At 42.0% G+C, this 141,339-nt stretch overlaps 5 protein-coding genes across 8 annotated transcripts; 3 read left to right on the top strand and 2 right to left on the bottom strand.

Moving 5' to 3' along the window:
* Positions 1-23,080: 23,080 nt before the first annotated feature.
* Positions 23,081-42,732, bottom strand: LOC120056934 (zinc finger protein 525-like). Of its 2 annotated transcripts, none has more exons than XM_039005230.1 (2): positions 42,426-42,732; positions 23,081-24,061 (listed from the first exon to the last, which is right to left on the bottom strand). In XM_039005230.1, exons 1-2 carry the CDS (start codon positions 42,616-42,618, stop codon positions 23,355-23,357), a joined length of 900 nt encoding a protein of 299 aa, XP_038861158.1. In that variant the 5' UTR covers positions 42,619-42,732; the 3' UTR covers positions 23,081-23,354. The 2 variants fall into 2 exon arrangements, with proteins under 2 accessions (XP_038861158.1, XP_038861157.1); XM_039005229.1 differs by lacking the exon at positions 23,081-24,061 and adding an exon at positions 28,218-29,549 and having other exon boundaries at positions 42,426-42,724.
* Positions 42,733-42,735: 3 nt separating this feature from the next.
* LOC120056933 (NHL repeat-containing protein 3-like) lies at positions 42,736-54,791 on the top strand. The gene is made up of 7 exons (XM_039005228.1): positions 42,736-42,931; positions 47,632-47,787; positions 47,997-48,147; positions 51,282-51,482; positions 51,772-51,863; positions 53,104-53,216; positions 53,360-54,791. Exons 1-7 carry the CDS (start codon positions 42,839-42,841, stop codon positions 53,613-53,615), a joined length of 1,062 nt encoding a protein of 353 aa, XP_038861156.1. The 5' UTR covers positions 42,736-42,838; the 3' UTR covers positions 53,616-54,791.
* Positions 54,792-58,183: 3,392 nt separating this feature from the next.
* On the top strand, positions 58,184-84,821 carry emsy (EMSY transcriptional repressor, BRCA2 interacting). 3 transcript variants are annotated; one of them, XM_039005224.1, is made up of 20 exons: positions 58,184-58,554; positions 62,285-62,393; positions 62,532-62,631; positions 62,777-62,851; positions 65,670-65,845; positions 66,445-66,594; positions 66,782-67,041; positions 67,265-67,508; positions 67,728-67,952; positions 68,071-68,217; positions 70,235-70,408; positions 73,957-74,093; positions 74,461-74,637; positions 75,886-76,063; positions 76,401-76,574; positions 77,439-77,597; positions 79,882-80,039; positions 82,338-82,886; positions 83,542-83,970; positions 84,150-84,821. In XM_039005224.1, the coding sequence occupies exons 1-20, from the start codon at positions 58,552-58,554 to the stop codon at positions 84,345-84,347; spliced, it is 3,822 nt and encodes a 1,273-aa protein (XP_038861152.1). In that variant the 5' UTR covers positions 58,184-58,551; the 3' UTR covers positions 84,348-84,821. The 3 variants fall into 3 exon arrangements, with proteins under 3 accessions (XP_038861152.1, XP_038861153.1, XP_038861151.1); XM_039005225.1 differs by lacking the exon at positions 58,184-58,554 and adding an exon at positions 59,026-59,045; XM_039005223.1 differs by lacking the exon at positions 58,184-58,554 and adding an exon at positions 59,614-59,658.
* Positions 84,822-112,921: 28,100 nt separating this feature from the next.
* Positions 112,922-121,873, bottom strand: LOC120056931 (transforming growth factor beta activator LRRC32-like). The gene is made up of 3 exons (XM_039005222.1): positions 121,730-121,873; positions 120,531-120,627; positions 112,922-117,617 (listed from the first exon to the last, which is right to left on the bottom strand). The coding sequence occupies exons 2-3, from the start codon at positions 120,621-120,623 to the stop codon at positions 115,695-115,697; spliced, it is 2,016 nt and encodes a 671-aa protein (XP_038861150.1). The 5' UTR covers positions 120,624-120,627; positions 121,730-121,873; the 3' UTR covers positions 112,922-115,694.
* A 4,383-nt stretch (positions 121,874-126,256) lies between these two features.
* klhl35 (kelch-like family member 35) lies at positions 126,257-134,418 on the top strand. The gene is made up of 7 exons (XM_039005221.1): positions 126,257-126,484; positions 127,428-128,320; positions 128,786-128,970; positions 129,654-129,772; positions 129,996-130,184; positions 133,128-133,316; positions 133,889-134,418. The coding sequence occupies exons 1-7, from the start codon at positions 126,464-126,466 to the stop codon at positions 134,084-134,086; spliced, it is 1,794 nt and encodes a 597-aa protein (XP_038861149.1). The 5' UTR covers positions 126,257-126,463; the 3' UTR covers positions 134,087-134,418.
* Positions 134,419-141,339: the final 6,921 nt, after the last annotated feature.

Raw genomic sequence — 141,339 nt, 5'->3', positions numbered from 1 at the left:
AACCCATTTGTTCATAAGCCATCATGATATACAATAAGGTCGTGACAACAAAAAGACGACAGTCACATAGTAGGGGAATAAATTCAACTACACATACATTTGTTTCATCACAAAACCAGAGAGCAACATCTGTCCTGTGTAGTCCACATAGCAAATATTGCATGTAACAAACAGGTATATCACCTGCAGCATGGTCAAATAAGTTCATGTTTTCGCCAGTTTACTAAACAGCTACTGATTTAGAACATCGGAGTTAATGCAAGTCAGCACAAAGACAACAGGAGCACTGCCTCTGCTATTCCAGCACCATTTCAACTTAAACATTTAAACATCATCAAATCAACAAGGCTATATATGCTTACTTTAATACACTGAAAAATAAACTTAAAGATACCAAAAACTATTTAGTGCAATCAATGTTGCTAAATATCATGTGGCTGTCCATGATTTCTGTCTGTGCCTTTGTGTGTAAAACAAAAACAATTGAAACGGTCTATGGCTCTGTCATACAGTACACTTTTAGTTTGTGTTGTCATAGGCTACCTAGCTAAAATGCAGTGGTGTAAAGTACTTAAGTAGTACTTTAAAGTATTTTTACTTAAGTAGTTTTTGGGGGGTATCTGTACTTTACTATTTACATTTTTGGCAACTTTTACTCCATACATTTTCCCTGATACCCAAAAGTACAGAAAAATGGTCCAATTCACACACTTACTGTATCAAGAGAAAATCGCTACTGCCTCTGATTTGGCGGACTCACTAAACACAAATGCTTTGTTTGTTAATTATGTCTGAGTGTTGGAGTGTGCCCCTGGCTATCCGTCAATAATTTAAAAAAAGAACATTTGGCCGTCTGGTTTGCTTAATATAAGGAAGTTGAAATTATATATACTTTTACTTTTCATACTTAAGTACATTTTAGCAATTCCATTTACTTTTGATTCTTAAGTATATTTAAAACCAAATACTTTTAGTAGTATTTTACTGGGTGACTTTCACTTTTACTTGAGTCATTTTCTATTAAGGTATCTTTACTTTTACTCAAGTATGACAATTTAATACTTTTTCCATCACTGCTAAAATGCTTGCTAGCCTAACTTCATCATATGGGCAACAAAGAACCACAGAACCAGCTAGCTAGCTAGTTACCATGAGCCTACTAGCCTACATTTTAGGCTACATACTGTATAGAACTTAAATCGTCTCAGGTCCATGGCCCTACATTAATTTATGGTTAGATCAAAATCGCCGCCATAATCATTGGCGTACTGTACAGAGAATTAAGTCAAAACCACAAGTCCAAATCCCCATCTCCATCCATGGCGTAGAAAGGGCCGATTTAGCAAGCTAGCTACTGCAGGACATTAACACAAGTAGACCAGAAACAGAAGATTTATGAAAATGACATTTTGCTTAGGAAGTGATTTGATTGGTTTGAAGCCAAATCCAAACTGGCCTCCCTTGGTGGGTGATTTGCTGCACCAGGACAACCCTAAGTTGAGCTCACCTGAATGCTTATTGGCTAATTATATATATGTTTTTTTTATCAAGGGAGGCCAAATGCTTGCTGGCATCAATCAATCAAATGCTACGACAGCAACATGTTATGTACTGTACTCTTTTGGTCAGACAGTATCAGATACCTGGACTACACATACTGAGACAGAAGAGGGGCGCTGTTTCCCTCACTCGTATGATTTCTCCGGTGAGATTCAGGAAAATTAAGAAAACAAAGAGACAGAAGATAAATTATTTTATAATTTTATTGGTAAAAAAAAAATTGGCAAGCCTAGCTTCCCTTGGCATCCATGAATACACGCCACTACTTCAATCTCCTTCATCCTAACCGGACACTCCTGGAACATGATTCCCTCTACTTTTGTAACATCGTTGATCCTTAGACTCTACTTAAGTGATAATGCCCGCGAAGCCGGTGTTTGTAGGATATATTGGCATGAGTGTTGTTATGCTCGAGACAAAGTCGAGGGACGGCAAACCGTGCCACTATATCCTCCAAACACCGGCTTTGCGGGCATTATCACTTATTTTGATTAATTTATTCATACTATTTCATCCTTCCACAAAATATAGTCCCGACACAAATCTAAGGTTTCTACCCAAGCCGGCTGGTCATTTGTTCTATTGGTTCGGTTGTCAGAGACGTGACCCAGTCGTTCAGTCTTTTTGTTCTGTATCTATGAACGCCACCCAGTCGTTTGTTCTAAATGTTCCATTGCCATACTGGCTGGCAACATTCTTATCCCTTGCTTGCAAGCTAGCCAACTACGGCTAACCTACAGTCACGTCAAACAATGCAGCCAGAATAACAGCAAAGTAGACACTTGCCAGGAGTCCAAACTTCCTACACTTGCAACATTGTAGTGGTTTTTGCACATATGCTCTCACCACATATTTTATATATGAGCCATGACTACATGGAACTCTATTCCACAACAGGTAACTGATGCAAGCAGTAGAATCAGATTTTTTTTTTAAATAATAGAAAAATACACCTTTTGGAACAGTGGGGACTGTGAAGCAACAAACATAGGCACAGACACATGCATACACACACACGTACACATGGATTTTGTGTTGTAGATTTGTGGTAGTGGAGTAGGGGCCTGAGGGCACACACTTAGTGTGTTGTGAAATCTGTTATGAACATATTGTAATGTTTTTAAAATTGTATAACTGCCTTAATTTTGCCAAACCCCAGGAAGAGTAGCTGCTGCCTTGGCAGCAACTAATGGGGATCCATAATAACTACAAATATAACCCTATCTCTCGAAAACCCTTCTCTGTAGGGTTTTTGCTTGCCAAACGTTTTTTTTAGAAACATATGCTGATATGCCCCTTATCTTTCATATCAGCAAGAAATAACATTTTAAATAAAAATATGCACTTACTGTAGCAGTTTTGCACAAATTAATACACTATGTGTGCCTCCAGCTGAAGAAACTACACTTCCTTCCTAGTTATACTAACACACAGCCATGTGTTCAGAGAACTCTAGATCGCTAATTAGCACAAGTTGGCACCTATGCCTTCCGTCTGTCTTCCATAAACAAACACTGTAACATGGAGATATGGCTGTGTGGGAACACTAATCCTAACCCTAGTTAGCTGGGTTAATATACCCCAGCAGTACATCTGCAGGGAGAATGTCATCAAACATCACTAGACCCCTGGTCCTTGGAGCCTTAGTGCCTTCTTCTTCTGCTCTTTGGGTAGCCAATCACTCGACTTCAAAAGCAGTACCTCTTGTGGCAAAACTGCAGATACTGCATTTTGTAATGCATTGCTAGGCTACTGTATTTTTAAAGGGTGGCTGAACTTCCTGACTTTAAATGTAAAAATAATGTATCATCGACATTTGGAACTATTGACATTTTAAAATATTGTCCCATTGTGTCATTTACTGATGGTCCCTATCTAGCCCCATGGGGATATTAAATATCAAACCAAATTGACCATAGGCATTACAATTGGGTCAAGTCCAGCTGCCTTCTGAATTTATGATTACTTGTGTGCCTCCAGCTGTGGCAATGTGGTCAGAATTGAAATAAACCCAACCTAAGGAAAACTGTTACAGTACCTTTCATTCCGTAACACACATTTTTTTCCGATCATTGCACAAATCTCAGTTTTGGACGAGACTAACTTTATGAGCAAAGTTAACCTGTTTCAGCTGGGTAGTCAATTTTTACACAATAATAAATGTTTCTGATTGATATTGATGACACATAGGTAATTTTCAAAATGAGCAGTTGCTTTTTACGGGCAATCACTCATTAAATGCATAGCTGAGTGTTCTAAAATAACATGTAATTTGTCAAATTCTTTGAAAACAATATGTGTAGACTAACAGTGAAATGCTTACTTACAGGCCCTTCCTAACAATGCTGAGAAAAAAATAATAGAAAGACAATAACACAAGGAATAAATATACAATGAGTAACGATAACTTGGCTATATACACAGGGTACCAGTACTGAGTCGATGTGCAGGGATGTGAGTTATTTGAGGTAGATATATACAGTACCAGTCAAAAGTTTGGACATGTACTCATTCAAGGGTTTTTCTTTATTTGTAATATTATTCTACATTGTAAAATAATAGTGAAGACATCAAACCTATCAAATAACACATGGAATCATGAAGTAACCAAAAAAGTGTTAAACAAATCAAAATATATTTTATATTCTTCAAAGTAGCCACCCTTTGCCTTGATGACAGCTTTGCACACTCTTGGCATTCTCTCAACCAGCTTCACCTGGAATGATTTTCCAACAGTCTTGAAGGAGTTCCCACATACAGTTGAAGTCGGAAGTTTACATACACCTTAGCCAAGTACATTTAAACAGTTTTTCACAATTCCTGACATTTAATCCTCGTAAAAAATTCCCTGTTTTAGGTCAGATAGGATCAGCGCTTTATTTTAAGAATGTGAAATGTCAGAATAATAGCAGAGAATGATTTATTTCAGCTTTTATTTCTTTCATCACACTCCCAGTGGGTCAGAAGTTTACATACACTCAATTAGTATTTGGTAGCATTGCCTTTAGATTGTATAACGCGGGTCAAACATTTTGGGTAGCCTTCCACAGGCTTCCCACAATAAGTTGGGTGAATTTTGGCCCATTCCTCCTGACAGAGCTGATGTAACTGAGTCAGGTTTGTAGGCCTCCTTGCTCGCACACGCTTTTTCAGTTCTGCCCACAAATGTTCTATAGGATTGAGGTCAGGGCTTTGTGATGGCCACTCCAATACCTTGACTTTGTTGTCCTTAAGCCATTTTGCCACAACTTTGGAAGTATGCTTGGGGTCATTGTCCATTTGGAAGACCCATTTGCAACCAAGCTTTAACTTCCTGACTGATGTCTTGAGATGTTGCTTCAATATATCCACATAATTTTCCATTCTCATGATGCCATCTATTTTGTGAAGTGCACCAGTCCCTCCTGCAGCAAAGCACCCCCACAACATGATGCTGCCACCTCTGTGCTTCACGGTTGGGATGGTGTTCTTTGGCTTGACAAGCCTCCCCCTTTTTCGATGGTCATTATGGTCAAACAGTTCTATTTTTGTTTCATCAGACCAGAGGACATTTCTCCAAAAAGTACGATCTTGTTGCAAACCGTAGTCTGGCTTTTTTATGGCGTTTTGGAGCAGTGGCTTCTTCCTTGCTGAGCGGCCTTTCAGGTTATGTCAATATAGGACTCGTTTTACTGTGGATATAGATACTTTTGTACCTCTTCACAAGGTCCTTTGCTGTTGTTCTGGGATTGATTTGCACTTTTCGCACCAAAGTACGTTCATCTCTAGGAGACAGATCGCGTCTCCTTCCTGAGCGGTATGACGGCTGCGTGATCCCATGGTGTTTATACTTGCGTACTATTGTTTGTACAGATGAACGGGGTACCTTCAGTCATTTGGATATTGCCCCCAAGGATGAACCAGACTTGTGGAGGTCTACAATTATTTTTCTGAGGTCTTGGCTGATTTCTTTTGATTTTCCCATGATGTCAAGCAAAGAGGCACTAAGTTTGAAGGTAGGACTTGAAATACATCCACAGGTACACCTCCAATTGACTCAAATTATGTCAATTAGCCTGTCAGAAGCTTCTAAAGCCATGACATCATAGTCAACTTAGTGTATGTAAACTTCTGACCCACTGGAATTGTGATACAGTGAATAATACGTGAAATAATCTGTCTGTAAACAATTGTTGGGAAAATTACTTGTGCCATGCACAAAGTAGATTTCCTAACCGACTTGCCAAAACTATAGTTTGTTAACAAGAAATTTGTGGAGTGATTGAAAAACACGTTTTAATGACTCCAACATAAGTGTATGTAAACTTCTGACTTCAACGGTCCAACTCATCCCAAACCATCTCAATTGGGTTGAGGTCGGGTGATTGTGGAGGACAGGTCATCTGATGCAGCACTCCATCACTCTCCTTCTTGGTCAAATAGCCATTACACAGCCTGGAGGTGTGTTGGGTCATTGTCCTGTTGAAAAACAAATGATAGTCCCAACTAAGCGCAAACCAGACCATAAGGACAGATTTCCACCGTTCTAATGCCCATTGCTCGTGTTTCTTGGCCCAAGCAAGTCTCTTCTTATGATTGGTGTCCTTTAGAAGTGGTTTCTTTGCAGCAATTCAACCATGAAGGCCTGACTCACGCAGTCTCCTCTGAACAGTTGATGTTGAGATGTGTCTGTTACTTGAACTCTGTGAAGCATTTATTTGGGCTGCAATATCTGAGTGGCAGTTAGCTCTAATGAACTTATCCTCTGCAGCAGAGGTAATTCTGGGTCTTCCTTTACTGGATTGACTGAACTTCATGTCTATAAGTAATGATGGACTGTCGTTTCTCTTTGCTAATTTGAGCTGTTCTTGCCATAATATGGACTTGGTCTTTTACCAAATAGGGTTATCTTTGTTATATGTATACCACCCCTACCTTGTCACACACAACTGATTGGCTCAAACGCATTACGAAGGAAAGAAATTCCACAAATGAACTTTTAACAAGGCACACTGGTTAATTTAAATGCATTCCAGCTGACTACCTCATGAAGTTGGTTGAGAGAATGCCAAGAGTGTGCAAAGCTGTCATCAAGGCAAAGGGTGGCTACTTTGAAGTATCTCAAATATAAAAACATTTTTTATTTGTTTAACACTTTTTTGGTTATTCCATATGTGTTATTTCATAGTTTTGATGTCTTGATGTCTTCACTATTATTCTACAATGTAGAACATAGTAAAAATAAAGAAAATCCCTGGAATGAGTAGGTGTGTCCAAACTTTTGACTGGTACTGTAGATATAGGTAGAGGTAAAAAGTGACTAGGCAACAGGATAGATAATAAGCAGTAGCAGCAGCGTATGTGATGAGTCAAAAGAGTTACACCATGCCCAAACCGGATGCGCATATGCGCATCATGTGCAAATTGATTTTGTCCCCCGACACCAAATGTGATCACGACACGCAGGTAGAGATATCAAAACAAACTCTGAACAAATTATATTATTTTGGGGACAGGTCGAAAAGCATTAAACATTCATGGCAATTTAGCTAGCTTGCAGTTGCTAGTGTTGATAAAACGTTTACTGGAGACAGGAGAACAAGTGGAGACATAGGACGAGGTGGATAATTGTATAATAAGGCAGGTTTATTCAAGTGTAAAAATATTAGGCAAAGCGTGCAGCACGGCTCCTTCTGTCTGATTCGTATGGAATCGTCAGGAAAAGAGGCAGTTTAAACAGTTGTACAGTTTTATATAGGCAACAAGCAAAGTAGGTTGATCTGGTAGTCTGGCCTTCCGATTTGTCGATCTGGGTCTTGGGTAGTCCTGATCAGGCCTGATGTCGACATTCCATTGGCTCTTCCCACAGTCCTTTGTCTTGTGCTCCAACCTTGAGTTGTGTGTGTCTGTGATTGTCATGGGGGAGGGGAGTTGTGTGTGTCGGTGGTTGTCATGGGGGAGAGGAGTTGTGTGTGTCGGTGGTTGTCGTCTAATGAGATCAGCATATGTCCAAGAGAAAGAGGGGTTGTGTGCATGTTGTGTCAACTATAGCTAATGTTGAGAAGTTGTTAAAACAAGTTACCAATATCTAATACAATTTCTTACAAATCCCCCTCTTCACGTCTTATAGACGTGAATAAACTAGTTAAAATTTGTCAGAAGACAAATTTTGATTCCCCCTTTTCACGTCTCACAAGAGACGTGACATAAAAGTAAAAAAGACAAAGCTATGGGATAAAATTTGTCAGAAGACAAATTTTAATTCCCTCTCTTCACGTCTCACAAGAGACGTGACATAAAAGTATCTTAGTCCTCAAATAGATAAACAGGTCCAGCTTCCCCATTATCAAGCAATGGGAACATTCGGGCCCTTTCCTGATTAGGGTCTATGGCGGCAGTTATAACACGGCTAGCAAGCGTGCGCGCACATGGAATGCAACAGCATCCACAAAGTACAAGAATGCCTGCAAAAACGGAAATAGATACTAGGACAGAGGAAACCAGCGTCTTATATTTACCAAAGGCATCCATCCATGAGTCCCACATAGAAGTGTCCACTCCAGAATGCTGTTTCATCTTACCATTAAGGGCACGAAGTCCCTCTAATGCTACAGTTAGACTCCCATCCGTAGCTGTGTTATTGGGAATGAAAGTACAACACTGCTCACCAAACATTGCACAGACCCCCCCCCGTTCAGCCAATAACATATCAACCGCGATTCTATTTTGAAATGCCATCAGGGATGTGGCTGCCAATTGTCCATGGACCGCCTCGAAGCCTTGTTGAGTCCAATTGCCCAGTTTCTGGACATTAAAATGAATGTAGTTAATTCTGTCCACATTTTTATTAACTGTACACCACCAGCAAAATGATGATTCAAAACCCGCGGCTACTTGGTCAACCAATTTATACTCATCTGGTACCCCCCTGGGGACGCCAATTGCATCAAGGTAAGTTGGGTCCCCAGCAAAGGGGCCCACCGTGCGCTTGGTCCTGATAGGCCAAATTTCAGGACCCAGGGCTTGTATACGGGTGAGGAGATCTTGGACGCCTATGGGGTAAACAGAGATGGGCAACAGAAGAGTTACAAGTGCACAGGTACCAGTGGCATTGTGGGGAAGTCTGTCCAACAGACTAGTTCCCCCACACCACCACCACACATCAGCTCTAGACACTGGTTTAAAGATTGCCGTGAGCATGTGAGTGTACGAGCACCAACTAACAGGGAGCTTACCCAACAATGTCCCTCCACCTGTCATGGTTATGCATGTGAAGTTAGCTCTAACCACACTGGAGGAGAATAACGGTTTCTTGACCACCGTAGTGACTACCGGATAAACAGCGTCCCACTGTGAACACTCTTCAGGTGGGTTGTCTTTGCCCATAAGGGGCATTAGACAGTCTCCGCTAATAGCGGCTGGGACTATGCGGAGCAATGGCCTAGCTCCCATACAAACGACGCAGCTTTGCAGGGTCATATTAGCTGCTTGTTCAGTCAATAGGAGCCAATTGTTAGAGAACCCTGAGATCCCGGTGGCAGTGAGAATGATATCATCAGGGGTGGTAGGAGTGGTGACCATATTAATAGGACCCCAATCACCTTTCCCCCTAGATGTTAAAACAGTAAACCGGTCAGAAATAGCAGAGGGCTGAGTCTGCTGTGTAATGCAGATTTTTAATGGCCAGTAGAGTAGATCCTTGCTAGACTCTACCTGTGGTGCTAGTATAAAATCCTGACAACCCGTCCCAGTACCTGGTCGGATAATTAGTGATAAACCCCAATTCCGCAATTTAGTCCTAGTCAGTGACAATCTTTTCCGCCAGATAAGAACTGCTTGCCCTGATGAATAACTGGACCAGTCAGGACCAGTCTCAGCGACCAGGCTCTTCCATGACCACTCCTGAAACCCCCCTCTTGTCATATACCAGTTAAATCTGGTGTACTCCAATGCATGCCCTCCCAGGCCATTCCTAGCTTTTCCCAATAACCCCCAAGACAGTGTAATGGTGGTGGTCACATTAACGGGTACACATAAGGTGGTGCTTCTAACCTCTGTTGGAGTGCAGGGTTGGTCTGTGGTTGTAGTGCTTCGTTTGTGTATGGCAGGACTGGTGAGATCGAGGGTAATGTTAGACGTGTCATTAGTGGTTGTAAGATGGGAGAGGGGTGGATGTGTGAGCTGTTGTATGAGCCATGTGAGAGTTCCTAGGGACACTCCAGTAATGATTATGAAAATAACAAACAAGGGACCTGAAATTCCCATTCTTTCCCAGGGAGTGAGATATCCCGGTCCTAGGTGAGTAGCCTTAGTTCGTGGAAACTGGGGCTGGCATCCCATTTTCACCAACTAAGGTTTGTTTGTTTGGAGTCGAATTGAGATTGGCCAAATCGGCCCTGACTTCAGTCAGAGTTCTGGAAGGAGTTGGGGCTGGTGTACAATGTGTAAGGTGATGCCAAGGTGCGCCCGATTTACCTTTGACCTGGACTGAGTGTGAAGTAACCTCCTTCACTTCGTACGGTCCAGTCCACCTGGGTTCTAGCCACTTTCTCTTGTGGACTTTCACCCTTACCCAGTCACCAACTTTTACCTTCAGTGATGCCGGATCTCCCGTCAGCTCCCCCTCCTGGACCTTGTGAATCTGTTTGGAGAGAGCTGCAGACAGTTCCGTCAGTTTTCTCACATATTCAGACATTACAATTTGTTGTACATCAAGGGCGGGCATATGACCTCCCTCCCTCGGTGGACCAGGCATGACCCTACCAGTCATTATCTCATGAGGAGAGAGATGGGTGCCTGCACCTGGCGAGGCTCTCATGGCCATCAATGCCAGGGGCAGGGCTTCAACCCACGTCAACTTCGAACCTGCACATACCTTAGCTATCTTAGCCTTAAGGGTCTGATTTGAGCGCTCCACGAGGCCCTGCGATTGGGGCTTGTACACTGACCCAAATTTGTGTACAATGCCAAATCTCTCCTCCACCTGTCTCAGGTGTTTATTACTGAAGTGGGATCCATTGTCGGATCTGATTTGCCTGGGGACTCCATACCTTGGTATGAGTTCGGTTTGCAGCCACTTAATGACCGATTTTGCATCCTCCCTTGCTGTTGGTATTGCCTCAACCCATTTAGAGAACCTGTCTACCATAACTAACAGGTACCTTTTTCCATTTGTCACATTGTCTTGCCCCATATCTGTGTAATCTATGCTGATGTCCTGAAAACAAGCATTTGGGACTGGGTATGAACCCATGGGCGTTTGATATGGTTTCTTTGGATTATGGCTACCACAAATGCTACACTCGTCACAAAACAAATCTGTCATGTCTTTCATGTGGGGGTGCCACCAGATGTGGGACACCTTCTGTAAAGTCTTCAGTTTGCCTTCGTGTGTGGGCCCATGTGCTTCTCGTATTAGTTCTGGACAGAGGTTTGCAGGGGCCACTAGTCTGCCATCATGGCATCTCCACAGTTCATCAGGTCCTTTGGTGGCCCCTTTCTGTCCCCATACTGAGTGTTCATAAGGTCCTGCTGAAAACTGGAGTTCTTTTATGTGTTGCCCTGTGAGCTCAGTCCGAGCTGGTTGGATCTGAAGTATCATTTGTCTCGGGGTGTATCCACCAGCTTTCTTGGCTGCTTTGTCAGCTGCATCATTTCCCTCGCTGACTCTGTTTTTCAGTTGTTGATGTCCTTTACACTTCAGGATGGCCACCTTCTTAGGTAGTGAGACTGATTTAATCAGTTTTTCCATCTGTGTCTTGTGTTTGATTGGCAGGTTTCCTGTGGTGGTGAAGTTGCGTCTAACCCATTGTGGTCCATCAGTATGGACTGCTCCATGAGCATACGCTGAGTCGGTGTAGATGTTTACAGTCTTTCCTTCAGCTCTTTCCAGAGCTTGTGTCAACCCTATGATTTCAGCTAACTGGGCTGATGCAGGTTGTGTGATGATGGCAGATTCCAAAGTCACATGTGATCTATCCGGGAGCTGCTGCACCACTGCGTATGCTGCTATGTTCCCTTCCTCTCCTCTATAGCAGCATCCATCTGTGTATAACCATAGGTCCGGGTTGGTGAGTGGTTCGTTCCCCAGGTCAGGTCTCAGTTTCAGTTCCTGTGCAGCTCTTTCTGCACAGGAGTGGGGCAGACCTTCTTCAGCATTGAGTGCGTCTGCCATGTTTTTGTCAGTGTTGACAAATGTGATGTGTGATTGTGTGCATTTATTCTGGATTTTCGTTTTTCTTTCAGCGCTGAACGTGAATTCTTTGCTCATCAGATATGCTGCAACCCCATGGTGGGTGTGTATTTCCAATGGATGGCACATTACCAGGTGGGCTGTTTTTTCAATAGCTTTTGCCACTGCAGCTACATATCTGGAACATGTGGTTTGTCCTACTTCGATGTGGTCCAATTTGGAGGAGTGATACATCAACACTCTTCTCTCCCCCTCTTGTTTCTGAAAAAGGATGGATGATGTGAATCCTTCCTTTTCAGAAACATCCAGATGGAATTTGTTTTTGTAGTCAGGTGATGTCAATGCTGCTGCCACTGAGAGATCTGTTTTCAAGAGTGCAAAAGCCTTTGATGCTTCAGTGGTCCATGTCAATGACGAGTGTAGGTTCCTTGGTCCCGCCTCTCGCACTATTTCTCTCAGTGGCTCAGTTCTGGCAGTGTAGTCTGGGATGTGTGTTCGGCTGTACCCTGTCAAGCCAAGGAAAGACAACATTCCCGACACCGTGATGGGGCGTGGATGATGAAGTATAGAGTCTCTGTGGGTTTTGGAGAGTCCTGCTCCTTCTCCCGAGATTTCTCTGCCAAGGAAAAGGACAGTTCTGCGACATGACTGGACTTTGCTCATTTTGACTTTGTATCCTTTGACGGCCAGGAAGTCCAGTAATGTTTTTGTCATCTGTAAGCAGAGATCAGAAGTGGGAGCCCCCAACAAAAGGTCATCTACATATTGGATCAGTATCACACCTTCTGGGATTTTCAACTCTGCCAGGTGTGTCTTAAGGATATGATTGAATATTCCGGGTGAACACCTATAACCCTGTGGAAGAACAAAATAAGTGTACTGTTGATGTTCATACGTGAAGGCAAAGAGTGGCTGAGAGGCTTCATCAAGTGGGATGCTGAAGAAAGCATTAGCCAGATCCACCACCGTGAAGTATTGGTGTTTTGGAGACAGATTGCTCAGAGTGATGTGAGGGTCAGGGACAGGTAGGTCTATAGGTGCAGTAACGTCATTTACTGCTCGGAAGTCTTGAACCATCCGGTATGTTTCTCCTCCAGCTTTCAGCACTGGTAGGATCGGCGTGTTCCATGGAGATACAGTTCGATAGATAACCTGTGCTCTCAGTAACCCATCAATGGTCGGTTCGATCCCCATGATCTGTTCGGGTTTCAAACGGTATTGAGTTCGGTAGATAGGTATTTGATCTGGATTTAGTAGGGTGATGGTGACTGGTTCCACCTGCAGTTGGCCCACATCAAAAGGGGTGTGAGTCCATAACCTTTCATCTATGGTGGAGATCAATGCTTTGGTAGACGGGTAGTCAGTGTATGGCTTACCATGGTGTCTTGGCAGGGTCAGTCGTTCTGGAAGACAGTGTTCTTCAGTGTCAACAGTCATGAACCTCCACATGTTTTCAGTGGTGGCCTTGTGTATTCCCGGTGTTTGGGTGGGTTCCCACTGAAGTTTGGATGCTCGTCTGATCATAGGGCCCAGGCTCCTTGCTTCAAAACCGTTTCCCACCGCTAGTGTAACATGGGGAGCTGACTCCTCCCCTAGTAAGTACCAGGATTTCAAATGAGGTGGTAGGATAACTGGTGCTGCCACCCCCTCTTGTCCACACACAATGGTGCAACACCTGATGGATGGCGTTAGGTGCATCATGTTCTCATCCCAGTCATCAATGTATGTGTTCACGTCATTGTCTGTCACATTCAATGTACAGTGAATTTCAGCTTGTGGGGTCTTGTATGGGTGTAATGCATAGATCTGTGATTTCAGTTGATTGAACTTAAACTGGACCTCCGGGGTCCCAGGACCTGTCTCAATGCATTTTAGCCAATAGATTTCTTGTGTTGCTGACAACACAGGGGTTGGGATGATAGGTAACATCAGTACACTGACGGGATGATTTGGTGTTGAGGGAATAGGATCAATGGAGACCTCCACACCCTTCTCAGTGAGGTAAATTGAACATTTTAGTTTGCACAGTAGATCCCTTCCTAGGAGGTTGATTGGACAATTGGGACAGTATAGGAACTGATGCTTCAAATTGGAAGGGCCCCATGAAAAAAGCAATGGAATGGTCTTGTTTTGTGCTTCGGGTGTTCCTGATACCCCCACCACCTGTATTGTTTCCGAAGAGAGTGGTTGACGAGATCTTATGGCAGAATACGTACATCCTGTATCTACCAAAAATTGGTGGGTCACTCCCTCCACCTCACACATGATAGTTGGTTCGGTGTGTAGTGGAAAATGTTGACCCCCATTCTCGTTCTGTGGTGGTGGGCAGCTTCAGGACCATGGGGCATATTCATCTGACATGCCCTGGAAAGGAGGAGGCGGCTGTTGGTTTAGGTCTGTGTTAGGGTGATTGTATGCAGGTTGCTGGGCTGCACGTGGTTGGTACATCATTGGCCTGACTCCTCCACGTCCTCTTGGGGTGGTTTGTAGTGCCCGATTGGCCATCCAGTAATGTTGGGTCGGTGTCAATGGGTATGGGCACTGACGTGCCATATGTCCAGTTTGTTTACAATTGTAGCAGTTCATTGGTCGTGCTTGTCCTGTCCCCCAGGGTGATGGGTAACGTGGTTGTTGTCCCCATGTTGAAGGATAACCTTGTTGTGTTGGTTGATAGTATGGTGGGGTGACCATGGGTAATGGCTGATCCAGGAGTTGTGATGGTAGGTTAGGTCCCTGTGGGGTTGACATGGGGGGTTGTTGTTGCTGTATCATTTGTGAAACCGTTTTTTCAATGATTTGTGAGATGTCTGGTTGATCTTCAGCCACCATCTGTTTCTTGGGTTTTTCTCCTTTCTGGGCCTCTTTCAATTGTAGTTTCAAAAGTTGTACCTGTAGGGACTGGACTTGTGTTTCAGCCCCTCCCTTATCCTTATTGTATTGGGTGATGTAGTGATGCACATGGGAGTTAAACTGAGCCTGGGGAAGTGCCATTAACCCCACCGTGGCCCTAAGTTTAGTTCGGACCTCCATTGGAGCACCGCTCACCACCATCTCCTTCCACATGCTGACCGTGGTGCCAGTATGGTCATATGGTTCTTCATGAACAGTTCTCCATGTGGTCTTCGCTCTGTCGAGATAGGCTGCCGGTTGTTCCCCTGGATTGATGGTGAATGATGAAAGGGTTGCATGGTTTCGTTCTGTGGGATATGCCCTTCTCAACACTGCCCACAATTCCGCTCGGAAGTCTTCCTGGGCCAGTGCAGCCGGGGCTGTGGCAAGATCTGCCTCTCTTATCAGAGCACTCATGGTGGTATGGTCTGTTGCTCTAGCCAGAAGGGCCCTCATGTCACCTAGACAGAGCCGTAGGCCTGACGTCAGTGTTTGCAGTTGAAGGAGCCATGCAGAGGCACCCCCATGCAGGCTGGGTAATTGTCCCATCAAAGTGGTAAGGTCTGTTATTTTCCAGGGTTGGTATTCTTCATGCCCTCCGTCCGGAGTGGGCCTCAATGGCATCTGCATCTCCGACCCTTCTCGTCCCCTATGTTTGGGATCCCAATCTGCCCTGGACGAGACACCCCTGCTGTTCTGTTCCCTGAGACGTACGGACTGTCTAATAGGTTCGACCAAATCCGTCACCTTCCCCATCATTACCCCTTTTATATGGTACGAGCCCTCTCCACGTTCAGCATCTTCTATCATAGATCTGGCCAATGCCACTGACTCCCTGAGGTCTCGCTCCGCCTCCTCTTCATCTTGTCCTGTTTTATTCTCACCTTCATCGTCCTTGCTGTGGTTCCTTCTTAATGAGGCCCCAGAGGAACATTGTCCTGGTGACGACCATGACCCTTCAGAGACTATTTGACTATCCCCCTGTGTTCTGTTTCTGAACCAGTCTGGGTTTGGAGTGGAAGAAAACTGAATCAGCTCTCTGTCTTCTCTCTTCAAAGGGCCTGGTTGAGACCCACCACCCCGTCCTTGTGGGTAGGTTGGTAGAGACCCACCGTGTCCCTGTAGTGAGGCAGGGTTCGAACCCCCCCCACGTCCCTGTGTGTATGCTCTATCCCTTTCCTCCCTTTCTTGATGATCAGGCCTCTCTTCACACACGAGTTGCCCTTCTTGGATCCCCAAAGTCATGCTTCCTTTTAGGTGTCCTTCATGCACCACAAACACTGGTGCCTGTACCACAGCAGGGGTCAAAAAAGGGTTTTGAGGGAGGTGGCTGAATGGATTTTGAGAATAGGGAGGTGGTGTTATTTTCTCTCCCTGTGGCAGTTCCGGGTATAGTTGGGTGGGGGCCGATGGGGCTGCTGTGGTGGTAGGTGGGGCGTCATTATTGTTGGGCCTGCCCTCTTTGGTGTCAGATGGGGCTTCAGTGGCCACCCCCATCATTTCAGGTTTCCTGTAAGGGAGTGCTCTTCTAATTTCTTCAATTGCCCAAATTCCTATTTTCAGCTCAGCCTCTGCTCTTTCCCTATGCTTTGTTCCTTCCTTTTTAAATAAGTGACTCTTATTCTTTTCAACTTCACTTTGTATCCCTTCCTTCACTGCTTCCTCTAATTCTTTCTCCATAGTGAGGAGTTGCCCTTTTGATGGGGCCGCTCCACTAAGGTTACCTTCTTGCGTCCATTTTAGCCTCACTTTTTCCCAGATTTTTTTAATGGCTTTATATTGTAGTCTCCCCCCTGCTCTGTCTTCCATTCTCTGATCTAAGTATTCATTGAATTTGTGTTTGGGGACGATGGTCGTGGTCATTTTGTCGTTCTATTAATATCTTGGTGCGCTTAGCCCGTCACTTGATCGAAACCAGCGATGTAATTTCCGTATCTTCAGTAAATTATTTTTCCGTTTTCCAACAATATTTCAGCTATATCCTTTTGGAACAGTATACTAATATATTCACGCGCTCCTAATATAATTGGAATGACAATTCTAGGTACTTATATTCAAAAATTATTATTGCTTTTCGCTTATTCAATTAATTAAATATTTTGGCAAAATATTTCAGAACTGTCCTTTTGGTACAATATACTAATTAATTCAAGCGCTCCTGATATAATTGGAATGACAATTATAGGATCTTTTATTCGAAAGTTATTATTGCTTTTAACTTTTTCGATTAATTAAATACTTTGCCAAAACATTTCAGAAATTTCCTTTGGGAACAATATACTAGTATATTCTAGCGCTTCTAAAATAATTGTCAAATTAATTCTAACCCTTAAGGATTTACCAACAGCACGAGAGGGAAAAATCAGGTTAACTTCTCAACAGAAAATAACTGCTTCACAGTAGACTCGGCGGTCACTTCAACACAGCCTCAACTTAGCATATGGCTAATTAGTAGCAATCGGTCTCGTGGAACGTTCAATCACTCACATTAATTTGGAGAGTTTCAGGTTTAATACCATTACTCCTAGTTCAAGCTTAGATTTATCACCGATGCTCCTAGTTGAAGAATATTTCGACTAGTCCCAGATTACTAATGCAACTTGAATCCCGATATGCCAAGCTTAGATTTATCACCGATGCTCCTAGTGGGGTGCCATTTCCACTAGCCCCAGATTACTAATACGACTTGAACAGACTACATTACATTTCAACACTTTGAGTTTCAGGTTTAATACCATTACTCCTAGTTCAAGCTTAGATTTATCCCCGATACTCCTAGTTGAAGAACAATTCAACTAGTTCCAGATTACTAATACGACTTGAACAGATCACATTACATTTCAACACTTCATCAAGCTTAGATTTATCCCCGATACTCCTAGTTGAAGAACAATTCAACTAGTTCCAGATTACTAATACGACTTGATTTTATACTTCACAAATATCTTTACACAATGCCTTAGATTCTAAACAATTCCACATAAATTTAGCAACAATTCACACTCACCACAGTACTTCTGATCATTGAATTTAGATATTGGCTATAATACAATATACAGATTTTGATTAAACAGGCATCTGCTTACCTTTTAGTTTCGAGCTCTTTTGATCAGTTTCCTGGGTGAGTTGAATCGCGATTCTCCTTCAAAACAGGTCACCTCTCCTTCTGGAATCTTTCTCCCACGCGTCTCCTGTCTGATCAACTTTCTATTGGACCGAATTCAAAGATGTCTTAACCATCCTCTGCTTACCAAGTTTCTGTTGATAAAACGTTTACTGGAGACAGGAGAACAAGTGGAGACATAGGACGAGGTGGATAATTGTATAATAAGGCAGGTTTATTCAAGTGTAAAAATATTAGGCAAAGCGTGCAGCACGGCTCCTTCTGTCTGATTCGTATGGAATCGTCAGGAAAAGAGGCAGTTTAAACAGTTGTACAGTTTTATATAGGCAACAAGCAAAGTAGGTTGATCTGGTAGTCTGGCCTTCCGATTTGTCGATCTGGGTCTTGGGTAGTCCTGATCAGGCCTGATGTCGACATTCCATTGGCTCTTCCCACAGTCCTTTGTCTTGTGCTCCAACCTTGAGTTGTGTGTGTCTGTGATTGTCATGGGGGAGGGGAGTTGTGTGTGTCGGTGGTTGTCATGGGGGAGAGGAGTTGTGTGTGTCGGTGGTTGTCGTCTAATGAGATCAGCATATGTCCAAGAGAAAGAGGGGTTGTGTGCATGTTGTGTCAACTATAGCTAATGTTGAGAAGTTGTTAAAACAAGTTACCAATATCTAATACAATTTCTTACACTAGCTAATTTGTCCTATTTAGATATCTAGCTTGCTGTTGCTAGCTAAATTGTTCTGGGATATATACATTGAGTTATTATTTTACCTGAAATGCACAAGGTCCTCTACTACGACAATTAATCCACACATAAAAAGATAAACCGAATAGTTTCTAGTCATCTCTCCTCCTTCCATGCTTTTTCTTCTTTGGACTTTATATGGCGATTGGCATCTAACTTTCATAGTTACCACAACAACCGACCGAACTCAGTTCATCTTTCAATCACCCACGTGGGTATAACCAATGAGGAGATGGCACGTGGACATATGCTTCTAAAAGCCAATGAGGAGATTGGAGAGGCAGGACTTGCAGTACGTTCTGCGCCACAAATAGAAGCAACTTCTATTTTAGCGCCTGGCAATGCAGACGCTCGTTGGTGCGTGCGAGCAGTGTGGGTGCAATGATTGAATAACAAGTATGTGTACATTTATTTTGCAACGCTCGCGCTTGCAATGTGGCCGTTGCGGTCAGCATGTTAGTGCAAAGGGGGGGGGGGGGGGGGGGGGTCAATGCAGATAGTCTGGTTAACTATTTAGCAGTCTTATGGCTTGGGGTAGAAGCTGTTCAGGGTCCTGTTGGTTCCAGACCTGTTGCATCGGAACCGCAGAGAGCAAAGGCTATGACTTGGGTGGCAGGAGTTTTTGACAATTTTTAGGGCCTTCCTCTGACACCGCCTGGTATTGAGGTCCTGGATGGCAGGGAGCTTGGCCCCAGTGATGTACACTACCCTCTGTTGCACCTTGCGGTCGAATGCCAAACAGTTGTCATACCAAGCGGTGCTGCAGGCAGTCAATATGCTGTCAATGGTGCATCAGTCAAACTTTTTGAGGATCCAAGGGCTAATTGTAAATTATTTTCAGCCTCCTGAGGGGGAAGAGGCATTGTCGTGCCTTCTTCCCGACTGCATTGGTGTGGGTGGACCATGTTTATGACGTGGACACAGAGAAACTTGAAACTCTCGACCCCACTACAGCCCTGTCTATTGTGGACACCAGGTTTTGTACTATGTGTTGATCAGTGCCGTATAAGATGAGGGAGAACGTTTTTATTTTTTTGAGCATAGCCTTATTTCTATTACAGCATACTGGATGACTGTCATTCATATTCCATTCACCCAGTTCAATGTAACATTGATAGGTTTAGGCTACTATATGATACTCACATTTTCCCTATACCTATTATGAGGTTGCTACAACCTACACTATGAATTAAAGTTTACAACGTAGGTGCACACAGGCCGAGAGAACATTTTAGGGTGACAGTGACACATTGACAGACAAAACGTTTCTTAAACGGTCTAACACAAATCGGCGGAATGAATAAACCCCTGATCACACGTAAACACAGTTCACTTTCATAGCAGCCATGTTGTATTCCTTCTCGCGTCTATGCTCTCTCCTCCTCTCCCCTTTTCCCTTCGCTTATGGACTTCAATGCACAACACATCAGCTGTTTGTGACCAGGCGGAAAAAAACTTTCAAGCAGTAACGTTACAGCGTTCAGTTAGTAAGCAGTTTAGCAGTTACACCGGCGGGCCCGGTGGCAATAAATTAGTAAAACCTAAAGCTTACCTTGACTTGGAAGAGTTCCAGTGTTGTGTTGGATAGTCATAGCCAGCTAGTTACTAAGCATCCCTCTGTTTGAGCCAGGTGTTTGAGTAGGCTAAACTAGCGAGCTGCATCTGCTAGCTAAGTAAGCGAAAGCGAAAAAAATTACAAAATATATCTCGCTTCTCGTTCATTTGTGAAGAAATGAATTGCTTAAAATCTGTTCAACTATCGTCTTTCTCTCTCTTTGAGTCAACTACTCACCACATTTTATGCACTGTGCAGTGCTAGCTAGCTGTAGCTTATGCTTTCAGTACTAGATTCATTCTCTGATCATTTGATTGGATGGACAACATGTCAGTTCATGCTGCAAGAGCTCTGATAGGTTGGAAGACGACCTCTGGAAGTTGTCATAATTACTGTTAAGTCTATGGAAGGGGGTGAGAACCATGAACCTTCTAGGTTTTGTGTTGAAGTTAATGAAGCTTGCTGTCCTCCGGCTACACTACAATGCTACATTAGAGAGTGATGTTGAGGCTACGGTAGACTGTCATTGCAAAACAGTGTGTTTTAATCAATTATTTGGTGACAAGTGAATATATTTAGTATAGTTTTATCTAAAAAGGATACATTTTAAATGCTTTACTATTTTTATGAAATTCAATGAGGATGGTCCTCCCCTTCCTCCTCTGAGGAGCCTCTACTGGTGTTGATGTGTGCAAATAAATACACAATATACACAGAAATGTGTTGTGTAAAGGTTCTTGTTTAAATTGAATGGTAGAAAGTCCATTCGTGCACTAATAACTTTAGTGTAGGTTATTGTGAAAAGAAATTAGGACCAGAAGATTAAATTGGGATCTGGGAAACAGAGTGTAAACAAAGTACATGTTTTATTGTTAAATCTATTAAAAAAAACTTTTAAACACATTTGTTTTACAATTTACACAGTAATGTCTATCAGTAATGTTTGTCCCAGAACAGACTGTGAGATTGGAGATTCCCTAAAAACACGCCACTTCAATACATCTACGACTGCAAGTGAGTATTTCGTAGCCGGTTAGGAGAACTTACGCAGCAGGTTAGGAGAATTTACATAGCAGGTTAGGAGAATTAGGTTAAGAAAAGGGTTAGGTAAAATGCTCTCCTAAACTGCTATGAAAAGTCCCTTCCGCTCGTAGCTGTATCGAAGTGGCATGTTTTTAGGGAATCCTGTGTGATTGTTGGATACTGAACATAACATCCGCCTCACAACTTAATAGTGGATAATGGAGTTTGCATGAAGGAAACAGACACAAACTTATGATCAATTTTGATGGGAATTACTGGGACAGTGATTATCCCCAGGTTTAAAATGGCAGATTCAATGGTAATTTTAACACAGCAAAATATAATGTTCCACAAATGCCATATTCTAGAATGCCGCGGTGGGGTAATGTATTTGATCGACACATTTCATTTCTCAATACAAATTACAACTTTGTCTACAAACTAAATTGAATGTAGAAAGTTGCTGGAGACTGCTTAGAAATCCTTAATATATCTTCAAAAACAACAAATGAGGCCTTCAGAAAATGTACATTCGTCACATCATACCGATTCGAACAAAGGGCCAGAGACTAGAGTGGTATGTCCTTCCTATTCTCTGACATATTTCTCACAAATGACATTGTCATACTTCCTCCCTCTGGACCAAAAAAGGGCTGGGCAATATGCAAACATTTAGTATGCATGGAAAGGGTGAATGGGAAAATAAGTTTGAAGTTTCCTCAGCTGTCTGTGTCTTTTTAAAATAAAATAGAAATTCCATAACTTGAAAGCCCCCATTGCTAAAGTCATTTTGGGATGGCAAGCTTTAATATCAGTTCAGCCATTTTGGCACAGGGACTCACTACCCAAACCAGATGCAACTAGTTTCATGTAGCCATGAGAAGTCATGTGATCTTCTACTGCTATCTTGTGGATGAACAGGGAATCAGGAGATATACACTACATGACCAAAAGTATGTGGACACCTGCTCTTTGAACATCTCATTCCAAAATCATGGGCATTAATATGGAGTTGGTCCCCCCTTTGCTGCTATAACAGCCTCCACTCTTCTGGGAAGGCTTTCCACTAGATGTTGGAACATTGCTCCCCGGACTTGCTTCCATTCAGCCACGGGCATTAGTGAGGTCGGGCACTGATGTTGGGCGATTAGGCCTGGCTCGCAGTCGGCGTTCCAATTCATCCTAAAGGTGTTCGATGGGGTTGAGGTCAGGGCTCTGTGCCAGGCAGTCAAGTTCTTCCTCACCGATCTCGACAAACCATTTCTATACGGACCTCGCTTTGTGCACGCGGGCATTGTCATGCTGAAACTGGAAAGGGCCTTCCCCAAACTGTTGCCACAAAGTTGGAACAGAATCGTCTAGAATGTCATTGTATGCTGTAGAGTTAAGATCTTCCTTCACTGGAATTAAGGTGTCTAGCCCAAACCATGAAAAATAGCCACAGCCCATTATTCATCCTCCACCAAACTTTACAGTTAGCACTATGCATTAGGGCAGGTATGCGTTCTCCTGGCATCTGCCAAACCCAGATTCGTCCGTCAGACTGCCAGATGGTGAAGCGTGATTTATCACTCCAGAGAACGTGTTTCCACTGCTCCAGAGTCCAATGGCGGCGAGCTTTACACCACTCCAGCCGGCGCTTGGCATTGCGCATGGTGATCTTAGGCTTGTGTGCGGCTGCTCGGCCATGGAAACCCATTTCATGAAGCTCCCGACTAACAGTTCTTGTGCTAACGTTGCTTCCAGAGGCAGTTTGGAACTCGGTAGTGAATGTTGTAACTAAGGACAGACGATTTTTACCTTCAGCACTCGGCGGAATCTTTCTGTCTGTGATAACACAATAACAGCGCTTACAGATGACCGGGGAAGCCCCAGCAGGGCAGAAATTTGACAAACTGAATTGTTGGAAAGGTGGCATCCTATGACGGTGCCACGTTGAAAGTCACTGAGCTCTTCAGTAGGGCCATTCTACTGCCAATGTTTGTCTATGGAGATTGCATGGCTGTGTGCTGAAATAGCCGAATCCACTAATTTGAACTAGTGTCCACATACTATTGTGTGTGTGTGATATATATATATATATATACATATATATGTATATATGTGTATTTACATCAATGGATAGGTAGAGACTTCCTTTTCATTCCTGTAAGACAAAAAATTAAGGCATGGTCCAAGCCCTGCACTTTTAAAATGGTTGTGTTCCTATGGGAATTTGCACATATCTAGAGAGCGCCATGATTCGGTAAAATATGTTTTTAAAAAAATAATCCTTTCAACCCTATATCTTTAAAATCTCTTATTTCCCAACAATTGGAGGACAAGTATGTTGTTTTAACTGGAATGATGTGGTAAAGCCTTTTTTGCAAAAAGAACATCTATATGGTCTTTCCCCTGTGTGATTCCTCATATGCACTCGCAGGTGTCCAATTTGACCGTAGCATTTCCCACATTCATTGCAGAAATAAGGTTTCTCCCCTGTATGGGTCCTCATATGCCTTTTCAGAAAAGATTCCCAATTGAACCTTTTGCCACAAACATGACACCTGTATGGTTTCTCCGTATTGTGAGAAACCATAATCACCTTTCTCATATGAATCTTGTTCTTCATATGCCTCTTGAGATCCCAGTTCCGTTTGAAACATTTTCCACAAATTTGACAAGTAAATGTTTTATCTGATACTCTGTAGCCGTCTCCATCAGGTTCTGTTTTCATCTCAGTTGTGTTGGTGGGCGAATCCACAATTCGGATTTGGAAAAGATGAGAGGGCTGAGGTGGTTCCTGATTTTTCCCAGAGGCAGGAGTGAATATGAAATCTTTGTTATCAGAATCCAGCCTTTCAAGCAGCTGTTCCCCTTGACTGGTCCAGAGTTCCTCCTGTTCCTCTTTAATCTGAGTGGGCTCTGGGTCCTCCTGCCCCAGACTGGGGTTCCACTCCTGCTCACAGTGCTGCTGCTCAGTTGGAAGCTCCTCTTCAGAGACTGGGAAAGAGTGCTGCTGGAGGTCTGGAGAGAAGGATAGGGAATTAAGAATCTTACAATTTTTGGGGGACATATTTTCAGAATTAATGGGACCCTACGGCCTATGGTTATACTAAGGCAACAAAATATATACAGTGCATTCGAAAGTATTCAGACCCCTTGACTTTTTCCACATTTTGTTACGCTACAGCCTTATTCTAAAATTGATTAAATACTTTTTCTCCCTCATCAATAACACACAATACCCCATAATGACAAATTCAAAAACAGGTTAAGACATTGTTGCACATGAATAAAAAATAAAAAACAGAAAAACCTTATTTACATAAGTATTCAGACCCTTTGCTATGAGACTCGAAATTGAGTTTAGGTGTATCCTGTTTCCATTGATCATCCTTGAGATGTTTCTACAACTTGATTGGAGTCCACCTGTGGTAAATTCAATTGATTGGACATGATTTGGAAAGGCACACACCTGTCTAAATAGGGTCCCATAGTTGAGAGTGCATGTCAGAACAAAAACCAAGCCATGGGGTTAAAGGAACTGTCCGTAGAGCTCCGAGACAGGATTGTGTCGAGGCATAGATCTGGGGAAGGGTACCAAAACATTTCTGCAGCATTGAAGGTCCCCAAGAACACAGTGGCCTCCATCATTCTTAAATGGAATAAGTTTGGAACCACCAAGACTCTTTCTAGAGCTGGCCGCCCGGCGGAGAAGGGGGAGAAGGGCCTTACTCAGGGAGGCGACCAAGAACGTGATGGTCACTCTGACAGAGCTCCAGAGTTCCTATGTGGAGATGGCAGAACCTTCCAGAAGGACAACCATCTCTGCAGCACTCCAGCAACCAGGCCTTTATGGTAGAGTGGCCAGACAGAAGCCATATGACAGCCCGCTTGGGGTTTGCCTAAAGGCACCTAAAGGACTCAGACCACGAGAAACAAGATTATCTGGTCTGATGAAACCAAGATTGAACTCTTTGGCCTGAATGCCAAGCGTCACGTCTGGAGGAAACCTGGCACCATCCCTACAGCGAAGCATGGTGGTGGCAGCATCATGCTGTGGGGATGTTTTTCAGCGGCAGGGATTGGGAGACAAGTCAGGAGAGGGAAAGATGAACGGAGAAACGTACAGAGAGATCCTTGATGAAAATCTGCTCCAGCGCACTCAGGACCTCAGACTGGGGGCGAAGGTTCACCTTCCAACAAGAAACGACCCGAAGCAAACAGACAAGACAACACAGGAGTGGCTTCGGGACAAGTCTCTGTATGTCCTTAAGTGGCTCAGCCAGAGCCCGGACCCGATCAAACATCTCTGGAGAGACCTGACAGAGCTTGAGAGGATCTGGAGAGAACAATGGGAGAAACTCCCCAAATACAGGTATGCCAAGCTTGTGGCGTTATACCCAAGAAGACTCGAGGCTGTAATCGCTGTCAAAGGTGCTTCAACAAAGTACTGAGTAAATGGTCTGAATACTTATGTAAACGTAATTTTTCTGTTTTTTATTTGTAATAAAAACCTGTTTTTGCTTTGTCTTTATGGGGTATTGTGTGTAGCTTGATAAGGGAAAAAAGCAATTTTAATCAATTTTAGAATAAGGCTGTAACAAAACAAAAATGAGTATTTCAGTCTGTAATAAAGCCCTTTTGTGGGGAAAAACTAATTCTGATTGGCTGGGCCTCGCTCCCTAGTAGGTGGGCCTGGGAGGGAATATGCCAGCCATTATTTATATATTCTCAGCAAAAAAAGAAACGTCCCTTTTTCAGGACCCTGTCTTTCAAAGATAATTAGTAAAAATTCAAATGACTTCACAGATCTTCATTGTAAAGGGTTTAAACACGGTTTCCCATGCTTGTTCAATGAACCATAAACAATTAATGAACATGCACCTGTGGAACGGTCGTTAAGACACTAACAGCTTATAGACGGTAGGCAATTAAGGTCACAGTTATGAAATCTTAGGACACAAAAGAGGCCTTTCTACTGACTCTGAAAAACACCAAAAGAAAGATACCCAAGGTCCCTGCTCATCTGCGTGAACATGCCTTAGGCATGCTGCAAGGAGGCATGAGGACTGCAGATGTGGCCAGGGCAATAAATTGCAATGTCCGTACTGTGAGACGCCTAAGACAGAGCTACAGGGAGACAGGACGGACAGCTTATCGTCCTCGCAGTGGTAGACCACGTGTAACAACACCTGCACAGGATCGGTACATCCGAACATCACACCTGTGGGACAGGTACAGAATGGCAACAACAACTGCCCGAGTTACACCAGGAAAGCACAATCTCTCCATCAGTGCTCAGACTGTCCGCAATAGGCTGAGAGAGGCTGGACTGAGGGCTTGTAGGCCTGTTGTAGCAGGTCCTCACCAGACGTCACCGGCAACAACGTCGCCTATGGGCACAAACCCACCGTCGCTGGACCAGACAGAACTGGCTAAAAGTGCTCTTCACTGACGAGTCGCGGTTTTATCTCACCGGGGGTGATAGTCGGATTCGTGTTTATCATCGAAGGAATGAGCGTTATACCGAGGTCTGTACTCTGGAGCAGGACCTCAACGCTGTGCGTTACAGGGAAGACATCCTCCTCACTCATGTGGTACCCTTCCTGCAGGCTCATCCTGACTTGACCGTCCAGCATGACAATGCCACCAGCCATACTGCTCGTTCTGTGCGTGATTGTCAGTGTTCTGCTATGGCCAGCGATCTCAATCCCATTGACCAAGTCTGGGACCTGTTGGATCGGAGGGTGAGGGCTAGGGCCATTCCCCCCAGAAATGTCCGGGAACTTTCAAGTGCATTGGTGGAAGAGTGTGGTAACATCTCACAGCAAGAACTGGCCAATCTGGTGCAGTCCATGAGGAGGAGATGCACTGCAGTACTTAATGCAGCTGGTGGCCACACCAGATATTGACTGTTACTTTTGATTTTGACCCCCCCTTTGTTCAGGGACACATTATTCAATTTCTGTTAGTCACATGTCTGTGGAATTTGTTCAGTTTATGTCTCAGTTGTTGAATCTTATGTTCATACAAATATTTACACATGTTAAGTTTGCTGAAAATAAACGCAGTTGACAGTGAGAGAATGTTTTTTTGGGGGGTGAGTTTATATATATATATATAAACAAAATGCCCCCCCAAAATATCCAAGAAGGATGTTAAACTTTATTAAAACATACATTTGTTTTACAACGTACACATTGTCTGTCCCAGAACACTAAGACTGTTGGATGCCGGTTATGTTTGTGGACATCTGTAAATACATCCGCCTCGCAACCTCTGTGTGAATCATAAAATGTCTGTTTTCCACACCGGTTGTAGTACTTGCTGCATTAACTGCTCCTGTGCGATTCCTCATATGCCATATCAGGCTACTCCTCTGCCTGAAGGATTTACCACAATCCTTGCACTGAGTTTTTCCCTAGTCTATTGATTGTTACCAGAACACACACACGGTGTGTGAATGATCATGGGATTTTTAATTGGCATGCCTTGATTAAGTATTTTCTACACAAAGAGCATCTGTATGGTCTCTCCCGTGTGTCCCTTCATACGCCTTTTCAGATCAGATTCCCAATCGAAACGTTTGCCACAAACATGAACACTGAACTGTGTTCACTTGTGTGTTCCCTCATATTATGCGAGTTGTGACTGAAGCAGTTGCCACATTCACTGCATCAGTAAGGTTTCTCCCCAGTATGGGCCCTTGTATGACTTTCCATAAGAGTTCCATTTGAAACATTTACCACACGAGGAGGGTCACAAATGTGACTATCCAGATTTCAGACACAAGTAATTTCACACACACACACACTGCTACATTCTGAAACACCATTGTAGTCTCCATCTGGTTCTGTTAACCTCTTGTGTTGTGTTGGTGGGATAAAGATATTAACCAATTTGGATTTGGTTAATATCTGAGGGCTGAGGTTTCGATCCTCCTGATCACATTTACTTTTCACAAAGGCAGGAGTGAATATGAACTCTTCAGCCCTTCCAGCTGCTCTTCTGCCCACCTCATTGGTCCAGAAATCTTCATGTTCCTCTTTAATCTGTGTGGGGTCTGAGTCCTGCTTCATTCCTGCTCACAGTGCTGATACTAAGAGGGAACATCCTCTCCTATCCTCAGAGGAGGATAGGAAAATAATCTCTCAAAAAATGTATTCCTTAATCAATGTTTAATATGGTACGGTACATTTATTGATAATTATAAATCACTCAGAAAATGTCCTTACACTTTCAGAGCTTGAATATATGTCAGCATGGTCATTTGACATCGTCAGAGATAATAAAGGAAATATGTATTTATTTCCTTAATGAAATAATGTCCAGTTATCTGATTACAGCAAAGTGGTGAGCTTACATTGTACAGCGTGCATACCATAAAAGAAACAGACACCAAGAACAAACATAAACAATGGAACAAATGGCAACAAATGGGATGGCAGGTAGCATAAATGTTAGAGAGGCAGGCCAGCATTTCAACCCCACATTATAACACAATTTGAAAAAGTCAAAAGGAGTGGAATACTTTTTTTATACCCACTGTATATTGTTTCTCTCCAGTGTGAAGAATCAAAATGTTCAGTTTTCCACTCAGGTTGAAAAAGTTTCTGCATTATTTGCTCCTGTGTGTGATGCCTCATATGGTTGCTCAGAGTTCCCTTCTTCCTGAAGGATTTGCCACATTCCTTGCACTACTGTAATTTCTCCCCTGTGTGTGCACTCAAATGTTTAGTCAGACTTATTTTCTGGTTGAAGCATTTACCACAATATTGACAGCAATACTGTTTCTCCCCTGTATGACTTGCTGTATGTAATCTTAATTGAAATGCTGTGGTAAAACATTTTCTGCACAGAGGACACTTGTGTGGTTTCTCCCCTGAGTGTCGCCTCATATGCACAGTCAGATGTCCGATCTGACGGAAGCATTTGCCACATTCATTGCAGCCATAAGGTTTCTCCCCGGTATGGGTCCTCTTATGCCTTTTCAGATCAGATTCCCAATAAAACAGTTTGCCACAAATATTACACCTAAACGGTTTCTCCCCTGTGTGTCCCCTCATATGCACTGTCAGATGTCCGATCTGACTAAAGCATTTGCCACATTCACTGCAGCAATAAGGTTTCTCCCCAGTATGGGCCCTCATATGCCTTTCCAGAGCAGATTTACAGTTGAAACATTTGCCACAAACAAGACAAGGGTTTTCACCAATGTGACTTGGTTTCATCTTGATCTCTTTAGTTGTACTGGTAGGGGACTCCACAATTTGCATTTGGAAAAGATGTGAGGGCTGAGGTGGGCCCTGATTTTCGACAGAAGCAGGAGTAAATATGAATTCTTTGGTATCCGACTCTAGCTCTTTAAGCTGCTCTCCCCCCTGACTGGTCCAGAGTTCCTCATGTTCCTCTTTAATTTGTGTGGTCTCTGGATTCTCCTGCTTCAGACTGGGGCTCCACTGCTGCTGTTCAGGGGGGACCTCTTCTGGGAGACAGAGCTGATGGAGGTCTGGAGAAAAGGATAGGAAAGAAGAATCTTTCAAAAACTATTAATTCCTTAACCATTGTCTTACATGGTTAGTTGGTACACTTACAGTCCATTTATACTGGATAGACGCATGGTTGCTTTGAGTTGGGAGCAGTCTGACCGCATGCCTTTTTATCGGATTCTCCCAGAGAACCTTGAGGCCTCTGTTGCCTGATCTTCCATCATTCTACACTCAAAACGACTAAGTCCTACGATTTACAATGTTAAATAACGCTAATACGTGAACATTGTGAACACCACTTTTTATTTCTTTACTGTAATAAGCTTGGAAAAAATATTTAAAACTCTGTTGGCGCTCAAATCAATTGCAAAATCCACAACCCAATGCTCTTTCTGGAAAGTGCCATGGGCCAGCTGTTGCTAGCCTAGTCTGCGGCTTGCTAAATTTTACTTTCAGCGTTCAAATGTTGACAAAATGACTAATATGCTGACCAAACCGGCTCTGCACGTGCGTCTGTGTGCGCCATCGTGCAAGTGTTGATTTCGTCTATCCCCATCAAACGCGTTCATGGCACGCATGTTAAAATATCAAAACCAACTGTGAACCAACTACATTAACTTGGGGACAGGTTGAAAACACACATGAAAAACATTCACGGACATTTAGCTAGCTTTCTGTTGCTAGACAATTTATCTTGGGAGATAGACATTGGGTTATTTTATCTGAAATGCATACGTTTACTTTTTTTGCTGGATCCTTGTATAAATTGTTATCCATTTTGAGTCCTACAAAATTGTGTGTACTCCAACAATTTATCCACTGTTAAAAAGCTAAACCTTGTTAGTTTTCTTTGAATAATTTCTTCAAATGTTATATGGCAGTTGGCAACCAACTCTAAGGTGCATTACAGCCACCAATTGGACTGGAGTGTGGACCTTGTTCATCTTTTAAATCACCCACATGAGTATATATGCTAGAGGTCGACTGATTAATCGGAATGGCCGATTAATTAGGGCCAATTTCAAGTTTTCATAATCGGTAATCAGCATTTTTGGACACCGGCTTGTCACCAAAAACACTCAAACTTTTACAGACCCACAACCGAGAGCATCCTGTCGGGCTGTATCACCGCCTGGTACGGCAGCTGCTCCGCCCATAACCGTAAGGCTCTCCAGAGGGTAGTGAGGTCTGCACAACACATCACTGGGTGCAAACTACCTGCCCTCCAGGACACCTACACCACCCGATGTCACAGGAAGGCCAAAAAGATCATCAAGGACAACAACCACTCGAGCCACTGCCTGTTCACCCCGCTATCATCCAGAAGGCGAGGTCAGTACAGGTGCATCAAAGCGGGGACTGAGAGACTGAAAAACAGCTTCTATCTCAAGGCCATCAGACTGTTAAACAGCCATCACTAACATTGAGTGGCTGCTGCCAACATACTGACTCAACTCTAGCCACTTTAATAATGGAAAAATTGATGTAAAAAAATGATGTAATAGCCACTTTATATAATGCTTACATACCCTACATTACTCATCTCATATGTATATACTGTACGCTATACCATCTACTGCATCTTGATGTAATTAAATGCATCACTAGCCACTTTAAACAATGCCACTTTATATAATGTTTTCATACCCTATATTACTCATCTCATATGTATATACTGTACTCTATACCATCTACTGCATCTTGCCTATGCCGTTCGGGCATCACTCACTCATATATTTTTATGTACATATTCGTATTCATTCCTTTACACTTGTGTGTATAAGGTAGTTGTTGTGAAATTGTTAGGTTATATTACTTGTTAGATATTACTGCATGGTCAGAACTAGAAGCACAAAGATTTCGCTACACTCGCATTAACATCTGCTAACCATGTGTATGTGACAAATAAATTAGATTTGATATTGCACTCCATGAGGAGACTGCGTGGCAGGCTGACTACCTGTTATGCGAGTGCAGCAAGGAGCCAAGGTAAGGTGCTAGCTAGCATTAAACGTATCTTACAAAAAACAATCAATCTTAACATAATCACTAGTTAACTACACATGGTTGATGATATTACTAGTTTATCTAGCTTGTCCTGCGTTGCATATAATCGATGCGGTGCCTGTTAATTTATCATTGAATCATAGCCTACTTCGCCAAACGGGTGATTTAACAAGCGCATGTCGTTGCACCAATGTGTACCTAACCATAAGCATCAATGCCTTTATTAAAATCAATAAACAAGTATATATTTTTAAACCTGCATATTTAGTTAATATTGCCTGCTAACATGAATTTCTTTTAACTAGGGAAATGGTGTCACTTCTCTTGCGTTCCGTCCAAGCAGAGTCAGGGTATATGCAGCAGTTTGGGCCGCCTGGCTCGTTGCGAACTGTGTGAAGATCATTTCTTCCGAACAAAGACCATAATTATGTACAATTCTGGCAAATTAATTATGACATAACATTGAAGGTTGTGCAATGTAACTGCAATAATTAGACTTAGGGATGCCCGTTAGATGAAATACGGAACGGTTTCATATTTCACTGAAAGAATAAACGTTTTATTTTCAAAATGATAGTTCCCGGATTTGACCATATTAATGACCTAAGGCTCGTATTTCTGTGTGTTTATTATATTATAATTAAGTCTGACTGAGCGGTGGTAGGCAGCAGCAAGCTCGTAAGCATTCATTCAAATAGCACTTTCCTGCATTTTCCAGCAGCTCTTCGCTGTGCTTCAAGCATTGCGCTGTTTATGACTTCAAGCCTATCAACTCCCGAGATTAGGCTGGCAATACTAAAGTACCTATTAGAATATCCAATAGTCAAAGGATTATGAATACAAATGGTATAGAGAGAAATAGTCCTATAATAACTACAACCTAAAACTTCTTACCTGGGAATATTGAAGACTCATGTTAAAAGGAACTACCAGCTTTCATATGCTCTGAGCAAGGAACTTAAACGTTAGCTTTTTTACATGGCACATATTGCACTTACTTTCTTCTCCAACACTTTGTTTTTGCATTATTTAAACCAAATTGAACATGTTTCTTTATTTATTTGAGGCTAAATTGATTTTATTGATGTATTATATTAAGTTATAATAAGTGTTTCTTCAGTATTGTTGTAATTGTCATTATTACAAATATATATATATATATATAAAATAATAAAAAATATATATAAAAATAATAAAAAAAATCAGCCGATTAATCGGTATCGGCTTTTTTTTGTCCTCCAATAAAATCGGTATCGGCGTTGAAAAATCATAATCGGTCTACCTCTAGTATATGCTCTTAAAAATCTATAAGTAGGTGGGAGAGGTGGGATATTCAGCACGGCAAGCGTCTAAAATATACTGAACGAAAATAGAAAAGCAACAGTGTTAGGCCCATGTTTCATGAGCTGAAATAAAAGATCCCAGAAATGTTCCATACGCACAGGAAAAATGTTGTTCTCAAATTTTGTGCACAAATGTATTTATGCTCACTAACAGGGATGTTTCTCCTTTACCAAGATAAGTCATGAGTCAAGTGGTGGTCACACCAGATACGTACTGGTTTTCTGATCCATAACCCTACCTCTTTTTTAAGGTATCTGTGACCAACAGATGCATATGTGTATTCACAGTCATGTGAAATCCATAGATTAGAGCTTAATGAATTTATTTAAATTGACTGATTTTGTTATATGAACTGTAACTCAGTAAAATCATTGAAATTGTTGCATGCAGCATTTTATTTTTGTTCTGTGTCAAACCAAGTTATATTTTAGCGCCTGGCTACGCAGGCGCTAAATGATTGAATAATGAAATGATTGAATAACATGTATGTGTGAATGTATTTTGCAACGTGGCCGGTTTGGTCAGCATAAGTCATGGCATTAGAAAACAAAACTGCCATTATCATGTTATGTTCCCAGATGCGCGCACACACACACAAAGTTCAAGCTTATAATTAGTTAGCTACAATGACTAGCTATATTACCTACAATTATCCATCTAGCTAAACTAACTAGCCAGCCAGCCAAAGCAGGGTCATGGGTGGAAGGGATGCAACGTCTGTCAAAACCGACGTCATACTTACCAAAATCCCCTAGTATTTTTATCAGCAGCGGTGGCAAAGGTGTGCGGGGTGCTGGGGTCACCACCATGTACAAATGAATAGGGGATATAACCTTAACCACCAAAGCTAGTTCATGGTGGTTAGCATGCAACAACAGCTGGGCGCTAGTTAGAAAGTTATGTTTATTTTGACGGGCGAGTGAGAAATAACTTGTAATAATATATTATTCTAAACAAAATTCAACGTTTTAAGTGTGAAGTACACATTGGTCTAAAGAAAGGAAATTCACATGAGCACCACAATGCCTACTCCATTCATGCTCTACCAAGTTTTTCCCAACACCCTGCTTTGACCTACTACAGAAGCTGTTGGCCTATTGTACTTCAAACAATGTGCATGCAGGTTGCTTAGGATTTAAACCTTCTCAAATAGCCTAATTCATACTCAGAGGAGGTGCTCCCACAATAATGTGATTTGAACTGCATACAAGTTAAAGTATTGGATTCTTCGCACACACACTCCAACCCATTCCAAGCTTTTTTTTTCTTTCTATGAAAGCAAGCTGTGCTTTTATACTTAAAAGACCATCATGCTAGATTGAGCGAGCAGCTTTGCACTGTAGTAATGTGGTGCCTGCCGGTATTTCCTTAAACCTTTATATTAGCAATACATGTCATTGACAAAAATATATATTTCATAAAACATTTTCAGGTCAGTAGGTGTCCAACATAATAACAGATTGTGGCATGTTGGAAAGTCACTCATATATAGAGGTCACTCATATTTTTAGGGGGGGGCTGGAACTGTCAGCTAAGTGGTAATAAACTGAGGAGAGATTTCAGGAGATAATGCAGATATGTGTGTATGTATGTGCGTTAGTAATAGAAGGGATAAAAAGAACGTTTTTGTATATGCACGTCAGAGATCTCTCGAGAATAAACACTATTGATTAATTTGGACACGGGTCTATGTCTATTTTATGCAAATAAGGATCTTACATATTCTTAGAAATGGTGTTTGCTTTGTATAATTAAATTGGTTAATGAACATATAGGAAACGAATTCCTTCAACAGTAATAGACAAAATCAGAAACACTTGTTTAGCAAACATGGTCCTGTTTTATCAATTGCTGTGCTGATCAATGGGCAGTTCATTACCTTGGTCGAATGAATATGTAACAATGCATACAGCCTCATGATACAGAGTGAGAGAGACACAGACAGAAATGACTAACAGAAATGAAATAATGTGTCCCTGAACAAAGGGGGGGGTCAAAATCAAAAGTAACAGTCAGTATCTGGTGTGGCCACCAGCTGCATTAAGTACTGCAGTGCATTAAGTACTGCAGTGCATCTCCTCCTCATGGACTGTACCAGATTTGCCAGTTCTTTCTGTGAGATGTTACCCCACTCTTCCACCAAGGCACCTGCAAGTTCCCGGACATTTCTGGGGGGAATGGCCCTCGCCCTCCGATCCAACAGATCCCAGACTTGCTCAATGGTATTGAGATCCGGGCTCTTCGCTGGACATGGCAGAACACTGACATTCCTGTCTTGCAGGAAATCACGCACAGAACGAGCAGTATGGCTGGTGGCATTGTCATGCTGGAGGGTCATGTCAGGATGAGCCTGCAGGAAGGGTACCACATGAGGGAGGAGGATGTCTTCCCTGTAATGCACAGCGTTGAGATTGCCTGCAATGACAACAAGCTCAGTCCGATGATGCTGTGACACACTGCCCCAGACCATGACGGACCCTCCATCTCCAAATCGATCCACCTTCAGAGTACAGGCCTCGGTGTAACGCTCATTCCTTTGACGATAAAACACAAATCCGACCATCAGCCCGATGAGGAAAAACCGCGACTCGTCAGTGAAGAGCACTTTTTGCCAGTCCTGTCTGGTCCAGCGACGGTGGGTTTGTGCCCATAGGCGACATTGTTGCCGGTGATGTCTGGTGAGGACCTGCTTTACAACAGGCCTACAAGCCCTCAGTCCAGCCTCTCTCAGCCTATTGCAGACAGTCTGAGCACTGTTGGAGGGATTGTGCATTCCTGGTGTAACTCGGGCAGTTGTTGTTGCCATCCTGTACCTGTCTCGCAGGTGTGATGTTCGGATGTACCGATCCTGTGCAGGTGTTGCCACTGCGAGGACGATCAGCTGTCCGTCCTGTCTCCCTGTTGCGATGCCTTAGGCGTCTCGCAGTACGGAAATTGCAATTTATTGCCCTGGCCACATCTGCAGTCCTCATGCCTCCTTGCAGCATGCTTAAGACATGCTCAAGCAGATGAGCAGGGACCCTGGGCATCTTTCTTTTGGTGTTTTTCAGAGTCAGTAGAAAGGCCTCTTTAGTGTCCTAAGTTTTCATAACTGTGACCTTAATTGCCTACCGTCTGTAATCCGTTAGTGTCTTAACGACCGTTCCACAGGTGCATGTTCATTAATTGTTTATGGTTCATTGAACAAGCATGGGAAACTGTGTTTAAACCCTTTACAATGAAGATCTGTGAAGTTACTTGGATTTTTACAAATTATCTTTGAAAGACAGGGTCCTGAAAATGGGACGCTTCTTTTTTTGCTGAGTTTATTATTTGACAATATACTGTATCGTTTGACCAATATCGCAATATGATTTTTGCGCTAGTTGACTGTACTTGCACCAAAACTCCAGTATTTTTCCTTTATTTGATTGTTTTCCCATCTTTTTAAATAGTGAGCCAATTTGTTTTTAGCACTATTATTTCCATGACTGATCAAAACGTGTCTGTTTTCTCATGGCTCTCTTATCCTCTGCAACAGACATATGGTGAGTAATATGTAATAGTAATATGTTTGGAACATCGAATCGCAATACATATCAAATCGGCATGAAAGTATCATGATAGTATCGTATCATGAGGTCCATGGCCATTCCCAGCCCTAGACTACAGCTCAGCGTTCAACACCATAGCACCTTCCAAGCATCGAGCCACACCATTGAGAGCATCTTGACTGGCTGCATCACCGGTATGGCAATTGCACTGCCCTCGACCACAAAGTGCTATAGGGTTGTGCGGACTATCTTGCACTGACTCTATGCACACTCACAAGATTATACACAGTGCCTTCAGACAGTATTCATACCCCTTGACTTGTGCCACATTTAGTTGTGTTAGACAGAATTCAAAATTTATTAAATTGATATTATTTTACCCATCTACACACAATATCTCATAATGAGAAAGTGAAAACATGTTTAGAACGGTTTGCAAATTCATAAAAAATGAAATACATAAGTATTCACACCCGAGTGAATACGTTAGAATCACCTTTGGTAGCGATTACAGCTGTGTGTCTTTCTGGGTACGTTTCTAAGAGCTTTGCACACCTGGATTGTACAATATTTGCCCATTATTCTTTGAAAAAATTATTCCAAGCTCTGTCAAATTGGTTGTTGATCATTGCTAGACAACCATTTTCAAGTCTTGCCACAGATTTTTAAGCAGATTTAAGTCTAAACTGTAACTCGGAACATTCACTGTCTTCTTGGTAAGCAACTCCAGTGTAGATTTGGCCTTGTGTTTTGGGCTATTGTCCTACTGAAAGGTGAATTCATCTCCCAGTGTCTGGTGGAAAGCAGACTGAACCAAGTTATCCTCTAGGATTTTGTCTGTGCTTAGCTCCATTCCGTAGATTTTTTTATCCTGAAAAACTCCCCAGTCCTTACTCAATAATGTGTTGTGTTGAATTTGACCCAAAATTAGTTTTGACACATTTTTTGCAGTATTACTTTAGTGCCTTGTTGCAAACAGGATGCATTTTTGTAATATGTTTTATTCTGTACAGGCTTCCTTTTCCCTCTGTCATTTAGGTTAGTATTGTGAAGTAAGTACAATGCTGTTCATCCATCCTCCGTTTTCTCCCATCACAGCCATTAACTGTAACTGTTTTAAAGTCACCATTGGCATCATGTTGAAATCCTTGAGGGGTGTCCTTCCTCTCCAGCAACTGAGTTAGGACGGACGCCTGTATCTTTGTGGTGACTGGGTGTATTTGGTACAACACCCAAAGTGTAATTAATAACTTCACCATGCTCAAAGGGATATTCAAAGTTAGATTTTTTTACCCATCTACTAATAGGTGCCCTTCTTTGCGAGACATTGGAAAAACTCCCTGAATCTGTGTTCGAAATTCACTGCTCGACTGAGGGACCTTACAGACAATTGTATGAGGTCATTCAAAAATCATGTTAAACCTTATTGCACACAGTGAGTCCATGCAACTTATTATGCGACTTGTTGAGCAAATGTTTACTCCTGAACTTATTTAGGCTTGCCATAACAAAGGGGTTGAATTCTTAAATGACTCAAGACATTTCAGCATTTCTTTTTTGAATTAATTTGTAAACATTTCCAAAAACATAATTCCACTTTGACATTATAGAGCACTGTGTGTAGTCCAGTGGGGGACAAAATGTCAATTTAATACATTTTAAACTCAACTGAAACAAAATGAGTGGGGGAAAAAGAAATCAAGGGGTGTGAATACTTTCTGAAGGTACACACACACACACACACACACACACACACACACTTGCTACTATTTTTTTGTTCTGATGCCTAGTCACATTGATCTGGTACTGGTACTCCCTGTATATAGCTTCATTCTTGTGTATTTTAATCCTCGTGTTACTATTTTTTAATTCCACATTGTTGGGAAGTGCTCGTAAGCAAGCATTTCACGGTAAAGTCTACATCTGCTGTATGTGCAAACGCTGTTAGAAGTAATTTCCTTAGTATGTGACATCACAGTTTAGCAAGTGGGAGAAGTCAGAGCTCAGAGATGATAGACAAGTTTCCCACTAGTAATTACTAGTTGAAGGGCGTTGAATTAGATTTTTCCCAGTCGTATATTGGTATTTACAAATTAACGAGATGTTATGAACGCAGCATTACTCCAATCAAACTAACGCTTAACACTCTCCCAACATCTGCAGACAGATTCAGTCTCCTTTTACAAGCGGCAGTATGACAGTTTTGACAGAAGCTGCATCCCTTCTAGATGGGGCTAGTAGTAGTAGCTAACTAGCTACAGTGAATCCAGCACGTAAAATAGCCAACTCCGCTTAAAATGTGATATTCATGAAGATAACATGCAACCTGTTTGTAATGTTTCAAGACACGTATTCAAGATAAGTGGATCTCAACTGTACCCACATCCAACCGAATAAGACGCTTCACAGTTGAGCTTGACAGCAAAATATATACTTTGTCATTAAGATATAAAACATTTTTATACCCAACAACTTACAAGTTCATGGATATCATCATTGTTGGGAAAATACACATTTTAGAGTGGTAGGGGGAAACCCCTGTTCACACAGGCAGATACTTCTGTAAGGCTGTTTTTATTCATCAGTGGCACTATTGTAGCTATCCAGTACACAGTTCTGTGCATGCCCAATTAAGTGTTAGAATGGTGGTGAAGTTTGACATGTTTTCTTATGGGAAATGCTAAATGTTCCCCGTCTTAGTAATACGTGTCTTTGGCTGATAGGGCTGCTGCACGAATTTCGCAATTTCAAAAATGGCCACACATTGATCAGGTCACACGCAGTCACATCCTCCTAGTGCTGAGCAATAAACCGAAATGTCTGTAATTTGTTTTTTTAAAACAACTAATTGACCGCGTAGGTTAAATTATTTGAATTCCATTTATTTAAAAAAAATAATCTGTGAGCTCAATGCGCACACTGCACAGTTTCTCTAGAGATAAATCAGATCCAACCTGAACTGTGCAATATACACTGCGGGAAGGGAACACTTAAACAACACAATGTAACTCCAAGTCAATCACACTTCTGTGAAATGAAACTGTCCACTTAGGAAGCAACACATTGACAATACATTTCACATGCTGTTGTGCAAATGGAATAGACAAAAGGTGGAAATTATAGGCAATTAGCAAGACACCCCCAATAAAGGAGTGATTCTGCAGGTGGTGACCACAGACCACTTCTCAGTTCCTATGCTTCCTGGCTGATGTTTTGGTCACTTTTGAATGCTGGCGGTGCTCTCACTCTAGTGGTAGCATGAGACGGAGTCTACAACCCACACAAGTGGCTCAGGTAGTGCAGCTCATCCAGGATGGCACATCAATGCGAGCTGTGGCAAGAAGGTTTGCTGTGTCAACTTGGGTCAAACATTTCGGGTAGCCTTCCACAAGCTTCCCACAATAAGTTGGGTGAATTTTGGCCCATTCCTCCTGACAGAGCTGGTGTAACTGAGTCAGGTTTGTAGGCCTCCTTGCTCGCACACGCTTTTTCAGTTCTGCCCACAAATTTTCTATAAGATTGAGGTCAGGGCTTTGTGATGGCCACTCCAATACCTTGACTGTGTTGTCCTTAAGCCATTTTGCCACAACTTTGGAAGTATGCTTGGGGTCATTGTCCATTTGGAAGACCCATTTGCGACCAAGCTTTAACTTCCTGACTGATGTCTTGAGATGTTGCTTCAATATATCCACATAATTTTCCATCCTTATGATGCCATCTATTTTGTGAAGTGCACCAGTTCCTCCTGCAGCAAAGCACCCCCACAACATGATGCTGCCACCCCCGTACTTCACGGTTGGGATGGTGTTCTTCGGCTTGCAAGCCTCCCCCTTTTCCCTCCAAACATAACGATGGTCATCATGGCCAAATAGTAGTATTTTGTTTCATCGGGACATTTCTCCAAAAAGTACAATCTTTGTCCCCTTATGCAAACCGTAGTCTGGCTTTTTTATGGCTGTTTTGGAGCAGTGGCTTATTCCTTGCTGAGCGGCCTTCCAGGTTATGTCGATATAGGACTCGTTTTACTGTGGATATAGATACTTTTGTACCCGTTTCCTCCAGCATCTTCACAAGGTCCTTTGCTGTTGTTCTGGGATTGATTTGCACTTTTCGCACCAAAGTACGTTCATCTCTAGGAGACAGAACGCGTCTCTTTCCAGAGCAGTATGATGGTTGCGTGGACCCATGGTGTTTAAACTTGCGTACAATTGTTTGTACAGCTGAACGTGGTAACTTCAGGGATTTGGAAATTGCTTCTAAGGATGAACCAGACTTGTGTGTACGATTTTTTTTCTGGGGTCTTGGCTGATTTCTTATGATTTTCCCATGATGTCAAGCAAAGAGGCGCTGAGTTTGAAGGTAGGCCTTGAAATACATCCACAGGTACACCTCCAATTGACTCAAATGATGTCAATTAGCCTATCAGAAGTTTCTAAAGCCATGACAATTTTCAGGAATTTTCCAAGCTGTTTAAAAGGAACAGTTAACTTAGTGTATGTAAACTTCTGACCCACTGGAATTGTGATACAGTGAATTATAAGTTAAATAATCTGTCTGTAAAACAATTGTTGGAAAAATGACTTGTGTCATGCACAGTAGATGTCCTAACCGACTTGCCAAACTATAGTTTGTTAACAAGAAATTTGTGGAGTGGTTGGAAAAACAAGTTTTAATGACTCCAACATAAGTGTATGTAAACTTCCAACTTCAACTGTACCTCTACCTGAAAATACATGATCTAAGTGATTGATAGTTGGTATTCAGCCATCCTAGAAGTATACCTCATTTACTTTGAAGAACTACAAAATAATGATATAATATATTTATATGTCACTACTATCATGGCACTTTTATTAATAAATATAGGACAAAACACACACCACGACAATAGAGACAACACTACATAAAGAGAAAGCTAAGACAACAACATAGCAAGGGCAGCGACACATCATGGTAGCAACACAACATGGTAGCAGCACAAAACATGGTAAAAACATTATTGGGCACAGACAACAGCACAAGGGGCAAGAAGGTAGAGACAACAATACATCACGCAAAGCAGCCACAACTGTCAGTAAGTGTTCATGATTGAGTCTTTGAATGAAGAGATTGAGATAAAACTGTCCAGTTTGAGTGTTTGTTGCAGCTCATTCCAGTCACTAAGGTTGCAGTGACATCCATAACCTGAGCAGAAACCAGATTGCATACCAAAGAGAATACTATAGACATCAAGAAAGCCAGTCAGTTGATTACTGACAAGTTTCCTGCACTTTTGATAAACAAGCAAAATAGAAATAGGCCATATAACAGTTAGGATCAGCTTGATCTCCCCCTTTAAATCAAGGACTCTCTGTGGCTGCTTTCCAAGCAATGGGAACCTCCCCAGAAAGGAGAGAGAGGTTAAAAAGGTTGGAGATGATAGGGGCAGCAACCTTAAAGAAAGGGTCTAAACCATCTGAACCAGATGGTTTTGGGGGGTCAAGTTTAAATGTAAAACCATGTGAGATGAAAATAGACAAACTAAAGGGTGTGCAATGTGTAGGGCCACTTGAGTGGACATTCTGAACCTTGTTTGAAGTCACTAGGTCACATGACCAAGGAGCTATTGAAATTCTACATTTTGGAAAATTCATGTAAAATCATGTGAGATGAAAATGGACAAACTAAAGGGTGTGCAATGTGTGCCTATGCCATCGGGTTAGCTACAACCAGTTTTGAAAGTGTTAGGAGTAATGGTTAAAGAGCTATTGAAATTTGAAAATGTTGATTTGTCACCATGTTGACGGACCCTAACTGCTGTCGGTGGACGTAAGGAAAACTACAGGCGAATATCCAACCTGAAACTGTCTTTACTTCGGTTTACAGGGACTATGCTTGGGAAACCCTTATTCCCAATCCCACTTTCTCCCCATGGCCGCAACCATAGCACGATAAACGGTAACTTTGACCATTAGGGTCGTAGCCTACATTACATGCTTCAAACCATGACTCGACACAGTAGTTGCTACAAACCTGCTCGATGTAATTTTATTTCCGGATTGAAAACCAAATCAAGCAGCCGTCGTAAACGCTTGATCTCCTCCTTTGAACTGGAAATTTCGTCCTGGTATTCTGTTATCGTTTTTTCCACTTCTACGTATATCTCCACAGCAACCGCGGTTAGTCGCTTGGTAAGAAACCCATTCAACAACTGTAGTTTGGACATTTTTGAAGACCTAATGTAAAAGACTTGACCACTTCTAGCTAGTAGACTCGCTACGTATGGAATAAACCTCTCAGACAAAATGTACCCAAGACCACGTGACCTCAACTGCGAACATCGTCATGTGATCAAAGTAGGAAGTGGCGTTTTCGTCTGATTCAAAGGTGCTAGGTTGGGTGGAAGCGCCCGATATATTTGATTGTTAACCTTTCAAGGTTTCCCCATGAAAAGACGAAATCATTTGTGTTTGATAGTGACGACCATGGGGACACTTTTTCTGCTTATGGTGGTATTATATGGTTCATTAAATTCACAGGTACGTAGCTCCTTTCAATTGTTTTTATGGTATTGACTTACCTGTTTTGTTGACTGTCAGCATCATATCCTTCCTTGCCCTTGTTGAGTTAGCTAACAGTTGCCAGAATCAATAGTTACTTGTCATATGTGCCCTAATACATAGATTACGAAATTATTTCTCACTTAAAACCCTGTTCAGAACAAACGGTCTGTTTTAGAACAGGATCCTGTCTGTCCTGTTAAGATATCCTGTCAAAATACTGGGCTGCATTCAGTACGTCTTTGTACTGAACGACCAGTTGAACAACGGGATGGGTTGTGGTAAATGCCCTGTTTGAGACCATCAAATCCATGATATATTGTGGGTAAATGGTCACTGACTGATCTACAAATAATAATGAGTAGTTCATTATTGTGCAAAATTATTTGGAGATGAATCAGTCGGCTGCAATGTAGAACAAGCCCAAAGACAGTACAGTATAAAACCCCACAGTGGAGGTGTCATAATACCCATAAAACCTAGCGGCCAAACAGGAAAATGGATCCAATCGTTTTCCAGCATTCATTTTACCCATAGGGGATTTTAGAAACACTTCAAATAAGGGCTGTGTTTTGTGTAGGCTGACCCTGGCGTGACGTTTTGATAACCATGTAAATCTCTCTCTACGACAAGGTGACTTTTATCAATATATTCGCCTCTATTTAATCTCAAATTCGATAATGCTAATTAGCATCAAAGTAGACATCATGCAAAACTACAAATCCCTGCAAGCTCCTGCACGTCATCTCTAGCTGACACCTTTGCTAACAGGTATTATGTCAATTTAAAACTTGCGCAAGACAGTTAACAGAATTGTCAATTTAAAGAAATGTAGCTAATTTATTCATTACTATATTTAGATATTAGATAGTTAATTCAGAGATTCTTACCTTTGCCTCAATTCAGCAGTCTCTTCCAAATCATGGTATTTGTGGTTCTTTATGATACTAATTAGCTGCTAATGTGGCTATTTCATTTTTGGGGGGTAAATACAGGTGAATATATTGATAAATCACCTTGTACTAGAGAGATTTAAACGGTTATCAAAACTTCACGGCAGGGTAAAGGCGACCGCTTGCTTTCCAGCCGAAACAGTTTGGTAGAATTTGTGCATATATTATGACAACATTTTGTGACGTTTTGGAGTTCGGTGACGTTTTTTAAGGCGGTTTGGGCACCCATTTTTTTTATAGTGGCAAGCCGAAGTACGGAGCCGAAGTCTACACCCCTTTGTCTGTGATTGGTCAACAGTAGGGATTCTTCAATTAAGACTTTGTTGTCATTCAATGAGAGACGACTCGTTTTTATGCACATTTTTTAATTGAAAAATACTGCACCAAACATCTTAGTTAGATGTAAAATTGTGCAACTAAGATCTCTTCTGAAAAAATGTCAAAATTAATGACAGATTTCTTGAGTTATCTTTGATTAATTCTGACTATTTTGAGGAAGTGTATACTGACTACAGCATCTCAAAATGGACATACAGTAATATTGCTGCTTTTTTTCTAATTTCTGAAGCGAAGGTCTTTTATTAAGGGAGTATTGCGAACACACTTGTTTGATGGGAACCATTTCCCTGTTTGACCACTAGGTTTTATGGGTATTATGACTGATGCTGTGGTACTCTGTGAAGATAGGCAGAAACTGCTTCTCCAATAGAAATCCCCGATCACGCTTGTTGGCGATGTTATGGCGACGTTGGCTAGCTAAGCCAAAGATAGTTAAACTGTGTCGTTTACAGTGGTAGCAAATTAAGCATAGTAGGCAGAACAAGCAAGGAGGTGGGCAGGTTTGAGCATGTATTTGTATATTTCCATTAGGGAACACCTCCTGTGAAGTATGAAAACTGTGCACAAACTCAATTCGACCTTGCACTCCTAAACAATGCAATTTTTTTAAACTTTGGAAAAGCATAGACTCCATAAAACTTAGTACACTGTGTTCTGAACAGAGTTTTTAGTTTTGGGAACAGAAAATGGATTGAAATCAGATTTTTCATAGATGAGAAAATTTGCAGAATGTCGGCCCAGTTTCACCTAGTGCCATCCTCTCCCACTACCTGCGACTGAACTTCCTCTCACTACCACATTTGGTGGTGAGAAAACGTTGTAAACGGATGCTTCAGCTTGATAGCCTTGTGACGTGTCTGGGTTACCCCTTCTGTCTGTGATAAGCTAATGCAGAAACACATCATCGGGTCTAAAGGTTGTCTGGCGCCGAACTGCGAATGTGCAGGCCGTCAAAAATCAAAGACACTCCTTCGATATAAAATTGCTTTTGACGAAAATGAAAACGTGCCAATTTCACAAGGTTGGAGTAATAACTTGTTCAGCTACTTAGGATATTGGCTCGAATTTAGGTTGTTCCTTTAGATTTTGAGAGAATTAACAACTAAGGAAGAATATTTCACTTCTGTCATTGACTTCTCAAATCCAAAACCCCGGCTTGTTCTGATCTCATGCATTCCCTGGAAGTTTTGCTTTGTTGCGCCTCTGGGTTTAGAAACTTTGTTGGTGGGAACCATCATGAAACTGAATAAATATGTTTGTTTTTTTATCTTGGAATGTGTAAAGGGGATTTTCAGGTGAATATAAAAAGAGAGCAGTCGTTGATAATATCAATAAAAAATCTGTCCGGTTTATTACAAGTTGCAACAAGGAGACACCTCCAGAACAGTAGTAGAGAAAATGTCTGGCCCACACACTACAGAACATTCTTTAAACACCAGCCTGAGAGGCTTGAAGGAAGTCACAACATTAGCTGCTACAGAATCACACAGTGTCACAGATTCTTTATCTGTTATTCAACACTGGCAGACATTTGATACTGGCAGCTAAACAGGTCAAAGGTAGGAACATCAGCACTTAGTTACTACCGATAGAAAACAACTTAATTAAATATGGTACTTAAACACACAGTAAATCCTGTTTTACTACCCCCAATGGAATGCATCTGTCTGCGTCTCCCCGCACATACAGTGCCCTCAGAAAGTATTCACACCTCTTGAATTTTTACACATTTTGTTGTGTTACAGCCTGAATTTGAAATGGATTAATTTTAGATTTTTTTGTCATTACACACAATAGCCCATAATGTCAAAGTGGAATCTTGTTTTTAGAAATTGTTACAAATTAATTCAAAATGGAAAGCTCAAATGTCTTGAGTCAATAAGTATTCAACCCCTTTGTTATGGCAAGCCTAGATAAGTTCAGGAGTAAAAATGTGCTTAACAAGGCACATAAGTTGCATGGACTCACTCTCTGTGCAATAATAGTGTTTAACATGATTTTTCATGACTACCTCATCTCTGTACCCCACACATACAATTATCTGGAAGGTCCCTCAGTCGAGCAGTGAATTTCAAGCAATGAGTCAACCACAAAGATCAGGGAGGTTTCCAATGCCTCACAAAGATGGGCACCTGTTGGTAGATTGGTTTAAAAAAAGCAAACATTGAATTTCCCTTTGAACATGGTGAAGTTATTAATTACACTTTGGATGGTGTAGCAATGCATCCAGACACTATAAAGATACAGGTGTCCTTCCTAACGCAGTTGCCAGAGAGGAAGGAAACCGCTCAGGGATTTCTCCATGAGCCCAATGGTGACTTTAAAACAGTTACAGAGTTTAATGACTGATAAGAGAAAACTGAGGATGGATCAACAGCATTGCGGTTACTCCATACTAACCTAAATGACAGCTTGAAAAGAAGGAAGCCTGTACAGAATAAAAATATTCCAAAACATGCATCCTGTTTGCAATAATGCACTTAAGTAAAACTGCAAAAAAAATGGCAAAGTAATGTCCTGAATACAAAGCGTTAACTTTGGGGCAAACACAACACGTCACTGAGTACCATTCTTCATATTTTCAAGCATGGTGGTGGCTGTATCATGTTATGGGTATGCTTGTCATCAGCAAGGACTAGGGAGTTTTTGAGGATAAAAAGAAATGGAATAGAGCTAAGCACAGGCAAAATCCTAGAGGAAAACCTGGTTCAGTCTGCTTTCCAACAGACACTGGGAGACAAATTCCCCTTCCAGCAGAACAATAAGCTAAAATTCAAGACCAAATATACACTGGAGTTGCTTACCAAGACGACAATGAATTTTCCTGAGAGGTCTAGTTAAAGTTTTGACTTAAATCGGCTTGAAAATCTATGGCAAGACTTGAAAATGGCTGTCTAGCAATGATCAACAACCAACTTGACAGAGCTTGAAGAATTTAAAAAGAATAATGTACAAATATTGTACAATCCAGGTGCGCAAAGCTCTTAGACTTACCCAGAAAGACTCACAGCTGTAATCGCTGCCAAAGGTGATTATAACATGTATTGACTTTACTTATTTAATCAATATATATTAGTCTTTTATTTTTCATAAATTCTAACATGTATAAAAAAATATATATTCCACTTTGACATTACAGAGTATTTTGTGTAGATCGTTGATAAAAAAATGACAATTATTCCATTTTAATTCCACCTTGTAACACAACAAAATGTGGAAAGAGTCAAGCAGAGTGAATGCTTTTTCTGAAGGCACTGTACCAGCAAGTTTATTACATATCAATCCATATCAACAGTAAATCAAATACAGTAAAATAATTAGGCCTAATCAAATAATTTCCCATTAGAATGCATAAGGCAATGTTTTTTCTTTTTTTTTCTTTGGCAGCAATCGGAAACATCTGGCCTAAAACCAGATTACAGACTTCTTGGACGACCACTGTACAAATTGGATATCAACTGGCCCAAATATCCCGAGCTTTTCAGTGGCGAGGTATTTGGAGTGGCTGTCAACCAGTATGCCGGTGTTGTATATGTTGCACAGGTCAGTATGTTATCTTGATGTCCTGTATTTGATTTATAGCCAATGGTGTTATGATACAAAACTTAAAGGGAAAAGAAAAAGCAAGGCTTAAAAAAACAGATTAACATAACATTGTCATTGTAAAAACAGTGCTGAGTACAGATGTGCTGTACAAAATAGATGACAATGTAGGCTATTAGGTATTAAATAACAAAACTTCTATGTCCCAGAGAGGTGAGACGGTTCCAAAGGTGCTGGTGTTCACAAGAGACGGAGAGTTCCTACAGGCCTGGAACACGAGCACCCTGGAGATGCCCCATGGGATATTTTTGGCCGACGCCGCCACCAACCCCACTGTGTGGGTCACGGACGTAGGAAACGGTGAGGCCTCACAGCAGACCTATGCCCGGTTTCCCGATAGAGATGGAACTTAAGCTTATGAGTGTAACGATGCACCTTTCCTACAACGACCGAAGATGTAGCATGCGTTTCCCAAAACACCATGCAGAGAGAACGGTTGCTAAGTCCGTCGTTGGAGTATGTGTCGATACTGATATGATCGAAAGGAAGGGAGTGCTGCTTTCGGATCAGCTTCATTCAGCTCTTTCCTCAACATTGTAATTACAGTGCATTCGGAAAGTATTCAGACCCCTTCACTTTTTCCACATTTTGTTACATTAAAGCCTTATTCTAAAATGGATTAAATAAAACATTTTCCTCATCAATCTACACACAATATCCCATAATGACTAAGCAAAACAGGTTTATAGAAATGTCTGCAAATGTATAAAAAAAATATATTTAAAAAATACCTTATTTACATAAGTATTCAGACCCTTTGCTATGAAACTTGAAATTGAGCTCATAGGCATCCTGTTTCCTTTGATCATCCTTGAAATGTTTTTACAACTTGATTGGAATCCACCTGTGGTAAATTAAATTGTTTGGACATGATTTGGAAAGGCACACACCTGTCTGTATAAGGTACCACAGTTGACAGTGCATGTCAGAGCAAAAACCAAGCCATGACGTCGAAGGAATTGTCCGTAGAGCTCCGAGGCAGGATTGTGTCGAGGCACAGATTTGGGAAAGGGAACCCCAAAATTTCTGAGGCAATGAAAGTCCCTAAGAACACAGTGGCCTCCATCATTCTTAAATGGAGGAAGTTTGGAACCGCCAAGACTCTTCCTAAACAAGAACCCGATGGTCACTCTGAAAGAGCTCCAGAGTTCCTCTGTGGAGATGGTTGTCCTTATAGGTTCTCCCATCTCAAGATAGAACTCTTTGGCCTGAATGCCAAGCGTCACATCTGGAGAAAACCTGGCACCATCACTACGGTGAAGCGTGGTGGCAGCATCATGCTGTGGGGATGTTTGTCAGCTGCACGGACTGGGAGACTAGTCAGGATCGATAGCAAGGATGAACGGAGCAATGTACAGAGATCCTTGATGAAAACCTGCTCAGGACCTCAGACTGGGGCGAAGGTTCACCTTCCAACAGGACAACGAACCTAAGCACACAGCCAAAACAACGCAGCAGTGGCTTCGGGACAAGTCACTGAATGTCCTTGAGTGGCCCAGCCATAGCCCGGACTTCAACCCGATCAAACATGTCTGGAGAGAACCTAAAAATAGCTGTGCAGCGACGCTCCCCATCAAACCTGACAGAGCTTGAGATGATCTGCAGAGAAGAACGGGAGAAACATTCCAAATACAGGTGTGCCAAGCTTGTAGCGTCATACCCAAGAAGACTCGAGGCTGTAATCACTGCCAAAGGGGCTTTAATAAAGTACTGAGTGAAGGGTCTGAATACTTATGTAAGTGGGATATTTCCGTTTTTTTATATTTTTATTTTCTAAAAACCTGTTTTTGCTTTTTATTAATGGGGTATTGTGTGTAGATTGAATAAGGCTGTAATGTAACAAAATGTGGAAAAAGTGAAGTGGTCTGAATACTTTCCGAATACGCTTTATTTCACAATACTGATGCCGTATCAGCTCCTATAGAGATATTACCATCTACGGCTGCAAATATTATAATGCTTACCCAATAAAAATGCTCTAAATCACAGATTTTGCACGTTGCGCACATGTTCGGCTGCACCATTAAATATTTTTGGACAAATTACAGATCGTAGTTTACAAGTAGCAAATAGAACTCAATTGATTGAACATAGTTTACTCGTTTATCTTTTAATGCAGTCATCTCGGTTTGTTTTTGAAGCATATTTTTATGTTGCTTGTTTGTATCAATTGCAAAGACATTGGCAACTTTGTATATTGTAGTCAACTTTGTTCTGAAGTTATTGAGGTCAGAGAGAAGGATAAACCATGTGGTTCTATGTTTAGCGGAGATCTTCTGTGTATGTGACGCGGGAGGGCAAAAAAGCATCTAACAACGCACTTAGCTGTTCTTGAAGTGGTCTGATGTAGGGTTCAGATTACGAGTGTTTTCAATTGCAACTTTAACGATAGTTTTGGGAAACCACTCAGAGATTTAATGATGGTCATACGAAGGTTCTAACGATGAACTTAGCCATAAAGAGCCACTGAACAGGCCGATTGGCACGTGTTTTTCTATTGCTCATTAGAAAACTAGATTTCAGTCTTAGAGGTGTGTTTCTTGACCGATTCCGCATTTGGTTAAGGATGTTTGTTCCCTATGAGACACTGTAGATGCAGAAGCCTATTTCACATCCTCAAAATCCCCAGAATTAATCTAAGAACTCATGAAATCTGTAATACATTTTTACATTTTGGCCGAGGATGTTTTAGATGCACAATTTTACATCTAACTCTAACTAAGGTGTTTGGTGCAGTATTTCTCAAGTAAAAACATTTACGAAGTGTTGTCTTATGTAAACAGTCGGAGCTGCTGGGCAGATCTGTCTCACTGACAATGCTATTGGATAGAGAGCAATCACCGCAGATGTTCACCCTATGTTAGTGGGCAAATGGACATCGTCAAATCAAAACCTAACCTTCATTTACCGGTGTGACACACAGATGTTCCAAACTCTGTTTTAGACTAGACTGACTGAATGACCAAAATCATCTTATTTACACTTTGTAGTCAATTTTGACTCTAAAATAACTGTTTCTGACTCATATCGATGCCACATAGGCCATTTTCAAAGGGATTTGTTGCTTTTTAAAGGCAGATGCTTTTGGGAAACCGGGCCCTGGGTCGTGTTCATTAGGACACGCAATGGACAACATTTTGCAACGGGAAACTGAAATAAGCGCTATTGTGAACGTATTCTATGTACTAAACACTTTAGTATTGACAAAATACGGTGTATTTACTTTGTTTGTCATACACACATCTGGCTGATTAACAATGGATCCAGCTAAAGTGCCTTGCCTAATAGAAAACAGTTTTTACACCACCTCATCACTCATCTATTTCCCAAAATATGAGCCTCCTTGACCTGTCTGCTGTCTCATTGCTTAGAATGCTGCTGTAGTCTCAGTGTTTTGAGTGACTACTGTATTTTTCCTATCCAATCTGTTGTAGGCCCGTATGGTCACTGCATTAAGCAGTACTCTCCCTCGGGCAAGCTGCTCCAGGTGCTGGGCTCAATGGGGGAAGCTGGCTCTGGGGTCAACCCGCTCCAGTTTGACCAGCCCGCTGAAATCTTTGTTCACAGCTCTGGGGAGATCTACATAGTGGATGGGGACGGAGGGATTAACAACCGCCTCATCAAACTGTCCAAAGGTGATGATGATATTATAACCACAGAGAGCCTAGAATAAGTTATGAGTTCTATATGTCATTCTGTGGTTCTAACATTACGTTCTGTGCCAGAGCCACACTTCCAAAATGCCATTTACATGGGAATGTCCGTTCTAGAAATTATATTTCCAGAACGGACATTCCCATTAAAGTTCTCGTAATTCTATTTGTATGGCCATTCATAGAAAATGGTGATAGTACGCATTGAAATAACATAATGCTATAGCCATGGTGTGATCCATGTTATAACCTCTATATGGTTTCTCTATAGACCTGGAGGTGCAATGGATGCACGGAGAGAAGGGCCAGGGCCTTGCACAGTTCTACATCCCCCATAGTGTGGCAGTAGATAACTATCAAAGGGTAGGTGCATTGTGCAGGACTCTGCTGTACAAGCAGTGCTGTGTTGAAGACAACTTCAAGTTCAAAACCTTATTGTCCAATATTGTGAAGTGATGTCTAAGCAGGCACCTTGTGGTTGAAATGCTTCACAAGCTGAAATCCAAGTCTCATCTCACTCAACTTTATAGAACTGTACCTGATACAGATTGTGGTGACATTTTCGTGTTGCAAATGAATTGTGCAAAGTGCAAGAAATACTGTAAACCTCAGAATTTTGCAGTGTAATTTAATGTGAAACTTTTCTTCAATTATATGTGTTAAATGGGCTCCTGAGTGGCGCAGCGGTATAAGACACTGCATCTCAGTGCAAGAGGCGTCACTGCAGTCCCTGGTTCGAATCCAGGCTGCATCACATCTGGCTGTGATTGGGAGTCCCATATTGCGGCGCACAATTGGCCCAGCGTCGTCCTGGTTTGGCCGGGGTAGGCCATCATTGTAAATAAGAATTTGTTCTTAACTGACTTGCCTAGTTAAATAAAGGTGAAATAAAATAAATAAGGTGGCGATTAATTTAAGTAGAGTTTAGTAAGCTGGGCATTACATAAATACACTGAGTGTACAAAACATTAGGGACACCTGTTCTTTCCATGACATGGACTGACCAGGTGAAAGCTCTGAAACCTTATAGATGTTAAATTGCGTGTTAAATCCACTTCAATCAGTATAGATGAAGGGAAGGAGACCGGTTAAAGGAGGAGTTTTAAGCCTTGAGACATGGATTGTGTATGTGTGCCATTCAGAGGGTGAATGGGCAAGACAAAAGATTGAAGTGCCTTTGAACGAGGTATGGTAGTAGGTGCCAGGCACTACCGGTTTGTGTGTCAAGAACTGCAACGCTGCAGGGGTTTTCACACTCAACAGTTTCCTGTGTGTATCAAGAGAATGGTCCACCACCCAAAGAACATCTGTCCAACTTGATACAACTGTGGGACGCATTGGAGTCAACATGGGCCAGCATCCCTGTGTAACATTTTCGACGCCTTATAGTCCATCCCCCGACGAATTGAGGCTGTTCTAAGGGGAAAAGTGGGTGCAACTCAATATTAGGAAGGTGTTTCTAATGTTTTATACACTCAGTGTAGTCTCCTCTTTATAATGCATATTATTTAAGAAAAGTTTCAAATGAAATCACACTGCCAGATTATGAGGTTTATGGTAAGCTTTGGATTTTGTGGTAATTGTGTGTTGTGGTGTTGCGTAGGTGTGGGTTGCTGACAGAGGAAACAAGCGAATCCAGGTGTTTAATTCTGTGACTGGAGACTGGCTTGGAACATGGGGAAGCTGTTTCAATGAGGACGCACCCTACTCTGTCAGGTTGGTAGTGATAGTCCCAATATTTACCTGTCAATCTTATTTTGTTATCTTTCATGGACTAACTGGTTTTGCTAACTGCAACTCAATATTAGGAAGGTTTCCTTAATGTTATGTACACTCAGTGTAAGTAATTATCCCCATAGGTTGACACCAGACCAGAAGTACTTTGTGGTGGTGCAGCTGAACACCAATCAGATCTCCCTACTGGAGGCTCCACCTGTGGGTGTCATTGGTCAGTGCCAGGTGGTCAGTGTCATCCAATTGGCTGAAGACGTCAAGCCCCACCTAGTGGACCTGGACCTGAAGACGGGGGCTCTGTATGTGGCTGAGATTGGTGCCCAGCAGGCTCAGAAGTTTACCCCATTCAGCCTGGGTACTGGCTTCCTGCAGGATGGTTGATGCACTCTATTATAGGCCGTGTTCCAGGCGGACTACATTGCAGACATATGACAGATCTCAGAAGAATTGGTGTTTAACATATCAGTTCACCACATCATATGATAGCAATCTGATGCCCGACTGCGCAGTCTATGACGTGGGCACAGAACCACTGGCTGATGCAGTGCAACGTCTGCAATGTAGTTGGCCTGGAACACGACCATAATCATTTGAAGAGAAGTTAACATGTATATTTAAATAGATTCAAATGAGCCAGGCCACTTATTGGACAAATCAAAGATGCCATTTTCTCCCCATACTGCTCATTTGAATAATTATTTACCCCAGGCTAACTAAGGCATAAAGTCCTTTGTATGTAACGTGCTATGCCAAACAGGAACTCTTAACCAGCTCTATGTTTACTGTTTAGTTCTTATGGAGGTATAGAAAAGTATTGCATGTCCAATTAACCAATCTCACTGGTCACTTACGTTAACGGCTTGATGTTAACCAAACCTCATGATCCTGTTACTTAATTGCATGAAAGAAATGGTTGTAAGAACCATAATTTGAATTTCTTTAAGGCAGCTATGTTTTAAAAGCGTCAAAGTGACTTGTGCTGTATGAGGTACTACTACTATCAAGTGAGAAACTTGTTTTCTTACTTGCAGTATGTTTGATCACAGTAATATGACCAGTGCTATTCAGATTAGATTTGAAAGGGTTCGGTCTCATCCGCTAGCCTGGATATCTTTTGCCAGGGGATGTGTCGTGATATATGAAATGTGTGGTTTTGCATTGAAAGTGTATAACATAAGCTTTCAATGCATAACATAAGCTTTCAATGCAAACGCATAACATTATTATGCTTGTGTGTGCATATGGTTTCATTGGAATTACAAGTCATATCATCCTGTCTTTTTTGTGTTTTTACCCTGGGGAACAAATCTTATTTTATGGGGAAATGTTTACATTGCTTGCTCCTGAATATTGTTTATGGTCATATGCATATCATATTTTGTTAATTTTGATTGTATGAATGTATTGTGATTTGTTTCTGCTGCTTTTTATTAGTGCCATAGTCATGCTCGGCATCATTGAATGTTCATTGAATTTTCAATTTTTATGTTGCTTGTTCTTTCATTTTCAAGGGTAAAGATTGACAGATAAGATCTAAATAAACTTTTTGAAAACTAATTTTGTCATAGTGATAAAGCTTCCCCTGGCTTTTGTCTGTCATTATTTTGATGCATGAATACCAGGGGAGGACGGCTCATAATAATTTCTGGAGTGGAGTGTAATGGCTGCAATAGAGTGAATGGAATGGTATCCAAAACAATATTAGGAGCTGTCCTCAGCAGCCTCCACTGATGAATCCACAACCCCTTCATGTAAAGGGATTCTGAAAACAGCAAGGCAAAGAAAAACAGACCAAAAACAGGAATTACAGTCTGAGTGACAAATGTAATTAAATTATCAATCCACAGTAATTGTAAACAAAATGCTGTTAGAAATCTGGTTTAGTAGAATAGAGTTGAAATCGGAAGTTTAAATACACTTAGGTTAGAGTCATTAAAACTAGTTTTTCAACCACTCCACAAATGTCTTGTTAACAAACTATAGTTTTGGCAAGTCGGTTAGGACATCTACTTTGTGCATAACACAAGTAATTTTTCCAACAATTGTTTACAGACAGATTATTTAATTTATAATTCACTATATCACAATTCCAGTGGGTCAGAAGTTTACATACACTAAGTTGACTGTGCCTTTTAAACAGCTTGGAAAATTCCAGAAAATGATGTCATGGCTTTAGAAGCTTCTGATAGGCTAATTGACATCATTTGAGTCAATTGGAGGTGTACCTGTGGATGTATTTCAAGGCCTACCTTCAAACTCACTGCCTCTTTGCTTGACATCATGGGTAAATCAAAAGAAATCTCCAAGACCTCAGAAAAAAATTGTAGACCTCCACAAGTCTGGTTCATCCTTGGGAACAATTTCCAAATGCCTGAAGGTACCACGTTCATCTGTGCAAACAATAGTACGCAAGTATAAACACCATGGGACCACGCAGCCTTCATACCGCTCAGGAAGGAGACGTGTTCTGTCTCCTAGAGATGAATGTACTTTGGTACAACAAAGTCAAGGTATTGGAGTGGCCATCACAAAGCCCTGACCTCAATCCTATAGACAATTTGTGGGCAGAACTGAAAAAGTGCGTGCGAGCAAGGAGGCCTACAAACCTGACTCAGTTACACCAGCTCTGTCAGGAGGAATGGGCCAAAATTCACCCAACTTATTGTGGGAAGTTTGTGGAAGGCTACCTGAAACATTTGACCCAAGTTCAACAGTTTAAAGGCAATGCTACCAAATACTAATTGAGTGTATGTAAACTTCTGACCCACTGGGAATGTGATGAAAGAAATACAAGCTGAAATAAATCATTCTCTCTCCTATTATTCTGACATTTCACATTCTTAAAATTAAGTGGTGATCCTAACTGTCCTAAGACAGGGGATTTTTGCTCGGCTTAAATGTCAGTAATTGTGAAAAACTGAGTTTAAATGTATTTGGCTTAGGTTCTAGGTAAATATCCGACTTCAACTGTAGGTGTTCCTTTTGTCCAGGTGGGAAAGGGCAGTGTGGAGTGCAATAGAGATTGCATCATCTGTGGATCTGTTTGGGCGGCATGCAAATTAGAGTGGGTCTAGGTTTTCTGAGATAATGGTGTTGATGTGAGCCATGGTGGTCTGCTGAAAACATGTTGATATTACAGACTCGGGAGAGGTTTAAAATGTCAGGGAAGACACTTGCCAGTTGGTCAGCGCATGCTCGCAGTACACGTCCTGGTAATCCGTCTGGCCCTGCGGCTTTGTAAATGTTGACCTGTTTAAAGGTCTTAATCACATTGGCTGCAGAGAGCGTGATCACACAGTCTTCTGGAACAGCTGATGCTCTCATGCATGTTTCAGTGTTATTTGCCTCGAAGCGAGCATAGAAGTAGTTTAGCTCGTGTCACTGGACAGCTCTCGGCTGTGCTTCCCTTTGTAGTCTGTAATGGTTTGCAAGCCCTGCCACATGCGACGAGCGTCAGAACCCATGTAGTACGATTCGATCTTAGTCCTGTTTGATGGTTAGTTGGAGGGCATAGCGGGATTTCTTAGAAGCTTCCGGGTTAGAGTCCCGCTTGAAAGCGGCAGCTCTAGCCTTTAGCTCTTTGCGGATGTTGCCTGTAATCCATGGCTTCTGGTTGGGGTATGTATGAATAGCATTCTCACATAGGTGTTCCTTTTGTCCAGGTGGGAAAGGGCAGTGTGGAGTGCAATAGAGATTGCATTATCTGTGGATCTGTAGGGGCGGTATGCAAATTGGAGTGGGTCTATGGTTTCTGGGATAATGGTGTTGATGTGAGCCATGACCAGCGTTTCGAAGCACTTCATGGCTACAGACGTAAGTGCTACCGGTCGGTAGTCGTTTAGGCAGGCTACCTTAGTGTTCTTAGGCACTATGGTGGTCTGTGCCCATGTTGGTATTACAGACTCAGACAGGGAGAGGTTGAAAATGTCAGTGAAGACACTTGCCAGTTGGTCAGCGCATGCTCGCAGTACACGTCTTGGTAATCCGTCTGGTTGGGGTATGTACGTACGGTCACTGATGATGTGGTGTACTCCTCAATGCCCTAGGATTCCCGGAACATATTCCAGTCTGTGCTAGCAAAACAGTCCTGTAGCTTAGCATCTGCTTCATCTGACCACTTTTTTTATTTATCTCGTCACTGGTGCTTCCTGCAACCTCCTGTGATGGATATACAGACAATATACATCTCTCCACACAATGGGAGTCGTTGTCCACAAAGCAGCATGGCGGGCTGTCTAGCTCCCGCCTACCCTTTCTTTGGAGTGGAGGATATATCTCATTATCGTAATCAATTTTTAAATCTTCAATAAGGGTTGTTGACGTCAACCGCCTGATTTCAACGGAGAGACGCTATGCTACTAGCCTCATGGCATGAATATGCATCTCTGATATAACGTTTTTTTTTGTCAAAGTCGCCATAGTGTCACGTGTCCTACTTAACGACCCTGGGTTTATAAGCGCGGATATCGAGTCTGCCGCACGAGCATGCTTTTGCGGCACAGTCGATAGCGCGCTGGAGTTCGGTCTAGAAGGTTCGAGACCTGCTCCTTGCCTGTTATATCGAGTCTGCCGCTCGAGCATGCTTTTGCTGCAGAGTCGATATCTGCGCTTATAAACCCAGGGTCGTTACATTATATTAGTACACTTGTAACAATTTAAGCATTACGAAACTCCTATTTGATCAATTAAACCTCACGTAGCAAATAAGCCATTAATTTTTGTTGTTGATCAAATTCGATACTCATTGACTTTGACGCCAACTGCTGGAGGGAGTTGAGCAACCCTTCCTCCAACCCAACCTCTGTTTAAAAATGACATTTGAGAGAAATGGTATGAATGGGCGGGATTTATAACTTGTGACTGTGGTAACTAGTGACGACCAATGCCAAAACCCGTGCACAAAGAATGTCAACAGTGACGTCATTGGGTCCTAAAAAAAGTGTTAGAAAAACTGCCTATTTGGATTTATGTCTCTGGGTATACCTGTATGGGTTTAATTTTTAACCGTTTTTCATTATTAGTCCATATGTGAAAAAATAAGGGGGTTATAGATCCCAAAATGATCAATATTAGATCTTAACTTTTCAAATTCATGTCAATCCATTCCAGGTTTATTTTTGGACAACATTATTTCAGGCCCAAGTGTTTTGGCGTTGTTCAATCATGGCGGAATTGAAGGTCTTTGGAACTGAGGTGGATCCTCATTAAAGAAAAACATATTTTTCATATTTTGGTGTGTGCAACTTCTGTTGGATTAATATGTAATAATGTATTGATCCTTTCAATCAGTACTGTCATAACGACGTTGCAACACTGCATGGTAAGTTGGAAGAAGGAAAGCTACTAGCCGAATAGCTAGCTATCAAACGTCGTTAGCTTACTCCCAGGGGGATGCTTGCACAACTTGAAATGCTTGATAGTAGCTAGAACTATGCAAACAGTTTATCTTAGTGTTATATATTATACAAATATATATTTATTTGCTGTAATGTCATATTTTGAGTGTCATGCACTCGCAATTTAGTAGTTAACGCGTTACCTCGCTAATGTTGTTGTGCAGGCTAACGCTGGTTTTGCAAACCAGAGTAAGTCATTTGGCACCCGTAGGCTGCTTCTAACTATCTAGTGTCACTGTTTAGCCACGCAACTGAATGCGTTTTCTTCCTATGTCAATGATATTAGGACGGTAGAATTGAAGGAGTATTTAAGCCTCTTTCTGAAAGGATGTCAACAGGTACCAACCAATGATATGTATTAACCCTAGATGACTGACAGGGGGCGGTGTTTTGAAGCTCCCGCGCAGCCATTCTGGTACGATAATCTCTTTTCACGCCACTTCCATTCCAGGTTAGGATCATTTATGCAGCAGGCTTGGAGACTGAGGTTAGGAAATGGGTTAGGGTTAGCGTAAAAAATAGGAAAAGGGTTAGTGCTCTACTAACCTGCTACGAAAATCACTTCTTAAAAGTGTGTCCCATTTGGTGCTCCTCTGTTGGGGAAAAACATAATAATAATTAGACGAGGTACGATCATGAATATCCTACAAACGGGACATCAAAAACTGTAATATCCTATGTTTCACGGAATCTTGGCTGAATGACGACATGTATATACGCTGCACCGGCATGACAAAACAGTAAGACGAGGGGGGGCTGTCTGTGCATATTTGTAAACAACAGCTGGTGCACGAAATCTAAGGAAGTTTCTAGATTTTGCTCGCCTGAAGTAGAATATATTGTGAAAAATTGCAGGCCACACTACTTGCCTAGAGAGTTTTCAGCTATACTTTTCGTGGCTGTTTATTTACCACCACAGACAGATGCTGGCACTAAGACCGCACTCAGTCAGCTGTATAAGGAAATAAGCAAACAGGAAACCACTCACCCAGAGGCGGCGCTCCTAGTGGCCGGAGACTTTAATGCAGGTAAACTTAAATCAGTTCTACCTAATTTCTATCAACATGTTAAATGTGCAACCAGATGGGAAAAAATTCTAGATCACCTGTACTCCACACACACACACGTACAAAGCTCTCCCTCGCCCTCCATTTGGTAAATCCGACCACAACTCTATCCTCCTGATTCCTGCTTACAAGCAAAAATTAAAGCAGGAAGCACCAGTGACTCGGTCTATAAAAAAGTGGTCAGATGAAGCAGATGCTAAACTACAGGACTGTTTTGCTATCACAGACTGGAACATGTTCCGGGATTCTTCTCATGGCATTGAGGAGTACACCACATCAGTCACTGGCTCTATCAATAAGTGCATCGAGGACGTCGTCCCCACAGTGACTGTACGTACATACCCCAACCAGAAGCCATGGATTACAGGCAACATTCTCACTGAGCTAAAGGGTAGAGCTGCCGCTTTCAAGGTGCGGGACTCTAACCCGGAAGCTTACAAGAAATCCTGCAATGCCCTGCAACGAACCATCAAACAGGCAAAGCGTCAATACAGGGCTAAGATTGAGTCATACTACACCGGCTCTGACGCTCGTCTTATGTGCGAGGCAAGTAACACAGAGGCATGCATGAGAACATCAGCTGTTCCGGACGACTGTGTGATCACTCTCTCCGTAGCCAACGTGAGTAAGACCTTTAAACAGGTCAACATACACAAGGCCACGGAGCCAGACGGATTACCAGGACGTGTGCTCCGGGCATGTGCTGACCAACTGGTAGGTGTCTTCACTGACATTTTCAACATGTCCCTGATTGAGTCTGTAATACCAGTGCTTGCTCAGTCCCCTCCTGTACTCCCTGTTCACCCACGACTACATGGCCAGGCACGACTCCAACACCATCATTAAGTTTGCAGATGGCACAGCAGTGGTATGCCTGATCACCGACAACGACGAGACAGCCTATAGGGAGGAGGTCAGAGACCTGGCCGGGTGGTGCCAGAATAACAACCTATCCCTCAACGTAACCAAGACTAAGGAGATGATTGTGGACTACAGGAAAAAGAGGACCGAGCACTCCCCCATTCTCATTGACGGGGCTGTAGTGGAGCAGGTTGAGAGCTTCAAGTTCCTTGGTGTCCACATCACCAACAAACTAGAATGGACCAAATACACCAAGACAGTTGTGAAGAGGGCACGACAAAGCCTATTCCCCCTCAGGAAACTAAAAAGATTTTGCAATGGTCCTGAGATCCTCAAAAGGTTCTACAGCTGCAACATCGAGAGCATCCTGACTGGTTGCATCACTGCCTGGTACGGGAATTGCTCGGCCTCCGACCGCAAGGCACTACCAGAGGGTAGTGCGTACGGCCCAGTACATCACTAAGGCTAAGCTGCCTGCCATCCAGGACCTCTACACCAGGCAGTGTCAGAGGAAAGTCCTAAAAATTGTCAGACCCCAGTCATAGACTGTTCTCTCTACTACCGCATGGCATGCGGTACCGGAGTGCCAAGTCTAGGACAAAACGGCTTCTCAACAGTTTTTATCTCCAAGCCGTAAGACTCCTGAACAGGTAATCAAATGGCTACCCGGACTATTTGCAATGTGTGCCCCCCCCCCCCCCCCCCCCAACCCCTCTTTTACGCTGCTGCTACTCTCTGTTTATCATATATGCATAGTCACTTTAACCATATGTACATACTACCTCAATCAGCCCGACTAACCAGTGTCTGTATATAGCCTCGCTACTTTTATAGCCTCGCTACTGTTATTTTTCATTGTCTTTTTACTGTTGTTTTTATTTCTTTACTTACCTATTGTTCACCTAATACCTTTTTTGCACTATTGGTTAGAGCCTTTAAGTAAGCATTTCAAGTTAAGGTGTTGTATTCTTGCGCATGTGACAATCTTTGATTTGAATGATAATAAAAAATAAAGATTTTGGAAGCTATAGAAATGCTTTTATTCTACATTTGTTTTGACAAGTATATTCCATTATAGACACCTTAATGCATATTTCAAAATTATATGTTAACTGAACATAAAAATTTATAAAAACATACTACTTAAAGCACATTTTTTTTGAGAATACTGTTACTGTCACCACTACAACAAATAAATACTTAAATACATGTAATTCTGTCCTTGAAACATTTGATTGAAATACTGTAGAATTCCATTCATTTCTATGGATGGAGTACCAATATGGCCGACAGGTGGCTTCAAAGCCTCTCATCGGCCATTACATAACATCCGTAATCCAGGGTTTATACACATAATTGGTACCAACTCAGGGAAAAAGCTTACTAATAACAATAGACCAGTGGCTTAGGTTAGGTAACTAACTTGTATCAATCCTGTTTTGGAAGCTGCTGGCAATGCTTGTTTATGGTTTAATAATATCCATATTCAGATATGGAACTTCTATTACTGACATCCATATTGCATTATCCAGTTCTGATATATTATGACTTATCAGTACATAGTGCTAGACCTTCTTCCACCATTACTTTGTACATGAAAGGTACCCTAACACTAAGAGTTGGAGAAACGTACTTTATTTGAAATATGAATATTTGTAGTGCATGGATAATCTAGAAGATTACATATTTGACATGTCCTCTCCTCTTCTGCTCACTCTCAATGTAGTTGATGATTCAGCAGGAGAAACCGCAGCTGTCCGGCACCATGCCTGTGGTGTGGCCCACCCTCCTTGACTTGGGCAGGGATGAGTGTAAGAGAATCCTCCGTAAACTTGGTAAGTGCCTTTGAACTTATCCGGCCTCTCTGGCTTGCCTAATGCATGAAGTGATTTGTCACTTTCAAAGAACCCCAAATGTTACTGCTATTTCAGATTGAAAGTTGTTTTTAATGATAAACCATATTGTTTCAACAGAGCTGGAGGCGTATGCCGGTGTTATCAGTGCTTTGCGAGCCCAAGGTGACCTCACCAAGGATAAGAAGGATCTCCTTGGAGAACTCACTAAAGTCCTCAGGTAAACCAGCAAAGTCACTGTATGTTTTTCTCATAGCTAGAGGAACCTATGAAATATGGGGCCCTTTTCCTAATAAAAACAAACTTGGCTTGTGATTTAATTGCTCATACTTTCTTTGCTAATACTGTATGGTTGTCTCCCACAGCATTTCAACAGAGCGTCATCGTGCAGAGGTCCGTAGGGCAGTCAATGATGAGCGCCTTACCACCATTGCCTATCAGTAAGTCAAGTTACCGTCTTTAAGGTGATCAATACTAAAACTACATGCACATTATGACCTACTACTACATATTAGTACACACTTCAGCCCCTCAATTTATCATATATTTACCATGAGGAGTACACCACATCAGTCACTGGCTTTATCAATAAGTGCATCGAGGACGTCGTCCCCACAGTGACTGTACGTACATACCCCAACCAGAAGCCATGGATTACAGGCAACATTCGCACTGAGCTAAAGGGTAGAGCTGCCGCTTTCAAAGTGCGGGACTCTAACCCGTAAGCTTACAAGAAATCCTGCTATGCCCTGCGACGAACCATCAAACAAGCAAAGCGTCAATACAGGGCTAAGATTGAATCATACTACACGGCTCCGACGCTCGTCTTATGTTGCATCGCTTGCAAACTATTACAGACTACAAAGGGAAGCACAGACGCGAGCTGCCCAGTGTCACGAGCCTACCAGACGAGCTAAATCACTTCTATTCTCGCTTCGAGGCAAGCAACACTGAGGCATGCATGAGAGCATCAGCTGTTCCGAACGACTGTGTGATCACGCTCTCCGTAGCCGACGTAAGACCTTTAAACAGGTCAACATACACAAGGCTGCGGGGCCAGACGGATTACCAGGACGTGTGCTCCGGGCATGTGCTGACCAACTGGTAGGTGTCTTCACTAACATTTTCAACATGTCCCTGATTGAGTCTGTAATACCAACATGTTTCAAGCAGACCACCATAGTCCCTGTGCCCAAGAACACGAAGGCAACCTGCCTAAATGACTACATACCCGTAGCACTCAAGTCCGTAGCCATGAAGTGCTTTGAAAGGTTGGTAATGGCTCACATCAACACCATTATCCCAGAAACCCTAGACCCACTCCAATTTGCATACCGCCCAAACAGATCCACAGATGATGCAATCTCTATTGCACTCCACACTGCCCTTTCCCACCTGGACAAAAGGAACACTTTTGTGAGAATGCTATTCATTGACTACAGCTCAGCGTTCAACACCATAGTACCCTTAAAGCTCATCACTAAGATAAGGATCCTGGGACTAAACACCTCCCTCTGCAACTGGATCCTGGACTTTCTGACGGGCCGCCCCTAGGTGGTGAGGGTAGGTAGCAACACATCTGCCACGCTGATCCTCAACACAGGGCCCCCCCAGGGGTGCTTGCTCAGTCCCCCCTCAGTACTCCCTGTTCACCCACGACTGCATGGCCAGGCACGTCTCCAACACCATCATTAAGTTTGCAGATGACACAACAGTGGTATGCCTGATCAGCGACGAGACAGCCTATAGGGAGGAGATCAGAGACCTGGCCGGGTGGTGCCAGAATAACAACCTATCCCTCAACGTAACCAAGACTAAGGAGATGATTGTGGACTACAGGAAAAGGAGGATCGAGCACGCCCCCATTCTCATCGACGGGGCTGTAGTGGAGCAGGTTGAGAGCTTCAAGTTCCTTGGTGTCCACATCACCAACAAATTAGAATGGTCCAAACACACCAAGACAGTCGTGAAGAGGGCACGACAAAGCCTATTCCCCCTCAGGAACTTAAAAATATTTGGCATGGGTCCTGAGATCCTCAAAAGGTTCTACAGCTGCAACATCGAGAGCATCCTGACTGTTTGCATCACTGCCTGGTACGGCAATTGCTCGGCCTCTGACCGCAAGGCACTACAGAGGGTAGTGCGTACGGCCCAGTACATCACTAAGGCTAAGCTGCCTGCCATCCAGGACCTCTACACCAGGTGGTGTCAGAGGAAAGTCCTAAAAATTGTTAGACCCCAGCCACCCCAGTCATAGACTGTTCTCTCTACTACCGCATGGCAAGCGGTACCGGAGTACCAAGTCTAGGACAAAAAGGCTTCTCAACAGTTTTTACCCCCAAGCCATAAGACTCCTGAACAGGTAGTCAAATGGCTACCCGGACTATTTGCATTGTGTGCCCCCCCACCCCCACCCCTTTTTTGTGGTATATGAAAGATATATGAAAAATGAAAAGAAACTGCAACTTAAAATCTTAACCGTCATTTGGATTGAAGGGCTCCAGGGCCAAGAACAAGTCTTTCAAGAGGAAGGGAAGGAATCATAGGACACTTCAGTATCAACTCTTACATAAATACCAGTAAAAGATAAAACAAATAGACTGATGCCAAGTGATGGTAGTAGGAAAGCATCTAGGGAACTAAAACGCAAATAAAAGCTAACATTATTACAGTAAGTAAGAGGTAAGTAACTGCACACCTGTTCACACCCTTGCACTGTCTACTTTGGGCATGGGGGGCTGGTTGGCCCCCCCACCCCTTTTTTGTGCCCCCCCACCCCTTTTTTTACGCTGCTGCTACTCTCTGTTTATCATATATGCATAGTCACTTTAACTATACATTCATGTACATACTACCTCAATTGGGCCGACCAACCAGTGCTCCCGCACATTGGCTAACCGGGCTATCTGCATTGTGTACCACCCACCACCCACCAACCCCTCTTTTACGCTACTGCTACTCTCTGTTTATCATATATGCATAGTCACTTTAACCATATCTACATGTACATACTACCTCAGCCTGACTAACTGGTGTCTGTATGTAGCCTCGCTACTTTTATAGCCTCGCTACTGTATATAGCCTGTCTTTTTACTGTTGTTTTATTTCTTTACCTAGCTATTGTTCACCTAATACCTTTTTTGCACTATTGGTTAGAGCCTGTAAGTAAGCATTTCACTGTAAGGTCCACACCTGTTGTATTCGGTGCTCGTGACAAATAAACTTTGATTTGATGACAATTGTATCTGTCTTGTCAAGCATGTCAGGTCCCAACAGCTCCTCAGAGTGGTCCATCGAGGGGCGTCGGCTGGTCCCGCTGATGCCCAGACTGGTCCCCCAGACCGCCTTCACTGTGACGGCCAACGCAGTGGCCAGCGCCACAGCCAATCAGAACGCTTCGCTTCTGCTGCCTGCCGAAACAGGAAATAAAGAAGGTAAGATCAGACAGCTCAAGGTGGAAATTGCTCTCAACCACAGATCTAGGATCACATTACCTTGCTCCTAATCTTAGCCTGAGGGTTAATCCATTTGAATTCAATCACTTTTTGACAGCACCTCTTTTGATTTGAACTGAACCTTCCATATGTGTTTGCCCATTTAAATGGACTTTTTGAACCTGAATGCCAAATTATTCAAGAGATAAAAGTGCTCAAACTTGACCTATTTTACATGCCCCCACCATACCATGAGACATACATGTCTTCATCACTGGAAAATATATACTATTGAGATTTGATATAATTTAAAAGCTTACAAACAGGGTTGTCAAACTATTTTATAATTTCTAGAATTCTTTTAATTAAAATTTTTACCTTACGTCAATTATCTAAAAATGTGTAAACTCAGACATTTAAAAATATGAGCATATATTGTAGCTTAGACCCTATTTTACGTCATCTGGCCCTGTCAGTAGTTAGGTGTAACTTTCTACCTGCAACATCAACTGAAGAGGGAGGAAGACATTAAATTATGAATCACTTATGTCTCCTTATAGTGTATTTTTATATGAAGCATGGTTGTTATTTGTTTGCAGTGGTTGTTTGCTACTCCTACACAAGCACCACGTCCACCAGTGCCACGGCGCCCAGCGGCAGTGCAGCAGCCACGGTGAAATCCCCCCGTCCGGCCAGCCCTGCCTCAAACATGGTGGTGCTGCCCAGCGGGAGCACCGTCTATGTGAAAAGTGAGTGTCAGAACAGAGATTCCATGTTTGTTTATTATTTTACTTTGGAAATAAAAATAAGTGTTATTTAAGAATTTAGCATTGGTTAAGGAGTCTCCGGTGTGACACTCACTTAACAGAACCTGAAGTCTGTCAATGTATCGCTGCATTCTGTGTCTCCGTCTGTATGTTTCTCTCTCTCCACCAGGCGTGAGCTGCTCGGATGAGGACGAGAAGCCGCGTAAGCGGAGGCGGACTAACTCCTCAAGCTCCTCCCCTGTGGTGCTGAAGGAAGTGGCCAAGGTGGCCCCGCCCATGTCCAAGACCATCACTGTGCCGGTGAGCGGCAGCCCCAAGATGAGCAACATCATGCAGAGCATCGCTAACTCCCTGCCACCGCACATGTCCCCCGTTAAGATCACCTTCACCAAGCCCACCACCCAGACCACTAACACCACCACGCAGAAGGTGAGCAGGACAGAACTGACCATTGTTCAGTATAAATCCTCTTGTTCTATAGGCAAAGAGTCAATATAGTGAGGTGTGAGCCAGATAATATAGGAATGGTTGGATATGTTTGAATGGTCGTAAGTGATTGCATACTGTTTGCAAACTCGATTGTAAGTGATTGTGTATATGAACTTGATTGTAAGTGGCTGTGTAATTTACTGTATAATGTATGTTTTGTCAGGTGATCATTGTGACGACCTCTCCAAGCTCCAACTTCGTTCCAAACATCCTGTCCAAGTCTCACTCACACAACTACGCGGCGGCCATGTCCAAGTTGGTGTCCACCTCCATGCTGACCTCGGCCAACCAGAAGCAGACAGTGTTCATCCCGGCCAGCTCCAGTCCCTCCTCGGCCCCAAACACGGTCGCTGTGACCACCATGGTTTCTTCCAGCCCATCTGTGGTCATGTCGACAATAGCGCAGGGTAGGTTTGAATGTTCCACTTCCTGCAGTGTTTTCAAATAGTTTGTTTACTCAGGATTTATTACCGGCCTTCGCCCAATTTAGACAAAGATTGTCTTGTTCTAGCTACTAAGACCTTTCATGTATACAACATTTTATTGAAACTGGAATTGTACTGAATTGTGTGTATCTGATTGGTCTTTGAAACTGACCACTATTGCTTGTCCTCTCCCTGTGCCAGGTGGCTCGTCGACAGGCATGAAAGTGGCCTCCGCCAGGCTCCCCTCTCCTAAGACCATGGTGGGCTCTCCAACCCAGATTCTGGCCCAGTTCCCCAAGCAGCACCAGCAGTCACCCAAGCAGCTGCAGCAGGGCTCCCCCATGGGGGCCGGCGCCATGGGCCAGGCCCAGTCCTCTACCACTCTCCCCGGCTCCAAACCCACCATACAGATTAAGCAGGAGTCAGGTGAGTACAGGGCGTGATACCCAAATCTACTGGTGTTAGTACTCTACCCTGAGTGTGCAAGTGTACAGAAAGTGTTAATCATGTATTTAACTAATAATTTGTCTAATTGTACCTGTAGGTGTGAAAATCATCACCCAGCAGATACAGCCCAGTAAGATCCTGCCCAAGCCCTCTGTAGGCATGTCCAGCAGCGGTTCCTCCCCCATCATGGTTGTCAGTAGCAACGGGGCCATCATGACCACCAAGTTGGTGTCCCAGCCCACAGGTGTGCCTTCTCACATACTGCTTTTCGACTGTAACACAAGTGTTACACTAGTGTATACACACTGATGTTTTACTAGGTAAACTGTGTTTCCAAAGCTAGGGCTGACAGTGAGGACTTGTGAAGAACAAAATCAACAACCTCTGCATAATCAAAACAGTTGCTTTGTGAGGAGGTATTAACTAGAGGTTGACCGATTAATCGGAATGGCCGATTAATTAGGGCCGATTTTCAAGTTTTCATAACAATCTGTAATCGGTATTTCTGGACACCGATTTGCCGATTATTTAAAAAAAGATATATTTTTTATTTTTTAGACCTTTATTTAACTAGGCAAGTCAGTTAAGAACACATTCTTAATTTCAATGACGGCCTAGGAACGGTGGGTTAACTGCCTTGTTCAGGGGCAGAACGACAGATTTTTACCTTGTCAGCTCGGGGATTAATTTTTGCAATCTTCTGGTTACTAGTCCAACGCTCTAACCACCTGCCTTACATTGCACTCCACCTATCTTATAAAAAACAATCAATCTTAACATAATCACTAGTTAACTACATGTGGTTGATGATATTACTAGTTTATCTAGCGTGTCCTGCGTTGTATATAATCGATGCGGTGCCTGTTAATTTCTCATCAAACCTACTTCGACAAACGGGTGATGATTTAACAAGCGCATTTGCGAAAAAAGCATTGTTGCACCAATGTACCTAACTATAAACATCAATGCCTTTCTTTAAAATCAATACACAAGTATATATTTTTAAACATGCATATTTAGTTCATGTTGCCTGCTAACATGAATTTCTTATAATTAGGGAAATTGTGTCACTTCTCTTGCGTTCCGTGCAAGCAGTCAGGGTATATGTAACAGTTTGGGCCGCCTGGCTCATTGCGAACTCTGAAGTCCATTTATTCCTAACAAAGGCCGTAATTAATTTGCCAGAATTGTACATAATTATGTACAATGTAACAGCAATATTTAGACTTAGGGATGCCATCTGTTAGATAAAATACGGAACGTTTCCGTATTTCACTGAAAGAATAAACGTTTTGTTTTCGAAATTATAGCTTCCGGATTCTACCATTTTAATGACCTAAGGCTCGTATTTCTGTGTGTTATTATGTTATAATTAAGTCTAGTTTGCGGGGTGCGCGCTAATAGCGTTTCAATCGGTGACGTCACTCGCTCTGAGACTTGGAGTAGTTGTTCCCCTTGCTCTGCAAGGGCCGCAGCTTTTGTGGAGCGATGGGTAACGATGCTTCGAGGGTGGCTGTTGTCGATGTGTTCCTGGTTCGAGCCCAAGTAGGGGCGAGGAGAGGGATGGAAGCTATACTGTTACACTGGCAATACTAAAGTGCCTATAAGAACATCCAATAGTCAAAGGTATATGAAATACAAATCGTATAGAGAGAAATAGTCCTATAATTCCTATAATAACTACAACCTAAAACCTCTTACCTGGGAATATTGAAGACTCATGTTAAAAGGAACCACCAGTTTTCATATGTTCTGAGCAAGGAACTTAAACGTTAGCTTTTTTACATGGCACATATTGCACTTTTACTTTCTTCTCCAACACTTTGTTTTTGCATTATTTAAACCAAATTGAACATGTTTCATTATTTATTTGAGGCTAAATTGATTTTATTGATGTATTATATTAAGTGTTCATTCAGTATTGTTGTAATTGTCATTATTACAAATAAAATTTTAAAAAGCGTCCGATTAACCGATTAACAACTGTCATCCAAACATGTAAATAATACACAAGGACAGTAGATGTCTGCACTGGTTTGGATAATCTGTGTTTTAATCCTTTATTCTATTTTACTTTGTATTTCTCATTTGCTTTTTTTTCTAGTAGATTTTTTGCATTGTCGGGTTTTGAGTTTGCAAGAAAGGTATTTCACTGTACTTGTGCATGTGACATTAAAACTTGAAACTAGATATTGATATGAAGAAATACTTAGCAAAGCCTGGTCAATTTATTTTCTTTAAAAAACATTGATTTTGTGCAGGCACCCAGGCCACATACTCAAGGCCCACTGTGAGCCCCTCCATTGGCGCCAGGATGGCGACGTCAACCAGTGGTGCCACCTACGTCAAGACCACCAGCGGCAGCATTATCACGGTGGTCCCCAAGTCTCTAGCCACACTGGGCGGCAAGATCATCAGCAGCAACATTGTGTCTGGTGAGTTTGACAGTTCTGTAGTGTTACTAGGGTTTCGGGGGGGTATTTACCAGTGATGTTTACATTTACCAGTTAACTACTGGAATTTTGGATACTTTAAAGGATTTTAAATAATTTACATAACATGTAAAATATATGTTGCTAATAATAAAATGTTTTTTTCATGTGAAAAATAGAATCACATAGCTGTCAAACATCCTCAGTGTAAGCTATCGACTTAGTGAATACCGTTGCTGTTTAATATGGAGGTTTCTATCTGGATTAAATTTGTTGTTATTTTACACTGTCAATGTATCTTTGTTGTAAATACTTTGGGGCTGAACTAGTGGAAGTTGTGAAATAAGTCAATAGTTGGAAGCGTTGCAGAGTAAATTGCAGATGATTTCATTCTTGATTCAATGTTGTTGTTTTTTTTAAATTAATTTGGCTATTTTCTCCTAAATCATATTGTCTATCTACTAGAAACTCAGACGACATGGACACGGATATAAAAATGTATATGAATATATACAATGGTGTAAAGTATTACTTTAAAATACTTTAAAGTACTAAAGTGTTTTTTGGGGGTATCTGTACTTTACTATTTATATTTTTTTACTTTTACTAAACTACATTCCGAAAGAAAAGAATGTACTTTTTACTCCATACATTTCCCCTGACACCCAAAAGTACTAATTATATTTTGAATGATTAGCAGGACAGGAAAATGGTCCAATTCACGCACTTCTCAAGAGAACATCCTGGTCATCCCTACTGCCTCTCATGTGGCGGACTAAATAAACACAAATGCTTCATTTATAAATGATGCCTGAGTGTTGGAGTGTGCCCCTGGCTATTCATTTATTTATTTTTATAAAAATAGTGCCGTCTGGTTCACTTAATATAAGAATGTGAAATAATTTGTACTTTTACTTTTCATACTTAATAAGTATATTATAGAAATTACATTTACTTTTGATAATTAAGTACACTACCAGTCAATAGTTTAGACACCTATTAATTCCAGGGTTTTTCTTTATTTTGACTATTTTCTACATTGTAGAATAACATCAAAACTATGAAATAACACATGGAATCATGTTGTAACCAAAAAAGTGTTAAACAAATCAAAATAGCCACCCTTTGCCTTGATGACAGCTTAGCACACTCTTGACATTCTCTCAACCAGCTTCATAAGGAATGCTTTTCCAACAGTCTTGAAGGAGTTCCCACGTATGCTGAGCACTTGTTGGCTGCTTTTCCTTCACTCTGCGGTCCAACTCATCCCAAACCATCTCAATTGGGTTAAGATCGGGTGATTGTGGAGGCCAGGTCATCTGATGCAGCACTCCATCACTCTCCTTCTTGGTCAAATAGCCCTTACACAGCCTGGAGGTGTGTTTTCAGTCATTGTCCTGTTGAAAAACAAATGATAGTCCCACTAAGCGCAAACCAGATGGGATGGTGTAGCTATGTTGGTTAAGTGTGACTTAAATTCTAAATAAATCAAAGACAGTGTCACCAGCAAAACATCCCCACACCACCACCTCCATGCTTCACAGTGGGAACCACACATGCGGAGATCATCCGTTCACCTACTCTGCATTTCACAAAGGCACTGCGGTTGGAACCAAAAATCTAATTTGGACTCCTCAGACAAAAGGACAGATTTCCACCGGTCTAATGTCCATTGCTCATGTTTCTTGGCCCAAGCAAGTATCTTCTTCTTATTGGTGTCCTTTAGTAGTGGTTTCTTTGCAGCAATTCAACCATGAAGGCCTGACTCACGAAGTCTCCTCTGAACAGTTGATGCTGAGATGTGTCTGTTACTTGAACTCTGTGAAGCATTTATTTGGGCTGCAATTTCTGAGACTGATAACTCTAATGAACTTATCCTCTGCAGCAGAGGTAACTCTGGGTCTTCCTTTCCTGTGGCGGTCATCATGAGAGCCAGTTTCACCATAGCGCTTGATGTTTTTTGCGACTGCACTTGAAGAAACTTTCAAAGTTCTTGAAATATTCTGTATTGACTCAGCTTCATGACTTAAATTAAAGTAATGATGGACTGTCCTTTTCTTTGCATATTTGAGCTTTTCTTGCCATAATATGGACTTGGTCTTTTACCAAATAGCCCCGTCTTCTGTATACCACCCCTACCTTGTCACTATTTGTTTAACACTTTTTATGGGGGGTTATGACATGATTCCATGTGTTATTTCATAGTTTTGATGTCTAAAAATAAAAATAAACCCTTGAATGAATAGGTGTGTCCAAACTTTTGACTGGTACTTATATATATACACATCACACTCTACATGGCCATAAGTATGTGGACACGTTCTTGTCGAACATCTCATTCCAAAATCATAGGCATTAAATGGAGTTGGTCCCCCCCCCTTTGCTGCTATAACAGCCTCTACTCTTGGGAAGACGTTCCACTAGATTTTGGAACATGACTGCAGGGACTTGCTTCCATTCAGCCACGAGCATTACTGAGGTCGGGTTTTCCGGCCTGGCTCGCAGTCTGCGTTCCAATTCATCCCAGAGGGGTTGAGGTCAGGGCTCTGTGCAGGCCAATAAAGTGCTTCCACACCAATCTAAATTGTCATGCTGAAACAGGAAAGGGCCTTCTCCAAACTGTTGCTACAAAGTTGGAAGCACAGAATCGTCTAGAATGTCATTGTATGCTGTAGTGTTAAGATTTCCCTTCACTGGAACTAACAGGTCTAGCCCGTAGCATGAAAAACAGCCCCAGACCATTATTCATCCTTGCATTCGCGCAGGTAGCGTTCTCCTGGCATACCTCAAACCCAGATTAGTTCGTCGGACTGCCAGATGGTGAAGTGTGATTCATCACTCCAGAGAACGCCTTTCCACTGATCCAGAGTCCAATGGAGGCAAACTTTACACCACCCTGGCCGATGCTTGGCATTGCTCGGCCATGGAAAACCATTTTGTGAAGCTCCTGACAAGCAGTTATTGTGCTGATGTTGCTTCCAGAGGCAGTTTGGAACTCGGTAGTGAGTGTTGCAACCGAGAACAGACTATTTTTAGGCACTACGCTCTTCAGCACTCAGTGGTCCCGTTCTGTGAGCTTGTGTGGCCTACCACTTCACGGCTGAGCCGTTGTTGCTCCTAGACGTTTCCACTTCACAGTAACAGCACTTACAGTTGACCGGGGCAGCTCTAGCAGGGCAGAAATTTGACAAAATTATTTGTTGGAAAGGTGGCATCCTATGACAGTGCCACGTTGAAAGTCACTGAGCTAATTCAGTACGGGCCATTTTACTGCCACTGTTGGTCTATGGCGATTGCGTGGCTGTGTGTGGCTGAAATAGCATAATCCACTCATTTGAAGGGGTGTCCACATACTTTTGGCTATGTAGTTACTCCAGTATACATTTATTAAAGTTTACATAGATTAGCAAAATTACCAAAACAATTATTCTGTAAACTTTTGCAACGCTAAGTGTTACCAATTTTGACTGAACATCTAGTTGTCCAATTATAGTGACTTCAAATGTTGTGTTTTGGCAAACCTTTAGATGTTCTTTCCCCCTCCATTGCAGGTACAACAACTAAGATAACCACCATTCCTATGACGTCCAAGCCCAATGTTATTGTGGTGCAAAAGACCACTGGCAAAGCAACGACCATCCAGGGCCTGCCTGGCAAGAATGTGGTCACCACACTGTTGAATGCAGGGGTCAGTTCAACATGATTGTTATTATAAATGAAACCATTTTAATTAAGACATTTTTTATGTTAGATTTTATTTATCTAGATTCTAAGTAATTATATTTCAGAAGTGTTCAAATGTATTGACCCCAAAACCTATTTTTAATTTTTTTGGTAGTTCTAGTTTAGCCTTTCTGTCTGATCAGTCTATTGCTTTCAGCTCCATATTATGCATTTACATGCTTGTTTTCAGTTGTCATTTAGCAGACGCTCTTAATTCATAGCGACTTACAATTAGTACATTCATCTTAAGCTCTGGTCAAAAGTAGTGCAATAAAAAGGGAATAGGGTGCCATTGGTTACAGAACCAAAATATGAATGCCTCTGTGCCATAGGGCGAAAAGACCCTGCAGGGTGTGCCGGGGTCCAAGCCAGCCATCATCACAGCCTCCAGACCCATCACCAAGATGATCGTGACCCAGCCGAAAGGCATGGGCTCAGGGGTGCAGCCCAACACCACCACCAAGATCATCCCCACCAAAATAGTGTACGGCCAGCAGGGCAAGACCCAGGTCAGTAACAGTCGCTGTCTATGTAGGGTGAAGTTGCCCCTAGACGCTGGCTCTTGGGTCAGTTTAGCCTTTACCCCACTAATGGTTAGGGTTGGGGAAGCTGATCCTAGAGCTGTCTGTACCCTGGGGAAACTTCATCCCGGAGCGTCTCAGCCACTCAACGAGTAGTGTGAACGAGATCATTTCGTACTTAAAGCTCTTTGTCTTGGATACAGTTCTTTCGGAAAGTATTCAGACCCCTTGACTTTTTCCACATTTTGTTACGTAACAGCCTTAACTTAAAATGGATTTAAAAATATGAATTCCCCGTCAATCTACACGCAATAGCACATAATGATAAAGCAAAAACAGGTTTTTAGAATTTTTTTCAAATGTGTACATTTAATTTACCACAGGTGGACTCTAATCAAGTTGTAGAAACATCTCAAGCATGAGCAATGGATACAAGATGCACCTGAGCTCAATTTCGAGTCTCATAGCTAAGGGTCTGAATACTTATGTACCTAAAGGTGTTTTTATTTTTAACACATTTGCTAAAATCTCTAAAAACCTGTTTTCGTGGCCTCCGGAGTGGCGCAGTTGTCAGTTGAACGGTGTTTCCTACGACACATTAGTGCGACTGGTTTCCGGGTTAAGGGAGCAGGTGTTAAGAAGTAGCACGGCTTGGCGGGCCATATTTCGGAGGATGCATGACTCGACCTTCGCCTCTCTCGAGCCCGTTGGGGAGTTGCAGCGATGAGACAAGATCGTAACTACCAATTGGATATCACAAAATTGGGGAGGAAAAGGGAGGTAAAATTACAATTAAAAAAATATATATAAAAAAAATAACTTTCGCTTTGTCTTTATGGGTTATTGTGTGTGTGTGTGTGTGTGTGTGTGTGTGTGTATATATATATATATGTATATATATATTAATAATACATTTTTAGAATAAGGCTGTATCATAACAAAATGTGGAATAAAGGAAGGTTTCTGAATACTTTCTGAATGCACTGTATATTTTAACTTCTGTCCTGAATTACCAATGCATCAGGTCAGTGTAACTTTAGGATTGCATACCGCTTTAAATAGGCACATTAATTAAATGTATGATGTTAAAAAGGAACACCAGGACACTTGACATTGGTCTCAGCTGTGCTGTACTTTATGGAGCAACAAAAACTATTTCTCTGGTGCCATTCACTGAGCTCTTCTAGGTGTGTAATATCGAATATAACGTTTTTTTAAACATTGATTCCTGTCCAGGTGCTGATCAAGCCCAAGCCCATCTCCCAGACTGCAGTGTTGAGCGAGCAGACCAGGCAGCTGGTGAGCGAAACACTGCAGCAGGCGTCCAGGGTGGCTGACGGACAGGAGGGGGCGCTGAAGGATGAGTCAGGTGGCATCGCCGAGGGCAGCTTCCAGCCCGCCGAAGGCTGTCACGGTATGTCGTGGCACTCCACATAACAGCAAGAAGTACATGATATAGCCTGCAGCCTAACTACGAGAACAAAAGAGACACTCAAGTTAAAACAGTGTATTGTAGTCTCGCACAGCTATTGAATACCTCATCTGTAGTATGAAAGTGTATCTATTCTCACAAGTATCCAGCTAAGTTCAATTCCCTTCACTTTCAAATGGTAAAAAGCTCCACTCGCGTAATATAATTATTTCAATTCCCTTTTACTTGAATGCCATGTCCAATTTAATTCCCACATCGACTGGAATCTAAAGGGAATCCGCACAATTCCATATGACTCGTTTTGGTTGTCACCGGTCAGACTCCCAGCCCGTAGTGCACATCATCTCCTCCAGAGGGCAGGAGTGGGCTGAGCAGCATGAAGTGTCGGTGGAGTCCGGCCCCACCATCATCTACCAGGACGTGTCTACGGGGAACGTGACCCAGTCGGCCACCTCAACCATTAAGGCCCTGCTGGAGCTGCAGCAAACCACAGGTGACTAACAGACTGACCACCGTCACCATGACAACTACCATACCACTTACCAGGGTTGGGGCAATTCCATTTAAATTCAGAAACTGAGTAATCTTCCTGGCAACAGGGCTAGTCACCTGTTAATAGTGCCTGTTATTATGGCTGGGATTCTATCCCAAGAGTCAGTGGAAGAACTCTGGGGGGTTTTCCAAACCACTTCCCCTTTGTAATCTTTACTGCTGTGGACCGTTCACTGACTTCTTGTAAAATGCTGTTTGTTGCTTGATATTGAGCGTGACTGTGTTGAGTGTGACTGATGCCTGATGTACAAAAACATCCCCCTTTTAGTGTTTGCAGATAGAAACTAGATGGAGCCATCGCCATATTGCACCTATCTAGTCCTTGCTATAGTGGTAGGGTTGGCTAATCTTGGCAGGGTTTTGTACCAGACCTGATTCAAATAATATAGATATTTAATTTGTACACCACGACTAGTTGAATTAGGTGTGTTAGGTGCTGTGCGAATATCCTGACACTGCAGCCCCTAAAACAACATGAATTTTAATACAAACGACTTGAGAAGAAAGCCCCAGCTTCCGACACCTCAGTTTTTCCACACATGGCCGACACACAATTTCTTACCGGTGCGATTAATGGGCCTGTGGCGCACTCAAACACAGCCTGATAGCAGGTCAAGTGACTGGACTCTCTGGGACCTGATTCTGGGAGAATCAGATGTAAAAGTGTTCGTCGTTGGGGTCAGACTGCTCTGAACTCTAATTCTCATGTAAGTGATGGTACTTTGTTGTCCCGCGTCTTTCCAAATATAAATGGAGTAGTTGTTTATTAGTTGACTGATGGTGACAGTCTCTGTTGCCTTTACAGTGAAGGACAAGAGTGAGGCAAAGCCCAGGCAGCACACCATAGACCTGAGCCAGATGGCTGTGCCCTTTCAGATGGCCCAGGACAAGAAGCAGCAGGATCCAGTCTCCCCTGGGACATCCACTGTAGAGACTGAACCGTCCACTGAATACATCACTGCTGGTACATGAACTGACCACTGATGTTGCCTCCCAAATGGCACCATATTCTCTATATAATGCACTACTTTTCACTGAGGTCCAGCCCTGTTCAAAGGTAGTGCACTATATAAGGGATAGTGTGCCATTTGGGAAGCGAGCTCACTGAAACATTTCTCCTTGTGCATTACACACAGCCAAGACACTATAATCTGTCTTACTTTTTAGTTTCTCAGATTTGATCAATTGTCATATTACACTGTATTGTCATCACTTTAGGAGGACACCTAAAAAGATCCCCAAAGTGATGATGTTCCCTTTCTTTTCATACTGTTTCATTGCGAAATACATTGATGTACAGTACCAGTCAAAAGTTTGGACACACCTTGGCTTTCTTTCAACCAGCTTCATGAGGTAGTCACCTGGAATGCATTTCAGTTAACAGGTGTGCCTTGTTAAAAGTACATTTGTGGAATTTCTTTCCTCCTCAATGCGTTTTGAGTTGATAAGCTAGGGCTGGTATATAGAAGATAGCCCTAAAGACCAAGTCCATATTATGGCAAGAACAGCTCAAATAAGCAAAGAGACATGACAGTCCATCATTACTTTAAGACATGAAGAACTTTGAAAGCTTCTTTAAGTGCAGTCGCAAAAACCATCAAGCGCTATGATGAAACTGACTCTCATGAGGACCTCCACAGGAAAGGAAGACCCAGAGTTACCTCTGCTGCAGAGGATACGTTCATTAGAGTTACCAGCCTCAGAAATTGCTTCAGAGTTCAAGTAACAGACACATCTCAACATCAACTGTTCAGAGGAGACTGCGTGAATCAGGCCTTCATGGTCGAATTGCTGCAAAGAAACCACTACTAAAGGACACCAATAAGAAGAAGATACTTGCTTGGACCAAGAAACATGAGCAATGGACATTAGACCGGTGGAAATCTGTCCTTTTGCCACAGCATTCTGCAGCAACACGCCATCCAATCCGGTTTGGGCTTAGTGGGACTATCATTTGTTTTTCAACAGGACCCAACCCACCTCCAGGCTTTTTAAGGGCTATTTGACAAAGAAGGAGAGTGATGGAGTGCTGCATCAGATGACCTGGCCTCCACAATCCCCCGACCTCAACCCAATTGAGATGATTTGGGATGAGTTGGACCGCAGAGTGAAAGAAAAGCAGCCAACAAATGCTCAGCATATGTGGGAACTCCATTCAAGACTGTTGGAAAAGCATTCCAGGTGAAGCTGGTTGAGAGAATGCAAAGCTCTCATCAAGGCAACGGGTGGCTACTTCGAAGAACACTTTTTTTGGTTACTACTTGATTCCATATGTGTTATTTCATAGTTTTGATGCCTTCACTATTATTTTACAATGTAAAAAATATTAAAAAATAAAGAAAAACCCTTTAATGGGTAGGTGTGTCCAAACTTTTGACTGGTACTGTATATCATAGTTCGTCACCCCTTAATGATATTACACCTTGGATGGAAAATTATACACTTTCCTACTCATGTATTCAGGGGTTTACACACAATCGTAGCCCTTAACCACGCAGAAATAAGCAAAGTGAAAAAACAGCAGGCTGTTCTATTCTTTAGTGAGTACAGCTAAGTATGTCTCGAAATAATGCCGTTCCGAGTAATTGAGAGCAATTCCATGTTAAAAACAAGGTTTAGTAAAGTATGTCAGATAAAATATTTTAATGACAGGCAAAACAAAATACAATAGACAAGGTGGGATATTTTTGTGTCAAATTAATTATGCGATAAATGGTGGAAACCTATTTTTTTTATCCACAAATATTGATATAATAACCCTTATATTGAATTAAACTAGGAGTCACCTGATAACATGTTGTGTGGTCCTCCCACTACGACTCGTCGGGAAAGCATGCAGTTTATTAGGCTACAGATTAAATAAGTTATGATGAACTTCAGAGGGTGGTGAAAGTGCAAGGTGATTCTTGATTCTCCTTTCCAATACATATTGAGGGTCTTATTCTGGTGACATGATTGATGCTTGGCTGCCGTTTGACAAATAAAAATAATCTCGCTCTTTTGTCCATAATGATCTCATCATGTAGGCTATACGTGCGCTCTAGCCAACAGTGCTATCTGTGGACACTGTACTGTATCTGTTGGCTGGAGTGCACGTGCCTCTTATCTGCAACAAGTCAATATAATGGAATCACCCCTCTGGTGGGAAAATGCGCATATTGTTTTTAAGTGGATTTTAGAATATTCACATGCAAAATCTGTTCCCAATTGGATGGGAACCTAACTTATAATGATCTCTCGTTGTGCAGTTAAAGCCAGCCGGGCCGGACCATCCTCTGGAGGCGACATGGTCATGTCCGCTAGCCAGCAACTGGCGGCGTCCTCACAGAGCACAGGTCACACCCCCATGGTGGTCAAGTCCATCCCAACTTCCTCTGCGGTCACCGTCACACGCATTGTCCAACTGGTGAGACAAAAGCCTACCTAGTATATGAACTTAAAAATCACAAATACATGTTTGTCTTTGTATTCTTCTTTTCCAATGTTTTATCAAATCATATAGTATAGGTAATGCAGTATAACATGCACTATCTCACTGGCATAGGATCTCACTGTTCATTAGGTAAGTGTACCAGTATACAGTTGAAGTCGGAAGTTTACATACACCTTAGCCAAATACATTTAAACTCAGTTTTTCACATTTCCTGACATTTAATCCATGTAAAACTTCCCTGTCTTAGGTCAGTTAGGATCACCACTTTATTTTAAGAATGTGAAATGTCTAGTATTTGCTAGCATTGCCTTTAAATTGTTTAACTTGGGTCAAACGTTTCGGGTAGCCTTCCACACAAGCTTCCCACAATAAGTTGGGTGAATTTTGGCCCATTCCTCCTGACAGAGCTGGTACAACTGGGTCAGATTTATAGGCCTCCTTGCTCGCACACGCTTTTTCAGTTCTGCCCACAAATTGTCTATAGGATTGAGGTCAGGGCTTTGTGATGGCCACTCCAATACCTTGACTTTGTTGACCTTAAGCCATTTTGCCAAAACTTTGGAAGTATGCTTGGGGTCATTGTCCATTTGGAAGACCCATTTGCGACCAAGCTTTAACTTCCTGACTGATGTCTTGAGATGTTGCTTCAATATATCCACATCATTTTCTCTCCTCATGATGGCATCTATTTTGTGAGGCACACCAGTTCCTCCTGCAGCAAAGCACCCCCACAACATGATGCTGCCACCCCGGTGCTTCACGGTTGGGATGGTGTTCTTCAGCTTGCAAGCCTCCCCCTTTTTCCTCCAAACATAACGATGGTCATTATGGCCAAACAGTTCTATTTTTGTTTCATCAGACCAGAGGACATTTCCCCCAAAAATACGATCTTTGTCCCCATGTGCAGTTGCAAACCGTAGTCTGGCTTTTTTATGGCGGTTTTGGTGCAGTGGCTTCTTCCTTGCTGAGTGGCCTTTCAGGTTATGTCGATATAGGACTCATTTTACTGTGGATATAGATACTTTTGTACCCGTTTCCTCCAGCATTCTTCACAAGGTCCTTTGCTGTTGTTCTGGGATTGATTTGCACTTTTCGCACCAAAGTACGTTCATCTCTAGGAGACAGAACGTGTCTCCTTCCTGAGCGGTATGATGGCTGCGTGGTCCCATGGTGTTTATACTTGCGTACTATTGTTTGTATAGATGAACGTCATCCCTTCAGGCATTTGGAAATTGCGCCCAAGGATGGACCAGAGTTGTGTAGGTCTACAATTTCTTTTCCGAGGTCTTGGCTGATTTCTTTTGATTTTCCCATGATGTCAAGCAAAGAGAAACTGAGTTTGAAGGTAGGCTTTGAAATACATCCACAGGTACGCCTCCAATTGACTCAAATGAGGTCAATTAGCCTATCAGAAGCTTCTAAAGCCATGGCATCATTTTCTGGAATGTTCCAAGCTGTTTAAAGGCACAGTCAACTTAGTGTATGTAAACTTCTGGACCCACTGGAATTGATACAGTGAACTGTAAGTGAAATAATCTGTCTGTAAACAATTGTTGGAAAAGTTACTGCACAAAGTAGATATCCTAACCGACTTGCCAAAACTATAGTTTGTTAACAAGAAATTTGTGGAGTGGTTGAAAAATGAGTTTTAATGACTAACTTAAGTGTATGTAAACTTCCAACTTCAACTGTATCAATATGCACCAATATATAGGTAACTGCCAAAATATTGGAAACATGAGGGATACAAATAGTGTTGAAAGCAGGTGCTTCCACACAGGTATAGTGTGAGTTAATTAAGCAATTAACATCCCATCATGCTTAGGGCCATGTATAAAAATGCTGGGCAGGCCATTATTTTGGCTACCATGGCTATGTCTCCATAGGATGAGAATACCCCCATCCACAGGGCACGAGTGGTCACTGAATGGTTTGATGAGCATGAAAACGTTATAAACCGTATGCCATGGCCGTCTGTCACCAGATCTCAACCCAATTGAACACTTATGGGAGATTCTGGAGTGGCGCCTGAGACAGCGTTTTCCACCACCATCAACAAAACATGAAATTATGGAATTTCTTGTGGAAGAATGGTGTTGCGTAGAGTTCCAGACACTTGTAGAATCTATGCCAAGGTGCGTAGAAGCTGTTCTGGATCATGGTCGCCCAATACCCTATTAAGATACTTTGTTGGTGTTTCCTTTATTTTTAGCAGTTACCTGTATTTCCATATATACCACTATTGTCAATGATAGTATAATGTCATTCCAGGCGTCGGAGGGCCAGCTTATCCACAGTAAGCAGGCGGAGGAGATGGTGATGGAGGAGGGCGAACTAGAAGGGGACACCCTGGACCCCCAGACGGGCCTGTTCTACCGTTCCATCCAACTCGCGGCAGTCCCTGCCTCTCAGCACCACACACTCCCCCAACCCCAAAGCCAGTCACACTCTGAGCCCCAGTCGGAGCAGGGCAGACACATGCCCAACTCCACCCAACCCCCACAGTTACACAGCAAGCCCCAGATGAGCCAGCCTTCCTCCACCTTGGTGAAGAAGCCACCACAGCTCCAAGAGCAGTACCAGCCCAAGCCCCAGGCTCCAGGGCAGAGCCTGAAGGAGAGGCCCTCCTCTGCCTCGGGATCCCCCCAGCTGGTGGGCCTGGGCACCCCTACAAAGCCACCCTCCCTCACCCCCCAGCTCCCCAAGCTGCAGCAGGCGCCCACCTCCCACCACAGGCCCATCCACACACAGCTGTCCCAGCCGCCACCCCTGCAGGCCCACCACCCGGTGGGTGCAGACAAGACCCCTTCCATAAGCCTGGTGAGCACCATCCCTCTCTGATGGACCTCCAGGGCCCAGTAACTATTTTATTTATTAGTCTGGGACAAATCAGGTTGACACAGTTGAATCATCAACTGTCAGATGCATTGTGCCATAATGCTTTAGAATAGAACTTAATTTAAACTTTATTTGCCCTCTAGATGGACTTTGACTTACACATTTAAAAGCATTTACACAGAGTACACATTCCATACATGTAAATCTTGTTCTGATTCACAGCACTTGTCCCTTGATGGGCCTTTTTAAGATCAACGAGATAAGACAAAGCTCTGGGCACCATGCCACAAATTCCCTTCCAATCAGATCAGTGTTATTTGTAAAGTAGCACAGGGAGCCTGACAAAACCTTCACAGCCCTCCCTGTAATCACAACCTGAAAATAAATTACCATTGTTTTTCATTCAAAAAGGGGCCCCTGGGTTTGTAGAGTTTCCCCATGCCCTACACTAGTTCCAACCATAGAAATGGAAGGGGAAGCCCTTTCAGACCATGGCAATTTGACTAACACTCATGGGTACATTCAATATGGCCGCTGGTCTACATATTACAGAACATTGACTTGAATGGCAATGTCTGTTCTATTAATTTCTATAGTTCCAACCAAATTCATTTTTCCCCTCTCTCCCCCGACACAGCCGCCAATCATCACCCAGGGCGCCAGCATCACCAAGATCACCTTCGGCGGTAGCAGCAGCCACCAGTCCCCGCCCGTGTCCAGCAGTGGCGAGGCCACAGCGAAGCTGGTCCCCGCCGAGCCCAGCAGCTCGGGCCCGTCCGGCGGCGAGAAGCCCTCCGTTTCGGACATCCTCAAGATCTCCATGATGGAAGCGGAGATCGACCCTAGCGCCGAGCCAATGGTGGTGGACTCGTCCAGCGACTGCAGCCCCTACGGGAAGGGTGTTGGGGCAGGGGGAGATTTAGGTGTGTTGGGGGGCTCAGGCCCGGTCATCAGCAGCTCGGGGGCCTCCCTGCACCACTCATCCCACTCCAAGCCCCAGCATAGCCAGTTTAGCCGCATCCAGGGCCTAGTGGCCAAGGGCAAAGAAGACCTGGACGTCATTGAGGTACATTTCTGTGATTTCAAAGATTTATGTTATAGCATAGCAAAGCCTTACTAATTACATTTTCTGAGCCATATGATTAACATTTCTTAAATATTGCTTATTATAGGACAACAGTCATCTAAGCTTTTAACATCTATAGACAATAAAAGCGAAATAACATCTGTTACTTCCCTCCCCAGGTGATCCCTCGGTACTCTATCATGCCAGACTCTAGCCAGTCCAACGTGGTGGTGGAGCCCAGCGGCTTCCTCGAGATCAGCAACTACACCAGCCAGCGGCTGGACGAGGAGAGCGTCATGGAGCAAGAGGTGGACAGCAGCAATGACGAGGCCACGACTGTCAGCCCCATGGAGGGCTGCGCCGACCAGTCCCAGTGACCACTACACATGTCAACTCCGTCACGTCACACACGATGTGTGACAGGGATGATGCAGAGATGAGGGTGATTACGGTCATCACAGTGACTTGTGGTTACCTCCCAACTTAGTTAGAACCCTAATGACGTCACGGCAAGCGGATAAATGCGGTATTTGCATAACGGTATTTGATTAGATCAATTGTTGAACACCATTTTTGATTTGGTCTCCTTCGACAATGTACATTTTAATACATGATAGTACAGTTTGAGTTTCTGACTTGTAATAAATAAGTCTGATGGCCTTCAGATTACTTCAGTTTGTTTAAAGTGGGCACATGCAGTGATTCAAGATTTGTCACAGACAATAACGGCTGACCATAAAGGGATTGTAATAACCCTTGAGGAATTAGCACTTTGAAGTTGAAACAGTTGGTAAGAACAATTGTTGGAAGAAAAAAATAAATACAAACAAATAAATACACTTTCAACCTTGTTCGTTTGTGATGGGGGTTTCTGTTTTGTGTTCTCTGTGTAACTTTAGAATTTTAACTAAACTTTTATACAACAGCTTAAAACTGTTTTTCTGTTACAGGACCGCACACAATTTGGCATTCCCTTGGTGAATGTCGTTTTGTACATGACCTATCAGTCCATCTTAATGAATTGACCTTTCAACATGAGGAAATCACCAATGTTTCCACCAAATGTTTATTTGCATTCAATCATAGGGGTAAAAAGAAAGGCTTTATGTAAGCTAGGCTAGTGTGTGTGTGTTGGGAAGTTTCTGTGAATACCAGCACCCTCTTGTTAGTGCCATAAGTCTGGGTTGTATAATTTACAATTTTGTCATTTAGCAGATGCTCTTATCCAGAGCAATTTACAGTAGTGAGTGCATAGATTTTTTTTTTTTGTATTGGTCCCCCATGGGAATCGAACCCACAGCCCTGGCTTTGCAAGCGCCATGCTCTACCAACTGAGGCTATACAGATTTTATGAGTGTGTTTACACAATGTGTTTGGTCTAACTGCTGTGTAGTCAGCGATGGAGATGGAGGCTAGCCATTGTGCTAACTAGCCTACAGAGCATCTGTGTACTGGACTGGCTGAAAGGGGAATCTGTCATTCATTATAGGGTGCTTTTGCCCTCTCGTCGGTCTTTGGCGAATCTTCTCATGTTATCCACACAGAGGGACTTTCTGTGTCCAGATATTGCTAAAGCCAGGAGTATGCCCAAGCCCAAGGGAGGAGGATGTAGACCTACAACTAGCTCTCCCCTCATTTACTACTTTGAGTGGTTAGTATTGTGTGCTAACAAACCACATTAGTAGCCAAAAGATGATTCAACGGTTCAATTCGCAATCTTTCTGGATACAGTTTTGGGCATTGCTTTGAGGTTGTTTCTGGCTGAACATGTGACAAGCACCTGTTTTGCTAATTGAAATTGTAAATGATACTTCAACTCACATGGATTCTAAATCATGCCTCAAAGTCTTTGTACAACTGAAAATATATAAGCATGGCAGCACATACCATAATAAATCAGGTGTGTTTTGTAAGAATGGGGGACCACAGACATAATCATCATTGTCCTTTTATTTAGCCTTTGGTTGTTTTGTATGTTGCCCTAATTACATGCACAAGGTGTTTATAACCCATTATCAGTTACTATTTACAAATGTACTTCATAATATTATTCCACAAATTTCCATTTGAAAATCCCTTTTGTGTATATATCATTGACACCATGCGCAAACTGTCCGTCTTGTTTGCTGCACCTGTTTTATAACTGTATTTACCCATTACAGCTAATGGGGAAACTGCACTCTGACAACAATCGATTTACAGGGGTGTATTCACTAGGAACCACCCGGTTCGAAACGGGACGGACTAACCTGAACTTGTCCAACAAACACTCATTTTTGTTGCAAAATGTTTCCAGTTGCAAAACGTTTTGATACGGTGTGCATTAATAAATGCACCCCCGGCTTTCTCTATTTTAGTACAATTAGAGAGATAAGGAAGTGAGGTCACACGGGAAGCCCCTTTGTGGGATACCATAGCAAAAGCTGTCGTAACCTCTACACTAGAATTTCCATGAATAATAGATTCTCTTTAAATTCTAAATAGATCTTAAAAACCCCTTGACGCTGTCCGCGCCCCGCGGAAATGTAATTAGCGTAATAAAAAAATCCCCACAAAAATCTGTTTAAACTAGAGACTTCTGTTGTTTTTTTTGCATGGGCTGCAATCCACCGCATCCACGGTTGTCGGCCATGCGCAACTGCGGTGAAAAGTTGCAGAGCTATAGTGTGTTTGTCAGACCATGAAATATCCCGAAAATTGGTATTCTCACGAAAACGTCTGTAGCATCCAAACTGATAAGACCCTTTGTGGAAAGATGAGACTCTCACGAACACCTCCTCTGTTTTGCTCTACGATCCCCGACTCGTCTAGTCGGTTCTGCCAACTTCTGTCTGTAGCGTCTGAAAAGTTTGGGCTACACACTAATATGACCCATCTTTGGAAAGGTGAGACTCACGAACACGTACATGTCAGTGTTTTTGACTTGGACGCCTCACAAGACTGAATGTAGCCTGGTACCAGTTTAAAAAATGAATGGGAGAATATATGGAAGTAGTTTAGTGCCTAAAACAAAAAAAGGGATTTTATATTGTTCCCTGAAATAAAAATAACATCCTGATCGTTCTTATATCCCTCAGATATAGGACAGACACTTCCAAACAAAATAATTTCCATGTATGAATCTGTTGTTCAATCTGTTTCTATGGGCTATAGCAGAAAGGTAAAAATGTTATATCAAATATTTTTTTCAATATTTTTTTATGCCTAAAGGGGTCTTAAAATTCTACATCAAATCGCTAAATGATCATTGTTATGACCATCTTAAAAAATGTCAAACTTTAGCTTAGTAGACCCCATTTTGAATTGGGTCTACTGTATCTGAAACCTGTACTAGTTGATTCCATTGAATACAACCTTTTTCAATTGCAATCCCCAACAAAAATGTGCATAGTGGTACTTGAGAAGTCTCAATTGCTGAATGTAACTTCATAAAAGAGGAACTGAGAGAACTTTCACCGCCAAGCTTGTGGTTCAGACTCCCAAACCTCTGTGTGTTTAGACCTTGCCACCACAGATCGACCAGCGCAACCACAACTAGAACACAACCACTCGACTCCGCTACCCACCTCAGCATGGGAGCAAGCAAGTCTGTGCCTCAATATAGGAATACTCTTTTTACCCAACTGTGCTGACCCAAACCGTACTATACTGGCTCAGATCATTAACTTTCACTATGTCCTTTCCATTACTATTCCAGCTACTCTGGTGGATGCATGCCCAGCCCAGTCCAATTGGTTTGGTTTGGTTTGGCTTAGCTAAGTAGAGTGAAATCACAACTTGTGCATTTATTTCAGTCACACACAGATAATTTTTCTTAAGTTCAGATCATTTAACTTAGGTTCACTATAAGGTATACTGTGTCTCTGCATGCATATGTTAATTAAAACCGGATACATTCTTGCTCTTGTTGTTGGACACGTCCTTCCTTCTAAGACGTCTACTGGCATCACTAGAAGAAGAATCTTTAACATACACACTCGGATTGTACATCTGATGTACAATGCATTTAATTTTCACACAATGGTTGTGCTATTTTTTGTGATAAAACCATTGTCCAACCAATGTTTGTGTCATTGTTTTTGTACAGAAACATTCCACTGTATCACAACCATTGTGCCAAAAGCATTGTACATCAGTTCAGTGTGTGCGGAGTGGAATCCAGACAGAATCTGGTTTGTGGTAATACTCCTGGTTAACCTGATCCCTCACTTTAATACTCACTGTGGTGTCCATGGAGGGAGTTGAATGGGCATTTGGGGCCATATGTATTAAGTGTCTCAGAATACGAGGGCTGATTTAGGGTCAGGTTTTCCTTTTAGATTATAATGAATAAGACTACATGGACAGGGTGGATCTGATCCTAGATCAGTACAGAGTGAATCTGTTTCTAGATCATTATGCTGTGGCTCACTCGCTGGTAGATTCGGGGGTGTCATCTGTTTTTCTACCCTCCTATCGATGTTTGATCGGGCTTAGTTGAGGTGGTAGGGTCACTCCGACTCCTTTTTCAGTGACTGGTCCTCTGGGTATTCCTGTATTCATCAACCTGGCCTGCTTTTGGTCTGCCTTTCTCCTGCTTTGGAATTGATATCCTGGGTTGAAGGTTGAGTGTGCCCTCCTCAGGCTGAGATCTGTCCGGCAGCCCAGACGTATTTGGACGTGGCCCCCTAGGATATGTGGCTCTATTTGTGGCTCTATATAGTTGCGAAGTAATTACAATTTAGCAATTGACACTGGAGTGATAGATGTGCAGATGAGGATGTGCAAGTAGAAATGCTTGTGTGCAAAAGAGCAGAAAAAAACATATGGGGATGAGGTAGGTAGATGGATGGATGGGCTATTTACAGATGGGCTGTGTACAGCTGCAGCGATCGGTAAGCTTCTCTGACAGCCGATGCTTGAAGTTAGTGAGAGAGATATGTCTTTTTTTCTATTCGTTCCAGTCATTGGCAGCAGAGAACAGGAGGAAAGGTGCCAAAGCAGGTGTTGGCTTTGGGGATGACCAGTGAGATATACCTGCTGGAGCGTGTGCTACGGGTGGGTGTTGTTATCGTGACCAGTGAGCTGAGATAAGGCGGAGCTTTACCTAGCAAAGACTTATAGATGACCTAGAGCCTGTGGGTTTGGCGACGTATATGTAGCGAGGACCAGCCAACGAGAGCATACAGGTCGCAATGGTGGGTAGTATACAAAACGGATGGCACTGTGATAGACTGCATCCAATTTTCTGAGTAGAGTGTAGGTTACAGCCAGGTCTCATGTCACTGACGCCCCCCCCCCCCCCCCCCCTTCCCCCAACTTTGAGGAGACGTGCAGGTGTGTGTGTGTGTGTGTATTTCCATATTTATGTATTTCTGTGTGTATGCTGCTACATGACAACTCTCATATTTTCCTGTGTAACATCAGAAAGCAGTAGAACACCACAGAGATTCTTGTCAACATGTGAAGTGTGTGTCAACATCTGTCACCAATATGGACTGCGCTGGTGAGGTAAGCATACTGCATCTGGTAGGGCATTTTTTAAATCAGTACCCTTTCTGGATTTTTCAGCACTTTACTGCTGCAACTGAAATAACAATTTATTGTCATAATTTCTGATTGATGTCGATTACAAGTGAATGAGACACGTGCCGGACAGAGCAGCCAAAGCCATCAAAGCCATGTGCTAGGCATCTGATGAGATAAAGTTAAACATTTTACACCTCATCAGCGAAGACAGTTATTATAGTGCCCATTTATAACACAATCTATCAACGGCTAAGCATTATCAGACAGTTTGTCAATGCTTCTAATGTTTAAAGTTGGGGTTGGAGGCGCGCTGTGTTAAGAAGCAGTGCGGCTTGGTTGGGTTGTGTTTCGGAGGACGCATGGCTTTCGACCTTCGTCTCTCCCGAGCCCGTACGGGAGTTGAAACGATGAGACAAGATAGTAATTACTAGCAATTGGATACCACGAAAATTGGGGCGAAAAGGGGGAAAAAAATGTTAAGAAAAAAAACACCAGTCTCAACGTCAACAGTGAAGAGGCGAATCCGGGATGCTGGCCTTCTAGGCACAGTTCCTCTGTCCAGTGTCTGTGTTCTTTTGTCCATCTTAATATTTTATTTTTATTGACCAGTCTCAGATATGGCATTTTCTTTGCAACTCTGCCTAGAATGCCAGCATCCCAGAGTCGCCGGGATGCTGTAGATATTCCATAAAAAATCAACCGTTTCCACAACAGTCATTTTCAACATTAATAATGTCTATACTATATTTCTGATCAATTTGATGTTATTTTAATAGGCAAAAAAATTGCTTTTCTTTCAAAAACAAGTGACCCCAAACTTTTGATCGGTAGTGTGTATTGGTTTTGCTCCGCTGAATACGCCCTGGATTGGTCAGAGAGAGAGCCTGCTGGTTGGCCAGGAAAGAGGCTGTGCTATGCTGTACTCCCATAGTGAAATCCTTGGTTTATGTTCAGGGCCTGCTCCAGGCATAAGCGACGTAAGAGGTCGCTTATGGCCCACGGCCGCTAGGGGACCCTGGCCAAAGAAAAAACATTTGGGGTCTCAACTTACTGTTGAGAGTTAGAATAGTAGAATACACAAGGTGCAATTTCGAAATTTGGTTGTGCAGCAGCAGTTTTTCTCCTGTTATATCAGTCATTGACAGTCACTAAATTAGCTATGTACTGTAGATAGTATGTACTGTAGATAGTATGGGGTGGAGGGGGGGGGGGGGGGGGGGGGGGGGGGGGGGGGGGGTAGACTGACCTCTGGAAAGCATTTGGCTGAAGAACCCCCCCCCCCCCCCCCCCCCCCCAAAAAAAGTGAGTCTGCCTGGGAATGTTAGGAGCAGAGGACATAAATAATGTTGGCTGAAGGTCACCTTTGATCTCTCGGTTTCTCATGTTCCCTCTCAGAGACAGACTGTGTGCAAAACCTCTGACCGGAGTATCAGTTCTGGGTTGTGTTCATTGGGACACACTATAGCAAAACAGTTTGCAATGGAAAACGGAATTAAGCGTTTCTTACTGGACTAAATTTAGACATTACCTAGACTCCATTTCAGAGCGTCTTCTTTCCATTTCATGCCTACTGAACACAGCCTTCCTCACAGAGATTGTCAGAGTTTGAACATGACTCATCTTCATTGGAAACATCCAGGAAGCAATGAAGAAATAAAAACCTATGGTGTCAGTATATGATTAATTGCTAAAGTTTCCTAATTTCATACACATTATTGTTCGCCAATGTTGCCTCGTGTGTTGTAATCCAACTCTGGGTCATATTCACAAGCAACCAAACTGTAGCTAACAGACCTAAACATGGAGGGATTACCTTAATTTGTCCAATGAGAAACGCATGTTTTCGTTTTCAGTTGCAAAATGCTTTTCTACGTTGTGCACTATTGAATTTGACCCTGGGTTCCCTCTGACCAATGAGGTTGGACATACACAGACCATAATGTAAGAGGTCAGACAGTCAGCAGTGTTTGATAAATGTCAGTGTATATTTTCAATGTTTTTGTCATAATAAATGCTGCCATCATATCGCATTGTCTCTAAATTGTTTTACTGTGAAAATGTGTTCAAAATGCCGTAGTCTGTAATTTCAGGTCTTTGGTAGAATTTAACCTTAAATTTTTGAGAAACAGATCATATTGAATTTCCTCCCTCTCTGGTAATGTGCGTTTTGTGTTATTTGTTATCTGGCAGAACGATCATACTGGAATAACTTCCTCAACTCTCTCAAGTGTCCCATCATTGTTTTGAGGGAAGGTGGCGGATCTCTGCCAAAGAGGTAGCTATTGTCAGAAAAGTCAGTTAATTGAGTTTAGTCCACCAAGTCAGCATACCCTATTTGCGTCCCAAATGGCACACTATTCCCTACATAGTGCACTACTTTTAAAAAGTAGTAGAGAATAGGGTGCCATTTGGGACAATGCACCCACTCTTAACAATGAGGAAGTCCCCTTATAGCATCTGTAGTCCATCCCTATGTGAGAAGTACCCTTCACACACTGCTATCAGGTTCCCCTCTCCCACACACTCAATAAAGGCCACAGACAGAGGGGCGGTACAGTCTACTTAGACAGATAGTGGGTGAACATTTAATTTCGAGTGAATAGCCTAGTGGAACAAAGTCAGGGGCAGTACCAGCGAAAGATAATCAAAATGTCAGTGACGCAGCGCTTCTGTAAACTATGACAGAGCAAAAAGAGTGTTTGTTCTATATTGGTTTTTACCACATCTCCATCTGCCGATGAATATTGATGTCATGTTATTTCCACGTTGTCTCTGTATGCCTCAACACTGGTATCAAAAACGTTAGGGACCCAGTTTAAATGATAACAACATAAAAATATTTTATGCAGCATTCATAGTCTTCATAAGCACTACATAGAAAGATGCTTCACAAATCAAGCAAAATGTTGCCAAAGGTGGCATAAACCTTTTGCCAAGTATTTATTTAAGAGCAAGTTAAATTTACCGAACCATCCAGTTGGTAGTACTTTTCCACCAGTCCTACCATTGCTCTCATGTGTGTAATTGTTTGAGTATATGTATTTATTATGGATTCCCATTAGCTGCTGCCACTCTTCCTGGGGTCCGGAAAAATTACGTCAGTTATACAATTTTAAAAACATTACAATACATTCATTACAGAATTCACAACACACTAAGTGTGTGCCCTCGGGCCCATATTCCACTACCACATATCTACAACACAAAATCTGTGTGTGTGTATAGTGCGTATGTTATCATGTTTGTGTCTGCCTAGCTTTGTGTTGCTTCACAGTCCCCGCTGTTCCATAAGGTCTGTTTTTATCTGTTTTTTAAAAATGTGATTCTACTGCTTGTATCAGTTACTTGATGTGGAATAGAGTTCCATGTAGTCATGGCTCTATGTCGTACTGTGCGCCTCCCATAGTCTGTTCTGGACTTGGGGACTGTGAAGACACCTCTGGTGGCATGTCTTGTGGGGTATGCATGGGTGTCTGAGCTGTGTGCTAGTCATTTAAATAGACAGCTCGGTGCTTTCAACGTGTCAATACCTCTCACAAATACAAGTGGTGAGGAAGTAAATCTCTCCTCTACTTTGAGCCAGGAGAGATTGACATGGATATTATTAATATTAGCTCTCTGTGTACATCCAAGGGCCAACCGTGCTGCTCTGTTCTGAGCCAATTGCAATTTTCCTAAGTCCCTCTTTGTGGCACCTGACCACACGACTGAACAGTAGTCCAGGTGCGACAAAACTAGAGCCTGTAGGACCTGACTTGTTGATAGGGCTGTTAAGAAGGTAGAGCAACGTGTTATTATGGACAGACTTCTCCCATTCTTACCTACTGTTGTAACAATATGTTTTGACCATGACAGTCACCTCAACTTGCTCAATTTCAATATGATTTATTACAATATTTAGTTGAGGTTTAGGTGAATGATTTGTCCAAAATACAATGCTTTTAGTTTTTTAAATATTTAACAAATATTTAAATATATCTAACTATTATTCCTTGCCACCCATTCTGAAACTAACTGCAGGTCTTTGTTAAACTGAAATGCCTGTAACACTTATGTAGTAGCTGATGTGTATAGTCATTCACATACATAGACACACTGACTTTACTCAAAACAAGTGGCATGTCGTTAGTAAAGATTGAAAAAAGTAAGGGGCCTAGACAGCTGCCCTGGGGAATTCCTGATTCTACCTGGATTAAATGTAACCTTTATTTAACTAGGCAAGTCGGTTAAGAACAAATTCTTATTTACAATGACGGCCTACCGGGGAACAGTGGGTTCAGGGGCAGAACGACAGATTTTATCTTGTCAGCTCAGGGATTCAATCCAGCAACCTTTCAGTTACTGGCTCAATGCTCTAACCACTAGGCTACCTGCCACCCCATGTTCGAGAGGCTTCCATTAAAGAACACCCTCTGTGTTCTGTTAGACAGGTAAAACATTATCCACAATATAGCAGGGGTTGTAAAGCCATAAAACGTACGTTTTTCCAGCAGCAGACTAAGATCAATAATGTCAAAAGCCAAACTGAAGTCTAACAAAACAGCCCCCACAATCTTATCATCAATTTCTCTCAGCCAATCATCAGTCATTTGTGTAAGTGCTGTGCTTGTTGAATATCCTTCCCTATAAGCGTGCTGAAAGTCTGTTGTCAGTTGGTTTACTGTTGCATTGTATCTGGTCAAACACTATTTTTTCCAAAACTTTACTAAGGGTTGGTAACCGGCTGATTGGTCAGCTATTTGAGCTTTGAAAGGGGGCTTTACTATTCTTAGGTAATATAATTACTTTTGCTTCCCTCCAGGCCTGAGGGCGCACACTTTCTAGTAGGCTTAAATTGAAGATATTGCAAATAGGAGTGGCAATATCGTCCGCTATTATCCTCAGTAATTTTCCATCCAAGTTGTCAGACCCCGGTGGCTTGTCATTGTTGATAGACGACAATAATATTTTCACCTCTTCCACACTCACTTTACAGAATAAAAAATTACAATTCTTGTCTTTCATAATTTGGTCATATGTGTTGTGTCAACGTTTGTTGCTGAATGATGGAGCTGAGTTTGCCTTTTTTCCCAAAAATTAATTGAAGGTGCTCCAAAGCTTTTTACTATCATTCTTTATGTCATTTATCTTTGTTTCATAGTATAGTTGTTTCTTCTTTTTATTCAGTTTAGTCACATGAATTCTCAATTTGCAGTACGTTTGCCGATCGGTTGTGCAGCCAGACTTATTTGCCATTCCTTTTGCCTCATCCCTTTTAAACCATACAATTTTTCAATTCCTCATTCATCCAGAATGATTTAACCATTTTTTGTCATTTTCTTAATGGGTGCATGCTTATTAGTAACTGGGATAAGCAATTTCATAAATGTGTCAAGTGCAACGTCTGTTTGCTCCTCATTACACACCACGGACCAACACATATTCTTTACATCAACAACAACAGGAATCACTACAAAACTTATTGTATGACCTCTTATACACTATATTAGGCACAGCCTTTGGAACTTTGGTTTTCCTAGATATGGCTACTATATTGTGATCACTGTAGCCATATTACTTCAGCAGTATTTAACATGAGATCCTCTCTAATCTTTACAGGAATGTGGTTCTGAATATAAATATCAACACCTCCACCACTGGCATTTCTGTATTTTCTGTACATTTTATAAGCTTGTATTGCTACCACTGTATCATCAACAGTATTGTCTAAGTGAGTTTCAGAGATAGAATATGAATGTCATCTGTTACTGGCAAGATATTAATTTCATGAACCTTGTTTCTTAAGCTACATATGTTAACGTGGGCTATATTTTGGTCACTTTTCTGGCATGGTTGCTTGATTTCATTGCTTTACTGGGAAGCTTTGCGTAAGTAGATACAGTTGAAGTCAGAAGTTTACATACACTTAGGTTGGAGTCATTAAAACTTGTTTTTCAACTCCTCCACAAATTTCTTGTTAACAAACTATAGTTTTGGCAAATCAGTTAGGACATCTACTTTGTGCATGACACATGTAATTTTTCCAACAATTGTTTACAGACAAATTATTTAACTTATAATTCACTGTATCACAATTCCAGTTGGTCAGAAGTTTACATACACTAAGTTGACTGTGCCTTTAAATAGCTTGGAAAATTTCAGAAAATGATGTCATGGCTTTAGAAACTTCTGATTGGCTAATTGACATAATTTGAGTCAATTGGAGGTGTACCTGTGGATGTATTCAAGGCCTACCTTCAAACTCAGTGCCTCTTTGCTTGACCTCATTGGAAAATCAAAAGAAATCAGCAAAGACCTCAGAAAAAAATTTGTAGACCTCCACAAGTCTGGTTTATCCTTGGGAGCAATTTCCAAATGCCTGAAGGTACCACGTTCATCTGTACACACAATAGTATGCAAGTATAAACACCATGGAACCACACAGCCGTCGTACCACTCAGGAAGGAGACTCATTCTGTCTCCTAGAGATGAATGTACTTTGGTGCGAAAAGTGCAAATCAATCCCAGAAGAACAGCAAAGGACCTTGTGAAGATGCTGGAGGAAACAGGTACAAAAGTATCTATATCCACAGTAAAACGAGTCCTATATCGACGTAACTTGAAAGGCCGCTCAGCAAGGAAGAAGCCACTGGTCCAAAACCGACATAAAAAAGCCAGACTATGGTTTGCAACTGCACATGGGGACGAAGATCATACTTTTTGGAGAAATGTCCTCTGGTCTGATGAAACAAAAATAGAACCGTTTGGCCATAATGACCATCGTTATGTTTGGAGGAAAAAGGGGAGGCTTGCAAGCTGAAGAACACCCATCCCAACCGTGAAGCACAGGGGTGGTAGTATCATGTTGTGGGGGTGCTTTGCTGCAGGAGGGACTGGTGCACTTCACAAAATAGATGGCATTATGAGGATGGAAAATTATGTGGATATATTGAAGCAACATCTCAAGATATCAGTCAGGAAGTTAAAGCTTGGTCGCAAATGGGTCTTCCAAATGGACAATGACCCTAAGCATACTTCCAATGTTGTGGCAAAATGACTTAAGGACAACAAAGACAAGGTATTGGAGTGGCCATCACAAAGCCCTGACCTCAATCCTATAGACATTTTTGTAGGCAGAACTGAAAAAGCGTGTGCGAGCAAGGAGGACTACAAACCTGACTCAGTTACACCAGCTCTGTCAGGAGGAATGGGCCAAAATTCACCCAACTTATTGTGGGAAGCTTGTGGAAGGCTACCTGAAACGTTTGACCCAAGTTAAACAATTTAAAGGCAATGCTACCAAATACTAATTGAGTGTATGTAAACGTCTGATCCACTGGGAATGTGATGAAAGAAATGAAAGCGGAAATAAATCATTCTCTCTACTATTATTCTGACATTTCACATTTTTAATATAGAGTGGTGATCCTAACTGACCTAAGACAGGGAATTTTTACATGGATTAAATGTCAGGAATTGTGAAACTGAGTTTAAAGGTATTTGGCTAAGGTATATGTAAACTTCCGACTTCAACTGTATTTGTCATGTTATTTTTGTTAGTGCAGGATGAGCTGCACACAGTGGACTTCCTACTAGGGCACACTGCATAACAGCATAAATCTGGTTCATAGACACGATTGCTGCATACAATAGCTGTAGGATCATTCAGAGGAATTCAGGGCAGTTAGAGGGACATAAGTTAGGTTACTTACATTGTGTCTACCAATTCCCCTGGTATAATGTACATTTGCTAAAAGCATTATGATGACTCAGCGACACAATGGTAGGGATTACCTGAGGTGGACTTGGGTCATTGATAAGTCATTGTCCTCAACACAGCCTTATAATGCTGTGAAAGGATCCAGGAACCCAAATGATTTGGTTGGATCCCATCCTCCTTATAAAACGTGTTTTGTTTCCAAAAGGTATCGAAATTGTCAACAAAAGTTCCACCCATTGAGCTGCAATAATCACGTAGCCAGTTGTGAAGAGAAAGAATCCTGCTTAAGCGTTCAATACCACGATTCATAGAGGGCACAGGGCCAGATATGATGGGTCTTTTATTAGTGTCTAGCAGAGAGTCAATCAGCTCTTTGAAATCCAGTTTCAACTGTTCAACCCTTCATACTGTCATTAAAACCCACATGGACTACGATAGAATCGATGTCCATATCCTGGCGTAGTACATTCTGGAGCAGCTTAGTAATGTCATTTACTTGAGCTCCAGGATAGGACATTTGTTTTTGCACCAGGAATAGTCACATTTCTTACCATGGAGCCTCCCAAAATCACGGCTGGCGAGAAGGAAATCCGCCCACTCCCACGCTTCACAGGATGTTGCAGGCCTCCAACAGATGGAGAAGCACCACTTGATCCAGAGCAGGGACTGAAGGTTGCCAACTTCGAAATCGTAGAGGAAGGAGTAGGCAGAGCGGCCGCAGACACAAGTACACACAGCGACGAAGGTGCAGGAAGATCAGGCTCCAGGGGGCGAAACTATTCGTTGATTGTATCTGCTCCGGGCCTCTCTTTGTGAGTGTAGACTGCTTTGCGGGAGGCCGCTGTCTTCGGCTTCCACGGCTCGTGACATTTGACCATTGTTGATTGCCATGCTCCTCTTGCTGTGCTCCTTCGACTCCACTATCAGATGGTGGAGGAGACGCAGGAGATGGCTCCCCTGGCGAATGAACTCCGGGCAACACAGGCCAGTCGGATAACGACAAGACCGAGATACATCCAACATGTGCGAACACCGTCCAGCCACCGGCGTAGAAAAGGTAAACATTCCACTCTGCGTTTTCCCCAGTTTCTTATGTAGGCTGGCTACCTTCGTGATCAAGGAAGCCACCTCAAGCCTACAATCCTCAGCAAGCAAACAATTGTCACATTGGAACTCTGAGTGATCCAGTTTGTCCCGAAACAAAGCGTAGTAGATACAGCTCCTACAGCACGAGAACCGTTCATTTACTTATCCAGACAAAGAGGGCTCCATTGAAAAACTTCCTTAGCTTGATGGCAGTCCCAGCTGTTAAAAGCTAACCGCGTCAAGGAATCCATGCAGAAACAAGTTTAGTATTTATGTTTAACAAAGATTGGTTGTTTTTAGTTCAAATAACAAACCAAGTTTTTCCAGTATACAGTGTTCAGCTGTGCATTCTGATTGGTTAGCTAATTGGCTTAACATGTGTTTAAGCTTAGTTTTTACCGCAGTCCTTCTTTTACAGTCTTTTAAGTGTTTGAGTAAGGCCAGCTATCTCGCATACTGCATAACATTTGCAGTATGCAAATGTATAGGCCTTATACAAATTTTATTTGAAATTTGATTTATAAAGGGTTTATGAAGGCTTTATTAGGTCTTAAAGCGCCAATATGTAACTTTGGCCAACCAAATGCACATAGAAATATGTGTTATAGACATGTCATTTGCATTGAAAGCAAGTCTAAGAAGTGGTAGATCTGTTCTATGTGTGCTATTTCTATGCTTCACATTCTTACGTTTTGTTTTTGCATCTATTACTTTCGGTTTTGTACACAAGCTTCAAACAGCTGAAAATACAATATTGTGGGTTATGGAAAATATATTTCACAGCGGTTTACATAGTACAATGATTGTCTACACTATACTTGCTTGTTTTGTCCCATAAAGGGAAATTAGGCAAACTATTGCCTAATTTTAGCAACCAGGAAATGCCAGAGTGATTTCTGCATAGTGCATCTTTACATTTTTTGTTTCTTTTCAAATTAGACTGGCACTAGTCGTGAAACCCTGAACACACCAACATCCGGTGGGAACCCTGACTGTATGTGAAAAGGAGTTAACCACGTGTCTTTGGTTTTAATGTTACATTTCTCTCTCCCTTATGTCCAAGGACTTATGGACACCTGCTAAAGGGAGGATACAGTAGGGCCCCAACTATTTGGTCTCTTACTGCTACTCACCCTATCTGAGCTGCCTAACCAACCTACCACGATCCTGCACCATGTCTAGGCAGATCCAAGATGGCCGATTCCAAAGTGGGATTCAAACCTTGTTCTGTCAGCTGCCAATGTAAACACTATCCAGCTATCCAGTGCTGCTCACAAACTCTCTCTAAATCGCTAAATCTGGCTATCGTTAGCTACGCTACTCTCCATGACTTGTCCACATCCATTTAGATCCACACACACATTGTTTGCACATGTGCATTGCCTACTGGTGGGTGATTAGCCTACAGCCAAATAAACGTTCATGCACTTGTGAACTTTGCTGAAGTTGCTAGCTGGCTAATTGTTTTCTCTTAGATATGGAGTTTACTATTGCAACCATTTGATGTCAAATTTATTCAAACCTATAGTTGCTGAGGGTCTACTTTTCCATGCAGGTGTTTCCACTGCAAGAGCACAAGCCGATAAGGGCGCTACCCTTGCACCGCAGTAGATTACCTATATTGTTGAACTTGTCTATGTAAATTATATAGAATTACATTTGAATTCTGTAACGTTCATAGCTGACTCCACTTGTACATTTTGGGTTTGTTTACGTTATGTCTTGCCTGGGTTTGTTTTGTTGCCCTGACAGGTTGATATTTCATAATCGTAAATGAGACTTACTGAGTCTGGCTTTAAACAGGCATCGTAATCCTCATGTACATTCTCAGGATCATTGACACTCTTGTCAGAATGGGTTAATGGTGCACACTAACCAGCAATGGCTGGCTCAAGATATGTAGCTACCGTGCATGAAACCAGTTAAAACTCTCAAAAGGACTTCATGGGAAACTTCTGTAACATTCTTCAGAACAGGAAATGTATTGGTCATCCTGGAGAGAAAACAAGGCTCTGTCTCCATCCCAAATAGCACCGTATTACCTACATAGTGCACTACTTTTGATTAGAGCCCTATGGGCCCTGGTCAAGAGTAGTGCACTACGTAGGTTTAATTTGCGTTATGGGCCCTGGTCAATAGGAAATAGGGTGTAATTTGGGACACAACCTCTGTCTGACATATGCAAACTTTAGAAATTCTGCCCTCCATAAACTCTCATCTCTGACCAGGGGCCCTCCTAGATCACTAAAGAGCTGTGGAGCACAGCTCTGAGGGCCATTTAATAAAAACTGTAATTATGTTTTTTCCTGGCTCGAATGACTGTGAAACAAAAGGATGTCTAGCTCAATTTGTTGAGACATGGTCTTGTTCTCTAGTAAATGTAATCAGCCAGTGCAGCAATGTAAAGGTTCATGGTCTCAAGCAGACCAAATGTAGTTTTCGCCTGTAACCGCAAAGCAATTGTTGGCGTTGCTGAACTCCATGGATTACAAGCTTAATTTCCAGCATTAACTGACAGGCACTGGGCTACCTTCAGAAAAGCGATTATGCACTTCTTACAAGCTGTCACCCGCTAAGATCCCCATCGCAAAATGAAGGGAAAAAAAGAAGAAAAAAAGCTCCCTTTTGCTGAACCTTTGTTTTCGTAACCATGTTAGGCAACATTTTGCTATGGACCTACTTATCTTCAGTCGGTCAGTTGTCCGCCCTATTTGGTATTAATTGTCCTTGCCAAATTGTTTCATGGAGCAGGACAGCATCTGTTTCCCGTTTACAGCTCCAAGTCATCATAATACAGTAAAGGAGATAGAATACGAGTTCTGGTGAAAAGTTAATAGGTTTCTATAGGGGGAGATAATTTCTGCATCTCAAATGGCACCCTATTCCCTATATGGTGCACTTCTTTTGACCAGAGCCCTATGAGCCCAGGTCAAAAGAAGTGCACTACATAGGGAATTGGGTGCCATTTGTGAAGCAGCCGATGATAATGAAATGGTAAGTAGTACCCCTTTTCACAGCCTATCTGGGTGGTTGGGTTCTGTTACTGTAGGTCTCTTTTCCTGAGAGGTCTGGTCTCCAGACCTGGGGGAGGACGAGGAAGAAATACACACATCACAGCTCTGTGAGCTCGGCAACCATAGAGGACAAAGTGGTCCTGATCAGGTGTGTGTGTGCTTGTGCGTGCGTGCGCGTGCATATGAGTATACTTACGAGTGCGTGACTGGGAGAAGGTTCTGAGTCCATGACTGATGATGACTCGGTCCACCACCAGTCTGTTTCACGTCAGGAAAGTGCATGTGTGCTAAGCTTTGGCTGTGTCTGGCTCTCTGCTCCCTCATAAGGTTGGCTTGGCATATACAGATTCACATTATTCTCACAGTGCAATCCTAGTTCTCCTCATAGCATTCTATCACACTGCTCCCATACTCACCCCTTATTCCACCACTTCTCACCCCATCCTCACCCCATTTATCTCTGAGGAGCATGGGAGAGGTCAAGGGTATGGTGTAACCTCTGTCCCCGCTCACTGAAAACACTATTTTACTTGTATAACTAAGATTAAGTGTTTTATTCTAAACTCCATCTGAAAAAATGAAACCCCTGCATCTTTGAGACTATAGTTACTAGGGGACAGCTGTTGTGTCTCATGTCTGTATTCAAACATCGGGATGGGAGGGTGGACATGAGAACAGAACACAAACAAAAAGACTCAGGACAATGGAATCAAACCATATGCTGCTCAGTTTCCTTGATAAATCAGTTGTTTGCATGAAAAACACAACACCATTACAAACATTTGGCTTGTTCACTTTGAGGTGTTGTGAAAACCAGGGTGGGTCTTTTCATTGTTTGCAGTTCGTTTTATAGTCATTTACCAGGGTTAGGAAAGTGATGCCTGCTAAATAAACTAAATATTTTGCCAAATCACACAGCCTATGAGGATTTCATTTAATAGTCGCTTTTTGGAAGAAACGGGACTAATCAAAATCGTCCATAATCCACAAGTCTTTCTTAAAGACGCTATACAGAACTTTTGCCTCTGTAGGTGGGTGCTCTTGCACCAAAAGGGGTCCCATAAAATGGAAAAAATATTGTCTAGAAATTACCTCTATGGACAGAAAGGGGCACATCCTAAAACTAAGTGGGATTGGAGTTGGAGTTTATTTGCCGGGCGGGAGATGATGATCGAATGATGGTCGAAGATAAAAGTATAAAAATAGTTGAGGGGCAGCTATTGGGGAACTGTGGGGGGGATCTTTGAGGGTTTGGGTCCCCATTTTTGGCCTTGTGGGAGATCTGTCGACATGCCTTTGAGCAGGGCATTGACCCTGGATACTTCTGTGTGTCTTTCTAAATGGGAGTCTGTTGACTGGTGTGGTGTAGTTGTGTGTTTTGGATTAAAAAATAAAAAACGAAGGTTTCATTCATTGATTCATTTTATATTATACATGTATATGAACCATTCAGGAAAGATTCAAGCCAAAATTTAAGGTAAACAATTTGCAACTAAACTTCGTAAAGCGTCTCTTAACAGAGTTACCTTGGGTCGTTTAACCTTGTACAGGTTTTATGGCTAAATAGGCTGTTGGGGATAATGGAACAAATACCACTTTGAGGAGTGAGTCACCAACATATTGCTCCTCTAAATCTAAACAGATGCAAAGTATGATCATAATTAAAGTTTCATACCCAGACTGACTTCGGTGAACAGTTTCAGGGGGGAAAGCTGGAAAGGAGTGTCTACGTCTCTATAACATGGGATTGTTGGATTTTCAATAGCAAAATCAAACAATCTGGTGTTTTTTTATTCATAAATCACATCATTATTTATATACTCTGTGAGTGGTTAGCTACAGTCCGTATACCAGGTTTCCTCAACTGGCAGCCCACGGCCGAACTTGGTGGTTTTATTTGGCCCCCAAAGTTTGAGCAAAATATGTTTTAATTTTTATTGTTGGACATAAAAGACTGTAAAGACACCCGGAAATAAGCTCCAAGTGATATTAATTTAAGGAATCTGTTTCCAAGTATTCCTAGGCATAATAGAGAGACGTGATCGTATACAAGGTTTGAAATTATTGTTTTAGTCAAACATATCTGTTTGGGTTTCTTGCTGTCAATTTCCAGTCTACAAATTATTTGTAATTATGTTCCGGCCCCCCGACCATCCCCTAAAGACAAAATTGGCCCGTGACTGACTCTAGTTGATGATCCCTGCCGTATAGTCTTGGTATTTCATACTTCCCTTTTGTAAACACAGTTGGCCACAAAAATATCAACTTTGACGTGGTTTTGGAATTTCCTTGCGTCCCATGGAGACCAGGTCCCCTCTTCAGGGAATAGTTTATTACTTGTCTGGACAGTTTGTTAACGGGTCGTTACTAAGTCTAAAACTAATTTATATAAAGGACTTTTATAAGGAGGTGGAGCTCACTATTTGAAAGTAACTTGTATCATAATGACACAGTATTATTAGAAACAAGTTTTGTTCAGTGGGCCGCTCATCCTTAAGTTGTATAGAGGCAGAGACGGACTGGCCATAGAGCAATTCTGGCAAATGCCAGGGGGACTGGTCCATTTTTAGTGCAGAAATATTATTGCTTGGCTAATAATGGGGTCTTGAGGGGAGAAAAAATGGTCTGTGTGTTAGAACTACCCGGGATGATTTCTTGTCCCAGTCCGTCCCTGTATAGAGGGGTGGTGCAGTTTGACATAAACACGGCTCTCTCCCGTGACTCAGTGATGACCAGTGTTCAGTGATTCAACACTACTTGAGTAACGGCCAAAGAGGAAAGTGACTGAGGTCTGCTTCCAATTAAGAAACTGCAAGCATCTCCTGTACTCCGCTCTTATCTCTGACTGTGTCATAAACAAGTCAAAATACTGCAGGAGTGGTCAAAAAAGCAAATCTGCGTCAAAGGAAATGATGCCTTTAGGCGGGGTAGCATGGAATTGCCAACAACATCTGTCTGGTAAAGGAACAGGAAAACAAGGCGTGAGTGTTGTGCACTTGGTACACGTGGTACACGTGTGAGCCTCAAATAGAATTTTTGGTACATACTTTTACAGACCATGAGGAGAATTTCAATACATAGCCCTAGGCTATTTAATTCACTTCAACAAAAATGTATTTGAGTTACATAGATATAACATAATAAGCATAGATGACGTATTGATTCGATTTTTTTGTCTATCTTAAGCACTCAATGAGAGAGTCAATCATATTGTGAAAGGGAAACCCTCACTTTATTCATAGGTCCAGTACCAGTGTGAAAAGAGCAGTGGAGGGCCTTTTAAATAATGCTCAGAACCCTCCCACTCCCAAGATGTCTCAGACAGATGGAAAAGGAATCTGAGCCATGGGTTGTTTGTGGAGTTTGCTCTCTCCTTATGCAACAGCTGACCACTCCACGTGTAGTTACAGTAATGGATCCCCTGCGGCGGGGCTATGTCTGTTCCATATGAGGGACGAGAAACAATTCTTCTGCTCTGGCCTTGGGCCTTTAATACTCCATCCATGATAACGCTCTCCTGTAGCATTTAATTAAACATTGCTTAATTCTGTTGAGCTGGGGTGTCATCTGGTCTTCTGTCCTCCTCTCTTTCTCCAAAGCTAGCCAAGAGAATGACATTCAAGAGTGCAAACCCTGAGAGACATCAAAATGAATCGGAATTGTGGGGAATATTTCAATTGGCAAGCCAACAGTCGAGCATAGATCGTTGGCTGTACTTACTGTAAGACAGTCAAAACAAGGGACTGAGTTCTGCAGATACCAAAATGCCTTCTAAGAATGGTGGCGGCGAGTGGGCGAAAAGTCTATGTGTGTGTGACATCCCCTTTTATATTAGCCGTGAACACAAGAACAAGATTAAGTTTTAGCACAGGCTTTAGCGCTGGACACCTGTCAAAACAGAGGGTCCTGAGGAATTTGTGTTCATCTTAAGGGGAGGCTAGGAGAAAGGGCCCTCTATTGTCTGTCTGTCTGTCTGTCTGTCTGAGCGCAGCCCTGGGGAGGTCATGTCATGGAAGAAAAATAAATCAGGCTGCTGTGGCAAGTCTCTAATTGATTCCACTTGTGCTTGTTATCCGGCTAACGGCACTCTTGCATGAGGCCTTACTGTAGTGTAGGGGGAGATGGGAGCACAGAAGAACTGGTTCATCTATAAAAAATGTACAGGACAAAGGAAAGAACTATAACAGAAGCCTAAGACTGAGATTTGGAAAGTGTCCACTGAAATGTTGGTTCAATGGAGTCCCTTATCATCTCTAGCCGTAGACTTAATCAATGTAATTTTGATGGTTATGGAGGGTTTCCTTTATCTACTAAGAACATTGGAATTGAGCTTGTTTTTGTTTCAACACATACAACAGTTAAAAATAGCTGAAGTCCTCCAGCAATTGTCAGTGCCTATTAACTGGTAGAATTTATGAATATACCGAATTTGCCTCCACTTTCAGTTTAATTAATTAACCTCTTGAAGCTAGGGGGCAGAATTTTTATGTTTGGAAAAAATAACGTTCCCAATGTAAGCTGCCTATTTCTCAGGCCCAGATGCTAGAATATGCATATAATTGACAGATTAGGATAGAAACACTCTAAAGTTTCCAAAACTGTCAAAATATTGTCTGTGAGTATAACAGAACTGATTTTGCAGTCGAAAAACTGAGGAAATCTAACCCGGAAGTGTCTCTTATTTTGAAAAATCCCTGTTCCGTTGCCTGCCTTTCCTCCATTTTTAAAGGGATATCAACCAGATTCCTTTTCCAATGGCTTCCACGGGGTGTGAACAGTCTTTAGACATAGTTTAAAGCTTTTATTCTGAAAAATTAGCGAGATTTATCAAAACGCGTCAGTGGATAGCTGAATGTCCTTCGATTAGTTCATGCGCGCAAAAGTTGTAGCTCGACATTTTCTTTATCTCTTTTATTGAATAGTTTACCGTCCGGTTGAAATATTATCGATTATTTATGTTAAAAACAACCTGAGGATTGATTATAAAAAACGTTTGACATGTTTCTACGAACTTTACGGATACTATTTGGAATTTTCGTCTGCCCTTCATGACCGCTCGAGCCTGTTGATTTCTGAACATAACGCACCAACCAAATGGAGGTTTTTGGATATAAAAATAATATTTATCGAACAAAAGGAACATTTATTGTGTAACTGGGAGTCTCGTGAGTGCAAACATCCGAAGATCATCAAAGGTAAGCGATTAATTTTATTGCTTTTCTGACTTTCGTGACCAATCTACATTGCTGCTAGCTGTTCGTAATGTTTTGTCTAGTGATCGATAAACTCACAAACGCTTGGATTGCTTTCGCTGTAAAGCATATTTTCAAAATCTGACAGGATAGGTGGATTAACAACAAGCTAAGCTGTGGTTTGGTATATTTCACTTGTGATTTCATGAAAATAAATATCTTTAGTAATTTGTTTTGAATTTGAGGTTTTAAGCCAGTAATTCAAAAATAGACCTCATTCCTAAAGCCTATCAAAAGTAGGCAATATTCGTTTTCAAATGGTTAGATAATTTAAAATCTGTTGTGGAAATTATAGACGGTGACTTTTCCAAACATTAAAATGTAATTCAAAGTACTTTTCGAACTGTGATCTGAAAGTTATCCATTTATGTTTTAAAAAATGATGCATTTAATAAAGTGCATACCTTAAAATAAATACTGTTCTAGACAAATTAGTGTGGGTTGGCTGTGGCATGATGACACATAGGACATCTGTTTGGGATGAAAGAGGAATAAAACAAATGTTAAGGAGTGATAAACCTCTTTGCTCTCCACAGAAAGTAGCCACAAACCACAATGTCTGTCCGGCCTCTGTTCTCTAGCACTAAAGTTGTTTGAGGATGCAGACAGAGTTTTCACAGTCTCATGACAGCGGTTTTTGAGGGATAAACAACAAATTTAGGGTAACTAATTCACTCGCATGGAGGTCTTGGGGACCAGTAATGAACAACCCTTGGCCATGTAAACACCTCCGTATGAAGCAACAAACAGAAAGATGACCCTGCCGCCTTGGCTTTGATGTTCTTTCAGCTTCCCAAGATTCACCCAGTAAACAAAAACAATATCCTGGGGCCCCATGTTGTTTTGTCTGGAGAGAGTTTTGCTTTAGGGTCAAACATGGAATAGGGTCAACTCGTCTGGGGCACGAGAAGGGGTTGCTATCTTTGAGAGAGGCGTTGGAGGGGGAGCTCACACTGCTACTGAGCCTCTGCCTCACTGTGTATTTGAACTGGCAAACATAGAGCGGGCCAGAGTGGACCCACTTTTAAATCCAGGAAAACAAGTGAGAGAACTTGAGCCTGAGGGGAGTTTTGTACTGCGAGTTTTAGTCTGGCCGATTGATTTACTTTCCCTCCGTTATCAAGGGAAATGTTGAATTCATGGAATTGCAAAACACAAGACATTCTCTCTGCTTTATTAAATATCAACTAATATGAGTTTTGAGTTTAGGAAAACAATGAGGCGGCTTACATCCTGACCTGCTGGGGACCTTTTTTGTAACACAGTGTCATTTGAATAGAATTTCGAGAGTCAACCATATAGGGGCCTATTTTTCCCTCAAACTCTCACAGTATATCAAATGCCTCTGGGAGAAAAACAGAAGAGGCACTGTAAATTAATAGGGATCAAGCCATGATCACGAATGGCTAATACTTTCATCTGCCAGGGAACGCATTTGTTAGCTGTTGGTTTGCCGCCAAAATGAAACAGTTGTTTAAAAAAAACTTGACTGATGTTCTTCTACAGGGAGGAGGTGAGGGCTCTCGGAGTGTGGTGTCAGGAAAATAACCTCTCACTCAACGTCAACAAAACAAAGGCGATGATCGTGGACTTCAGGAAACAGAGGGAGCACCCCCCCTATCCACATCGACAGGACAGCAGTGGAGAAGGTGGAATGTTTTAAGTTCCTCGGCGAACACATCACTGACAAACTGAAATGGTCCACCCACACAGACAGTGTGGTGAAGAAGGCGTAACAGCACCTCTTCAACCTCAGGAGGCTGAAGAAATTTGCCTTGTCAACTAAAACACTCACAAACTTTTACAGATGTACAGTTGAGAGCATCCTGTCGGTCTGTGTCACCACCTGGTGCGGCAACTGCACCACCCTCAACCACAAGGCCCTCCAGAGGGTGGTGCGGTCTGCACAACGCATCACCGGGGGCAAACTACCTGCCCTCCAGGACACCTACAACACCCGATATCACAGGAAGGCCAAAAAGATCGTCAAGGACATCAACCACCCGAGCCACTGCCTGTTCACCCCACTACCATCCAGAAGGTGAGGTCAGTACAGGTGCATCAAAGCTAGGACAGAAAAACAGCTTCTATCTCAAGGCCATCAGACTGTTAAACAGCCATCACTAGCACAGAGAGGCTGCTGCTACATACGGACATGAAATCATTGGCCACTTTAATAAATGGAACACTAGTCACTTTAATAATGTTTACTCATCTCGTATGTATATACTGTATTCTATACTATCTATTGCATCTTAGCCTATGCGCTCTGACATTGCTCATTCATATATTTATATATTCTTATTCCATTCCTTTACTTAGATTTGTGTGTATTAGGTATTTGTTGTGGAATTGTTAGATATTACTTGTTAGATATTGCTGCACTGTCAGAACAAGAAGCACAAGCATTTCACTACACTCGCAATAACATCTGCTAACCATGTGTATATGACCATTAAATTTGATTTGATTTGATTCATGTCTTTGGACCACACATCTTAATAATTTGTCTGTAAAAAAAAAAAAAAATTGCTCTGTGGACTGTGGGTCTTTAAACGATAAGAGACCTTCGCAGGGTCGTAAATAATGTCAGCTGGATGAGCTCAACCATGAGGGACATATTGGCCCAGGCCTCAACCCCACTGTCTCACTCCCTCACCGGACACATAAAAGCCTTACTTTGACACTGTGCACAAAGAAGTAAACCTAAATTTACACAAGCCAAATACAATCCAATGGTTATCTCATAGTATGAGAGTTCACTGTACTCTGAATTGGCTGACAAGAATAACATCCATCTGACATTATTGTCTGGACTAACTCTTGAATGGGTGTGATTTAGCTTTGGGTTACTCAGAGGAAGTTGTCAGCCTTTTACGTTAGTTCCAGCATTGGAGGAGCACGAGCTTTGTAGGTACAAGCTGCAACAACAGTACAGGACTTGATTTAAGGCACTTGTCAAATGTCTCTCTGGTTTTGAGTGCTCTCTAAGAAGTCTTTATCCTTTGAGCGTTTTGGATATTATTAAAATATAAAAAAGCTATGGAGTGTGGCAGCAATTTGTATTGGTGCCAGGAACATGGCTAACATCTGAGGATAGCAGTCCAATTCCACCACCAATACCAGAGAGTAGTAAGAACTTCAACTCTACGACAGACCTCCAATGGTCATCAAGCAAAGGGGTGAAATTCAAAAGTCTTTCCTCGATTCCTGTTTTGGATTCCTTGACTCTTCGACCTTCTCCTCAAAATGCAATGAAGGAGATTGTGTTTTAATAAGGAAGCCAAGGAATCATGGACGTAAGGAATTGAGAAAGGACTTTTAAGATTCACCCGAGGTCTTTCTGATGAAGGGTTGGAGTGTGAGATGCACGTACAGAGTGGTGATTGTTGGATACATAACAGAGTTAAGTCCCCATGGTGGAACAGCTACACAGCAGAGGGAATTGGGAATGTCACATTGGGTGAACGGAAGACACAATTTTCCCATATACCAATAAATAGAGTCTGGAATGGTTGTTTGGATCTTCCTGCCTATCAGATGTTGGATTCTGAAGCAGGCTAGGATGTAGATTGTCTGTTTGTAAGAAACATAGAAGTCCACCAATATGCCATCAAATCCCCTTGTGTTGACATTTCACTGGCATTCCTCACATTGTTTAGGTTGGATAGGAAAAACCACGGAATCCTGGTATTTGCTGGGCAGATAATGACATGGTATTTACTAGAGCAGCATAGATGTAAAATGAGCTATTGTGTTTGAGAAATTAATTGTCTGCTTTGCAGCAAAGCATTATCCACCCACCTCTCTCTGCTGTTCTTGAAACAGTACAGTACTGTTAAGGAAAGCATTATTCAAGACCACAAAACTGGAACTATCGTGAGACATTACATCTGACTTATGAGTAACATCTGAATCAAGGCACTATTTACATCTGTTCTATACACACTCACCATTACTTATACATTTGGGGTCACTTGGCAGAAAGTGAAAGCTTTAGTGTGGCTTCAATATTTTTAACACCCTCACTAATATGTGAATCATTTTGGTCATCGACTGCGGGGTCCTAACTCCCAGTTGTGGAAAAAGTATGCAAATGTCATACTTAAAAGTAAAGATACCTTAATAGAAAATGGTGCAAGTAAGAGTGAAAGTCCCCCAGTAAAGTACTACTTCAGTAAAAGTCAAAGTATTTGGTTTTAAATATACTTAAGTATCAAAAGTAAATGTAATTGCTAAAATATACTTAAGTATCACAAATATAAACCATTTCAAATTCCTTATATTAAGCAAACTCAGACATCATTTACAAATGAAGCATTTGTGTTTAATGAGTCCGCCAGATCAGAGGCAGTAGCGATGACCAGGAATGTTCTCTTGATAAGTGCGTGAATTGGACCATTTTCCTGTCCTGCTAAGCATTTAAAATGTAACGAGTACTTTTGGGTGTCAGGGAAAATGTATGGAGTAAAAAGTACATTATTTTCTTTAGGAATGTAGTGGAGTAAAAGTTGTCAAAAATATAAATAGTAAAGTACAGATACTCCAAAAACAACTTAATTAGAACTTTAAAGTATTTTTACTTAAGTACTTTACACCACTAACTCCATCCGTGACACAGATGCACTGGCATTTTCCTTCCAACATCAAATACTGCTGCTCCCTCTGATAGCTTCCTGTACCAAATGCTTGCTCAGACAGTAAATGACTTAATTGCCTGTCCTACTCATGGGGGGCCTATGAGTCACAGGCCCCGAGGGCCGAGGGGAGGAGGCCCTCATTAGTCTGATGGTGAGCCTACCTAGGCCTCACACACAAACAAACAAACACACACACATGTTTCTATGGCACCAGTCTATAAAAGTGGCCCTGTAGTGCAATCCACAGGGGCCCTTTGGATCGGGCCCGTGTGAATAATAACATAGAACACTTACCCTGCTTTCTACTCTAGTGGTAAGTGGTTGCCCCATTAGCTTCTTTAGGGACTCCGGGACTTCAACAGTTTGTGTTCGCCTAAACACACTACTTAGCCCCAATCAGACATAGAGCTGTCAAGTCCTTGTAGTGCTCATGTTGAAAGAAAGGTGTAGTTTAAATAAATTATCAAATGGTTATTGGTGAGGTAATGGTAGAGTACAGGTAACCCAATAAATAAGGTAACACTTTATTTAGGTAGTCCATTGGTAGATGCTCTACAGAATAACAGTAACATTTCAATTATCTACTAACCCTTACCCTAACCCTTATTCTAAACCTAACCCTAACTGTTACCTTAGCAAGCAGTTGCTTATCAACAGATAGTTTGTTGATTGTATGACCATCTGTAGAGCATCTACAGATGGAAAATCTAGACTATCCAAATAAAGTATGACCATATATAAGAACCACTTTTGTTTCTTTGTACCTTTCACTGGCCCACAGTTTGGAATTTACCTCCAAAATCTAACATAGGAGTTGGCTGAATTTATTTTAATTCAAAGTGTAGGGTCTAAAGTTCAACATTCACCTTAGGCTTTGAGAGAATGCACAAAATAAGTTGTGCACAGTGCTCATTTGGGGTTTAGGATAAAAGAGGATAATGTTACTGGGATGATCCCTGTGCATGTCACATCCATGAACACTTGCATTGTTTCACAAATACCTCAGAGACAGTGGTGCATTTTTAACACACACGCACCCCTGGTGTTGCTGGGTAATCATGATCGCTTTTGATCATGACAGGCTCTAAACACACTATTAGAAATGGAATCTTGCACCACATCTTTTCACCGGGCTTAAAACCACAGTAAACCACAGTGAGGGTTTAATAAGAACACATCAAAAGAATGAAGAAACCCAAAACAAAACAGCACAACAGATCTATAGTGGTCGGTCCATTTGGAAATGTTGGTCTTTCCGGCCTGACCTGCAGCGTCAGCCTGCATCCAATAAGTTGTCAGTTTATATATCTGTGTCCTGAGGTCTTTCCTGTGAGCCTGCATCCTGTTATGAGAGGTCAGAGGGAGCTGCTGTATGGCTGCCATCTCAGAAAATCTCAGTCCCTTAAGTGAAAATGAAAGAGATGATACAGCAGTGTTCTTGGTGGAGAATAGTAATACACTGTGCTATCTGTGCCCAGGGAGACCAATCAGAGAACATTTTACTTGCTAGAGCGTAAGTTCTATTATTAAGCATCTTCCCAGAACCATGGCAGGATTACATTTAATGCCCCAATCTTATCTGCTTCAGGAAAATGAGTTACCTGGGTCATGTTCATTAGGGCATGCAACAGGCAATGTTTTACAACTGGGATTTTTTTTTTCTGTTTGTTTTTTTCCATTTAGTGTCAAATGAACATGATCCCGGTTAGTTGAATAGCTCCTGAAGCTCATATTGAAAACAAAGACAACAGATTCTGTTTCACAGATCATTTACTTAAGAAAATACAAAACAATATAAATATATATTTTTACAGTAGTTCAAAATAGATCCATTGTAATATCCTTCATATGCTGTACATGTAAAAGTGGATAGATAAAACAGAAGCAAGGGTGCAACTTCAATTTAACATTGCATTAAACTGTATGTAACATTGTCATGAAAGTGACAAAACACCATCATAACCATTCTCCATTTATGCTAATATCCTTTCTTTATTAAGCGAAACATACACAGCCGTATCTTTGATAGCCTGTATAAGCATAGCATCCAAACTGAACCGCCAGTCTAGCGTTTCGCTACACACACGTGTGGCTTAAGATTTTCATGACATTATATTATTGTCAATTTATGTAAAATGTTGATCACTGACTGTTGTCTGTGGTGGATGTCACTTCAAGCAGCAGATTACTTCTTTTGTCATATACATTAGTTTGACCTTTGACGGTTTCACTTGAAGTTCAGTCATGTGAGCGGGCAAAAGCAGCAAGAGGGTTACCCCATATACGATACTGTGACTCTGCATGAACAGTGAGAAACAGGATATAACTCTTCTTGTAGTGCTATCTCTGGAACAAATATCTATAAATATGATTCAGGTCATATTTCCCTCACCAAGTATTTCCCTTGGCTTGTTTTTCTTGTTTAAAATAGTCCTACCATTAACAAGACAATAAGTAAGGAACCATATCCTTCCTTCTATCACATCCAACTTAGAAATACACTATAATAATGATTTCAGTACTTATGCAACAATGCCCTATGTAAAAGGCAGAAAGCAAACACATCATGCAATGAACTCTCTACACAGTTTGGTCTGTCCTTGGTTGTCACTTTGTCACTGCTTTGTTACTTTGCAGTGTTACATCACTGACCTGTTGGGGCAAGTGTTCCATTTGCGTAAGGCTTAGGACAATTCTAGTCTGGGGAATCTCTAGTGTTCATGATTGGTCTTGTGGGCTAGGCCTACGCCGATAAAGAGGCCAAGATCTCTGCGAGAACAAATGCAACATGGATAGCTTCCCTGTGAATAACAAAGCAATCTTTCTTCAAAATGACACTGATTGTCTCAAATCCGTGCAATTACGTGATTTTGATTGATATGAAGTTGATCATGGAGATGCTGGTGGAAAAACCTGAATGTTACGCAGTCAAGGATTTCAGTCTGGCATGAGTTCACTGCAACGATGATTAAGGGACCAAGCCTATCCAAATTCCCTGTGAAGAAAGCGTGGGGTTGATGTTTGCTCCTCTCACTCTGCTCTGTCATTCAACCGACATTGGGAGAAAACCTCGAGCCAAGGGCCAGATTAGAATGCATTAAACAAGGCTTTTGTTTCAGTAAAACAAAACAAGTCCTCCTTTCTGTTAAAGCCTCACTAATCCACTGTATCATTTAACTTATCAAACCGGTAATTTGACTTGACAGCCTCTCTATGTATGGTAGCAACCAGAGAGGATTTCTGGGGATTTTTTTTTTTTTGACTAATGCCCGTAGCAAGGGACACCCAGCATTGTGAAATTGCAAATTATTATTTAGTATGGGCTTTTGCAAGAGTGAGTTTATCAATAACAGGAAAGGTATCTGCAGTGCCCTACAAGCTGTGAAAACAAGCTACATTATTTTCTGTCGGTGTTCCGACAGTACTGCTTCCTTTGGAGTTATTGCTTCAATCCTGTTTTGGTTCCCCCATAACACCCCTATCTCTACCAGTGAAAAATACAAAAATACAGCTACGAAATTAATATTCACTGCAACTTCTCCTATAGGAATTACCCACAGGAGGAGAAATGATTCACGTCTATACAGTACATCCTATTCATGTCCCACAAATAGGATCTGTAAATTCTACAAAACACTGATTGAATACTAAAGTAGTGTCACAGTCATCTATTCTAAAGAACTGCAGTCATGACCTTCACACCCTGTGGTTTCATAATGATGTGCTGATATTGAGATTAATTGAAGAGAGCTCTCCACTCTGACATTACATGGCACTGATGGGCATGTTTGCATAATGCGCTCCCCACGTAGTGTCATTTAGTCTATATAACGAAAATACCTTAGTCAAAAGCAGGTTAATAATAATAAAATAAATCTACAAATACAATACAATTAAAGTGCAAACTACTGCATTGAGAAAGAGAGGTGTTGGTGTATGGCCATAGGTTTGGACCAGCAAATCTAATGCATATCAGCTGACCCTGTGCAGTCATTCAATCTTTTTCCCAGGTGGAAATGGCTACATTTCTATATACTGTATGTGCACATGATAATGATATAAAAAGAGACCACATTCACCCTCTTGTGTTTCACATAACTGTATGTTATTAACTAGAAGAAGAAAAGAAGAGAACAACACTTTCAATTTATGCAACTTCTATAAGTCACAACATGTCACCAATCTGACCCCAAATGAGTCACTGTGCTACCTGGTTGATCAAATCTGTACTGTCATTGACGTAGTTTCCCTCTATCCAATAAAGTCCTATTGTTGTGGTAATTGTTTTTGTGTATTTTTCTTTAACTTCACAGGTGAGCTGAAATATCTAATGGAGCCATTTCCTTCAAGACTTGGCTCCTATGTTCCAGAACTCAACACATTCCCTCCAAAATTGAGATAAAATTAGGAAATAGTGCACACTTCATATTGAAAGGCACCAACAGGCTCTGGTTTTCTCAGCCTAGTAGTCTCTGCGAGGAGACATGTCCAGCATCTCTTTGTCCTCAATCACAGGACACCTTCTTTAGGCCCTGAAGCTGATGTTGAGCTTGCGCCTTTTGGGGTGGCACACCTTGGAGAGCACCACCAGCACCGCGATCAGCACCAAAGCTGTCACCACGATGACGATAATGCTCACGCTCTTACTGTCCAGCTTCTGACACTGCTCTTGCGTCACACTCCCAACATTCACCTCCACTGGCTCCGAGTTCTCTGTGTACTGGCAGGTTACTGTCGCGATGTCCGGGATGACCACATCGGAGTGCTGGAGCATGTTGAGGAAGCGGGGGTTGCTGCAGCAACTGAGAGGGTTCGAGCCCATGTAGAGGGTTTTGAGCGTCCGCTCCAGGACCAGGACTGTGTTGTACTCCAGGGTCACCAGGTTGTTGTTCTGCAGGTTCAGGGACTCGATGGAGGACTCCTTGTTCCAAAGGGGGAGAGTGGTCAGCTTGTTGGTGGATAGGTCCACAAATTTGAGACTACTTAGCAGGGAAAGGTCCGTGTTCAATTCTGGGATGTGGTTTTCTCTCAGTGAGAGATTAGTTAGGGAGGTCTCCAGACTAGAGAAAGCATTCTGGTGAATGTCCAAGCCTGAGTTTAGGGACAAGTCCAGCAACCTGAGTGGGGTGCCATTGAAGGCATATGGTGGCAGAACCTCAAGATTGTTTCCAGAAAGGTACAACAAGTGCAGGCTTGGTATTGATGTAAAGGAGACACAGCCTGGAGGATCCTGGGAGTTGTGGTCTGTCTGGGGTGATTTTCGCTGTGAAGGGCAGACTTTCAGGTAGTTCTGCTGGAGGTGAAGGCCTCTGATGCTGGGCAGTCTTTGGAACGTTCCAGAGTCCATTATGGTGAGGAAGTTCCCTTGTAAGAAGAGTTCCTGCAGTGACCGTAGGGTGTTCTCCCCAAATGAGAGGTTTTGTAGGGCATTGTAACTCAGGTCCAGGTTCTTCAGAGAGTTTAGAGGGCTCTCCTGGTCTATAGAAAAGGCGCCGATACAGTTATTACTTATGTTAAGATGCACAAGGGACACCATGCTGCAGAAGAAAGACGTCGGTATGCTCTTTATCTGGTTGTAGCTCATGTTGAGGTACTTGAGCCTTGAGAAGTCCTGGTGTCTGCTCATTCCACCTGACTGCGTGTGAGGTACGAACGTGTCTCTGAGGTGCTCGAGCTCATCGGCTGTTCCTGTGGTATTGACACTCACCAGGCGGTTCCTGGACAAATCCAGGTACATGAGCTTGTTCCTTCTGGGGAGAACGGGGAAGTAGTGGATATTGTTTTCCCTCAGGTCGAGGTAGAGGAGCTCGTACTCTAGGTCTGAATCTGTGGTTTGGAAGCACTCCATGCTGTTCTTACTGAGGTTCAGCACCTTGAGTTTGGAAAGGTTAAAGTCAGTGATGCAAGTGATGGAGTTAATGGACAAATCAAGCTCGGACAGATGGAGCAACGAGTCAAATGCTCCGTCCTCAATCTCTAAGATGACGTTGTTGTGAAGGTCAATGTTTCTTAAGGCCAAAGATCCGCAAAAGGTCTCCTTGCCCACTTTGGTGATACTGTTGCCATTCAGAGAAAGGTTCATTAGTGCTGGGGCTTCACTGAGAAAAAAGTCAGTCATCCCCGTGTACAGGCCATTGCCTGAGAGGTCAAGCCTCTCCACAGCCGTAAGAGGCCCAATGCTGGTTTTCGAAACAGCAAAAACATCCAAGTAATTACTGGAGAGGTCCAGTACTTGCAGATTGTTCATGTCTTTGAACAGACCTGGCTGGATGAACTGAATCTTGTTGGAGTGGAGGTTCAGATGATGAACGGTGGTGTAGATTGCAAGAACTTCTTGAGTAAGGTTTTGTAGAAGGTTACGAGAAAGGTCGAGCTTTTGAATGCCATGAGGAAGCTTGGCTGGAACAGTCCTCAGGTTCAGATCGTTGCAGTACACGTCATTCTGGACCTGTGGACAGAACAAGGAAAGATAACTACATGAGCTTTGACCTTCACAGCGCCACTGTACACTCCCAGAAGACCACAAGTCACCTTGACACTTTACACTATCACAGACCAAACAGACCAGAGAGTTGTTTTACTGGCCATTGTATCTGTGTTCTTGGCAGTCAGGAAGACTGTGAGGCTTGTGGGGATTTCACCTCATAAAACAAGCTCTTATTACCTCGGGATTTTCAGAACGCCTGGTGGACAAAGTATTTTTCCATATTTATTTTAAACATTCAACTATTCACAATTGAAACCATATGGCATGAGCCCTCTCTAAATACAACACATAAAAAAAACACGCACACACACTCGCATAAAACAAAGTGGATTTAGGTTCTTGGCATACTTGTGGTTTTGAAGTCAGCAGTAAGCATTCCTTAGTTTTAGTTTTATGTCTAAAAGACAAGCTTTTCTGAAAGATTTCTTCTGGCTTTTATGAACAAGTGTTCACATATGTTTTTGATTAATAACTTCATATGCATTTAAAAGAACTTGCAAATCACAAGTCATACTGTATATCGTCATAGGATCTAAAGATGTTATAACAGAATGTAATACTGTTATAGAAAGAGAAAGAAAGTGAGGTACGTACAGCACATCTGTAAACCACCAAGTTTGTTTCCATAAACTAAAGCGAATGCACAAACAATTGACTGCATTTAGATATATTCATACTGATACTGTACATTTGTACATCCACTGTATATCAACTGTATATCCACTGTTCATTTTCTTACAGCTCTATGCTCACTCTATCTAGTTGTATATAATGTATGCAAACTTTGTTTAAACTCCATAGTCTGTATTCTGTCTCTAAATATTGTCTATGACTAGTAGCACCATATCACCAAGTAAAAGTATGTGTAAATGTACTTGGCGAATAAAGGTGATTCTGATTCTAATTCTTATTCTGGACACTGCCTCAAAAAAATGAAAACACCATCTCCCTCTAATGTATTTCATTCAAACTGGCACACTGATATCAGTTCTTGCAGTCTAAAGAGGCAATTTCCTGCCCAGTTCCAAATCATCCTGCCTGTTTATACAGTTTTCCCGTCAGTAGTCAGGAATGCGATACATTCCCAGGACTACAGCAATAGGAATTTCATATCAGATATTGTTTTCTTATGTCTTTGCCAACAAGATCTCACGGTCTGACTTCAGCATTCAACGTTTGTCCAGGGGGGATAAATGTCAAACTTGACAGTTAAGTTTCGGCATTAATTCCGATTGGTTAAGTTAAGGGTAAAGGTTTGGGATAGGGTTCAAATAGAAACAACTCAACGTTATTTTTAGGCATCAATTCCGATTGGTTAAGTTAAGGGTTAAGGTGGGGTTAAAACAGAAAAAAATGTAAACGAGTGCCTAGCACTTTGGATTGAACCCGCAATCCTTGGAGCCATAGTTTGCGGTTCAAGTCCCTCCTCTATCCCCATCCACACCACCCTAGCAAGCCGCGAGCCTAGTAGATGGTAATAGGCGCTCACGTTGGCCCTAGTGGACGGTATAAAGGCATCTCCTGATGTCCTCGGGACATGGACAAAAGTGAAGTGGATCTGGTGTGACCTGGCTCATCTCCGCAAATGATGGAATAAGGAGAGAAGGAAAACACCAAAGGGCTGTTCTATTGACAGAAAGCAATGCCTGACCTTCTTTTAGTAAAGGACTAACAAAGGACACTGTGTAACATCAGGTCCAGATTGATAGTACCTGAGAGAGGAAACATTCCCCCTACAGAAAGCAGCCCTGAGGCTTTCAGCTCGTTAATTTGATCCGTTTGGCTGTGGACATAGAGATGCTTCATCCAAATACGGAGCTAGACCGAGATTACACATTTGTCAACACAACAACAGGCAGAGGAAGTCAGTCAGTATACCCAAGATGCCAAGAAGAGTCTGACATTAAGTCCAGCTATATCTAAACACCCACATTAATGTAAGTGCTTGGATGATTATAGTTGAATACACTGTACTGTCTGCAAGTGATTTGAGACATCACAATCACAGTGCAGAGTTGTGAGGTAATGGCACACGTGCCTCCTCTAAGACTATAGCTTGCTTTTATCTTGCCTGGGCACATCTACTTATTCTTCTCCATCTCAAAATGAAACAGTGTAGGTGTGACTACTCATGGGTTATGTGGTCAAACTGTAGGTTCTGTTATCTGCGGTTCAGAGCAGAAGGAAGCAGCATGGCTAGAATAACAAAAAGGATTGGTTTAATATCACAAGACTCCAATAGAAACATTCTATGCCCCTGGACAATTCGAAAGTACCTGATATACTGTACTTTGGATATACAATACATGAGAGGTTTGTGAGAAAACTGCCAAAACTCTCAGATAACAACATCAAGGTACACACTAGCCACTGCACACAGACGTCAATTCAACATCTATTCCACGTTGGATCAACGTAAATTCCTTGAAATGAAGTGGAAACAACGTTAATTCAACAAGTGTGTGCCCAGTGGATACGCTAAATGTGCAGTTTTGCAAATGCTATAGTAAAATATAGATATAATAATACTAAACTATTCTTGGTCAAAATCAAAACGACAATAAAACATAGGATACACTATCAAAACCGATTACAGAAATATCAGTTATCAGCAATTATCAACACTATTCCTCCCCTCTATGTTACTAAAATCAGGGGTCTCACTTTAAATGAAATTCCCATAAAATAAGTGGCCCAGAATATTTATTTATTTTATTGCACATACTTTAAAACGTTGCAAAAAAAGTGCATTACAAATAAATGTATTATTACATGGCAGTTACATATTTTACACATAGTTGAAATACTTCTAGTTGGCATACTAGTATACTATGAAAACATTCCAAAAGCCTTTTGATGCATCAACTCACTTACCACTTGGCAGGGGGAGAGCTGGCGTGGGGGACGTAACAAGGATGCTGCAACATCACTGACGATGGCCAGGACCAGCCAGAGGTAGGCTGCCATGGTGCTGTGACACAGAGAGAGAGCACACATGAGTGCAGGAAACACACTGATGGGTTTATGACATGAACTGAGACCTGTCATTTATTCCACTTGCAACGTCATATCGCTGCTACTAAGAATTCATGACTGAGCTTAACCATGCATGTCTTGGTTCATTTGGGTAGGTCCGCACATGCAAGGCTTAAATTGTGATTATTTCTTAAATCATGAGGATGATTTTGTTGGTTAGTTACCTCAATGTCTCTGGTGTCCACTGACCGCCAATAACATTTGCAAACTTCATCAATCACAATATGACCCTACATGAGAATATGGAATACTAAACAATATTACAAAGAATGAGAGTAAGAGAAAGATTGGTTTGCTTAATAAGTGTAATTGCAGTGGACACTTACAACATGCTACCATGCTACTATGTTTAGTACTTGTTTCTCTCAGGCTTGTTTTTAGTTTTAAGTGACGCAAAAGGAAACTCCCACTGATCACTCAAGCCGAGATCTAAAAGGTTAATTACTATAGGAACAAAGATAGTCTTTAACCAACAACAAGGACTTGTTTTGGTTCTTATAGCTGAAGAGCTGACATTGCATATCATGCATCTTTATTGTCTCACCACAAATAGTAGAAATTAATAGATATTTCTGTCACACTGTACCTACAGCAAAAATCAAGACTTTTATTGCATGACTTTTCTTTGCCCTGAACACAATGCTGTCCACATCACTCAGTTAACATAGGAAAATACCCTCTGAATTCTCAGTGAATGATACTCTCCTCCAAGACTCCACAATAGCCCACGAGAACATAACACTCCTACCCAGCAAGTACAAAAACATTTCACACATTTGCTCTCATGTATTAATCTATACACCCATCCACCTCTTTTCTCATGATCTTCTTTACACGTTTACATAGAACATTCCTTCCCCTACTCCACAACCTCCCCTGCTAAGTGTATCGTTCTCCTCTCCTCTTCCCTCTGTTGTACAGCTGAGGACCATTCTACCATTTTCCAATACATTCTTAACATTCACCCTAATCAGCAAGCAACAGGAACCACGCACATCATAATGAGATATTATCCAAAGTCGTCCATAGGTGTTTACCTCTTCGAAATGGTTACTTTCCCATGCAGAATCTCCTGCTCATGCTGCTGCTGCTGTGGTACTCTCACATCCTCACTGACACACTCCTACACACTCTCACACACAGCAGACTCTACCCCGCACCTTTTAGCGCTGGTCCCGGGCTAACACATCCTGTGAGAATATCCTGCATCATTGTTGTTTTTCCCCCTTCCCTTTTTTTTGGGAAATACCTTATATGGGATTTGGAAGTCCATTTTCTCTGTACTTCCTCCCATATCACACTAATTTCTCACTCTCGTATCCTTCCTCCCTCTCTCTCTTTATCAATCTCTTTCTCACTCTGTATCTCTTTCTCCCTCTCTTCGCTTCTCCCTCGCACTTCCTTTGTCTCTCTTTCTTCCCCTCCCTCTCTTCATCTATCGCTCATCAGTCAGAAGAACTGGGTCTTAATTCTTTGTGGCTTGTCGTTCCCACATGTTGGCAGTTGCTCATTCTGGAACAGCTGTGTACATAGGGAGGTTATAAATTCCTTGTATCTTTCTGTAAACACTTAAACATGCAAACATATAAAGTTCAAAAAGTGCTCGGCTAAGAGGCTATTTATTATGTGTTCTCGGTAGTCTCCGTGGCCAGCCAAGTTATCATAAACTAACCAGATTGTTATCCTATTCTTCAGAGAAAGACAAACATACATATTCACAAGATGTACACTTTGGTAAGTATCATGTCATTGGCCAACTTTCAAATACTGTTGAAGCCTCAACTGGGGATGTGAAAGATACACATGCGCATTGCACACACACACACACACACGCGCGAACGCACATGCACGTCCGCACAAACACTCACCCTTTCCATCCAAAAAGGCGACGTCTTCTGAGGTGTTGTACCATTCCAGAATTGAATCTCAGAAATATGTTCCTCTCTCCCCTAGTTCATCCAGAGGTGTACATTAAGTGAAGTGAAAGTCCATCTGTGGCAGTCCCCTTTGCAGCTTCCTCGGTCCAGTTATATTGAGCACAATGGGGAATCCCATTACATGGTATGCCTATCCCAAGGGATACAACTAGATAATATCCAACTTCAATAACAATGGTCTATTCAGTTCTATCCATAGTTTACATGTTACAAAGTTTCGTCAATATCTGTCATTAGCTTAACTCCGTCTTTGAATTAGCTCCACTAAATGTGAAAGGGTGAGCCGTTCTGGATAGGTATATTACCTTGTGAGCACACCTGTTTGAGTGAGATGGGTGCAACTGCAGCCTGCAATTCAGAGGGTTCCTGCATGTGGGCATTCCTGCATTTGCATCAACCCCACTTTATACTTCTATTGGTCAATTTTTAGGCTATATCTCCAGTACATAAGCGGGAAGCAGGGACACGCCAGTACTGTAGATGCCGGTAATGCACCATAACGTTGGATGGCAACCTCAGATAAACCCAACAGAAGAAGAAGAGGCGGGGGCATCAACAGTAACTAGCTATAGCTAGTACACACCAGTAGAGTGTCCTTTGCCCCAGCCTGTCGGGCACTGTTCTCCCGCAGTTCTGTTTAGCAGTTCTGTTAATGATAGCAAGGTCGGGTGATTGGCAGGTGAGAGCGAAGGATAATGTGTGCTAGCTTAGCCAGCTAGTCCTAAGGAGGACTCCGGTACACAGCAGGCTAGCTAGCACATGGTGTTGCCCCTGCCTCTCGCCTGCTGTGTACCGGACCAGCTAGCGGTAGGCGGTGCCGACACCGGTAGACAGTGTACTTCACCCCCACCTGTCGGGCACGGTTTTCTCCAGTACACAGCGGGCAGGGGGGTGACACCATGTGCTAGCTTGCTACTAGCAAACTAACTAGTTAGCACAGGGTGTCGCGCCCGCCTGCTGTACTAGCCGGAGGCGGGGCTTCCGGTAGACAGTGTCCTTGGGGCCTGCCTGTCGGCACGGTTTTCTCAGGTACACAGGAGGAGGGGGCGATACCGCAGTTCTGTTAACGATGGTGAGGGCAGGTGTTCAGCAGGCAGGAGCCAAGGACACTGTCTACCACTAGCTAGTTAGCCAAGATGACTCCAGTACACAGCAGGCGGGGGCGAAAAAACTCTGAAACACTTTTATTTCCCTTTTGACCCACATTCAAAAGTGTTACACAAGCAAGAAGATATCGTGCTCGAGGGGGGGGCGTTCATGCAGGAACCAATGAGATGCTTGAGGGGAGTGTTCAAGAAGGGTGCAGGAATGCCCACATGCAGGAACTCCCCGAATTGCGGGCTGCAGCTGCACACTGTTGGTTTGAGTCGAAACCAGCTTTTTGTCAGGTTTATAGTTTTTATACCAGCCCTTTGTCAGGTTTATGTTTATTTTATCTATCAAGGTCTATGTCTCCCCCTAGTGCCAAAAATAATTGATTGCACATACATTGATTGCAAATTCTTCACTTTGAAAATGACTGCTTTGGAATCTGAAATAGTTCACGCTTCTCAATGGTCATTTGAATGATTGATTCGTATCCATTGATTCTTGAAGACTTTAACTTAGAAATGCCTCATGAACTTAGTACAACTCTTACCCCATCACAATCAAAAATATGAGGTCAGCCTACACAACAATGTTATCTTCAGAATATGTAAAAAAATAAAATAAATGTTGATGTCATATATTATCAGTCCTTGCATCTATAGCTCCATACATTTCTAAAGCACAAGTTAGCTTTGAAGCAAAAGTTAAAGTGGTGGAGCTCCCATTTGGCTGAAAAACGAATTACAGATTGTGGCTTTAATAAACAGCCAAACAACAGGCTTTGAAATATGTAAACAAACACAGCCAGTCAGCCACAGATTCAACCACAATATACCCTCCATAATTTGCTCTCCCTCAGGTAAGATCTCTAATTCATTATACCCTTTGTGTCCACAGATGACACAATCTCAATTGCACTCCACACTGCCGTTTCCCACATGAAGAAAAGGAACACCTACAGTGCATTCAGAAAGTACACACTTTTTCCACTTTTGTTACATTATAACCTTATTCTAAAATGGACTCAATATTTTTTTTTCAGATCAATATGAACACAATACTCCTAAATGACAAAGCAAAAACAAGTTTTTAGATTTGGTTTCCACCAAAGGTGATGCTTGGCATTCAGACCAAAGAGTTCAATCTTGGTTTTATCAGACCAGAGAATCTTGTTTTTCATGGTCTGAGAGTCCTTAGGTACCTTTTGGCAAACTCCAAGCGGGCTGTCATGTGCCTTTTACTGAGGAGTGGCTTCTGTCTGGTCACTACCATAAAGACCTGATTGGTGGATTGCTGCAGAGATGGTTGTCCTTCTGGATGGTTCTCCCATCTCCACAGAGGAACTCTAGAGCTCTGTCAGAGTGTCCATCGGGTTTTTGGTCACCTCCCTGACCAAGGCTCTTCTCACCCGATTGCTCAGTTTGGCCAGGCGGCCAGCTCTAGGAAGAGTCTTGGTGGTTCCTAACTTTGATAATTTAAGAATGATGGAGGCCACTGTGTTCTTGGGGTCCTTCAATGCTGCAGAATTTGTTTGGTACCCTTCCCCAGATCTGTGCCTCAACACAATCTTGTCTTGGAGATCTACAGACAATTCCTTCGACCTCATGGATTGGTTTTTGTTCTGACATGCACTGTCAACTGTGGGACCTTATATAGACAGGTGTGTGCCTTTCCAAATCATGTCCAATCAATTGAATTTACCACAGGTGGACTCCAATCAGGTTGTGGAAACATCTGAAGGATGATCAATGGAAACAGGATGCAACTGAGCTCAATTTTGAGTCTCATAGCAAAGAGTCTGGATACTTATGTAAATAAGGTATTTCTGTTTTTAATTATTTATTTTTGCAAAAAAATCTAGTGATATTATAGAGGTGATATCATTATGTTTATTGTACAATAATGTTCTTTTAATTTTAAATAACATTTAAAACTCTAATTTAAAACTATTTAAAACCCTTTCCAACCCAAACTGCATCAACTCCCTTTCCATCATCTGAAGCTGACCAGAGACATTCAATTTCCATCTTATCAATATATATTTGTTTTTTGTATTTTTTGCTTTTCATGCAGTTTGAGATTATTTTTGTAATGAGAAGCGCTATACAAATGAAATACAATTACTATTATTATTATTTTGTATGCCTATAGGGGCACAGGATCAGAGGAGAGGCACACATCAATAAACACCTCCATGGAGCCCTACTCAGGTCTTAGAAGAATGTAATATAATAGAATGAAATAGAATATCATATAATATTTTATTAAATCATAGAGAAATGTGATTTGCAACCAAAAAACAGGAATAGGCCTACCTCTGATGGCCCCTTTCAGACAAACCTGAAATCATCTGCTTTGTGTAGGCTGTGAAAAGCACTGGGTCTGGGTAACAAGGGGGTGGGGGAATATACGTCTAATTACACAGTAGACCTACTGGCAAAGCCAAATAATTTATCCCCTTTGTGTTTGTTGGACATAACTGATGCTGTCCACGCTCCTCCCCCTTTCTTTCAGTCGCTACCTCAGTGGTCGAGACAGGTAGGCTAGGCAACGGTTATTATTGCACAGGATACCTCACGTGAACTTCCAGGTTATTGTTTATTTTCTGTATTCGCATCTTCCCTGTCGGCAATCATATAAAAAGCCTAGTGTGTAACTTCCTTTGTAGGATACCTGAACAGTTGCTCTTGTCGGTGAATGATCGACCGTTATTGGTTTTAGGCAACATAGCCTAATTTCCAATCCATGCCAGGTGAAGTCTTGAAGGTACATTTTATAATATTTTGTGCTATTGTGCATGGCTGATTTTTCGTTTATTACCTTATTGTATTCATTTAGGTCTAGCCTATTTTTTTCCAGAAAATAAGTTTGCATGTGAGTGTCTAGTTTAACCAAAGAAACACTTATTTGGAAAACAGTTATATTGTAGGCGAATGTAATTTTTTTAATGGAAAATATTAATTATCTGAACAACAAACCATAGTTTCGTATTATGCAGTGTATGTTTAATCTTATTTGTATTCAAATAATACGTTTGTTCCAGTCAATAACTAAATAGCCTATTATTTCATGATGGTACAAAATAAAGAAAACACTCCGTTTGGATTTTTACTTTTTATATACCACATTCAAAAAAAGCCAACGACCAGGTTGTGAATGCTGTATAGCCTATACACGTTTTTTTCTCAATAGATTGACAAAGGGTGTGGATCAGAACCATAACAGCGCATGCTGCCTGGAAGGCTGATTGGCTGTCCCCGCCGTGATATTATCGTGCAGGGAGCAGCTGCTGTGCATGGCTATCAAATTTCATGCTGTGCCGCCTGTGCATGTAGAGGGCTTATTATTGTGTTATCGGTGCGCAATCGTCTACCAATTCAAAACGAGCAACCATAAAATGTATGCTACAGTGGCAATAGTTTTCTTATGGGGTATCTGGTCTTATTCTGTGTACAATTTTTTTTTAACATTGCAAAAGGGACTTTAATTATAAAGCATATGCAATGAAAGGGATAGTTCACCATAAAATCAAAGTCAGATTTCACTTTAATTCAAATGTTAAAATCAGCTTTATTCAATGTCGAAGTCTTAACACCAAATGAAAAAAAAATAGATTAGACCTAGAACTGTACAACATTAATTAATCCAATAATTTTAAGCCTTTCTCTACTCTCATCTTCCCTCACTCTTTCTCTCTCCCTCCCTCCAGCTCCCTCGTCCATTCCTCGCCATGGGGTTTGGAAGTGCTGGCGAGCCTCAACCTCTGCCTCAGGGCGACCAACAACCCCAGTGGAAAGAGATGAGCTTCTGCGAGGGCCCACGCCACGCAGAACAGATCCTCCAGGTGCTCAACGTCTACCGCCGCAGCGGCACCTTCACCGACATGGTCCTACAGGTGGACAGCAGTGAGTTCCCATGCCACCGCGCCATCCTCAGCGCCGGCAGCATCTACTTCCGCACGATGTTCAACGGGCAGCTGCGCGAGAGCCGCCAGCAGCTGGTGCGCATCCAGGGCATAGGTGCCTCCACCATGGAGACGGTGCTCAACTTCGTGTATGAGGGCAAGGCGGCGCTGGATGAGGCCAACGTGGGAAGCGTGTTCGGCGCCGCCGACATGCTGGGTGTCAGCGTGCTCAGCAAGGCGTGTGTGCAGTTCCTGGAGGAGCGTATGGACCACTCCAACTGCCTAGGCATCATGGACTTCGCTAGCTCGTACCTCATCACGCCTCTGGCAGACAAGTGCCAGACTATGTTGTACAGGGACTTTGTGGAGGTCTACAAGCACGAAGAGTTCCTGAGCTTAGCCAAAGAGCGTGTGGTGGAGCTTCTGACCAGCGAGCAACTCCAGGTGGACAAGGAGGAGGTGTTGGTGGAGGCAGTGCTGAAATGGGTGCACCACGTGCCCACAGAAAGGAAAGGGGCCCTCCAGGAGCTGTTGGAGCTGGTGCGTCTGCCTCTGGTGGACCCTGTTTTCTTCGTCAATGTGATAGAGTCGGACGACCTGGTCCAGGACTGCAGGGAGTGCCGGCCACTGCTGCAGGAGGCCAGGATGTACCATGTCCTGGGGAGGGAAGTGGACTCTGTGCGGACCAGACCGAGAAAGTCAGTATTAAAGCCATTGGTGTCAAAAACATCAGCCAGCCTTATGTATGTATGTACAATAATGCTCTATAGTGGTCGCTAACACTGGTCCTGAATCGCTACAGGGTGTGGAGGCTTTTTTCCCAGCCCAATGCAAACACATTTAGTTCAGCTAATTAAAGTATTGATGATAAACTATTTGGTTAAATCAAGTGCTAGGCTGGAACATAGCTTCTTTCAGGACCAGGATTTTGCTACCCTTTTTCTAACCTGAAAACAAAACAAAGTAAAGGAGAGAGAAGAGGGAATTCTTCTATGAGCGAAAATACAGTTCTGGTATGTCTCTCTGCTGTAGACTCATATCACTAATAGTCACATTAATTTGTAAAAGTACTAGTACATATTCAGGGAGTCTGTATTGTTGTCCAGTTTGTTCTCAGTTTTTCAGTTCAAATATATTCACTCTGTCGGTCTGTCTGTGCTCAGGTGCATGGGGAGAGCGGAGGTCATCGTGGTGATCGGAGGCTGTGACAGAAACGGCTTCTCCAGACTGTCCTTCACTGAGAAATTCAACCCTTACACCAAAGAGTGGGTGCCCGGTGCCACCATCCCAGGATACTCTAAGTCCGAGTTTGCCAGTTGTGAGCTGCAGAATGAAGTATACGTGTCAGGTGTGCCACTGTTATAAGGAAATGTTGATCGTCACAAGATGAGACGATGGTGCATATTACTATAGGTTTATATTAGTATTTTATCTTTGACAATTACTTGTGAACATACTATTACCATGTTATTACAACTTTATCCCATGCTGTAATGTAAAGTGCTACCAAATTATTTGTATTATGTAATGGTAGATGTTTAGGAACTGTCCCCTAGATAATAAGCTATTCATACTTTATCAGGGCAATAGCTGTGAACAAGCCATGTTTGTTATTGTGCAAAGCACATTGCTGTCAAACCTGTTTTTACACCTTACGTCAGTTCTACTGTCAACGGACAGAGCTTCTGCTATTCAAAGGGAAATGCATGTTTTTCTTCAATGTGGTTTGTCTTTAACTACTTTTCCATAGCATCTCTGCTCTAGATTTATTTACCCAGACAGGCATGTCCAAAGCCTATAAGAAAACCCAAGGCAAGGGAATACAGTGGCATTTTTGAAAGTTATTAAACATGGCCACTGTCTCAGTTCTGAAATATGGGGCTATATGTATCACGAGTCTCAGAGTAGGACTGTCCATTAAATCTTATTCATTGTGATCTAAATGGCAAAACTGATCTTAGATGAGCACTCCTACTCTGAGATGCTTGATAGCCTTCATATTGACCCTGACTTGATTGTATCGTTCTGCAGGAGGCCAGTTGAATAGCTCGGATGTGTGGAAGTACATGCCCCAGGTGGACCACTGGGTTCGCGTCGCCTCCTTGGCCAAGGCCAGGTGGAGGCACAAGATGGCTGCTCTGCTTGGAAAGGTGAGCCTGCCTTTGTTCCAGTTGCCTCCCTTTGTGGATACAAAGCCCCATAATAATTGACATCCATTTGTGATTAAGTCAAAGTCAGCATTGTGAGCGCTTAGGATTTCTTCCATAATGAATATTTGTAGAGTCCGAGCAGGCTGGTTTGCAATTTGACCATAGACTGGGTAGAATAAGAATTGTACTGAGTTAAGCTGTGTGCGTGTGTTTGTGGTTGTAGCTGTATGCAGTGGGAGGCTTCAACGGGCTGGAGCGCTTGTCCAATGTGGAGTGCTACAGCGTCTACGACAACCAGTGGCGGACTGTAGCCCCTTTACTGCTGGCCGTGAGCTCAGCGGCTCTTGTGGGCTGCTCTGGCAAGCTCTACGTCATTGGTGGGGCCGTGAACAATGACTGCAATACCAACAAGGTGAGCTGGAATCTGTGGTGTAGAGCGAAATTGCCCCTAGACGCTGATCATGGGTCAGTTTTGCATTTCCCCCACTAATAGACCCCCTCCAGCATTTTTTTTAACTTTTAATGTTGAAAAGCGATATCACAAATATAAATACATGAAAGTACACTGCAAACTTCAAGGAGTAGGGTATTCAAGGAGTTAGTCTGATGGGATTCCGTTATGCCATCGGCCTCCTCGCTTGAGGAACAATAGAGGAGCAATAGAGAACAAAAGAGGAAATGCCCACCCCCCCACTTGTGCAATTTCATGACATAGCCGCAGGAAGTAGGGGTGCTGAGGATGCTGCATCCCCTGTGAAAAATCGGAATAAAAATATATACATTAATAATGTATTTTATATTTATATACTGGGCCTTTACTAGTCCTGTATTAATGGACCAATATAGGCATCTGTAGCACGGGCAAAAGATCTGTACCTATGGGAAATTTCCCACCGAAACGGGTCAGGCATACAGTAGAGGTTAGATTACCCTTTCAGAATACTGAACTGAGGCGAACTGAGTTACGCATCCACCATAGTTGCTGGAACCATGTGTGAAAAGAAACGAAAAGACCTGAGCCAGCACAGTACGGTTTGGGTGGTATGGTAGTGTGAAAAGGGTATTGAGAGTTGAGGTAAACTATTACATTAAAGCGATTTGCTTTACTTCACACGTATCATGAAATCACGGTTAACGTTTAAGAACAGAATAGCAATATAGTTGACATTTCATCATCTACCAGCACGTGTTGTTGTTATTGGCCCAGCATCGTTATTGGCCCAGCGTCGTCCGGTTAGTGGAGGGTTTGGTCGGGGTAGGCCATCATTGTGAAATAAGAATTTGTTCTTAACTGACTTGCCTAGTTAAGTAAAGGTTAAATAAAATAAAAATAAATATTCTAGCCTACACCACACTTAGACAACGGTTTAAACAAACAATAGCTGGATTATGGAATGACAAGTACTCCCGATGTAGATATATTAAATGTCAACCAAGGTTCTTAAATTCTGACATAGAGAGCCTTGCTTTGCTTTTGTGGAATTTCTTGGAAAGTTTTGTGGAAGTGGTCATGGAAGTGACCTTTTCCAAAGAACACCTTCAGAATCACATTACTTACTTTCATGTTACATCTTGTTGTCCATTTGAAGATGTTCTCTATACTGTAATGCTCATTGGACTGTAGGCTATAACCAAATTCTGAAGATCAAAAGATGCTTTTCTTTTGTTGCCTTAGGGCTTGCCTTAACACGATTCTTAGAATGGATTCCAGGAAACCAGCAGCATTCCAAACTGTCAATACTATCATACTCCATTAAGAACCCCCTCATTTAGTATTTGCATACAAAACAGACACACTATTTGTGTCGAGTGGATCTGCTGTTGTTCTGCTGATGTGGAAGCCACACACAATACTATTAGTCAAATGTAGTGTTTAGCCATTTCTTACAAGACCCTACTTTTACTGTCCATAGAAGTTCAGTGCATTTTAGGCCAGTTTCCCAGACACAGAATAGTCCTGGACTAAAAAGCAGTTTCAATAGAGATTCTCCATTGAGAATTCGTTTTACTCCTAGACTAGCCTTAATCTGTAATCAGGAAACCATCCCCAAAAGTAATGTATTATAAGAAAACCCTTTAAAGGCATACTAAATGTCTAATAATACATAATAAAGGGAAAATTTGCTATTTATATACACATGCATATGTTAAAAAAAAAATGTAATCCCTAATATGTGATCTCTATATCTCTAGCACACCTAATTTTTTGTTTAACCTTCTCTTAAACAACCCTGCTTGTGCTGTCCATACCATAGAGATCCTATTGTTTTATACAATATATATACAAAAGTATTTGGACACCCCTTCAAATGAGTGGATTCGGCTATTTCAGCCACACCCGTTGCTGACAGGTGTATAAAATCGAGTACACAGCCATGCAATCTTCATAGACAAACATTGGCAGTAGAATGACCCCTCTGAAGAGATCAGTGATTTTCAACGTGGCACCGTCCTAGGATGCCACCTTTCCAACATATCAGTTCATCAAATTTCTGCCCTGCTAGAGCTGCTCCGGTCAACTGTAAGTGCTGTTATTGTGAAGTGGAAATGTCTAGGAGCAACAACGGCTCAACCGCGAAGTGGTAGGCCACACAAGCTCACAGAATGGGACACCAGAGTGCTGAAGTGCGTAGCGAGTAAAAATAGTCTGTCCTCGCTCAGTTGCAACACTCACTACCAAGTTCCCAACTTCCTCTGGAAGCAACGTCAGCACAAGAACTGTTCGTCAGGAGCTTAATGAAATGGGTTTCCATGCCCAAGCATCCGCACACAAGCCTAAGATCACCAACTGCATAGTGCCAACTGTAAAGGTTGGGGGTGGAGGAATAATGGTCAGGGGCTGTTTTTCATGATTCGGGGCTAGGCCCCATTGCTCCAGTGAAGGGAAATCTTAACGCTACAGCATACAATGACATTCCAGATGATTCTGTCCTTCCAACTTTGTGGCAACAGTTTGGGGAAGGCCCTTTTCTGTCCCCAAAGTGAGGTCCATACAGAAGTTGTTTGTCGAGATCGGTGTGGAAGAACTTGACTGGCCTGCACAGAGCTCTGCTCTCAACCCCATCGAACACCTTTGGGATGAATTGGAATGCAGACTGCGAGCCAGACCTAATCGCCCAACATCAGTGCCCGACCTTACTAATGCTCTTGTGGCTGAATTGAAGTAAGTCCCCGCAGCAATGTTCCAACATCTAGTGGAAAGCTTACCCAGAAGAGTGGAGGCTGTTGTAGCAGCAAAGGGGGGACCAACTCCATATTAATACCAGTGATTTTGGAATGAGATGCTCGACAAGCAGGGGTCCACATACTTTTGGTCATAGTGTATGTTATAAATGTAATTCTATGGTCCATGCAGGTTCAGTGCTATAGCACAGAAGAGGACCAATGGCGGTATGTGTCATCCTGTCCCTTCTCTCAGAGATGCATCAATGCCACCGCACACAATAACACCATCTATGTGGTGGGAGGCCTCCTGGACCAGATTTACAGCTACACACCAAAGACAGACAACTGGAGCAAAGTGGTGGACTTGCCAATGAAACTGGTAAGTGAATTTGATACTAAACTAGTAGGTGTAACCAGTGGGTTACATAAAATAGGGAAATCACTTTGCTTTTGACAACTCCTGTTTGTCAGTTGCCAGATAAGGATTTACAATCACAATTGTTGAAATCACAACAAAAACAACCCCCATGTAGACACCCGTATAGACACCCGTGTACAGCGAATGTGATTATAATTTCTGATTTGGCCACATATGAGAAGAAACAGGAGTTGAGGAGCAGTAGGCCATTCATTTATCATTTGTAGGGTGTAAAGCTTCTAAAGCCACATGATTTTGGAGCTGCCTGTCACATATTAGTTTGGCTTGTATGGGTTGAAATTCATTCAGTCAGGAAGTTCCAAATTACATATTATCCAAGGAAAGGAAACCTGGGACGGTTTTCATTAAGCTTTTCAGAGTAGGTGTGCTGATCTAGGATCAGTTTTATCTTTTGGAACATAATGAACAAGATCACAGGGACAGGGGCGACCTGATCCTAGATCAGCACTCCTACTCTGAGACGCTTTATGAATAAGGCCCCTGACCCTTATGTCTCTGTGTCTGTCTATCAGGAGAGCTGTGGCCTGACTGTGTGTGAGGGGAAGGTCTACATCGTCGGGGGGAGAGATAGTTGTGCCTCGGCCACCGACCAGGTTTGGGCCTACTGTCCTGAGAGCGGAAAGCTGACAGACGAGAAGCCCATGTCACGCAGTGTCAGCTACCACGGTTGTGTCACTGTCACCCAGTGGCCACCAAAGAAGACACACTGAAGTGTAGGTGGAAGTTGCCACTAGACGCTGATCATGGGTCAGTTATACTAATGGTTAAAGTTAGTATTGGGTGAGGAGAAGCTGATCCTAGCTCTGTACCTAGGGGAAACTTCACCCCAGAACCTGGGCTGCTGCCTGATGATAGGCAGTTGACTGAATCATGTTCCCATAGCCTGCTACTATTGGATGAAAGTACTTACAACTCCCTCCCCCATCTATAGACCACAAGAGTGATAAGAGAAATGCCTATGTAGATATTCCATAAAAAATCTGCCATTTCCAGCTACAATAGTCATTTACAACATTAACAATGTCTACACTGTATTTCTGATCAATTTGATGTTATTTTAATGGACAAAAATTTTGCTTTTCTTTCAAAAACAAGGACATTTCTAAGTGACTCCAAACTTTTGAACGGTACTGTACACATTTGCTCACTTTAGTGACCTTGCTTCAATGGAAGGTTTCCGTGAGTTCCTATTGTTTTTTATAAATGGCACCTTTAGGAACCTGCCAGCCTGCATATTTTGCTTATCTTCCATTTGGCCTCGATCCTGACAATGACCTCAACAAGACTGTCAGATGAGGAACCTCACTGTCAACTCTGTGGTTGTGTCCCAAATGGCAACCTATTCCCTATAGTGTACTACTTTTGACCAAGGCTCTGAACAGAAGTAGTGCACTATATAGGGAGTAGGGTGCCATTTTGGAGATATAGAATTGCACAATGCTGTGTGCTCTGTGACAGGTATACCACACAGATACAAAGAGGGAGGAGATTCCATATCAAGTGCAGATGAGACATGATAGAATCACATCAAGGCTTACATTCCACAGGCTTACATTCCACAGTTGATGGCCTGTAATTACTGGTTAGAAACAGATAGTGAAACAAGACTTCTTATGAACTAAATAGAGACTTCTAGTGTTCTGATGAATTATCACTACCCGTAGTCTCCTGTCATTTGAAGCATGAGAAAAGTAGGCTTCTGGCCACCCTTACTTACTCTTTGATTTAGATTCAGGTTCAGTTAAATGATCTGAGACAAATGTTTGTGATGGTTTAGTGGCCACGTCTATTTGTATGTATTGCTTATACACAGTCTAAGGGGCAAATCCTAATTTCCACTCAAATATGATTTTGACTTAGAAAATTTGAAGTCAGGATTCACCCCTTAGCACTTAATACAGCAGACAGGTCCTTCAGTTCCTGCATTTTAAGTCATTATTGCCTCATAACTGACAGCATATGAACTGACATTGATCAACAAGCACTTGACATGAATCCTAACTTGAGATCCACATGCATAACTCGGATTTAATCATTTACTGATGTAAATGGGAGACTTACATACATTCAGGGCTCTGTTCAATCTGTAGTGCTGAAGCGTAATAGAAATGTAAAGGTAATTTCCGATTGAGCCGGCATTTGCAGTGTTTACCGTGTGAATACAGTCTCCGCTAACGCAGGAACGTTGCCTTTCAATTTCAATCACGTTGTAACGCTGATCTTCCGCGATACGGGTTGAATAGAGCCCATAAACTTTCAGTGATGCGCACAGATCACAATGACCAAGTTATCAAAGAGAAAACAGAACAGTACTTTGAAGAACTGTGATAGCATAATTACAAGATTATGTTATGTTTATGCACCAAATGGTTGTTTTATGAAATAGAGTAAGGTTCTTAGGACTCTCTTTCTTCCTTTCTAAGTTAACTGAGAGGAGTCTTTTGAAGCTTGGGCTGGCAACTGTTAAAGAGATGGTTTCCACTCTAGCTTCCTGCAGTTAGTCTGGGCGTATGGTCAAGGAAAATGGGTTTCGCTTGAGCTGACAATGGCTTGCTGATAAAAACCTAAAGTTGGCATTTCATAGACAAGATGTGGTGTGTTCCTTTTATTTCATTCTAATGCTGATTTAACTTTCCATTTGAATGAAGGAATCACTGTGCAAACTTTCCAGCTCATACCTGTACAATGTGATTGACATGTCAATATTGTTTTCCAAGATGGGGTTTGTGTGACCCGAGATAGAGATAACCTGGAAGAGTTTAGAACAATGCCTCATTGTCTCATCTTCCTGGCATCTGGGAAACTAAGCTGGGTTGGAAGTTAAACAACATCCCGTGCAGATAACCAGGACATGAAACAAGGGGGCTTATGGGAAGGTTAGAAATGACTGACTAAGCATTTTTAGGGCCTATATAATATCTGTTTTTTCCTTATCAGTTAGGCTCTCAGCCGACGGTTTCATTATTGCAGTAATTAATCGATATTACATAAAGATGAATGTTTGAAGAAATGACCAAGTTTCTCTCTGTACTGAATTTCCACGACAACACTGACCACATAGCACAAATGAATTATTTTTTAACAGTAACAATACTTATTTTGTAGATAAAACTTATTTGAACGTTTATCTTCACTCTAACCTGGTCAGTTTTATGTATTCATATAGTTTCCTTTTTGTAAATGTTTTAGTGTATGAAGAAACTAAGTCACAATTTGAATTGAACGACACTTTCAGACAGGAAATCCCATACTTCAATATGAAACATACTGTATGTGTATGATGTACATACCTGAACTCCCTAATCACTTTTTTTTTCTTGTATTCTAATGCTGATTTAACTTTCCATTTGAATGAAGGAATCACTGTGCAAACTTTCCAGCTCATACCTGTACAATGTGATTGACATGTCAATATTGTTTTCCAAGATGGGGTTTGTGTGACCCGAGATAGAGATAACCTGGAAGAGTTTAGAACAATGCCTCATTGTCTCATCTTCCTGGCATCTGGGAAACTAAGCTGGGTTGGAAGTTAAACAACATCCCGTGCAGATAACCAGGACATGAAACAAGGGGGCTTATGGGAAGGTTAGAAATGACTGACTAAGCATTTTTAGGGCCTATATAATATCTGTTTTTTCCTTATCAGTTAGGCTCTCAGCCGACGGTTTCATTATTGCAGTAATTAATCGATATTACATAAAGATGAATGTTTGAAGAAATGACCAAGTTTCTCTCTGTACTGAATTTCCACGACAACACTGACCACATAGCACAAATGAATTATTTTTTAACAGTAACAATACTTATTTTGTAGATAAAACTTATTTGAACGTTTATCTTCACTCTAACCTGGTCAGTTTTATGTATTCATATAGTTTCCTTTTTGTAAATGTTTTAGTGTATGAAGAAACTAGGTCACAATTTGAATTGAACGACACTTTCAGACAGGAAATCCCATACTTCAATATGAAACACTGTATGTGTATGATGTACATACCTGAACTCCCAAATCACTTTTTTTATTGTATTCTAATGCTGATTTAACTTTCCATTTGAATGAAGGAATCACTGTGCAAACTTTCCAGCTCATACCTGTACAATGTGATTGACATGTCAATATTGTTTTCCAGTGTTTTCTGCTTTTGGCTGACAAGGTTAAGTATTTTTGATTATTACTCATTTAAGTGTGAGATTCCAATAAAGCTGCTTTTCCTACAGTGAAGGTATTGAATACATTTCTGGATAAATGGATATCAGATCATTGAAACTGACAATGTTCCCTGTAGTCTGCAACAGTGCTGTTATGGTGAGCTACAATCTCAGACAGTTTTCAGTTAGATTTTTGGGGAGGCCTGGCTTCCCTTGGCATCCATGAAAACATGCCATTGGAAGTTTTTACTATTATTACTACCAATCATTCAGATCTCATGTAACGTGTTTAGACACTAATTGGAACTGAGAGGAACAGCAATTGGAAATCATTTCGTCAACCACCAGGGTCCTCACCTCAGAAACCCTAAGGTGGTCATCGCATTTGCCAAAATGTTTTACCACTGATGCTTGAGTATGATAAGAAATTGTATTTTTCTGCTGTAAGAGCTGTTGTGATATCATCTGTTATCTTCATCCTCTTTTTCATGGAAGCGTCTGGTTACATTCCAGTGACGGCACAGTGGTATCATATATCTATCTTTACTCTTCTGGTATTATGGGACTGATGTACGCGAACAAACAAACAAATCACCATCCGACCAACTTTGAAGTTTCTCAGAAAACCTTTGGCAACATCCCTCGCAAGCTTCCTTAGAGAACTGACCTGAAATGGTGAAATTGAAAATGTTCTCATGTACTGTCGATAGGAATGTCTTCTTAAGAAAGTAGGGTAACACTTCATTTTAAGGGGTCCTTATTACAGTGTAATTGCATGTTTAATTACACTATAACAAGTATTGTAGTTAATTGTAATAGCTCATAGTTACACTGTAATAACAACATGTAACTGGTAGTTATTGCGGTCTGTAATTACAGAGGAGTAACAAATACTTGTTACACATGGGCAAGTTTCCCCTAAAATCTCCAATTCAGTGTGTAGTTTCTTCTCAGCTGCATCTGATTCAGTAATAACTGTCACAAGGTTGAAATCTCTTGTAGACAGATGTGCTGGGTGTCCAAGATTACAAAGGTTGGCGGATCAATAGGCTTTAATTACCTAACCGTGAATGTGCACTCTTCAAAATCTCGCCTCAATGTGGTTGCTAGCACTTTCCCCCCAAAAGTGTACCATCTGGGTTAATTTGGTTGGGTTTACAATAACAGATCAGACATAGACAAACCTCACTGACTGGGGTCTACCATATGGGTGTCATAACAGATTATAATTTCAAAACAAATGTATAATTAATGTGTATGTTACCGTTATTCGCCGTTAGTCAGCACCTCCACACCAACTAAATTTTCTGGGTGTGTGCCAGCTCATGTTTTTTAATCTAGATTACCCATTATGACAACCTAAACCTCCTTGCCATACGAGTCAGAGGACAAACCCACAAGTACACCAGAGAGTACATGTAATATCTGCATAAGTACAATGTAATTACTAAGTGTTACACAGGATTTGGCTAGTTAAAATGAAGGATATCTTGAGGTGTACTTACATATCTGTAATAAATACAAAGTTGTCGATAGTTCTTACACAGGATTTAGCTATTTAAAGTGAAGTGTAACTTTATAGTTACCTAATGATACATTTCTATATAATTACTCATTACCAATTGAAAATACCTACAAACAAAATAAGAGCTTCTACTTTAGTCAATTTTATTGCAACATGTAAAAATACCTTATATTTCTTACAAAACAATAAGGATTTTTGTTGTTAGATTAATAATTACATTAATTACATTAAACAAAGATATATAGGTCTACTCAATAACATAAAAATAACTATTCTAGAGGTGACTCAAATCTGTAGCCTATAATATGGTGAGTAGCCTAGATAGCTAGCTACTTTAGAAAAACATGATTGTCTTTTTCTTCCGTTTTTAACATTACAAGAAACAATGGAAATCGACAACTCAGTCTCTGTCTTCATCCGTTTCTTTCTTGTAAGCATTTTCCCATTCCTGGAGTCTGAGACATTTTGGGAATCTTTGGTAGAGAAGAAGAGTATAAACTATCAAAATAAACTGCCGTTAGTCAGCACCTCCACACAAACACATTTTTCTGGGTGCGCCAGCTCATGTTTTTTAATCAGAGAAGAAGAGTATGACAGTTTTCATAGACACTATACATTACCCCTAGTTATCATCATCATCATGATTTCTATAGTTTAGGCATATAGCTAGCCAGGCCCAGCTAGTTGTTATGTTATCCAGCTAACAATGATAGTGCTTGTGTTGACGCTAGCTAAACGCTAGCTAACTACCTATGCCAAATCGTCCAGCAGAATTCATGTATCCAAAAAAGCTTAACACATAGCATGGAAAACTTACTTTCTCTCTCCTGTGTTGCCATTTTTTACCTACAACACTTAGTTTCTTTCGCGTCAATCTTTCATGTCTGGATTTTGCACACTGACCTTTTCGACCCCATTATTTTCGCACTGTTACATGACGTTAGTGTCAACACGTGGGCACATTCGAGGTTGACGTTATTTTGAGCGTGTTGCATAGATGAGCAGATCTTGACATGATGCCTTATTTCCTGGGATAAATAAATAATTGCACCAATGCATCAAGTCCAAAAGTGAGAATGTTCCTCAACAGTGAAACCCTTGCAAGATTACATGATGGAATAAGAGTTTGTCTTATGACCATTTTAAGTGTATTTATAAACCATTATTCAACCAACCTTAACAGAGTGGTTGGTTGTTTAGCGACTAGTGCACAACTATGGAACAAAGTAGACGGGGTTGGCTTAGATGTTGACAACATGTAAGCAATATTTAGTCTCCAATGTTTATTGAAAGCATTAAATACATTTGCATAATGAGCACTTGTCTCTCAAATAGATTGTTACAGTTGTTGGTTAGCTAGCTAGTGAATTTTAGCCACATTAGCATTGACATGAAATCAGTTAAAACACCTCGAAACAAGACATGGTATAAAGAACAAGCGAAAACAAGCCACTTATGATCAATGTTCCCTCAAAAAAGTTGGATGCGTGCTTGGCCACGCAGCCATGGGTGAACAGGGAGTACAGGAGGGGGCTGAGCACGCGAGTGGAGGCAAATTGAAGTGGGTCTAGGGTGGCAGGTAAGGTAGAGGTGATATGATCCTTGACTAGTCTCTCAAAGCAGTTCATGATGACAGAGGTGAGTGCTACGGGGCGATAGTCATTAAGTTTAGTTATCTTTGCCTTCTTTGGTACAGGAGCAATGGTGGCCATCTTGAAGCATGTGGGGACAGCAGACTGGGATAGGGAGAGATTGAATATGCCCGTAAACACACCAGCCAGTTGGTCTGCGCATGCTCTGAGGACGCGGCTAGGGATGCCGTCTGGGCCGGCAGCCTTGCGAGGGTTAACACGTTTAAATGTTTTACTCACTTCGGCCACGGAGAAGGAGAGCCTACAGTCCTTGGTAGCGGGTTGCGTTGGTGGCACTGTCTTATTCTCAAAGCTTGCGAAGAATGTGTTTAGCCTTTCCGGAAGCAAGATTTCGGTCTCAGCGACGTGGCTGCTTTTCCTTTTGTAGTCCGGGATTGTCTGTAGTCCCTGCCACATACGTCTCGTGTCTGAACCATTGAATTGCGACTCCACTTTATCTCTATACTTACGTTTAGCTTGTTTGATTGCCTTGCGGAGTGAATAACTACACTGTTTATATTCTGCCATATTACCAGTCAACTTGCCATGGTTAAATGCGGTGGTTTGCGCTTTCAGTTTCGCACGAATGCTACCAGAAATGTGTCAAGGCTTAGTGATGTTTTCATGGCCGGATTAAAATCCATAGATGGCAGTAACC

This window comes from Salvelinus namaycush, chromosome 12 (genome assembly GCF_016432855.1).
Source record: "Salvelinus namaycush isolate Seneca chromosome 12, SaNama_1.0, whole genome shotgun sequence".
Taxonomy (NCBI): Eukaryota; Metazoa; Chordata; class Actinopteri; order Salmoniformes; family Salmonidae; genus Salvelinus; species Salvelinus namaycush.
Note: the sequence above shows the minus strand (reverse complement) of the source record. Positions and strands in the feature narration are given on the sequence as shown.

Bases quoted from the DNA above. Each gene is read 5' to 3' on its own strand.
- LOC120056934 (XM_039005229.1), bottom strand. From the start codon at position 42,618: ATGTCCAAACTACAGTTGTTGAATGGGTTTCTTACCAAGCGACTAACC. The intron at 29,550-42,425 runs GTTTGTAGCAAC...CCTTTTCTCCAG, and splicing joins AATAAAATTACATCGAGCAG to ACCTCCATCAGCTCTGTCTC.
- LOC120056933 (XM_039005228.1), top strand. From the start codon at position 42,839: ATGAAAAGACGAAATCATTTGTGTTTGATAGTGACGACCATGGGGACA. The intron at 48,148-51,281 runs GTGAGGCCTCAC...AATCTGTTGTAG, and splicing joins GGTCACGGACGTAGGAAACG to GCCCGTATGGTCACTGCATT. The intron at 51,483-51,771 runs GTGATGATGATA...GTTTCTCTATAG, and splicing joins CCTCATCAAACTGTCCAAAG to ACCTGGAGGTGCAATGGATG.
- emsy (XM_039005223.1), top strand. The intron at 70,409-73,956 runs GTGAGTTTGACA...CCTCCATTGCAG, and splicing joins CAGCAGCAACATTGTGTCTG to GTACAACAACTAAGATAACC. The intron at 74,094-74,460 runs GTCAGTTCAACA...TCTGTGCCATAG, and splicing joins CCACACTGTTGAATGCAGGG to GGCGAAAAGACCCTGCAGGG.
- LOC120056931 (XM_039005222.1), bottom strand. From the start codon at position 120,623: ATGGCAGCCTACCTCTGGCTGGTCCTGGCCATCGTCAGTGATGTTGCA. The intron at 117,618-120,530 runs GTAAGTGAGTTG...TTCTGTCCACAG, and splicing joins AGCTCTCCCCCTGCCAAGTG to GTCCAGAATGACGTGTACTG.
- klhl35 (XM_039005221.1), top strand. From the start codon at position 126,464: ATGCCAGGTGAAGTCTTGAAG. The intron at 129,773-129,995 runs GTGAGCCTGCCT...TTGTGGTTGTAG, and splicing joins TGGCTGCTCTGCTTGGAAAG to CTGTATGCAGTGGGAGGCTT. The intron at 130,185-133,127 runs GTGAGCTGGAAT...TGGTCCATGCAG, and splicing joins ATGACTGCAATACCAACAAG to GTTCAGTGCTATAGCACAGA.